This window comes from Dermacentor albipictus, chromosome 2 (assembly GCF_038994185.2).
Source record: "Dermacentor albipictus isolate Rhodes 1998 colony chromosome 2, USDA_Dalb.pri_finalv2, whole genome shotgun sequence".
Taxonomy (NCBI): Eukaryota; Metazoa; Arthropoda; class Arachnida; order Ixodida; family Ixodidae; genus Dermacentor; species Dermacentor albipictus.
Window position 1 is genome coordinate 128,858,470 of NC_091822.1, and position 144,179 is coordinate 129,002,648.

The window sequence follows — 144,179 nt, forward strand, 5'->3', positions numbered from 1 at the left end:
AGTGCCGTTAGGTTCATGGGTACTCACTTTGCGTGAATTAGCTGCAATGACACTACTCCTGTTGTCGTTGTCGGTGATATCGAAGTGGATGGGCTGGTGCCGAAAAGGAGTGGTTTACCTGTGCCATGTTGGAGACATATTCCTTGCGATGCCACAATGACCCGGCCCAACCGACCACCCAGTGGCGCACGTGCATCGATTTGACGTTATCAAAGAATGTGATTGCAGTTGTGAGTGAAATAATGACCACTGATCAAGACAATAAATCAGTTCGTACCTTTGTTCAAAAGTATGTGTCACCTCCGTCCTCCCGTGCTGAACAGCTTCGCTGGTCAACCACTTTGACAGAGTGGAATGGCTCATGGTTTTTATTGATGACTGGTAACACTTTATGAACCGTATGACAAGTAAGTCATGCTCATAATTATACAAATCATGGTAAATAAAATACCACGACGGCATCATCATGTCATATGCATGTCATGCATGTCCGAAAATTTGTTGACGGGTGAACCAGTACCTTACCGTGGAAGGATGACCAAAGCATATTTTGGATGACAGCCGCTAAACAGCAGTTACTCGTCTTCAGATACCTAGTGGCCCCTCTGTGATGACATACCAGGTCATTTGTGGTATAAATACTAGTGACCCAGTTAGAGAAACGGTCACGATCGCATTATGACCATTAGCTGATACATACCAGTTGCCTAAGCTAGCGGAAAAATTGGGTCACGCGATTGGCGCAGGAGCCTCGATAGGTAGATAGACTCACGTTAACTAAAGGTAACAAGCAATCATTCACAAATAGACCGACAAATATATATACAGGCAGACAAACCAGCAGAGGGACGAACGAACGCGCTGACGAACAGACTGACAGACAGACAGACACCAGAAGGTGCGCGAAGCACAATAAGAATGCTATAACAATAAAACTGACCAAAAGGGGTAAAAAGAACATATGTAAAACCTACGTCACTTCCATCAACAGTTCACAATATAATAAAATGCACTATATGCGTAGCACTGCTTGTGGACACGGGCCCATGTGCTGGCAGGCGCGTAATGGAAAACGACTTCCGGGAGTATCCTAACTACTATAGCCGTATACTGTAAACACGGTATACCGTGTTCGTAAATATCTTAGTATTTTGGCAAAAATGTACCCACATGTCTGCGCACATATTTATCAGCGTGACAACATATATATCCTCATGTATTATTCATATTTGCCTTATTTTTCTTTACTAAGCAGCCCGTGTTCCGATTCTGCTGCAGAATATTGGAAACGCAGAGACGTACGCGGGAAGGACGCCATAGCGAAGCGACCGGCGCAAATGCTGGCGTGATCCCTGTTGCTAGTAGCTTAGGAATCAGCCGCGTGCTTTGCAAGAGCGGGATGTATTGTGAGTTTTCTCTACAGCTCGTCGGCCGTTTACATGTTTCAAAGGGAGAGAACTTCCATGGTGGCGTAGGTTCAGTGGAGCAAGATGGTGCATCATTGGTCAGGCTACTGGCTCCCTGATGTTTCATTTCGGCTCACTAGGCAGCGTCCTTGCCTTTTCACGTCGGTGCTAGTACGATCGTTATGGGCGGCTTTCCAAGTTATGGTTGTTTTCAGCGTTTGTAAATGTGGCAAGCATAACTAGTAGCTAGGGTCTCTGTAACATATTGCGGACAGGACCGTGGAATTCTAGCATTAAAGGGCAACTCCGAGATACGAAAACCTAAAAGTGATTGTTACGGCAAAAAATATGGGCCTTCATGCACTAAAAATACGGCTATAACTTTATCAAATAGAATGACACAAGAATGATACATGTACATGTACACGCACATGTACATGTTGCATAAGTCTTGTTTCCAGACACAAATCTTTAAGGGCCACCGAAGCAAGACTTCTACACCAGTGTTGGCATCTAAAGTTGTTTTTCTGCGGAGCCTTGAAATACTGCTAAAGAAACCGTAGAAACACGAAAATTGCAGCAATAGGTTATAGCAGAATTCCGGTTGGGACCAGTGCTGCCACAGGGAATGTTTGCACAGAGCTAGAGCTTCAAGCTCAAATAATTTAGTTTCGGATTTCGAGACACACTCAAGCATATTTTTTTGGCATCATTGCTAGAAATGTTGAAAATGGAAGCTTTCTGTTAGAACTGTGAAAGTTAAGTACGAAATATGGGATCATAGAAAGCAACACCGTGCGCAGTGCGAGGCACGTTCTAGCGTATTACCGCTGTTGGGTCCGCCCTATGCCTTCACAAGTAGTGGTTAGCTCCACTTATGTAGTATATGTAGACCATGGTGCCATCTATATCGTAAATCCGACGAAGGAAACAGGGTAATAGAGGCTGTCTGAGGGATGATATGACAGTCATATGACACAAAAAACCAATTTACCCCGTTGTTTTTAAGTTAGCGAGAAATTCAATACATTTATCAAGGGCTATTTGGGTCTAACCTAGCCGCATTATTGTCCTGGCGACATTTACTGCCTCTTTGTTGGCCATTTAGCGTTTCTGGCAGCAAGGTGAGAGCAATTATTTCTCATTGAAGAGGAGAACGTCTTGCCACTAAGTCGCGAGATATCTGTTCAGCGCGAACTGCGATGACTGGGGAGACGACATGAATATCACCAGGTGTCAGTGATGTTGCACCTTGATTAGGTGATCGCGAATTCAGCTGTGCTGTTGTTTAGAATTGAACGCCTTTGTAGCAAATGTTATGCTTGTGGGGATGTCTCATTTTCCCTTCATTAATTACTTCCCTCAACCTTGCGGGATTCCGCAGAACTATTACGTCAAACTCTTGCCTTTGCTTCAAGTTGTCGATAAATTCGACTTCGCCCTGCCATCTGCTAGCCACTTGATTAGCTCAGATGGCAGAGCGGTTTCCCCGGAAAGGCGATGGTCCCGGGTTCGAGCCTCGGACCAGGACTGATTTTTTTTTTTCAACTGCAAGGCTTTGCTTTCGAGGAACGCGTACGGGTTTCCTTTGTAGCAATTGCTGCCACTTGGTGGATGTCCAATTTTCCCTTCATTAGCCACAAATATAGCCAGTGAATAACAGTAGAGAAGATTTGTTAAGCTTAAGACGCTGTCTCCATTAAACTAAACATCGACATGTAAATTCATTTGTCGCCTCATCTGAAGGCACACAAAAAAGCTATTTGATCTGCATGAATGAAAGCTACTTTGCTAAGAAAAACTTGTCTTTAATTGTTTTAGAAAATCATTATTTTCTTTTTGGGTTTCCGAGCTTGTACGCGCCACAGCAGAATGCGCTTTAAGCCCATAGCTTGAAAAATATATTGCATGGAGGAACAACCAAAACAAAAGTAAAACGGAGGAGAAGCGTAAGTCATTATCACGGAAATAACATAAGGAGCTATCATTAAAATACATTGTTTGAGGCGGAGACCTCGAGAGATTCTTATTAAAATGACATTGATCTGTCTTCTTCATTGCGCTCTTGAAGGAACCATTAAAATATTGGACCATGCACCATCCCTAAATACTTGAGGCAACCAGGCCATTCGCGTTATGTATATTACAACAGGTGAGCCTGCGCTTTCAAACGCTTTCAGTCGCGTATAGCACCAAGTGGTGAGTACGTGGTCCACTCTGGCAACATCTCCATTTCTACATTTACGATCCAAGATATTGTATCATTTCAGACCATTTAAAAACACACAACACTCGGGCACGTGACTTGCAGCGATTTCATTCACACCGCCATCCCTTTAGAGCCAGCCGATTTCTGCAATAAATTACGCGTAAAGCCACAGCCGACCGATCAGCTTACTGTCCGTTGCCTACAAAGTATTTACTAAGGTAATCGCAAATAGAATCAGGAACATCTTAGACCTCTGTCAACCAAAGGACCAGGCAGAATTCCGTAAAGGATACTAAACAATAGACCATATTCTCACTATCAATCAGGTGATAGAGAAATGTGCGGAATATAACCAACCATTATATATAGCTTTCATTGATTACGAGAGAGCGTTTGATTTAGTCTAAACCTCAGCAGTCATGGAGGCGTTATGGAATCAGGGTGTAGACGAGCCGTATGTAAAAATAGTGAAAGATATCTATAATGGCTCGAGAGCAAACGTAGTCCTCCATAAAGAAAGCAACAAAATCCCAATAAAGAAAGGCGTCAGGCAGGGAGATACGATCTCTCCAATGCTATTCACTGCGTGTTTACAGGAGGTAGTCAGAGACCTGGATTGGGAAGAACTGGGCATAAAGGTTAATGGAGAATACCTTAGTAACTTGCGATTCGCTGATGATATTGCCTTGCTTAGTAACTCAGGGGACCAATTGCAATCCATGCTCACTGACTTGGAGAGGCAAAGCAGATGGGTACGTGTAAATTTTATTCTGCAGGAAAGGAAAGTATTGTTTACCAGTCTGGGAAGAGAACAGCAGTTTACGTAGGTAGCGAGGCACTGGACGTGGTAAGGGAGTACATCTAGTTAGGGCAGGTATTGTCCGCGAATGCGGATTATGAGACTGAAATAATCAGAACGATAAGAATGGGCTGGAGTGCGTTTGGCAGGCATTCTCATATCACGAACAGCAGGTTGCCATTATCCCTCAAGGGAAACGTGTATAAGAGCTGTGTCCTACCAGTACTCACGTACGGGGCAGAAACCTGGAGGCTTACGAAAAGCGTTCTACTTAAATTTAGGACGACGCGACGAGCTACGGAAATAACAATAATGAGTGTAACGTTAAGGGATAAGAAAAGAGCAGATTGGTTGAGGGAACAAACGCGAGTTAATTACGTCCTTGTTGAAATCAAGAAAAAGAAATGGGCATGGGCAGGACATGTAATGAGGAGGGAAGATAACCGATGGTCATTAAGGGGACGGACTGGATTCCAATTAAGGGAAGGAAAGCGTAGCAGGGGGTGGCAGAAAGTTAGGTGGGGGGATGAGATTAAGAAGTTTGTAGGGACAACATGGCCACAATTAGTACATGACCGGGGTAGTTGGAGAAGTATGGGAGAGACCTTTGCCCTGCAGTGGGCGTAACCAAGCTGGCGATGATGATGATAAAAGCCACAGCGGCTGCAGATGAAACACGTACTGAAGTCACATCTATCATTATTATATGTAAAAGGGTTGGCTTTCTCATTTAAGTTTTCTGAATTATCCAACCAGTAAAATCATTTCCATGCCCACCTTATCCCCCGTTATGAGGGCCATGATGCTATACTCGCCGTACAAAAAAAAATTTAAAAGGCACCTATTACCGCGGCCAGCAAGAATACGTGTTCTAAGATGGTTTCTCAGCGATGCGCGTCATTTGTGACATGCTTAATACTGCTTAAGACTTATTGAGCAACTGTGCCGAGGCAGAACAGGGCTGTGAGCCAAAGTATTTCTTTCTGACGAACACGGGTAATCTGAAGAATAACAGATATTTGTACATCAAGATGAGTTCCTAAAATCGGGTACATTACGTAGTAAAAATGCTCATCTGGAGGTTTACGTCAAGGGAAGGAAGAACGCGTTTTAATATACATGCACTTGCATGCATATGTGTGCCTGAGAGCAGGGCACTGTCGTAACGCACAAGCACCTGGCGAGATAGGCTTCGCTTACTCAATGCCAGGATGCTCGCGCCTGGTTTCCCTGTGAAGCGCAGCGCTTCATTGTCGCGGAGGCTTAGAGAAGTACAAACAAAATGAACAAAAATGACCGGCTAGACCGAATGGAAAAGTGAAAAAAATTGGCCACAGATTATTTTCTGGCATCAGTGTCCGAAGTGGTCATCACTGTCGAGACGTAGCAGCACCAGTTCAAATTGTCAGCCGACATCTGCCCTACAGTTCAATTGAGGTAACAAACACTGTGCTCCCGTATTCGCTTAACATGACATGTGCATCCGAGATGCTGCTGCATTACACGAGCGCAGGTATTTAATTATAGCTTCCACCGAACTCATGTGCTCAAAACTGCGTCGCCTGTTACAGCTTGCCTCATTAATAAAGTAGCTGGTTTCATGTAATTGGTTACCGCAATAAGCAACTGCATTGCAGTGAACGTTACCGAGGAAAAAAAGAAAGCGTAATCGATCGATCACAACAAAACTACCGGAATCTGGGTTTTAGCAAGTATTTAATAACGTAATTTGTTACGTACAAGTCTGGTCATGATTGACAATGGTTGTGTTACAACCGCAGAGAAACGCAGCATTGCTTGTCTGCCTTCCCTCATTGCCACACGTTCAGACATTCCGGACACTTAGGTGCCTACGTAACAATGTAAGATCCCAGTGCTTGTTCCATTGGTAGGATACGTTTAATGCATAAGATACCAGAACGTTAGAATAAAATTAGGCGCAATATCTAACCAGTCGTGTAGGCATTATTTATGATATCGTATAATACATATTTTGGCAAACTACTCTGGTTGCTTAGCGGCTATGGTGTTGCGCTGCTAAGCACAATGTCGTAGGATCGAATCCCAGTCGTGGCGACCGCATTTCAATGAGGGCGAAATGTAAAAACGCCTGTGTCCTGTGCATTGGGGAAACGTTAATGATTGCCAGGTGGTCAAAATTAATCGAGTTACCTCATAATAGAAGCGGGATATTGGCGCGTGAAACCAGAGAATTCAATTCCCAATTTCGTTCTTTGGTAAATAAAACTTCGTCGTCCTGTCTTTGCTGCGCTAACTATGCGTTCGACCAACCTGGCGACATAGGAAAATTAAAGCAACATTATTCGTCCTAATGGAGAATACCATGGTTGAAAACTGTCGTGGCTTTGACACGCATGAAAGAATGCTGCTTACGGGACACTTCATTACAAACACGCACACGCACACACGTGCTTGACAAACACTGAACTCAGGAACCAGAAGACATTTATAACATTTGAGCAAACACAGAGATTCGTATATCATTGATATAGGCCACTCAGCAACCGGTGTAGAGGATGTATCAGCATTGCGCACTGCGGCACGCTTTACTCGAAAGACAGACAATGTCGAATGGGGTGTCTAAGCGCACTCGTTCGTCGTTAGGCTCCTACATAATAAGTGCATTTCCAGCCCAATAAATAAATCACAAAGCGTACTGCTTATACAGTTTTTCAAGAGGACGGGCCCGGTAAAATACGACATTTTGGGCAGGTCTTCTTTGTTTTGCTTTTGTCCGCGACAAAATTTGTAATAAGTAGCTCTCGCCATGGCAAAGAATAAAACACTGTCATAGTTTCAGGCATCGTGTACAGTGTACACTGCATGTTCCATGAGACAATTATTAGTGCGAAACATTATTTGCCTCTTTCTTTGCACTTTGCGGTAGGTACGTAGGTTCCTGTCTCACCTTGCTTTCGTAAAAGCAAAATAATGTATTGCCGGCCGTGGAATCTAACCTCAGCCGCCGAGCAGAGTCGCCTGGTACTCTAACCATTAGGTCACAATAGCACGGACATTTCTCCCGCTGAAAAGTCAGCCAGTTCTTGGAAACGTCCCGCGCGCGAGCCCTATGCCACTTCCTCGTCTTGTTTTCTTCTGAGAGCTCGCCCTCTCGCTATCTCCGAAAGCGGCCCACTTTCCTCAGCGCTTTCCTCATGTCATACAACCTAGAAATTGTCGGACGGTATACCTATCATTACTCTGGCATTTTGCGAAGCGAAGCCCATGGACCTTTTCTCAGCGTATTTGCTGAAATAAAAATAACATGGCGCATAGTTAACTTTAGGTTCAAATTGAGGGGTGTGTGTGATACTTTATTACTTGTATTTAATCAGGAACTTTCCAAATTACTACTGATAACTCGTTTCCTCTCAATTTTGAGTCGTTATCTCACGTGCATCGAATGTATCCCCAATTTTCTGACTTTACTGCATGATATTCGTAACTTATATATATTTTGTCACAAGTATGCACATATAAGCAAATGTTGTGCTGGAATAAATTGAATAAATACACAGTAACTTGCTCTTGCAAATAGTCCTGGGCGGTATGAATATTTTCTCAGCGGCATCATATATATTTGACTGCTTTCCTGTGAAAGCTGAATGTGGCACCGAGAATGTGGACCCAGGCGGACATGTGAGGGAAGTGTGAAGTGCATAAGTAATTACAGGCTTTTATAGTAAGTTACCTATTGCACAGTACGAAATATAGAAGTGTGAAACTTACGTACGTCTTTCACACTTTCTATTAGGGGGAAAGGTGACGTCATGTTTCAATTTGCAGAAAGTAAGGTCCATGATATGGGTAATAGAGACTTTTAGCAGCGCCAAGTTACCCTACGGAAAGCGCGGAAATACCGTACCGGCCGAAGACTGCGCATGCGCGCACTTTACCGTACGGAGAGACTTTCCGTACGGCATACTAGGCGCTAAGGAGTCGGCAAGGATAGGCTTGCACCGTGTTTTGCAAGCCTAGCCGCACCAAACCAACACAGTGATGACTGGCGTTGGCCACAGAGTCCACGCCGTGCATGACGACGTCTCGCGTGCTGTTTTTACCATGATAGGACACATGAAATCACCTTCTGTGGATCGACGAAGCGGAAACAAGTAAACATTGGCATAAAAAAAAACTCAGGTTGGTGGCGCCATCTAACGATGCAGAGCTTACTTAGAGTGGACGCAGAGTTTTTTTTTTTTTGCAGTAACCAACTACATTCTAGTTATCTGCAGGTGTAAAGTGTCAGAAACAGTGTAATTTACAAGAAACAAACCCTTTTTCATGTATGCATTAGATAAGAACGCGTATGTAACAAAAGGTTTCACGTGTTGCATGACGAAGTGTCACAAGATGCCGCTACCGCCCTTGTGACTGGCGTCTACGTTCGTCGTAGCCGGGCACTTCTGCAAAGAACAATGCGTGTATGGACAAGCCAAAGCTTTCAGGTATTCGTGAAAATGAATATTTCGCGCTCAGCACATGGTTATTGTATTCTGCAAAGCCCCAATCATTATCACATTACCGTACGCATCGAGCGGCACACGCAGGTAAAACGTCTTCGGTCATGGCGGTAAGTTAGTACGGAACGGTAATACCGTACCGTATTACGGCACTGCTAAAACTCTCTATTAATATCAGGGAAAGTTTTACAGTACATACTTTAATTATTTGCCAAATATTTATTATTTCAACCACTCAAAAGTGTATCGGGGGCTATTTTACTGCGATCCTGCGACGCTAATCAAGAATACTGTGGATTTGTTAAAGAAATCAAGACAAGAATGGTACACATGCCGACGTGCACACATACATGCACATACACATACTTAATAGGTAAGGCAGAACTTCCACAACATTTCCCTTTCTGAATTTACAAGTTCTTCCGGTTTATTTTCGTGCGACGGGAATTTTTATTACCAGACTTGAGTTTTCTCAGGCGGAGCAAGTCATTTGTGCCGGCCCTGTCTTGGACTGCTCGCCAGGAGGCCTGTAGTACACGCAGCGGCAGCCCCGACCGCAGTCACGCTCGACATTAGCAGGAGTGCAGGGCTGGAAAAAAAGTGTTAATGCAAGATGGAACCCGTTTTCTCAAGTCGTAAGTAACAAGACAGACTTGTAATTTATAGAACGCGGGAAAAAAATAAAGCTACCCAGCTCGGTCCCAAAGCGCAATAATTTGTGATAATGTTATGTCACATGTGTTATTCCTAGACATGCCTTAATTTTCAAATGCAGTGTGATTTTTTTCACACGACGTAAGCGAACTACACAGCGCACGATTACCTGAAGTACCTATATGCCACGTGCATTTATTTCATGTTTTGATCGGGCCCTATGAAAGTACCGCTTTGTTATCGCTTTTCTCTTTTCACGCAACGGCGCGCTAGAAAATGATTCCTATGTTGCGAACGCTCTAGCTCTTTCTAGAGCAGTTGGGCCCGTCATATCTGTTTGAAAGCGTACTCGGAGATGATTGCGGTACTTTCGAGAGTGTTCTTCGTCACCAGTGCTGCATTGACATCGTCCGCCGACGGATGTATAAATAACGAACCGGCGACTGCGGTGTCGTTCCATCGACTAACAACGATGGCGCTCGTTCTCATGACCGCCGAAGAGTTATTGTCTAGTTTTCATTCGGGCAGAAGTACGCCCAATGAATTCTTAGGATTTAATATTCAACTTCACCTTACTGAGTTCCTGCCTGCGCACAGTTTTCCTTACGGCAGAATATTCACTTTTAAATGCAACTGATGATTCCGCAGTTTTCTAAAGAACCAGAAGCCATGTCATGAAAAAATTGAAGAAGAAAGTAAAATGAGAGGCAATCGAAACCTCTCACTTTAAGGAAAGGAAAAAAATGCCTTAGTGTGCTTTGAGTGTGCCTTCCTTAGAATAAATTGCTTTTTACTTTTCTGTTTGAAATGATCGGATCATTCCCAGTGCTGCGTCCCAGTGATCACATATGCAGTTCCTTTATTGACCGATTTTGTTCTTATAGTTTGTTGGGTTTCGCTGTTTTCTTTGCTAGCATTATTGAGTGGTAGTACGCTTCCTTAAAACCAATTATCTTACTGAAATAATTTACAATTGGTAAATTAGTAGTTGCATGCATATGTTCAATTTGCCCTCTTGTCTCTGTCGATATGTAGTGATATCATCCATGGCATGACATTTATGCCATGTTGTCCATGTCTGCATGTTATTCTTATCCTCATATATATCGAGCTAAAGAAAGCATCAGGTCATTCGTACTATTTATCTTATCACATAAACTCCATGATATGCATGTGATGCCCTTGATGTCATAACATGTCATTCATATTATGTGTGCATGCATTTCATTCCCCCTTGCATATTCTTATCTATACCCACTCGAGAAAATGACCACGACGCATCACAATGTGGGTGGCTGGATAGATAGATCGATTGATAGATAGATAGATAGATAGATAGATAGATAGATAGATAGATAGATAGATAGATAGATAGATAGATAGATAGATAGATAGATAGATAGACAGACAGACAGATAGATAGATAGATAGATAGATAGATAGATAGATAGATAGATAGATAGATAGATAGATAGATAGATAGATAGATAGATAGATAGATAGATTCAAAGCGCCTGCAGTTCACAAAATGCCATTCAGATGTGCGTCAACGTGGTGCTAAACCGTAACTTCGGAGGCCGACACCAGGCGAAAGAGTGCTGGGTTGGTTTAACAGCCAACGCAGGCCAGCAAGCTGTTGCGGAGAAGTTGGCCTTTTATCGGTGATTGGCGGGCCCCAGATAACGCGTGCAGAATAGAGTGAGAATCACAGGAGTGATGAGTCTTTCTGTCAAGTTCGTCGGTGCGCTTGCAGAACGGAACGGGTCAAGCTCGTGTGTAACGAACAGTACCAAGTTGAATTTGCACAGGCATAAACTTCTGGCATCGCACAGTCAAGATCGCACTTAACTGCGTCGCGACTATGCAGATGGCCGAACACAAAACCGTGCCGCGACCTTCACCACCGAAGAATTTTAGCTACAGAAAAGCGCAATGGTGAGTAATGGCATGTCCACAAATTTTCTCTCCAGCTGGAATTGTCAGAAATGGTGTACTTCTATTTTCGCTTGAGAATATCTCTATTGCAGCTCTTTAAGATAAACGGATACTAGAATTAAAGTTCTTTTATTTTTTGCAAATAAAGAAATAACTTTTCGTAGATTCGTCAATGTATGTATGATATGTGAATATTTTATGGAAATCTCCCCACTACCCTGACTATTCGCTTTGAAGTTATCTGCGGCTAGCTCGCTGATCCTCGAAAAGCAAACGAAAAATGAATTTCACACTGAGTGACTGCCTGCGATCTTTTTCAGAATCCTGCGATAGACCTCTAACAATATCTGTCCATACTTTAAACGGGTGTGCTGTTCGATGGCAATAAAACATTATTCCATCACGAATTGTTTAATGTTGTTTTCTTCAGTTCTTGTCAACGCATGCCCAAATTGTGGTTCCTCTTAAAGAGACAGGGCGCTGCATCTGAACGTGAAAATCCTTTTCTGCACCATTGCCGACTTCACAGCACCTTCTCGGATGACTTCATGCCCCATTTGCATAGTTTCTGTGTCTGTTTCTTAGCAGAAAACGCCATCATCCAACTGGTGCAAACTGCTCGAGAGGATTTAAAGAAAACAACGCAAGTGAGCAGGCGAAACTTCACCAAAAAGAATACTTTGCCAACTGATGCATGCAATAATGTAGTACATTCTCCCTAATGGTAAGGTTTAGAGGAAACTTATTGAGCGCCTCTGAAAAAAAAAAAACTGTTAAGCGAGGGTAATCCCTCGTACAAGGTATACTCGCAGGATATGAAAACGAGAATGACAAAGAAAAAATTCAGCGGATAGATTACAGTACAACATCTAAGTGAATACTGACGCAGTGAAAAAGTTGGTGTCATTTATCGTGAGCTGATTATACCAGGTGTGCCCGCGAGACATTAAGAAATTTTTAAGGTTTGCCTGTGGTAGATAGCACAATTCTAGTCCTTGAGCTGGTTCACTCAAAGAGGTGAACATTACCAGCCAAAGAAAGCAAAATACATGATTGACTCATTAAGAAAATATTACTAATTATGTTTTGGCCTAACTATATTTATGGTATACATTGCAATTGGCGAAATGTAACCAGTGAGCATGCAAGGCATATCCATTTGGAGCGAATACTGTGGATGGCACTGGTTTCGAGATATGCACAGTCAAACTTGAGGTAAAAATGCATGGTTGTGCCATTTACTTAAAAAAATAGTTACGCATTGAAGCACGAAAGTAGTTGTGACGCCCATGTGTTTCGTCGCCGATATCGGAAATTATTACCCCAATATTAGTAACATTGTGAAAATGCATTCTAAGTGGATATGCGTTGGGAACTCGTCGGCTACAGTTCGTAATTTGTAGTATTTGCCATCAAGTTACAATTCAAAGTTCATTACCGTTTTTTTAAATAGTCGAATATGCAATTTGATTTCTCATGCAAATAATGTTCGCCTGTTTAAGAAATTCAACCTAATAACTAGAAATGTGGTATCTGCCACCGGTGATTTTTGAAAGCTGGCTAAAGTCGTCGCAGCAACAACCGGTATACTCAAAACGTTTGTGCCAGTTCTCCGACGCTTTTGTAAGATACATACTTTTACCAACCCTACATTTCTTCCTTAAGAAAATAGCCTATTCTTGGTGTAAACATGTCTCTAGCTTTGTTTATTAAATAAGGACGTGTTATTTACTTTGGCAAGCAGGAACGTACCCTCCAATTGTACTTGTGGCAACTATACATGTCGATTTATTTTAAATAAATGTACTGTATGCTCGTCATTCTGCATGCCTTGCAAGTTAGCTGAGATAAGGCATACTTTAACTCAATGAGATAGAACACACCATTGTTTAGGCATTGCGCAATCCATGAAAACTTTACATTGCCCCAAAGAGCGTGCGCAAGTCCTGCGGGCGAGAGAATGTGCCTGCTATTAGTGCTGCTGGAAGGCATACTAGATCTGGTGCTTTGGCAAAGTTGCTGAGTTTGTCGATGCAAATGTATTGCTTTATTTAGGGTGGCTTTTTCATGACGCCAGCCACACTTTGATACGAGGTGCCACAATGTTTCCTCCGAAAGTTCGTGGTGTCATATCAATAACTGAGGTACTTCGACTGCCAAGTATTCGTACAGAAGCATTATTTGCAGCTTCCCTCCACGTTGTGCTTGCCGGCTGATGCCGTGTGACTGCTAGTGTGGGGGGCAGGTGTGATTGTAAATGTGCCCGAATATATAACTCGAGCCATTGGGGATGTTAAATTGGCCAAATACCAGTGACTATGAGCTGGTTCTTCGTCACTGCAGCTGAATGAGTATTTGTAAGTTGATACATGCCCTAACAGAAGAGTAGGAAAAGAGGCAAGAATTTAAAGAGGTCGACAACGGAAGCATCTGAGTGTGGCACAATAAAGGCAGTGTACAAATTGATTTGTTCCATTCCACGCCATTAGGAGGCACATGTCTATTTATATGCAGATGATGTCACCTTCGTCGCATCAGACAGTGAAATTCACTCTCAGTACATCGTTTGGGAAACTACCTCTGCGATGGAGAAATCTGTTCAGAGATTATTCTATATAGCTAAATAATACGAGGACACCTAAGCACTTATGAGCTGTGCATGCGAAAGCATTTATGTCCAACTGAACGCCGCTGAGCGGACCTTAGAGTTTTTCGCTGAGATTAATGTGCCATAGCAGTACGTGTTGCCCGAGCCAGCCAGCAGCATCAACCTGTGGTGCCAACGCGGCATGCCACCGAGCCGACGTCCTGCGCGACAAAAGACCCAGGAAACGTGCCACGTGACTACCACGCCTAAGATAACCCATATCGCCCTGCGATGTCGTGTCGCCGTACCTGCTCTGTCGACGCGCGCAAGTGATATGGCATCGCGGCGATGCCCTCTCTCCTCGCGCAAGACCTGGCGCGCTGTCGCAGCCCAGAAGGTGCTCCGATTCGCCGTTCTGGTCCGTCGAGGCGCGCTCTTGACGTGACGTGACGGCGCGTTTCGTTGCTACAGATTCCGCCGGCTTTTTCGCTCAATGGGTAATTTGATGCATCAGTATAAGTAAAGGCAGTCGGCATACGACGCAAGCTATGCAACAGTTGCAAACGAGGACAGTTGTTCGCAAAAGTTTCTACTGAAAACATGAGAGATCCTCGTTTATGATCGACAAAATGTATGTGAATCCTGATTTACAATTCGAATGCAATAGTTTCTGCCTCTTGCCAGCTTATAAATTAGGCCCTTCTCTTCAGATATAGGAGTAGGCCTTGCTGCTGTGCTGGGCATCGCCAAAATTTGTGTCCAATAATGTACATACGTAAGTATGCCGTCAATATTGTGCAGATATCATTCATTGATGGTACAGACATCATTGAATATTTATCATGCTGATATAAAAACATTGCATACCAGTGCCATTTCCCAGCCTTTGGTATATTTTGGTGTACAGTGGCCACGGTTTTGTACAGTCAGGTGGCTGTTCTACAAACTTTGCTTATTCCAGTAAGTGTACGCATCTTGGAGGTACCTTTTATTTGCGGCACACGAGAATGCAAAACATGTCTGTTTTAATATACCAAGTGGCATATTGCCAGATACGCAATGGGCTTAGCAATAAACATGGTCCTTGCGTCGGGGCAATCACAGAGTTATGCAGTTCTTCTTATTTACTGAAGTTCGGGTGAACAACAAAATGCTGGTGGTATTGTGAACCACATGTATTATTTTCACTCGTTCAAAAAGCATCGATCTTCCTGTGAAGTTTGAGACATGTTAGCTGGGATGTGCTGTATAGAAAGACTGAGTCGAGCAGTAAGGATTATACAATGCTCATGGCGACTATGAAGCACGCCTAATAAATATACTAAGAATTTACAGTTAAAGGCGAACAATACAGAATTTTAACGAGAGCAGTTGCGTACGATGGCTTCTGCAAAAAATGAAAATATTAAATACATCGATTGTAACTGTTGCATTATGTCTTACCGCTTGTCTGTTGCACATCACCGGCAAACTCCAGTAATGTGGGTACGCATTGGTCATATCGGATCTGGAAGAGAAAAAAAATCATGTCTGTGTTGCTCAGTGACAGCGATCGCAAGTTTACCCGTGGTATTTGAACTCATCGGACGGTGTTCTAACCATACGGGGGTGACACATGTTAGCGTGACGCAGCGCGCAAGGCAACCGCTGCCGGGAACAGGTAACAGCGTCCTGGCAGCTACCAGGCGCTTGACAAAACAGGCGTCATGAGCAGCACAGCCAGGTGCGTTGGAGATGTCGAACCTTGATGATGCATGAAACGAGACCGACCGGACCACCGGCTAGTCAGCCACAAAGTGAAATACTACACAATGCACAGCTTAACGTTAATCGTGCGTTCGGTTCGGAGCAGTGCATGCACACGCCAGCTCAGGAGGACCGGTACTGAGCTTGCAGTGTATGTGCGCCAAATGCTCACGTGAACTGCAGAATGCGGAAACGCTGGCCGGGCAGCACGACCGAGCCGACCGAGCGGAGCGTTCACGGTACGTTTCCTTCACCTTGTCGCTTTTGCACACAAACGTACTCCGGCTTTCTGAAGACTATCTAAACTTCCGCAGCAATTGCGATCGCACCGTCGACAGCGGGGCAACACAAAGGCCGCTAAAGAAATGTACGTCGCGTAACCGTCTAATTGCTTTCGCAATACAATATTGGCCACCTTAGCAAGGACGAAGCATAGCCAGCGCTACAAGGCAGCGTGGCCAGCGTAGCCAGCATAGCCAGTGCTTTTAGCCATGTTACGAGTGCTTGGATGGTTTGCCTCAATTTACCGCCGTGCTTCACCTTATGGAGGGAAGTGCTGGAGGCAGCAAAACGCCACCTGTGTAGCCTCTCGGCATGTTGGAGACCGACCGTATTGAGCGTGTTGTATGTTGTCCAATCGTTCGGGTCGTTGCTGTGAATTGTAGGCCATTCCGCGCACCCACGGACCACTCTAAAATTTGTCAATGGAAAGTATGGAGCGGGCTACTCCTTATCTGTGGAAAGTAATATGAAAAGTTGGGTGAGCTGGTGATTAATCATCGCACAAAGGGGGGCAGCTGACTGACGGTCACAAGGCGGAGGAACACAAGGATACACGGCACTCGCTGGTGTGGAGCGAGTGTCGCGTAGAGTTGCGGAAAGTTTTCACTATCAGGGTATGCGATAGGTCCTGGCATGAATCTGGGTATCACGCAGTGGCCTCTTGAAGGTAGCGGTGTGGATTAATGACCATGCACGCGCTGATTGCTCCCTCCTGAATGGGGGGAGGAGATGAATGTCGATGAAGTAGCGTTCCAAGGCCCATCAGTTACTCTCCCTTCTCTATCGGGCGTCGATTCCTGATAAAGAATAGCGTGAAGACGATGGTGGTGGCGGCGACACCTGTAGGTTTGCCCACTGGTGCTCAGGAAAAACAGACCAAGTAATATTTATATGCGTAACGCATAACGGCGGCTGGTGCAAAAAAGGACAAGGACTAACATTTTGTATATATTTATAAAATTTGTGAATACATGTGGCAAAGAAGTGCTATATCATGGTCCTAACTTTGCCACAGCGAAATTTGACATTTTGGTCTCTCATAAAGAGATGAGTGCAAAATTTCTAATAATTGAACAGCAATTTGGGCTGCTAGACGAGAAATATATGCGTGGGTGTTTGCATAAACGAAATAAAAGCCTATATACACTCCCATCAAAAAAAAAAGGCGTAGAGTTATAGTGAACCAGAACTAGGTTATCGTGAACTAGAACACGTATTAGGGTGCACTTTGGGGGTAAAATAAGTATGAGGTGGTGAGCGGAATTGGGAAAATAGTAATGCTGCCAGCGCTGACATTTAACACCGTTATTTTTTCCTTAAAATGATAAACATTATCGGAATTGCAAGTTAAGTAAATGGGTTAAGCCGATTTGTTTTGGACATTTATGTAAAGCAAAAATTACGCAGCCCAAGGCCTATGGTATGGCCCAGAAGGCTTTAGAAGTCAAATAGGGAGAGAGCAGAATAATAAGGTTTGAGAAAGAACTCAAGAATGTGGACTATTACAAATGAGCGGCTACGCAGCACCAACATCTCTGAATCAAAAGCGCCGAGAAAGAATACAGGACGAAATGTAAATGTTAACAGCAAAGTACCTCGTACTGATAAGTGCACACAAAAACATGGAGTCATCACAAGAAAAGCGAGAAAGACATAGCTGGTAAATTTGATGCACATGAGAGAAACAACAAAGTTAATGGACATGTACGTAGAACGACAAGCACGAAATAAGGGAAGAAAATTTGTACGACAAGAAAAGGGCAGTGCCCTACATTCTGAAGCCTGACCTGGCTGTCTGTGGATATTAAAATACAGGAATGAGAGAGGTAAAAAGGAACATACAACAGGGCGATGCATGGGTTTACTGTCGACGAAATTCAGCGACTGCTAAACACACGTTAACTTAATGCCAAAATATCCATCAAACCTGACCCGTGAACAAAATCAACCTTCCAGAAGCGCTGGCGTTTACGTCTCAAGGAAGAAGAGGTAGAGATGTTTGAAGTAATTGTGGAAACAATCTGGAATTATATGATGGCGGGCTTGTTACAGGGGTGGGTAAGCTTTCTAGATAAGTATGGAGTTGCAGAATACTATTCTACAATAGACATGTTAACCTTGATTAGCTCACATGTGCTAGGTGACGTTTCCGGCATGCCACCTGAAAGGGGATACCATTGCATATCATCTTGATCTGGCACATTTTGTTGATCGAACCTTTTTGTTAAGGTTCCTGTTAACCCCATTTTGCCTATGGGTGTCTTCTCTATCGATGGAGCTCTATTTTATTTCCTTCACATTTTTATAATTTTAGCCCACCTTAATAAGGGCGTAAAAGTGAAGTAATTGCTTGGACACCACTGAATTGTTTGTAGCATAGATGCATGTGTGGAGCAGTCATCACAAAAGGCGGAGAGGCCTGAAGCCCGACGCTACGCCGGGCTGCACACATTCATAAAGTACATCCGTAGAGGGTGGCGAACTTGTGAGATGGCGGCTTTTAAGCTGCTGGTGGATGTCATGGACTTTTTCAGAGAAACGCACACTAATGCCGAGCAGGACGCCATAAAGGCAGAGCAGATTTGTCAAAACCGAAGTCTCAACAATATTCTCTTCAATATGTGCTGTTGACGGCTTTCTTTTCACAGCTCTATATTACCAAGGCATCAACTGAGATGAACAAAAAAAAAATATTTTTGTAAGATTCTAGGTAAATGTCAATCACAGTCAGTCATTTCAGGCAGACATGAGCAGACCCCCCAATAGCAGTGACTTTGCTGCTCTGCGCGTCTGCCACTGTTAATATCGAGTTCTTGTGGTGTACGTATCATTATTTGAGTCACTAATGATGGAAACTTTGCACCCTAATATGAATAGAGCACTAAAACTTGTACTGAAATTCAATACTCTCCCATTTAAACACCTTATTCGCGAGAAATGCAGTAATGCATACTTCTTAATACATTCTCATGGTTCTTTATGTGGAAGCAGTGACTAAACTGATATATGGGCCCTAGTAAATCAACATAGTAGATCATCGGCGAAAGCTTAGCTTTGTTTGTGTTTCATAGCTTCGTCATTGACAATTTTTTGAACGTTTCGCGTGATCGTGAAAATTATTTCGAAATGCACTCTAATGTCTCTGTAATTATTGGGGGAGAAATTTTGCTAGCAAAGAAAGTTCACCAACTCCCCGAGCAGAGAAAGAAAGAGGGTTTATTTGAAGGAAGGCAGCATAGAGGTCTGCCTGAGATAGCATTCTAGCGGGCTGCTTGACTCTTCGGGTGTACTGCCAACTGAATATACACAGGGTGCTTTTCTTTATGCCATGCAGATTTCCTTTAATAAAAAGAAGTAAGAGCAGTGACCGTGGCGTTCTTGGAACGAGTTTCTAGGCGTGGCAGACATACTTTGCCGCTGTTAACGTGAGATTGGCCGCTTTCTCTGCGCTCCCTCGACACTGGGTTTCGATAGTGCGTAAATTTATCGCTGAAATTCGATTATAATTATTTCGAATTAAGTGTGGCTTCAAATTTCATTCTTTAGATGTAGGGCGCATTAAGATGTTACTCCTAAAATTCGCCATTTACACTGCCCCCAACGCACTAATAAAAGCAGTAACATTTTTTTGTTAAGTAATCTACTGAAGCTCACATTATTATCGGCAAAGTATGTCTGCATCGACTGGGAACTTGTCTGCAAGAACATCATGTTGGCTGCGCTTATAGACTTTCTATGTAAAAAAACCTGTATTGTTTAAAATAACCTATATGCAGTCTAGAACCACTGTGTCTAGACACAAAAGTGAGTAGTACTGACTGCCATTATTTTTCTACAAGCTTACTTGCTATATAACGAGGAATATGCAGTGGCTCACACCCTGTTGCGCATTAGTATGGTAACCAGAATATAAGAAATTATTTGATGTCAAAGAACCAGTAGAACAAAAAATATTATTCTGTGGTTCTATGGGCCAAAATCACGATATGATTATGAGACACGTTGCAGTGGCAGACTCCGAGCTGTGCATCTCAGTCTAACTAGACAAGCGTTCTTGCGTTTCGGCCTACCGTAATCAGGCCACCGTAGTGGGCGATCTCGCACCTTATCCGCCGGGTCTCGGGCCACCACAGAGGCATGAGGGAGCGTGATCTAAAAAATTAAATTATGGGGTTTTACGTGCCAAAACCACTTTCTGATTATGAGGCACGCTGTAGTGGAGGACACCGGAAATTTCGACCACCTGGGGTTCTTTAACGTGCGCCTAAATCTAAGTACACGGGTGTTTTCGCATTTCTGCCCCATCGAAATGCGGCCGCCGTGGCCGGGATTCGATCCCGCGACCTCGTGCTCAGCAGCCTAACACCATAGCCACTGAGCAACCACGGCGGGTGGAGCGTGATCTATGCCGACTTGTTCACGCTATTGTACTTAGCCGTGTGCTCTACTCCACCCCCTATCTCAAGCTCTCTCATCGTGAAACTGACGCCATGGACACTCTTATTCGCCGGGCATACAAAGTCGCCCTCCACCTTCCCATAAATACACCTACCGACCGACTCTTACAATTAGGCCTCCACAACTCAATCGGGGAACTTGTAGACGCGCACCGCCAAGCACAATACCTTCGTCTCACGCAAACCGACACTGGCCGGTACATACTGCACTCCCTTGGAATCCGGATACCAGCCAACGATCCGACATTACGCCCCATACCAAAACCCTTACACCGCGAACTGCTCATTAAGCCACTCCCCCTTAACATGCACCCCGACCACCACGATAAGCGCCGCAGAGCTCGAGCTACAGTGCTGCACCGTTAGTACGGCTCGGAACCGGACGTCGTATGGGTAGACGCAGCCTGCAAGGGTGATGAAGCGGTCGCTGTCGTGGTGGATCACACTCTCTCTCCGATTGGAACGCACACACTCCCCCCAGGCACCTCTCCCGAAGCTGCAGAGGAAGCCGCCATTGCCCTACCTATCATCAGCACAGAAGCACGGTATGTTTTATCAGACTCCAAAACTGCAATCCTAAATTTCGCACGAGGTCGAGTCCACGTCCCTGCTTTTTGCATACTGGACTCGCCCGTTGCACCCCCGCCCCGTCATGTGGAGCTGATTTGGGTGCCCGCGCACTGCGGGAATCCTGGTAACGAGGCCGCCAACCTCTTAGCCCGAGGTGCTTTAAACCGGGCTCTTGCGGCCTCCGATCCGCGATTCACGAAGGAGCGCGCGCACACTTTCAACGATCTGACGAATGCCTCCAAGGCGGCACGTCAGCTGTACCCCGCACCGCACAAATCCCTTAGCAATCGACAAGCAACCCTTTGGCGCCGATTACAAACTCAAACTCTCCCATCTCCTCTGACTCTTTCTCACTATCACCCACTTTTCCTCACATCAGCCTGTAATCTCTGTCCCGAACCTCGCGCTTCTGCTCTCCACCTCCTTTCTCATTGCCCGGCGGATCCTCCCCCGCGGGGCCTCGAGCACCTGAAGACCTGGGAGGACTGGGAGACCCTGCTGCGCTCTGGAGACCCGGTCGTGCAGACCATGGCTACTGATCGGGCTGCCAGCGTTATGGAGCAAAGCAACATAAATGCTTGAGCGCAGTGGGGTCGTGCGGGGGCCCAGGAGCCTGCGTGCTTTAAACTCCTCAGTCTTACAATAAAGTTTTTATGATGATGATGATGCCACCGTAGTCGGGATTGAACCCTCAACCTCGACCTCAGGACAGCAACGCCTTGGCCACTAAGTTGCCGTAACGAGTTACCGTTGAATATTGTCCGCTATGTTATTATTCCTGGTTGACCTTAAATTTACATATACGAGAATACTATAGGGGCATCTATCATGTCACGATTATTGTTTCACTACGCAGAATGGTGGTGCGCTCATTGGTACTGCGTGTGAGGTGAACATGCTGTGCTGTATAAGTTGTTTATTTGGCGAAAATAATAAATCTTCGACGCTTAAGTACTTCAGCGAAACCGAAGCGGTGGGTAGGCAAAGAAAGCTTAAAGAGCTGAACTGAGCATGCTTATAGTTAGTATCTAGAATGAAAGCGGCACTTAGGTGGCAATGGTAGCGGCGAAGACAGTGGCTGATGGTTAAATCGAAACCGAACTATACTTGATTCCGACCGGCCGCTCTAAACTAATGACGCAGAAAGTCAGAGCTCGTAACGATAGCTGAAGCTTCCGGAAGGAGCTGCAAGTATCGCTTAGTATGCAAACTCAGGTGGAGTGACGGGCTCTAGCAATGCCGCAACACTAACTTGAAAACCTAAAGAAAGACCACACGTTAACGGAAATAAAAAGGAGTAAAAAAACAGAGAAGATGTAGCGGTAAATGCGAGAGAAATTCGTTAACATTACATCGCACCGTTTTGAGATCCTGGATCCATATTTATACAACGTTCACCACATTATAAAGTACTGGTGTGGAGCTCATACCTGTCTCTTATCTATCATTCTTATCTGTCTGACTTTTGTTATCGCGCCTGCGTCCATGAGCTAAACGTCATGGCATGCTTCAGCCTGTGTTGTGGCGTGATTTAGCCGGCATTTCAATGCATGTAGAAATAGATCAACTATGCACTAGTAGCGGCTGAGGATGCAACTCATGCAGCTTTCAAGATGCTTCAAGTAAATTTTATTTTTAGATGAAGCCATCTCTATGATCAATGCCATTCTGCGGGGCTCTTCAAGCAGACATTCGCTTGAAAGTTGGTGCCCTGAGAAGGCAAAATTTCTTATCGCTTCTGTAGCAGCCAGATGACTCCCACGCACAAAGCATTTCGTTTTGCTTTCTAATTATATCGGTTTGCTCCCCGCAAGCACCACGCCAAGGCAAATATGCCGCGGCGGCTACGCTCAGAGGGCACGCCATTATCGCCTTCATCTCCCCTAGCAGAAATACGATGAGCGATTTTACCGGCCGACTTCAAAAGTAGGCTGATCAGTCTAAAAAGCGGCAAGAGTGGCAGTGAATAATGTCCTACAGTGCAAAGCTGCTTTAACCAGTGACGACGACAAAGAATAGCGCTTCCTCTGAGCATTAAATATTTTACTGGCTGAACATTTCTCGGAAACTTCGTTTCTTGGCATGACCGCCCCATGGTGCGCACATTTGGTGCACGGAACTAGAGAAAGAAGAAAGGGACCAGAGTGTCCTGTAAAGCAATGAAGAATAAAGGAAGTTAGTTGAGAGAGAGACCACCGTGGAAAACTTGGTGCGTTCTAGTATCGCGACATTAGCTGCAAGATAGGAGTCGGTGCTTCTATCTTACTGCAAGACAGCGCCATTACGTCCCGAAAACTCCCTTCGCGAAGGCTCTTGCTGGCCTGTGCCATCGGTAGTAGTCTCATTGTAGAAATATCATAGTTAGTTACGCTTCATAAATATTGCTTTACTAGAATGCAGGCAAGCAGAGGGCTGGCCGTGATCAAGCTTGCTGCATTAATGGTAAAATGTACTCAGGTTGCCTTTGAATGCGTTCAAAGCCCCGTACTTCCCTTACAACGCGCACACACACACACACACACACACACACACACACACACACACACACACACACACACACACACACACACACACACACACACACACACACACACACAAACACACAAACACACACACACACACACACACACACACACACACACACACACACACACAAACACACAAACGCACACACACACGCACACACACACACACACTTGTGCGTGCGCGCGCGCGCACGCGTACAAGAATACACTAGTTAATTGCTGGTTGTATAACTACAGGCATTAGTTTTATCAATACTTACTTATACGTCAGCATGAACATGATTCTAAGAAAGCAGGTCAGCATTTTCAACGAAGACATGGCAAGGTAGGATCGGCTAAGCTGCTATTCAGGACAAGAAAAGGAGTCTCTGAAAGTCCAACGTTTTTACATTTTTATAGGTGAATGCTCGGAGGCGCGTTTCAAGCTACGTCAGAACAATAGAATTTTCAAGCTATTGTTCTGCCTCGAAGCAAGGTCAGCAATACCTTTTTACGGAAACTTCTCAGACAGAAAGTACGCCATGTGAACAATTGTAGTGCGCTTAAAATACCGCGTTGTGGATGTAGAAACCAATAGAGGACTATATATGCTCAGCACTCATATATCTAAAAGACACCTGCTACGCTTTCCATATACAGCTGGAAGAGCCGCATCAGATCTTTTATATTCCAGGTGTTTAATACTATTCGCTTATCGATTACATCGTTAATTGGGCTCTGGTAACTTTTCTTTAAATGGAATGTCATATGTAGCTGCAGTCAAATGTAAAATGGACGCTAACCATGAACATAAAAAATTACAACAGGCTTTGGCACCCGTATGGGAGCCTAAATTTGTTCAATTGGTTGTGAGCAAGCATACCGCATGGGTGCCGAAACCTCTTGTTAATATGTTCTTGGCTGCTGTCCATTTCACATTTTACTTTGAACAGCTCTTACCAGGCTAGTTTTCGTCAAACACTTGTCTCCATATGTTTTGTTGACATCGTTATGAACGTCGTGCTTAAGTTGTACTATAATTTCAGTGTATTGGGAACGAATAGTTGCAGGACGTGTTAACTTTGCTTTTCGTATGTCACTGCGTTCAAACGTCTCGTCGGTCGCCTAACATTGGCTTTAATATACCACGTTTCCATTTAACACACATTTTCTAATTTCAATAGACCATTGACTGTCGGGCCTTTGCAATACATGACGTACTCAACTCTACTTCCTTTTATTCTCAACTGAAATATGAGCTACACTTGTTTTCTCTTCATCTGAATTCTTTGTCCCTTATTAGCCTTGACGTTGCACCTAATATCTTGGTTCCATCGGTTATTTCCTTGCTCCTCAGCTTGTCGCCAGCCACCTGAGCATTCCCTAAGCCCTACGCAGATTCAACAATGCCCGTTCCTGCGGCGAGTTTCGGCGTTGTCCTAAGGCGTAACCGATCGAACGAGCACAGCGGAAGGTGAGAGCAAGCGCGGAGGGTAGCGAGGGAGGAGGAAATCGGTGAGAGCGAAGAGGCGCGAGGAGGACAGTGTAGAGGACGATGCTGCGGTACCAGGAGGCCGAAAGCGGAGCAGGGTATGGCGTAAGCGTGAGAAGAAACGCGTAATGCCGCGCAAGACATGCTGCGAACGGTACGAGATGGCACTAGAGCAACGGGCTGTCGCATGGAGGAAGGAAACTCAGGAGTGACCCTGACGTCAGTCTTTGTGCAGCTAAAGTGAAGCCGGAAGCTGGCGTTGCTCATGGCGTTGCTCCTCCTTTCGGGCCAGCTCTCCTCTCTTCTTTACGTTACTCGCGAAACCACGCCACGCTGCGCGTAACCGGGCTGCTCGGACGCGCGCGCTCCGCAGCAGTACTAAACAATCGCTATGTCTCATTGCATTACCGTTGCCGAAGTCACGTTAAAAAAAGTTCATAATGAGCTTCGCAAATTGGGCCGTGAGGTCGAATCGGCTGCTTTTATCGTCTTTTATTAAAATAAACATGCCTTATAAGGCCAGCCCACTGAACTGTTCTCATCAACTGCAGGTATCGGCCGCTGCCCAGTTTTCGCGTTTTTTAAAAGGAAGGTCATCTTTATCGCTGCCTTCTCTTTGCTTTTCTCCGTTTGGGCTATAGGTCTTGCGAGCTGGATGTCTGGTGATAGGAAAAAAAAATGTGCGCATTCTCACTCCACTGCAAGAACGCAATGGAGACACGTGCGACACACCAATCCATTCGGAGTTTATGAGCACAAACACATTCTAGCTTGAGGAATCGTCGTGTTTTATTGAACAAACACGCGCATCACCGGCGACAGCGCGCCGGCGAGGAGGCAGATTGCAATTTCTGACTTTGCGTTTAGATTCATTGACTGCAGCCTGATGTGCCTTCTTACCACGGTAAGTGAAGCATCACGGAACTAAAGTTCACCGCATGCTATGGGAGAAAAGGCGACAGCCCATGGAGGAAGGAAACTGAGGAGAGGCCCTACCCCTCCGCGTGCTAAGAGAAAAGTGTGGAGAAAATGACGTAGTAGGTTCTGCTTTTTCTCGATGTTTTTTTTTATTTCTTTGCTGTAGAGGCCACACCTTTCTGGCCACAATGGCGGCTTTGTTGTGGTTGTGTGCGCTCACAGGTGTTGCTCCGTAGGTTTCATACCGTGGCAAAGACGCCGTGCGGGCAGGTTTGCGTTGGTCTCCGTGTTTTGTTACGCTGCGTTATCTGGAGCGTGCTCTCCCGGATCTTGCTGTGGCCAGGTGGGACAGGAGGAACTCAATTTCGTGACATGAACGCGCATGCAACACCGTACACAATCGACCGCGCCCCGGCAATGGTAACGGACGAAGTAATATCCGCGGGAAATTTTGCCCTCTTGGCGGAATCATGCTAACGTGCCATCGCAGGGCTAAACCGATGCGTTTCAGAATGTGTACAATGAACGCCTTGCAGGTCAGTGATTCCTCCATTTGACAGCGCATATGGTGCGTATGGTGCGGCACGTAGAACGTACTTTATGAATGCATAGTTCGTGTTCAGTAACAACTTGCTTTTGTGCTTATTAAAGCACATTGATGAGATAGATAGAATATGGATGAGATAGTTCAAGTGGCTATGGAGTTCTATAGAGATTTATACAGTACCAGTGGCACCCACGATGATAGTGGAAGAGAGAATAGCCTAGAGGAATTCGAAATCCCACAGGTAATGCCAGAAGAAGAAAGCCTTAGGAGCTATGCAAAGGGGGAAGGCAGCTGGGGAGGATCAGGTAACAGCAGATTTGTTGGAGGATGGTGGTCAGATTGTTCTAGAGAAACTGGCCACCCTGTATACGCAATGCCTCATAACCTCGAGCGTACCGGAATCTTGGAAGAACGCTAACATAATCCTAATCCATAAGAAAGGGGACGCCAAAGACTTGATAAATTATAGACCGATCAGCTTATTGTCCGTTGCCTACAAAGTATTTACTAAGGTAATCGCAAATAGAATCAGGAACACCTTAGACTTCTGTCAACCAAAGGACCAGGCAGGATTCTGTAAAGGCTACTCAACAATAGACCATATGCACACTATCAATCAAGTGATAGAGAAATGTGCAGAATATAACCAACGCTTATATATAGCTTTCGTCGACTACGAGAAAGCGTTTGATTCTGTCGAAACCTAAGCAGTCATGGAGGCATTACGGAATCAGGGTGTAGATGAGCCTTATGTAAAAATACTGGAAGATATCTATAGCGGCTCCACAGCCATCGTAGTCCTCCACAAAGAAAGCAACAAAATCCCAATAAAGAAAGGCGTCAGACAGGGAGATACGATCTCTCCAGTGCTATTCACAGTATGTTTACAGGAGGTATTCAGAGACCTGGAGTGGGAAGAATTGGGGACAAAAGTGGGACAATTGGGGACCGATTTAACGAAGTTGTCAAATACGTTCATTGAAGAGTGCCACCCATCCACTCGAATATACCCAGGGAACAAACTTCGTCACTGGGTGTGCGCCACGCCGACTTGAAGCACTGTGCACCTGTAAATCCGTCTGTGCTGCTCTTCAAGGAACATCTTTGTACGAACTTGGGTCACGGAGTGTGTGACAGGTGTTTGTGTCGCGCTCTTCAGTTAACATTTTTGACACCTAATTTAATTACTAACTAATGCGATCATTATGGAAAATACCTATTCACAATATGTTGCTATTTTGTGAAGGGTGTACATTACGCCATATTTGTTCTATGAGATGTCTAATAGCTTTAGTTGACAGAGTTATGACGTCATCGCTTATTGCTGAATTACAGAGCTCTTCACTTGTCATGTTGCCGATGCGAGAAAAAAGTTTAAAGATTGCCATTTAATGACGAGTTTTTCAAAATGTATGTTTATGGTAGTTTAAATAAGGTATGCAGCCAGAATATGCAAAATTTCCTATTCTTCGAGGAAAACAACATGTCGCATCAAGTTCATATTGATGCGAATTGGGGAAGGTGGAGCATTAGAGATGATTTCTAGTCAATGTCTAATGTTTTGTGCCCGATTACGGTAGGGAAGTACTTCTTCGACCACTCAAAAGCAATATAGAGCACTATACAACCATTTCTGGTGTCCTAAGAGAACGAAATTGACACTGAGTTGAAACATACGTGATAACTTTGCATGAAACGAACGCGATTTTATGGTTCATATACCATATGACTGGTGGCAGCGACGGCGCAGCAAACACTGCCTCATGTATTTTTCTCTGAATGTGCAGTTATCTTGTCCAGCTTCCTATCAACCTTCACACCGCACGTGGAAATCAAGCACTCGAATCCATGGATGACAGCTTCCTGCAAGCCCGATAGGTGTCGTCGGCTTCGTTGAGCACCACTCATAAGAACCAGGACCATCCCCGAAGCTTCACTGGTGGCAGCGACGGCGCAGCAAACACTGCCTCAAGTATTTTTCTCTGAATGTGCAGGTTAGTTGCGTTAAATCTTGCCTGATTTTTGTGTGTGACCTGTTCGCTGTCGCTGCTGCCACAGTAACTTTTTTTCCTTTTGTGCTCTTGTGTGTGAAGCTGTTTGGTTAGTGCTTTGTTGCGAAAACAAAATGCCGACAAAGTCAGAGCTTGCCAAGAGGATTGAAGCAATTTAGACTAAACTGGAAACTGAATGCACCTAATTTGCTGCCGACATTCTCGGTAAATTTCTGTTAAAGTTGCAGTCCACTGGGCTTGATGCTGTTGAACTAAAAAAAGCAGGTTGAAAGCCTGGAAGCATGTATCGGTGTCTTAAATAACATCGTTGAAAAAATGCGGGATGAAAAACTCAAGCTTACAGCAGACAACAAAAAGCTCATCTCAGATAACAAAGCACTGTCTGAAAGGGTGGCTGAGATGGAACAATACTCTAGAATGAACAATGTTGAGGCCTGGGGCGTCCCCTGCACCAAAGGGGAGGACTGCATCGCAGTCATGCAAACCATTGACACTAAAATTGGGTGCCCGGTAATGGCTGCTGGCATCGATGTCTCTCATCAGATCCCTACAAAAGTGCAAGACAAGAAAAACATCGTGGCTAGATTCTGTTCCCGCACAAAGAAGGACGAATTTGTCAGCAAGGCACATAATGCTAAGCTTCACCTAAGTGACATCGGGGTGACAACGGTACAATCATAAGGGGGGTGCTAAGAATGAGTTATTTCTTCGTAGCTTCCGATGTGAGGGCACCTATTCTTGTAATTTCAGCTACCAGGATCCGCTTTCAACGAGACCCTCTTATGGATGCCCTCTGTATTTTGTCGAAAAATAGAAACAACAGGAAAAGTTCGAAATAGTGAAGCCCGGGCATGCAGCTCACTTCTGAGGACTTAGCCAACCCAGCTTACCCAGTAATGGCAAATTTCTTGATTCGGAACCCAGTGCACTTACCATGTCACTCAACGGCACATACACAGTTGGCCTGTGCCACCTTGACTTAGACCTCACTACTACCGTGACCGGCTGATTAAACCGGCAAGATAGCCGCCACTGCCACTGGGATCGGCGCATGAAAATGTGGCCAGATAGGCTCGTTCACAAATAGGTGACTTTACTGGGAGAATTGTTAGCATTAAAATTAAATTTCTGCTATCAATACGACCCGATACCATCGGCCCATCAGCTTCTATAAAGCACATTGACCTTCTAATCGAATTGCTCATTACGCTCAGAGACTTCTATTCTTTACTTTGCCTTTTATGAATTAACACTTCGCTGTGTATCACTAGGTGTGTGCTCATTCTGTGCTAATACTACAGAATTGGCATGTACCACTCCGGAATGGGCAAATCCAACAGTGACAGAAGACGTAGAGAACTCCTAAATATATCCAAATGTATATGCCGATGGGACAAAAGGTAAATGTTAGCCGTTACCTTCACTGTGTATAAGCAGAACCATTGCACGCGATGGAAGTAAAACGAATTGTACGCATCACCCTGAGTGGTAAAGCATTTATTTCTCCCTTTTCCTCAAAGTTCGCTTTCCGCGGACTCCAACACGTACACTGGATCAGCACCCTTGCTTTTTATAACTAATTGTAGTTTAAAGATGATGCCCGAATCTCGTTTTCATCACGTGCTACGAAGCATACATGGCAGTCTATATCAACCTGGTAACCTTACGTGGACCACACAACCATTTTTCGACATTTCTTCCGACGGGTGTGTAACGACTGCATTGGCAACCTGGTGGGCAGGTGCGATTGCCAGAACTGCAATCCTAGAAAGATACATGAAAATAAAAATGTCAGGTATGGCAGTGGAATAGAACAACGCATCAAAAGTCTGTTCGACTTAATCATCACTCATGTTTTATTTCTGATTTCCAAATCAGACGAAATCAATCATTTATTTGTTTTTTCAAAGCATGATTACAACAGGAAGGATATGCAGAAGATGGTCCCAAGGTCACAAGACCGTATCGGGACTCTCTCTATATGATTATTGGATACAAATTTCGAAATTAGCAGGGAAACATAGAATTAGCCAAGGCAACAGAAAAAAACCGGGTACATATATATATATATATATATATATATATATATATATATATATATATATATATATATATATATATATATATATATATACATATATATATATATATGTATATATATATATACAAGTTTGTTTTGTTATCGCCCAAATATGTGATGGCAAAATGTAAATTCAGACTAACACTGAAAATATGCACGTAAAATTTTGCACGTAAAATATGCACGTCACAACTTTTTTAAGGTGCTTCGCCATCTTGAAGCTTACTACTGAATAATCAGCGCCGGTGTCGACTACGGCATTCAGCTCGCATCCGTCTATTATCAACCGCAAATCTGACGTAATCGTTTCGTTCCTGCACCTGTAGACTGGAATTATCTCGTCACCGCACTGGAATCGCGTTGGAGGATGTTCGAAACTGGTTATCAGCGGCCTCACCTCCACAGGTCGCTTGCTTCAGTTTTCCTGGTGTGGACTTGGTGAACGACGCCTAGGCAATCTTGGAGACGCGCGTGGGCTAGGCGATCGGTAGCGCATGGGCGACGGTGCCCGTGGTTGATGTTGGCGAGGAGTAACGGGGCTTTGGCGCGTCGACAAGTATTCTTCGATCTCCGCTGGCCGTTCACCGTTTCGGGGGCATGGTGCGCTTAAGGGAAAACCCCTTAACCCAACTTGACGGTACGGGCAGAACCTATACAGGTGACCCGCTTCTCCGCAATGGAAACACAGAGGCCTGCGCTCGTGGTCACGCCAGACGTCACTTTTGCGGGGCTTTTGTTCCGCAAAACGAGGTGCACTACGTGCTAAAGGCTGATAGGCAGCCGGTGGTTCCAGTAGACGAGTGCACTGCGTACTGTCGACGGGTAGGGAACGGTCGTCGCAACTGCTCCACTACTGTGTACCGCGGGTTGCCTGAGTACGTCGGCGTACGTTGGGGCGCGCCGCGTCGGCTGTGGCTCACGCTCTGGATCCCGTATGACGTTCCTGAGTTCGTCCCGGACAACGTCGACGATAGATCGCGCAGCTGGAGCCTGAGGTATCTGCAACTTGTTGAGCTCTTCCCTGATCACTGACCGGACAAGCTCCCGCAGGGCTTCCAGGTCGTTTGGCAGGCCTCCAGGGAAGACATGGACAGGTGCGCAGCTTGCCTCACGGTTGTATTGCCGAGCCCGCTGTTCCAGCGTCTTTTCGATGGTCGTTGCTTCACATCTGAACTCGGCGACCGTGCGCGGTGGGTTACGGACTAGAACTGCGAAGAGTTCCTGCTTTACTCCACGCATGAGATGGCGCAGCTTCTTATCTTCACTCATGGTGGGATCAGCACGCTTGAACAGGCGGGACATGTCCTCGATGTACATCGCCACGTTCTCGTTTGTGAGCTGGTTCCTGGCTTGAAGTGCGATTTCCGCCTTTTCTTTACGATCCGTGCTGGCGTACGTTGCTAGCAGTTGTCGTCGAAATTCCTCCCAAGAGGTCAAAGAGGGTTCGTGGTTTTCATGCCACGTTTTTGCGAAGTCTTCCAACGCGAAATATACGTTACGGAGCTTCTGTCTTTCATTCCATTCATTAAAGCTCGCCACTCTCTCGAACAGTTCCAACCAATCTTCCACGTCTTCGAACGAGTCACCATGGAATGTTGGCGGCTTGCGAGGTTGGCTTACGACTAGCTGTGCCGGTGTTACCTGGGTAGTCATTGTGGCGGCGCCCGTTGTGGGAGTTTCTCTTGGCAAGAAGAGAAGAGGGCCGAATTCGGGTGAGTCACCTCGAAGACGGCGGCTGGTGCGCTGGTGTACAGGTGTCAGTTCCACGGGATGGACTCGCGGGTTGTCGGGGCTACGCTGACTTTCGTTCGTGGGGCTTCGACTCATACCCCGCACCTCCACCAGAAATGTAACGATGTTAGTAAAACAAGGATATTTATTAAAGGCGAACTTGTGCCCACTAGTAAAAGTCACTGAGGTCGTGCAGAAATCCGCGGCAGTCGCGTTCTCAAGCTGGGCTCGAACCGTCTTCCTCTTCTCCTCGCGTGATACCTCGTGCGCGTGGCGCATGCGAGCCGGGTCCAACTGGCTGCCGGTGCCACGAATATCGCTGCCTGTTGTTGCTGAACAACGCCACTGTACGGCGTGCACAGTGCCCAGTGCAAAGGGCGCGCAACTTGAATGTCACCAAGTTTGTCGTGGCAATATATACAGGGAGGTTTTACACCACGCAAAGAAAAACACCTTGCGGACAGAATGCCTTTACAACGAGGATGCATGCACATTTTGCATCGACTTCCTCTAGGGCAGGGTAGCAAACGGGAGGCCTTAACTCTGGTTAACCTCCCTGCCTTTTCCTCATTTGCGTCTCTCTCTCTCTCTCTCTCTCACACACACACGTCGAAATATGCTATCATCCTTATGCTATATACAAAATAACGGTATTAAAAAAAGTCGTTTGCAAATTAGCGCTTTCATATTCTATATGTCGATGACCTAGCTGGTACATGACTTCGAAAAACGAACTCCGCTAAAAATGGGGCCATACAAAAACCAGACCGCGCACTATCGTGTTTCTTCTCGTTTGCAGGCCAGACTAGTCGCAGCGCAGGTAACAGTGGAGTTCGCCGTTGTATTCCAGCCAGACCTTCTAGTGAGTGGCACCGGCCACAGCTACGTACGGGAGAGGGCGGGCACTATCTTGCAAATTTCCTAGCACTCAGTCACGCTTTCGGCGTTGTGGGCATGGTGTATCATCCTAGATTTTACAATAAAGGAACGAAGCCTTGCGCTATAACTTCGATGGTATCATATATGATGCATGTTTCACTCACTTTTGGTGACCTGCCATCCGTCTTAATTGAAAAGCTGTTTGGAATTAACTTGTGATCATGGTATTGTAGTCACAACGCGACGCATATTGTCATCATTTCATCACACTCGGGAACTTATGAGGCAGACAGTCCGAAGCAGGGCTGCTTCCTGTTTAGAATCCTTTGTCAAAATTATGGCATCCGTTGCTCGCAGTAAAATAAGGGCCAGTAGCTCAGAGAGATTTCAAAGCGTCGTGTCTGCTGACACCCGTCTATTCTCGAAATTGCCGAGACGTTTAGTGAGGATGGGCTCCCCGCAGCATGCAGCACGTGTTACCACGTGGTAGGTGAGCCTCATCTAGGCGACTGGCCAAGGCTGTCTGGTGTTGAGCGATGGGACAGTGACAAGACGCTCACCCTATGTTCAAAATTATCCACCAACTTTGTTCTTGACACGTTTTATTCGCGTCCGCCCCTCCATAGGCCCATCACGGCACTCCCATTCTTAACATTCTTCTGCGTTAATGACTGTTACACTCCTCAACATTCATCGGTTTGTTTAACTGTGTGCGTGGACATTGAGGTCATTCTCCTACCTGCAAACGCGCGTGTTAGTTGTGGCGGTTCTTTAGCTTCCCTGGCCCAGCACCAGTGTCCTTGATATATTTGCCGTGCGAAAATCAGCGTTCTTTTAAGCAAATCTTTTTTTTTTGAAAGTTTGCCCATGTCAGGGATGGTTCAGAGTGTGTATATGCATGGAAGGAGCGTGGCAGAGAGGAAAGAACACGCGAGAAATTCGTTTGGACCTTCGCACCGCGTCGATCGCCACATTAGCCTCTTGACAGTTGTAATTATCCATGACCCACCGCAAAACCACTGCAGAAACTGCAACGCTTACCTTTCTCTATACCCAAGAGGGGAGCTAGATAGAGTGGTAGAGAGGGGGGGTGAGGAGGCAGAGAATGGCTAGAACCAATGCAAGGGGAGGGAATAGAGGAAAGGTGACAGGAGAGGGCAAGGAAACGCTACTACTATAAACACGACAGCGGTTGCGGGGAAACAGGAAAAATTTCTGCGTAGGGAGACATGACAACCCCTTCCTCCCCTTCGGACCGCCACTAGCACTCGCTTTGCTTTCACATTCAAGCTTTAACTTTCATCCATGTCGCTCTTTTTATTTTGTGGTAAGGGGAGGGGGGGGTGTGTTTCGTCAAAAATTTCAGGAGGGGGCTGAACGCCCCCCCCCCCGCTTTGCCCCCCCCCCCGGCTACGCCAATGGTGCCTGTGATTGAGCAGCGCAATGAAGATTTCATCCAGAACTGTAAAGCACAGAGAACCGTCGATGCGCGATGGACGATGGCCTGGACCGCAAGTACACGCTTGCTCGTAAACGAGGAGCGGGGCAACACAGGTACGCAGGAATGAGACAGAGTGGAACCACACCATGCCGTTTGCAGCTGCTATCAAGTATGCTTTGATCAGTATTTTGTGCGGGGCGAGTTTAGTTCGTTGCTAAATGTACGTTATAGAATCTGGTTTCGGTCGACCGAGTCTTTGCTGTTGGAGGATCACACGCTTATGTTGAGCGAGACGATTCCTGCTGAAAGCATGTCCAGTTTTGTTGTGCGCTGTACTTGCAGATTGTCTCCATAGAAGGCCGTGCGTCGCGAACACCAACTAAAGCTTCAGTTATACTGATTGCACTAGTGCTGTTATCCCCAAACATTGCATGATGATTACAGTTTGTTGTTACCGACAATACACGTCATGTCACAATCGGCAAGTAGTGCGGTATTAACGGCTCTTCGGTGTAAAAGCCATTCTTTGAAAAATATAAATATAAGCTTAGTAAGTAACTTCAGGTGGTAAGAGCTAATGTTTACTATTATTAAAGGGTTGCATCAGTTAGTAACCAAAAACCAGTAACTGCTTGTCACAATGTTGACTAAGAATCTCTTTGGGGTAGTTAGTAATGGCGCTGGTAGTTGCATTTACTACTCACAATAGGTGGTGTATGCGACTAACAAAGCTAGTCAGTTTACGAGCCACAGATAGTAATGGTACCGTTATGGTACTATTTACACACAATTGATTTAGTAGGACTTCTTTTGTTAAGAATCGGCGCTTCCATCGCCAAGAAATAGTGAGGTAAAGTGTGTTCTATAAGCGTACTTTAAAAGAAGTCATGTGGCTAGGCAACCTTATTGCACTTTTTTTACACAAGGGCCCATGTAAAAACAGCTGAGTAAACGCGCCGAAGTGCAAAACCCGAGGGTCTAATAATGGTGGCTGTGGATTCGTATTGAGAACGCACTGCTTACTGTCATCTCGCCATCTTGTTTGCGTAGGATTTCACTTAGCACACGTGGTGATGGCAAGGTATGCGCATATCATGGACAGCTCTATGCCAATTGTAAACATTGTACTCTGAAGGATGTTTGAAGCTCTGTGGGACGTTTGAGGAAGTTTCTCCTCAAGGATCTGCCGTTACACTTGATCAACTAGATACATTGCACGTACCTTTAGACCCTTTACTTGCAGCTTTCAGGTATATTGGGTCTTTAAGTGCGTGCCCTTTAATTTTCTTGACAATGGATTGCCTCCGTGAGTTTCGTAGCTGTTCTCTCCGTGGTTCCCGTCTAAAAACTTGTTGCGCAGTGAAATGTAGGCCTGTGTATTTTCAAGTGTTCATGTGTGCACGTCTGCGACTTCGTTCGCAAGTTTGTATTATGTTCGAGGTTTCGTTGTCCCTACTAATGGTTCACACTCCTAAAGAATGGTGCACGTGTGTCCATGCATTCCTGCATTCTCTTCTGAAATCTGCAACATATAGTTGAGCGTTCGTCCTATTTATTTTCGGCCCTGTATTTCGCTGCGGTGCGTCGCTGAAGCTTAACACCCAAATGCGCCTTTGAAAATAAACTTTAGAAACGGTTATTCATTTCCTCGCCTGTATAATGCGGTGCATGTTGTGAAATCCAATGGTCACAGTCCTCGCAAGTCGAAAGCGCTGCTGCATAATATTGCGTGGTGTGTGCAGCGAACAATTGTGATATGTTAAATTCCTTACTGTGAGCGCAAGTACTGTGGGAAGAGTACTTGGATATGCTGCTTCGCCTGCTCAGCCAAAAATAAAATTTAAACGAATGTCGGGGGTCAATTTCTTTCGCAGACGACTGCTTCTTTATGGAATAATAGCTTAGTTGAAATGTCACTTTTCTCACACTAGTGACCTCGAAACGACACCAATGTGCGTGCCAGATTGCTTTTAGTTACACCACGAACAGTATTCTATGTAAATGACTTTCTTGGTGGCTGTAAGCTATTGTCGTGCAACGTTAAAAATGTAGTGTAGTAGCCGTGCGGCAAGAATAACTCCGGCAAACTTCTGTGCGTGACTCAAGAATTCACTGCATTTTGTTATACAAACTTGAGGTGCTGACTCTGATCGGCTTCTTGTGGGTGGCGCAGCACAGTCTAACTTGCTGTGGTGTCATTAAATCTGATTGATTCAACTGTCTGATGAGGTCCACTAGGTTATTCCGCCGAGAAAGACTTGTAATAAGTGCAGGACCTTTTACTCAACGACATCGACAATGTTCGAACTTGTTGCCCAATGCATCGCAGCCTATTATGTTGCTCAACAAGCATCCCAATCGCTGGGCTATATGCTTCGGTTCAACTGTGGCGCTACAATCTGTTTTGTCGGCGCCCCCCCACCATTCCGCCCTCTATGAGCGACCAGTGTCGGTGATTGGTGTTCACTACGGATTGATGGTTGACAGGAACTACAACATATTTTATTTCAGTGACTATTGAGGCACTGTGGTACCTAGAGCAATAAATGCGCTGACGAAGTTGTTCACGCAGCACACGAAGAAGAGTATGTTTCAATTCGATTGCGGAGAGTGGAGCGTTATTACTTATACCATTGCGCTAAGAAAGTAGAATCCATAAGGTTTCGCTAACTGGTGACTGCATGCTTAGGAACCAAACATGAAAATAAGACATTAACCTAATCTTATTCGACGTGAAGAAACTTACTGGGTCCAGTGAGAATAAACATTGCTTTTACGAATGCCCTTTCATTCCTAACAGATACATGTGTTACAAATGGCGCAGCAGAGCTTTTTGAATGGGCCTTGCAACACTTTTTGAACATAATAAAAAAGCATTGCCGATCTGTAGGCAAGGCTTCCGTGAACATGTGAGCCAAATATTATTGCACTACATAAAGCAGAGAAAGTAAGAGCTCGTGTAAAAAAACTAAAAAAGAACATTAAAACTTGATTGCTTTCTCCTTCGATGTCGTCAGCAGCTACGTTAAGATTGGGAGCAAGCGGGCCGAACAGGTATTAGCCATATTCCGTGCCCCTTTGCTTCGACGTGTCGATTAATTTGGTCTCGCGCTACGATATGCTGGCCTCCTGGTTAGCTCCTAGGGTAGAGTGACCAGCCCGGAAAAGCGCTGGTGCCCCGTTCTATCCCCGGATCAGGACGAATTCTTCTTCAACTGCGAAGTTTTCTCTCTGAGAAACACGTACAGGTTTCCCTTCTAACTTCGTGCTATAGTTGGGCGAATGCCAAATTTTCCCTTTCGTGATTATTCCTCCACCTTGCGGCCTCCCGCAGAACTAATTTGCCATACTCTCTCTGGTGTTTCTTAAAAATACTATGAAAGGAACATGTATGCCTGTGCTTCGTAAAACGTATCAACAACAACAAAAAACGCCATGAAAGTTTCGTGATTTTTATAGCGCTACCACGGGGACAGTTGCAGTTATTACGAGGTAGACGCTGTTAATGGGACAAAAAGAAGGTGAAGTAACCTTTCTGGCCCCGTAGAACATCTTCTTCGCATATTAATGTCATAACCCACAGACATGAGCGCTACTGACTTTCGCTGCCAAAAGAGCACTCCAAATTGTCTTTGAAGTTTGCAATATGGCAGTCAGGGGAAATGGTGGAAACGTGGATGGGTTATTGCGCAGAGAAAAACAATTTGCAAAGATGTTGCGTCGATTATATTATTTCGCAGGTTTTGCGAATTTCAAGCATTTCGCTTATAGGCCATGGTGTGCAAGGCTACCATCAAAAATAACATTAGCGCTTATTTCTTTACAAGACAGAGGCGGCCATAAACGTATTCGGCAAGCACTGCGAGCTGCGAGTTTTTCTTAATCACTGCGACAGACATCAAACAGTTGCTATGCCGGAGCCTGCAGTGATGAGGCGTTTGCATTTACATCGACATTCATACTTGCATAATTCAAATTTATTTATTTATTTTATTTATTTCAATACCCCAAAGGCCCTAATGGGCATTATATATGGGAGATTTCAGGTGAGTACATAATTATCATTTATAAGCAATACAAATTGAAGACAAGAATACTAACAACAAAACAAGAAAAAAGAAACAGCAAGTTGATTTGAACCAAGGTGGCCAGAATAGCATAGTCAAAAAGAAAAATAAACCAAATACATTGAAGATAATTATAGAACACTTTCTTAAATAGCCAATAAAACAATTATCATACATACATTTTAAAGAACACTGCATACATGTAGCGCACAAAGACTATATAAAAAGAAGACAGTCAAGGCAGATACGGGTTAGCAATGTTTTTCCTTTTGTGAATGGCCCAGAAGCGCTGAGTGAAATATTGAAGGATCTGATATCTCGGCGATGTTGGATGGCTGAGAGCTTCATTCGCTTATATACAATGCAAAAGGCGACTTTTGGTACTTCTTTGCCCGGGCAAAAATGGGCGTTGTTTTGTGCGCATGATCGAGACGAGTTGAAGTATGAGGGGCTGGAAATATGTGCGATTGGGTTAACGTTGTGTTGCTATGGTAAAGTGAGTAAAAAAACGATAGATGTGTATGTTGCCTGCCCATAACAAGCGTAGCTAGATTAAGTTCGGCTTTTAGTGATGAAAGCTTATAAAACGTGAATATGATGACGTGAGAAATCTCACGGCCTTGTTCTGTACCATTTCGAGCGTATTAGTAAGACCTGTCAGGTGAGGATGCCACACGATACAAGCAACAGAACTGCTTGTTGGCCTAGCTGGGGCTTGCTATTTTTGCCGCCAGTTGGAACACACACAAAAGCCACCCGCGTTGTCTTTGTGTGTCTTCCTTTTGTGTGTGTTCTAACTTGCGCCAAAAAAGCATGATACAAGCATATTCTATATACGGCCGAATCATAGCGAATCAAATGAAAACCTAATTCATGTTTACATGGAAGGTGTGATATAGGGAAGTTTTACGAGCACTTTTGTTATTCCATCGATGTGTCGTAATCATGTTCAAGGCTTCAGACGTCTCTACATCTCCGGGATCCAAACTCGCCACTTACTACGCCGCTGTGGTATACAGGGTGTCCAAGCTAACATTAGCCAGAGTTAAAAAAATTTGCCGATGCACTCGAAGACGACGCGACCACATGCATGTTACTGAATATTGCATGTAGTAAGTTTTTTTATTCTGCGTATTATTGTGCATAATTAGTCAAGATTAATCAATCAACTTCTGAAGCAACAAAGTTAGGCAAAAAATTCTAGTTAGAAAGGTGTAGAGCGTTTAGCAAAGCGTTCGATTAAACAGTTTCTAACCGTCTATCTATTAGGTATTACTGGTTTCCCGCTTATTGCAGATGCCGGCGAAATAAAAAAAAATGCCACGTAACATGCCTGCATGAGCGTCGTGATTGCAGCGCGTTCAAACTTTTCTTGAACAAACGAACACAGCACCAACAGGGTGTGCAGACCCTGCTGGTGTCAGAAGTCGGCACATCACAAGTCTGCACTATGATACAATTTCGAATTCGGCATGTTCGCAATTGCTACATATCTGAACAATAAATGCAACGTTGACGCATTTCCCCCATTCACACAAACGGATCGGCAACGGAGCGTAATTGTATCCTTTGCTGAAGCCCGCAATGTCACGGCATCATGCGGAGATTCACCAAATGGAATGTATTTTTTTTTTGATGAAAACCTCCAATCAATGCCATGGAAGCCGATGTGGCGCTTGTTGCCGAAGTACGAGCTCGAAAATCTGCACTCACTCAAGCGATCTCCACTGAGAACACAAAAACAAGGAACGTTGACGCCAGAAAAGCGCGTGCCAAGACTCGAATAGAGAAAGGAGCGCAAGTTGACCGTTCTTGGCATCGCGTTAGGATCTCTTATTCCCATGATAGAGTACCATGGTCGGGTTCGGTACCTGATCACTACACGTTTTGTTTATATATTTTTTTATTTCTCCTCTCGAAGGCAGTCTCCCTGGCGTCTGACATCTTACAAGCGCAACATGACAGAAAGCAGTGCGTTCTGTGGACGTGCTCGACATGCAGACCCATCGGGTCATGCGTTTAGGTAAGTTTACTGCACTGTTTTAACACGTGATAGAAAGCCCCTGTAAAAACAGCGGTGTAAACAGGCCCAAATTCAAAACCCGACGGTCTAATAATTGTGGCTGTCGATTCGTATTGAGTACGAACCACTTGCTGTCATCTCGCTATATTGTCTACGTAGGATATTACCTAGCACATTTGAAGGCAGCAATGTATGCGTGTATGATGGACAGCTCTGTACTCGTTTTAAACGATGTACTTTGAAGCTTAGAATGACGGAAAGCTGAGCTAGTTGGTAAGGATTCATTATGCAGAAAAGGTGAGGCGTGCAGACAGGACACAAGACCGCCACATGTACCGGCACATGTACCCGACTGACACGTGGTGATACCATTCCAGAGCTTGCGCAGGTGAGTTTTGTATCTTATTTCTTTTTTTTCGCCTCAGTCCTCCCTTCAGTTGAGAGTCGGCGTTCGTGTTGTACACTTCTCTCTTGTCCTGTTTGCATGCCTCACCTTTATTGCATAATGTACTCTGACGGTAGTTTGAAGCTCCGTGGGATGTTTACGGAAGAGTTTCTCCTTAAGGATCTGTCGTTACACTTGATCGATCAGTTGGGTACTTTGGACGTACCTTTAGACAGTAGCAGCTTCCCATCTTTCTGTTTGTGGGGTGCATGTCCTTTAACTTCCTTGAGAATATCTTGCTTCTGTTAGTTTCGTAGACGCTCTCCCTGGATATCGTCTTAAGGCTTACTGCACAGGGAAATGTAGGCTTGTGTATTTTCAACTGTTCATGTATGTACGTTTGCGACTTCGTTAACAAGTTTTTTTTTGTGTTCAAGGTTTTGATGTTTCTCTAATGCTTTTCACTCCCGAAGAACTATCCACGTGCGTCCATGCGTTCATGTATTCTCTACCGAAATCATCAAATTATAGCTGAACGTTCGTCCTAGTGGTCTTGTCTTTCAGTGCGGTGCACCGCTCTGCTTAGCACTCAGGCCTACCCTAGCAAATAGGCTTAGAATCTATTATTCCTGCCCTTATCTGCATAAGGTAGTTTATGTCGTGAAATCCCGTGATCACAGGCATCGCAAGTCGAAAGCGCTGTTGTATAACTTTTTCCGGTATGTGCAGACAGCAGTTGTGATATGATAAATTCCTTATTGTAAGCGCAATAAATGCGGGAAAATTATCTAAATAGGCTACATGGCTTGCTCAGGACGAAATAAAACCTAAACGAATGTCAGGGGTCGATCACTTTTGCATACGACCTAAAATAGTTTTGTTGACAGGTCACTTGTGTCACACTGGTGGCCTCAAACTTATGCCGTTCTGCTCCCGAGAGTGTATTTAGTTACATCACGAACAGTATTCTATTTAAATTATTTACTTGGTGGTTGTACCTTATTGCCTGTGCAATGTTAAAGATATAAAATGGAGTGCCGCGCGGCGCAATAACTCCGGCAAACATTAGCCCGACGCTGTTATCGGCTTGTAGAAATGTGAAGATGCGTACATAATGAAAACACAAAGTGAAAAACTTCTGATGCCTTTAGCTTTAGTACGTCGCTCAAGATAACACTACATTTTGTTAGAGCAATTTGAGCTTCTAACCCTAATAAGCTACTTTTAGGTGGCGCAGGATAGCCTAAGTTGCTTTTCTGTCATTAAACTTGTTTGATTCAACTGCCTGACGAGCTCCGCTAGGTTATTCTGTCGAAAAGGGCTTGCAATAACTACAGGACACCTCTTGCACAACGCCATCTACAAGGTTCAAACTTGTCGCCCAACGCAGCACAGTTTATTATGTTACTCAACCAGCCCACCCAATCACTGGGCTATATTCTTCGGTTCTACTGTAGCGCTGTAATTTCTTTTGTCGGCCGAGAATCACGGCCTGCATGAGCAACCTGGGTCGGAGATTCGAGTACATTACGGTTTTGTGGTTGACAAGGGTTATAACAAATTTTTATGTAAGTGACAATTGGGGCACTGTGGTAGCTTAGGCAATAAAGGCACTAAGGAAGTTGCCCGCGCAGGGAAGAAGCCGAGTAGGACAGTCTTGTGAACATCGGCTCCCGCTTTCTAAAATGTCTTCGGCCAGATGTTTGAGGTTTTCCAAGTGGCTTTTGTTACCAACGGAAGCCTAAAGACGAGAGGACAACGTTGATACCAGGTTTTGGTCGGTAAGTGGACTTTTCGCCTTATTACCAGTGTTTTTCACCCGAATGGGCGTTCACTTCTTGCTCTCCTCATCGAGAAGCCTGTCGGCGCCGGCGTGGTCGGGACTCCACCCCGACACGACTGCATTACCCTGGTGATCCGAAAATTCTGCAGCATGGAAATCGTCGTGGATGGGGAAACCATCACTGAAGAAGCACTGAACGACGGCAGTTGGACAACTCTCGACACGCAGCGGCGATATGCCCGGCGCAAGACTGACGCCGAGACGCAGCCAGCCGCCAAAGAGAATAAAGGGACGCCAAGTGAAACGCCAAGCAGCGCGCCGAGATATAGCGCTCGCCCGCCGTCGTTACCGAAGAGAAGACCCCTACCGAAGTTCCCGGCCGAAGATTACAAAATCATCATTCGCCCACAGTGCGCGATCAACCTGCAATCTTACGGCCCAGCCAAATTCTGCGTACATTGTGTGCCGCCGCTAAAGCTAACCTCGATGTATCGGTGCAAGATCAAGTCGGAGTACACCCTACCAGCAACACTGCGCTAATCAGCATCCCTTCCAGGGTAAGAGCTGAAGCTTATTATAACATCAAATGCCTTAAAATTGAGCAACAGGAATGTGCCGGTTTTACATACGCACCGGCTTCAGAAAGTTGAGTGAAAGGCGTTATCTATTACGCTTACTCGGACGTGACTGACGCCGACATATTCAAGGAAATATGCACATGAAATCCAGGATTTGAAATTGCTGGAGAAAGAAGGATGGCATCTTCTCGCCATATTGTGATGACCTTTGCCGGAAAACATTACCCAAGCACGTCCGCTTTTTGGTCTCAGTATTTAATGTGCATCCAATCCGCGAACGGATTGAAGCCTGCTTTAACTGTCGCCAGATTGGCCATCACTCCGATGTCTGTCCGTACCCAAGACGACAACGATGCCACCATTGCGGCGACGAAGAACATTAGACGCCGCCACGAGGATCTGGGGTAGCGTGCAAAACACCTTGCTTCTAGTGTTCCTGTATATGCAGCATATACTGGAACACTAACAAATTCGACTTCACCCTGCCCTCTGGTAGCCGCCTTGTTAGCTCAGATGGTAGAGCGTCTGCCCAGAAAAGGCGGTGGCCCCGGATTTGAGTCTCGGACAAGGACAAATTTTTCTTCAACTGCGAGGATTTTCTTTCGAGGAACCCGTATGGGTTTCCTTTGTAAGAATTGCTAGGAACGGGCGGATGTCGGATTTTCCCTTTATGGGTGTATATATATACAGTTAAACCTCGATATAACGAACTACAATATAACGTAATTCTCAATATAACGAAGCATCTCACTTTTCAAAACCTCCTGCCCATAGAACACAGTCTATTTAGATCCTTAAATTAACGAAGTGTGTTTGTACGCGATTTCAATATAACGAAATTTTGCTTCCGCTACAAGGGAATGCCGACACAATAAATGCGAACTTCCGTGGATACAGATGGTCAAATGAGTGAATTATAAGCGGCTGTTTGCATACGCAGTCCCAAATCGCGCGCGGCGTGACAAGAGCGACCGCCGATGTGGAGCCGCATCATGTTCTGTAAAAGCCCAAGTGCGACAACATCGTATCGCGCCCTGCGCCCTTTGTGCTTTAGTTGCGAGCGAAAGCGTGCGAGGGGGAAAAAGAAAGGTGGTAGCTTCAAGCACGAGTGTGGCCTTCCCGCGCGAGCAGAGGAAGGATGGGGGAGGGCAATGAGCTCGCGCTAACGAGATCAAACGCGCGCGAGGGGCGGGAGGTGGGAGGTAGGTTGGCACGCGTCGCCATTTCTGGCGCGTATGTCGGCCGTGGCTGCGTATGGTTGTAAGCGCGGCTGAGCGCATAGCCATCCACGCACCCTACTTTAAATCTGCCGCGTGTGCAAAGAGTGGGCGTGCCGAGACGGTGTGGCATAATGTAAGCTATCTTACCGCGCGTTTACAATTGGAGGTTGCGTAATCTCGTCTCGGCGACCCATTGGAGTGAGAGGCACACGAAGCCATCGCTTGCTGCTTCCGGCGCTTTTCATCATAGTGTTGTCTCAGTGCGGGCGACGCTATCAGCGGCGGGGGCGCAGTGCACGCGAAAGCGTGGCTGGCTTCGCTTAATTCGTGCCGCCGATGTGGATATCGTCGACGTGGCATGAAACCACATCATTCGTCGCCGGCTCCCAAATTCATCAAAATGAATTGTTTTCGCATTAAAATTTGATTTTGTGATTGCCTGATATTTCGACAAATTCTACGGCCCCTTTCTGTGCAAGAAAAATCGTCCGGCGACTATACTTATTTGCATAAAACGTTGAATTTCAATACAGCGAAAGTTCAACACAACGAAGGAAATTGCCGATTTTGCCTACTTTATCCTAACAAGGTTTCACTGTATTATTATTATTATTATTATTATTATTATTAGTGAAGGACATAGACAACGAATCCATATTTTGACTGTGGAGTGATTCATTCTTATTCTCTTATGAACTATTGAAGTGTGGAAGTACAGCCGCAAGACATACGGGAATTCCAAAATATTTACAACTTCACTGTGAACTACTTAATTATGATATGTAAATTCTATTCGGCTTAATGATAGAGTAGTAGATAGAGTAGGCCAATTTCAGTATAATTTGTTTCGAGATAGGTTTGAGAAAACAAGACGTACAGCCGTTTTCTGTAACCATACTCCCTCCGTAGACGCCCATGTATTGACAATAGACGGGAATTCTGTAAAGTTTACGACTACACTGTGAACTAACCAATCAAGACAAGTAAATGAAACTTGCCGTAATGATAGAGTCGTCTTTGCGGTAGTATATTTTTTCCATCATATCTACTTTAGATTGAGAGCTGCAGAGGATTCGCGAGAAACTGGAGACGAAAATTTTTTGGTGGCGACGCGACGCGTAGGCGGACGGACATCGACCACCGCCGGAGGGTAGCTTCGCAGTAAAATTGCTTGCTTTCTCCTTCGCCACGTCGTAAGCAGCTACTTAATGAGCGCGAGCAAGCGGGCCTCACAGGTATCGGCCACATTCAGTGTGTCTTTGCTTCGAGCTGTTGATGAATCGGTCTCGCGCTGCAATCTGCTGGCCTCCCGGTTAGCTCCGATTGTGAAGCGACCGCTGGGGAAAGATGTTCGTGCCGGTCTCGATACCCGGACTATTTCTTCAACTTTCTTCAACTTTCTTCAACTGCGAAGTTTTCTTTCCGAGAAGCCAGTACAGGTTTCCTTTGTAGCTTCAGGCTATAGTTGGGCGAATGAATGACAAAGTTGCCCTTTGATGTTTATTCCTCCACCTTGCGGGCTTCCATAGAAATATTCTGACATACTGCGACTGCCATCTCCCAAGAAAACAATAAAAGGAACACATTAACCTATGCGTCGTAAACGTAACAACATGTCATGAATGTTCACCGATTTTCGTACCACTGCCACAAATACATTTGTCGTACCTACGTGGCAGACGCTGTAAAAGAGAATAAAAAAGTCTGGAGTAATCTTTTTGTACCTGTGGAACACCAACCTTCCTCAAGTATTCCAGCGCTGCTCATTTTCGCTGCCAAAAACGAGCTTCAAATTGTTTTTGAAGTTGGAAATATGGCAGTCGTAGAAACTATCGGAAAGTGGAGGTGTAATTGAGCAGAGAAAAATAAATTAAAAGATGCTACGAGTATATTACTTCAGATGTTTTACGAATTTGAAGCATTTCACTTCCAGCGCTTCCTACAAAATTATCAACAAAGAATCACGTCAGTGCTTATTTCTTTACAAAATGGAGGCATCCATATAAAGGCATTTCGAAAGATCCGCGAATCTTTCATCTCCATGATAGATATCAAACAGCCGCGATGCCGGAGTCTGCAGTGATGATACATCGCATTTACATCGACAAAAATACTTGCATACTTCAATTCGCTAACCGAATCCGTGGTTATATGGGCAATTTGGGCTTGAGAAGTTTAACGGGCGCCTTTGTTATTCCACTACGACGTGTCATAATCAAGTGCAAGGCTTCAGGTGTCACTACGTCTACGGTATTCCAACTCGCCGCTTACTGTGCTGCTGCGGAATATATTACAGAATAGCCAACTTTAAAATGTGCCGTATTTTGTATTATAGTTTTTGTACACCTCGGCACGTTGTGACCGCACTGACTGCACGCATTATTGCACTCATGAACGCGCTCATGAACATGCGCTCTGGGCACACTTTTAGTGAGCCAGCGCCGCGCAGCCGCCGTGGCATCGGGGAACCGTGCTGATCTCGCACTCGCATCCCGGAGGTCAAGGGTCGATTGGCGCTTACACCGAAATGAACCAAATTTTATTTTCAAAGACAATGCTTTATAGCTATCGAGTAGTGGTAGAAATGGTAATTCTGGCTGTACGCCGTAGCTGGCAGTATCCTTTTCTTTTCTCTTTGCCGCTCTTCGTATTCGCGCCGCTCCTTGAGAGGCCTAACAATCCGCTGCCTACCCATACTGGTGCTGCAACAGCAAAATCAGTTGCTAGCTGCTCTTTTATATATAAAAGGCTAGTGACGACGTCACTCCCCACGTCGCAAGCAACCCTCGCAGCGGCAGCTTGTGCAACAGTTATCTGCGCTACGAGTTTTCCATTGTTATCAGGAGCACTTTATTACCAATGACGTGGTTTCGATGCTTGTTTTGTGCTTGTTCTTTATGGAAACAAATTCTGTGCTGTATTCTGCATGCATGATACCAAAGAATGTACCCAATTTTCGCTTCAATCGCTGAAGGTTCCTATTTTGATCGCTAAAGGTTTTATTTTTCCGTGAGGTCCTGCAGCGAAGAATCCCGACCATCGAGGCTATAAGCTTCGCTATAAAACAAGCTCGAAGTTCCTTGGGAGTTAGAAAGATGCGAAAATTAAGCACTTTTATAGGAAATACTCTTCCCACAATGTCGTAAATATAGAAATGGCTTGAAGTAGTAATTAGACAAATAAATGCGCTAAGTGCACGCAACGTCTTAATCGAACGAGCCAGATTATTTATTACGTAGCTAAGAAAAGGGACGCTTTAGTGGGTCATCCTCTCCAGCGCTATTGCTCAGAGAACGCCACGCGTGCTTGGAGTCCGTGCCCTGCCCTAGTGGTGTAGGGGTTGAGGGACGGACTTCGGGATGGAAACCAAACTTGGGAGGGTTTATTTTACATTATTTACAAGGAGGTGAGACGTCGATGAACAGTCGTACAGTCATTACGGGCCGGCAGCAACTCGGACGCTGCGGCCTGCGGCAAGAAGTTCGAGAGAGGTGGATCAGGGAATCAGGGAATGCCTTGGTCTCTCTGGAATGCTTCTTTTAAACCCTTCGAGGACTGGAAGTCGCGTCATGTTTGGCCAATGGGAGAGTCCGCTCAGATGACGCCATTTTCAGCCAATGGTTGGCGCCCGTATCGCGTTGTCACACCCGGCAGCTCTCAGCGGTCTTGCCTCGCAGACTGGCAATGCGCTTCTTCAAAGGAGGAGCTCATGCTCCATTGTCCGAAGGCCCACCTGCTCCCGGTGCTACGGCCCCGCAGCGGTAGGAAATGTCTTCTTCAAAGGTGAAGAGGGGTGACGATTGGGCTCCATTGTCCAAGGGCCCCTTCTAATCCCGGCGGCGTACGAACTGGTTTGCAAGTGTCCTGCCTCGGGAATGTGGCACCCCTGCTTCTGCATTGCTCAATTAGCTGTGCTGCTATTCGAAGTGGTTTGGGGAACTCGAAGTAGCCTCAGGAAACGGCGCCATATCTAACAGTGGTCAGTCCCAAACGCGGGTCACTACTAAACGCCTTTACAAGTGGTGGAGGGTGCTTCTGCATGTCTACAACGTCCATTTTGACACTTCGATCCCGTATCCTACGCTCAACCATGCCAGAAAATGCATCCCAGAAAACCCCTCCTACTCCATCCCAAAAAGTGCCTCCTCCGTCCATCATGTGCTCTGGTGTGCTTCGCCACAGGAACCCTGCCATTTTCATCGGCGCGGACGACACCGATGTGGAGGACTGAATGACAACATATGACAGGGTAGGCGCCCACAACAAATGGGACGACCGCGCAAAATTGAGCCACATGATCTTTTATATCGCTGGTGGCCAGTATCTCGTACAACCATGAATCTGGTTTTCCAAAGCAGTCCTCGTTCAAGACCTTTTTAGTGGCTGTGTTTGGTCGACCGGCTGCACGCAAGCTTCATGCGGAATCGCGTTTGCGAGAACGAGCATAGCAACCGAGTGAATCATTTACCAGATAGACTGAGGATGCCCTGGACTTCTGTAAGAGAGTCAACGTGACGATGTCGGAGTCCGACAATATCCTACATGTCATGAAAGAAAGAGACGACGACGTTTTGAACACGCTTGTGGCGAAGAGTCCTCAGTCCGTGACCTACATCGTCACTCTATGCCAGAGCTACGAGGTGCTACGCCGGCGGCGCTCGTTGACACGTCGCCCTTCATCGCGCGACGAACACATTGCTAGTTTGGCTACCACATCTGACCAGTCAACGTTGCTCGCAGAAATGAAAGCGTTTGTCCGGGAGGAAGTTGCACGCTAGCTCTCCTGATGGCCTTCACTCAGCCGCCGCGTATACAACAGCGTGCCTTGAAGTTTATGCTTACTCTTTAGCGTGTGATCTCGCCCGAAATCGCCGAGGTCTTACCAGACCAGTGCCGTCATTTTCCTGCACTAAGCTACCCTGAAGTCTTTCCGCCGCCTCAAAAGGTGCCGCTAGCTGCACCAATCAGCTACGCTGAATTCGTCGCGCGGAACCAACCACTCTCTCCAAGTATGGCTCTCCTTTATGCCGACGTCGTGGCTGGGCCCGAACTGCAGCTAGCCATGCAGTCACGTCAGAAGCGACCACGTACTACGGGTTGTGTGACGTGGATGGAACCTGCCCCAGCGAACCGGTGGTGTACTCCTTACAACCGGCGCTTTTGTTTTGCGTGTGACAACGCCGGTCACGTCTCACGTTTTTTAATCATGTGCAGCTGTCTATAGCGCCGCACCAACCGTGACCAGCCAGTCCAACCATTCACATAACGACCACTCGGCGGTCATGCCAGTGACCTTGCGCCCGGCGCCAACTACCCACCGTTGGCCGTATCCTTGCCGTCGCTCTCTGTCGCCGATGTGACCTCGCCCCGTCACTCTGCAAGAGGAAACTAATCGCGGCAGTCCAAGAGGTGTTGTGCCATTACCACCGGCCCGGATTCCGAATCTGCAAGATGCAGAATTTATCCTGCGAGCGCCCAAATTCTCCCTTGAAAAGTCAAGGTGCTGAGCCGTCAGGCAACGCTGTCCTGCGGGAGAAGCATCGGCAGGCAACGTGTTCAAACGTGTCAGCAAGTGCCAGACAGCCCGGCGCCGCACCTCCTATTTATTGCCTGGGGGTCACCGCGCGCGCGAACTTTGAACCGGGTGGCCAGCGCGGTCGCTGGTTGGACCTCTCGGACGACCGCCGACTGCTAACTTTGTATTGGGCCGTTTGAGTGACAATGGTTCCTCGGGGATTATAAAAGACGCGACTTGCCGCCTGAAAAACCGGATCCGCCGACCCACCGGGAGCCAGTGCTTCTCTCGACTGGGGTGAGATGTCTCACGCGTTTTCGCCGGACGTCGCCGTGCGGGAACAGTCGCGTTTGCTGTGAGATCTCGCCCTCAGTGCCGACCCGTTCATGTCCTGTATAATGACCTGTATATAGTGTATAAAGTCCCTTTTGTTATTCTCATCGACGCCTGGCTCGGAGTCTTCGCTACCAACGCTCTGTCACGAAACGGGTGACGAGCGCTACGGGACCACAAAGTCGTAATCGTGGTGCAGCGGTGCAAAGTCGTAACAGAGGCAAGAGTTGCGACATCATCGAAATATGAAAGTCCTCAATGCAGTCCCTCGAACGTAATTGAAGTGTTTGGTTACGGTATTCGCGTATCTGCCCTCTTGGACACAGGAGCCGCCGTATGTGTTATGAACGCTAAGGCTTGCCGTATGCTTCGGGAAGTCACGATGCCGCTTTCTGGGCTGTCCCTTCGCACAGCCAGTGCTCAGAATATTCACCCCTTAGCGGCTTGCACTGCTCGGGTTGTCATTGTTACAATTATATGCACCATAGATTTAATAATCCTTTTCTCGTGCTCTCATGATGTTATGCTTGGGTTGAATTTTCTCTCGCGCCAAATATCGTTATTCATTGGGCACGGGTGGAAATAGATTTCTCGCCATGGTTAGATTTGCCGTTGACCTATATTTCTTCGCTTTCAAGGAAACTACCTATCAAAGCCGTATTCCCCGCTCCTCCGAACGCGTCAACTGTCGCTCCCATGTAGTGTGACGCAATCCCAGACGCTGTTGCACTACTGTCTCCATTTGACCGTTTTCTAACTCAGAAAAGTCTGCTGCTACCTTTTGCGACAGTGAACATCACACAGTGCTTCAGCACTTTGCGACCTGTTCTCAAACCCTGTGTTGCTGCTCCGAGGGGAATGTCTTGATGCACGCAGATGCCAGCGGTGTTGGCCTCGCCACTGTGCTTGCCCAGTGCAAGCAAGGGTTTCTTGAGTATGTCGTGGGTTATGCAAGCCGTACGCTTACGAAAGCTGAGACCAATGACGCTGTGACAGAGAAAAAATGCCTGGCCATTCTCTGTGCTCTGACTCATTACCGGTCTTATTTGTATGGCCGTCCATCTTATGTAGTGAGGGGCCACCATGCACTATGTTGGCTGTCGTCCTTTAAAGATCACTCAAGCCGTCTTGCCCGATGGGCACTTCACGTGCAGGATTTCTATATCCGCGTGCTGTACCGTAGCGGACGCCAGGATTCCTGACACAGACACCCTCTCGCGCTCTGCCTTACCTGACGGCAATGCCTGCTGCTCACTATCGCATTTTACCGTTTCTTCGCTCGACCTCACCACCATCGCTTCTGAGCAGCGCAAGGACCACTGGATCGCCTCCATCACAGACTTGCTGTCTGGTTCATCAGCACAACCAACCACTTGCACGTCGCGTCGTCAAGCTCACCATTTCGCCATTCGCGACAACCTGCTTCATCGACGCAATGATAACCCCGACGGGCGATAGCGGTTGTTAGTTGCACCTCGCAGTCTGCGTTCCGATATGCGCAGCTTTCCACGCCGGTCCATAATGTGCACAATCGAGAATTTTCAAAACGTACTAGCGCCTTCTACAGCGGTACTACTGGCGAGGGATGTGCAGCTAAGTTCAGAAGTTCGTTCGCTCTTGCCCCGATTGTGAGCGCCGGAAATCTTTGCCCCACCTTTCGCCAGTCATTTCGCAACCTCAACCTTGCCCTACCCGGCCATTTGGGCGCTTTGGCATCTACTTCTGTGCACACATTCCCCTGTCATCGGCCGGAAACCACTGGGCCTGCGACCGTCGATCACCTCACGCGATACGTCGAAAGTGCTGCTCTCCCACCAGCTACAGCGCGTGATGTTGCCTCCTTCCTGCTTCGTCGATTCATTCTGCATTATGGGCCACCTCAGGAACTGCTCAGCGATCACAGACCTGTCTTCCTGTCCGATTTAATTGAAGCCATTCTTAAAGAGTGCCACGTTGTTCATCGTAGAACTACGGCTTAGCACCCACAAGGCAATGACCTTACGGAACGCTTCAACCGCCTGCTCGGCGACATGATTGCCATGTACGTCGCCTCCGACTCCACATATTGAGACGTCATTCTGCCCTTCGTGACCTAAGCGTACAACACCGCTACTCAGAGCACCACCCGGGTTTCACCCCTTTTCTTACTGTACGGTCGGCAACCGTCCCACATGATCTACACAATTCTACTACACCGGCCGGATAAATTTGAATGTGCTCCCATTTCTTCCACGGTAAGACATGCTGAAGAGTGCGGTGACCTCGCTGGGGCCTTTACCTCCAATGACCAATAGCGCCAGAAGAGCAGTCGCGGCGACTCCGTGTCTGTGCCCACCTTTGTTGCTGGAGTGCTTGTGTGGCTCTCGGTTCCTTCCGCTGCACCTGGTCTCTCTTCAAATGTACTACCCAAGTATGACGGACCCTACCGTGTCGTCGAAATTGCACCCCCCGTCAACTACACGATCGGATCCGTTGAACCACCTGCGGACATTTGCCGTCGTGTACGAGACATTGTCAACGTCGAGCGCCTCCAGCCATATCATTCACTTATAGACCGTTCCATCGGGCGAGGAGGATAGGGCGCGCGGAGAGACTTTCCTCCTCTCTGGCTTGGGCGATCCGGCGCGGCGCTGCTTGAAAGTATTGCTGTCTTGGCTGCGGAACGATTTCTTGATGTTTTAGATAGTACTCTGTGAAATTTACGCCGTGTCCGTTCATATAAGGTCGTCAGGGAAGCCTTTCGGTGCATAGGTAAGTACAATAGGCGGAAATATCTTTTTGAGGCGCAAAAATGTGACGCGTTTTATCAGCCGCGGTGTACGCACATTATCAGTCGCGGTGTGTGTATGTGTTGTGAACTATTTTGCTTATATCGGTTTTAATTTAGCAAAGAAAACCGGTGTCTCTGTATTAGCAGCATGAAATGGTAAATCTGCTCAATATCTGATCGCTTGGCGTAGGGAGTAAAACATAAGCATAAGAGCGCATGCTCGTGCACGGCCAACTTATAAGGCAACCACGAAACAACTAAGCGGCAGGCGCAATCAGATATTTGTGATGCACCTGCATCGTTCTCGCGCATATCAAGTCTAGTAGGTTTGAAATTACCATATGTCTACGCCAGCCTTCCTGCATGAGGCCGATGGCGCTGCTCAACACAGCGATCACTGCGGTTGGTGATCCAGCACGGTACATATGTAAGCTGTGCGCTTCGGCATTGCTTTTTGGCCTGCATTGCTGCATTGCATTGCTTTTTGGCCGCTTTTTTGGCCTGCATACAGCCATAATATATGAGGGATCGCGTAAAAATAATGCGATGCCTATTTTTGAGGACAAAATTTCCGTAATGCGTGTGAGTGCGTCGTAGAGAACGGAACGAACACAACCGAAAAAGAAATTCGGTTATCATCCTCTTTCTAGAAAAAGCAAGAGAAAACGAGCTAACGCCGCAACAGGGCCTCGCATAGTCACGCTGCACAACGTTTATAAATATATAACCGCTGATGCCGTATGCTTGGACCATGCGGTATATAGAACAAAGATATATGTAATCCAGCACCTACCACTGCTTAGGACGCTCGCGCAGTTCGTAAACAGTCCCTTTGCTGGAGAAGCGTAATTCAGACTGTAAGGTATGCTGCTATCACTTGCCAAAACTATTTTATTCAGGGGTGGAAACCTCATCCATTAAACCAAGTAGTCACGCAATGTAACCTGCAGCGAACAGTTTGATCGCTTGTCAAAGTATAACATCACAGCTCCTATCGTAGCAGAACGGTACCCACGCTCACGCTGTTACGATCGTCGCGTATGTTTCATGGCTCCTAAACCGCAGCTTAGAAATAGAGGATAATACTGCAATAAGGTCACATTAGTGACTGCAACGTTCAGAAATACATAATTCATCTCCGAGGCTGATTGTAGACTCGAATATGCGCGCACACATCGCGCTGCGTGTTCCGTCCACCTAAACGCCAGCAGAAATTCCGGCCATGACGCCTTAAACCACTTCAGCACGTCTCACAGAACCGTTTTCCACGTTGAAGACGCACGTCATACTAAACAGGCCGCACGACGGCGAAAACAAACGCCAGAACCTGCCGCCGAGCGTAAACCTGCCATGCAAAATACCGCTTTCACCCAAGCCAGTATGGCGCTGCTCATAGGCGGCGCCACTGCGCTCACAATATGGCGGCGCCTACGAAAAAACCGTCTATAGTGAGGAGCTGTTAGGCCGCCGGACGGCTCCCTTTTTGTTCCCGAGGGTAATTGTAGTGAAGAAGAGGGACGCTATAGCGGGCCATCCTCTCCGGCGCGTTTGCTTGGGGAACGCCGCTCGTGCTGTAGAGTGCGTGACTTGCTCTATCGGTCGGTGCCAAACGCCCGTGACTAAAAACGCCTTTGCAAAGGCAGTACTTTGAGCCCGTGGCCCTAGGTGTTCATAACTGTTTTCAGACATGCAAAAGAGTCGATGTGGCTAATTTCTACAGCCTAACGAATGTGCAACCAATTTAACACATAAAGCCGAAACTGCCCTGCCCAAGTATGCAAGTGACGCGCCCTTAGAAATCCGCCGACGGGTAAATCTGCTCGACGTTCGGGCGAGCAGAGAGTTAGCGTACTTATCATGTTGGCTATTTCGATAGCTTCCTGCTTGCGTGACTGTGAAGTGTAAAGAGTCACTCAAGGTATACTGATGGCATGACAGCTGGGATCATCAGCAATTTAGTTTAGATCTTGTTGTCTGAAATCGGCCGAAATTCATTCAGCCGTAGAACTTAGTAACATCAAAATATTCTATTTGCAAACAGTTTTGAATTCCTAGGGCACCGGGTTTTAATTCTTTCGTTAGCAGGGATGAACTTAAAGCTTTCCTTTATAAAGCTAATTAGTTTAATTTGAATAATAACTTGTGTACTTTCTCCTCGAATCATTTTAAAACTTATGAGATAAAGCAATCCGACGGTTGTTGTTTATATATTGTAGAAATATATGTTGCATTTACCGAAACACCGTATAGATACGATATGCGAGTATCATGCTGGTTCATGAAAAGCTGGTCACTTGCATATTTATTGCATAGAGAAGAGCGCTTTTATTTCTTCAGCTCTGGACGATCGATGAAACAGCAAGTATTTCCGACAACCTCATAGCCTCCAGCAATATCCAGGTCCGGTAGATTTCCCGGAGGACGGGACGGCGCATCGGCATCCATCAGGACAAGCAGACCGGCTGTTATTCTCGTAAATTGTGCACTGCATAGACAAGTAAAACATATGAAAAAGGAACTGCTTACAACAAAGAAAAAGTAATTCCTCAAAATTAAAGGAAGTAAACACCATGGATAACAGACAATTTATTTTTGGTTTAGTTATGCTATGCCATGGAAAAAAAATGCACGCAGCAAAAAAAGAAAGAAGAAAGCAGAAAAGAAAAAAAGGAAAAAAAACTACACGTTCCTGTTGACACTTATTTTACCTCTGCTTAATACCTGTAAAGAGCCCCTCAGCATAGGCAAGGGACCTTTCAACTGTGAGGACTTGCACCCCAACATGACTAAAATACGCGAATACCACTGGTCAACATTAAGCGACGTAGCCTAGTTGTTTTTTGGCGCCTCTAGTCTAGTCCAGAGAAAAGTATCTAAACAGAGAGGGTAAGTCTCACGCGAACCAAGTTCTTAAAGGTAATCACGCTTGTATGCAAAGCACACTGCTTGTGAAATGATGTATAGGAACTAAGATGACAAAGACATAAAAAAGAGACACAGGTGAGCGGACAGTTTTTATACATATGACAATCATGAAGAGTATGTGCACAACGTGTACTATGGGGATTGTAGACGCCATAGCTTCGTACTGGAGAGCTGTACGTTACACTATACGAAACCGCAAATGAAGAATAAGCGACGGAATGAACGACTGTTGCATTCTTTTTATTAAGAGTAAATCTTTTGGCCATTATAAAGAAAGCACACTTATCACACATATCAGAGCGGGAAGTCGCATGAGACAAAGCCACAATGATATGTAAAACTTCGGAGCAAATTACTTTGTGGAATGGGAGCATTACTAAAGGTGGGCGAGAACTTCCAGCCTGTGTTTGCCGGTCTATCTCGTGTATCAACGATGTGGATGCAATGAAAATAATTCAGACTTAGGTGCTGAGTTCAGACAAGGACACAGGTCGTCAAAAGCGCACGTGGTTGAAATAAATTTTAGGAAATCAACCAAGAAGAGCTACGATAAAAAATGGCAGTGTGCAGTATACAAGCGATAAATTCAAGGCTTCAAATGTGATTCTGCTTCTTAAAAAACAAAACAAGTGAGAGTTGGCGCTATTGATGGCAACTATATGTCACCATCTGGTTAGTCATTCCTAGTGATTCCGAGATAGTTCGCCATCGATAGCAAAAAATGCGGCAGGAACCCATCTCACGATAAATGCCGACGTTATTACGATTAGCGCGGAAGCAATGTAGCTTAATAACGTACGCTCAATGCACGTTCTGGTCGCACTGCGTTCACTTCACTGTCTTCTCCCTGCTCGAGTGCATTTGATGCCGACTTTTTCGTTTCTACGCAGCTGACTTCTTCCATTTTCAGTTGTCGACATCATCACTTCTTGCCTTTTCTTCTGCTTGCCTTTTGTTCATTCAGTGGCACATGCCAATTCTGGAGGGTAGACCAAGAATGTATTTATGCTTTGTGTCACATGCATAGTTTTACATGCCTAGCAGACGAAGCTGTCGATTCGGGTACATGCTCAGTTGCAGATAACCAATTGCCGAAGTTGTGTATTCGAAATTTGTCAATTCAGCCCCATACCCAGTGGGCCAAGATGACGTTAAAGAGGCTACATATGGATAATTCCTCGAAAGCATGTGTGGACTCCGAAAAATGCTAATCACAATAAGAAATGTTGAGTATAGAGGTCCCAAAAGTGCATGCTAAAGATGCATTGTACAAAACAATGTAAAGCCAGTTTCACACAGTGAAAGCTGTCAAAACAGCGATGCTGGTGGTCGTTTTTTTCAAGTTTGAACTCGTGTTTAGTGCGATTTTCTTGTAAGTATTTTGTCTCGTTGTCCTCGTTTTGCTAGGTTCAAGCTTCGGTTTCGGATTGCACACACTTTTCAGTTGCGTGAGGTTGTGATCAAATCGCAGTCTATGACACACCTTGCAGCCGTGGCCACCCTCACACTCGAGAAATTCTTGGCAGCCTCCGATGTATGAATCTCTCTGCGTCGACATTTCTGCTCGGCCTGGTACTCTCGAAGTCGGGGCTTAGCTTGCCTGTGCTGGCGCTTGGCTTGGGTTGCCTCCTCTTGAAACTGGGGGTTGGCTTGGCTCCACCGGCGCTTGGCTTGCGCTTCCCGTTCTCGATCCTCGACGGTAGCGGCTTCCCTAAGCACGACCTAGACAGCACAAGGCCTGTTCACTACGTCATGATACTGGCCCAGAATTTTCATTGCCAATGCTGGCAGGACGAAAGCGGTGACGCCAAATTACTCTTGCCTACTTGGGAGCATACCCAAATAGACTCTATGGCAGTTGAGCTGCTAGCACGATGTCAAGGATCGCAGTGAAAAGGACTTGTACTATCTAGGTGGTGTTGCTTCCCTCCGCTGACGCTTTGCTTGCGTTTCTCGCTCACGACGCTCGGCATTTGCGTGACGTCGGCTGTGCCGCTCCCATGCGAGCGCCCACGGCATGGGGCGGAAGGGCGCGCCCCCCAAGCACCCTCTCCTCCCCCGTACCCCGGCGCGCGTGCGCTCCCATCCCGGAGAGGCCCCGGGCCTTAAAGGACTGCTCACCAGGTCTGGCCATTTTGAGCTGACAAACGCAGATCATACATTGCGCGATAACGATTGTGTCTGCAAAGTGCTACATCGCTATGCGCCGCAAAAAGTTCTGATATTTCATACCGAACGCCGTTTTCCCTTCTCCTCGCAGCCACTAAGCTCGAAGCCGGAGGATGACAAAAAGGGACCAGAGGCAGAGGTACGACCCGGACACAGTGCTAACTTCCAACAATTGTTTTATTCTACGAAGCGGTACACACATATATACATATATATAGGTAACAGACAACAGCGTACGCATGCGCATATGTACTGGTTTCTAGTCAAACGAGACAGCAACGAGGCATGTGTAATGGAAAGTTAAGATGATATTGAAGATGAAAAAGCGACCATGCATAGCCAAATTTTTTTTTTTGCAATTGCAAGATTAAAATGTCATCTCCATCAAGCCACCCTCTGTGTCACGTTTAAAAAATCGAATTCTTTTTTTGAAAGATCGAATGAAGGCGCGCTAGCACAAGCGTTCCCCAAGCTAGTGATCGTCGCCGCTTCAATAATCTCACGTGTTGTTTGCGTTGGGTTTCTTCCTATCATAGTGCACTTATTGTAAATGGGACTGCACCCATGCTTTCCGCAGTGAAAAGCTAGATGCCCCACTCCTCCCGTTCGCACATTATTTGCGTGCTCATGCAACCTATCATTTGCGCACCTTCCCGTTTGGCCGATGTATTTTTTTGCCGCACGACAGGGGCAGTTCATACATGTTATTGTTCTCACAAAGAAACAGCCTTCCTTGTGATTTGTCTGGGAACTGGGCTTCTCAGAACCACAGTAGCTGGCCTTGCACTAGTTGGACAGCTTGAGTGGCGCTTAAAGGATGACGCTTACATTTGCGTTATTGTCATTCTTCTTCAGTCTGTGCGAGATATCGTGGATGTACGGTATTATTGCGCGGTTATGTTTAACTCGCGCAATTTCCGGTGAAGTAAACTGCTGATCCTGTCGTCCGCGTTTTGCGGTCTTAAGGAGACCTTCGGGCACAGCTGTGATGACATGCTGCGGAAAACCGGCCCGTTTCAGGCGATCCACTTGCGCCAGAAAACTGGACAAACACTTGTGAGGACATGAGCGGCGAAGCGCATTCATGAGGGTTGACTTTGCGATGCCACTCTTAACCAACTCGCGCCAATCAAACTGTCCAACCTGTGCAAGGCCAGCTACTGTGGTTCTGAGAATCCCAGTTTCTGGACGAATCACAAGGAAGGCTATGTTCTTCGTGAGAACAATATCGTGTATGAACTGCCCCTGTGCTGCGGCAAAAAATACATCGGCCAAACAGAAAATGCGTAAATGATAGTTTGCGTGAGCACGCAAATAATGTGCGAACTGGAGGAGTAGGGCATCTGGCTTTTCACTGTAGAAAGCATAGGTGCCGTCCAGTTTATAATCAGTGCACTGTGATAGGAAGAAGCCCAACGCAAACAACACGTGAAATTATTGAAGCGGTGGAGATCGCTAGTTTGGGGAGCGCGTGTGTTAGCGCGCCTTCTGTCGATATTTAAAAAAAAAAGAATTCAATTTTTTAAACGTGACACAGAGAATTGCTTCATGGAGGTCGCATTTTAATCTTGCAATTGCAAAAATTTTTTTTGGCTATGCATGACCGCGTTTTCATTTTCTATATCATCTTAACATTCCATTACACATGTCTCGTTGCTGTCTCATTTGATTAGAAACCAGTACATATGCGCATGCGTACGCTGTTGTCTGTTACCTATATATATATGTCTTCCGCTTCGTAGAATAAAACAATTGTTGGAAGTTAGCGATGTGTCCGCATCGTACCTCTGTCTCTCGTCTCTTTTTGTGCGCTAAAAACCTAAAAGTAATCAAATTAGGTTCGATTTGTGGTAACGCGCGAAGTTAGCAAGCTAGAAGAAGTGACTATGGTTATCGCTTTCTCTCAACTAGCGTGTGTTATGAAGATTGGTTCATTAAACGCCACTGATTCCGAATTCGATTATGAATTTCATGGCTCGTCGGCCTGAACGGCCTAGTTTGGCTGGTGGAGGCACCTAAAGTTAGTTACTCAAAACAAGCGCACCAAATAGCTTGCTACTGATAGCATAGCATCTATAGTGTAATTTAACGCGGAAACTCGAATGTCAAAATTACTCTTCTTATCATAACATGGTATATTTAATTTAATATTTGTAGTAGGTTTTCCTTGACGCCCTAGTGGCGCTTCAAGCGCGAGACGCCAGCCGCAAACGCAATGCCCTATTCTAAAGCTCTTCACTCCTACGTGCCCCAACGCTAACACCCGCGAAGCCATTTGGGGCCCCAAACGTCTGGGGCCCATATTCCAAAACGCTCTAATCACAACAGCTCGCGCGCGACGCCATCAGTGGAAGTGTGCCGAGCCGCAAGAAAGCGAGGAGAAAAAAAAATGAAGGCGCGGACCATAGAGTTATAATTACTGTTTGGCGGGGCCCGTGACGTACGCGTCATGCGATCCTCGAGGTCTGGTATTGGACAACGCAGGAAAGGCATTTCGCTTGCGGAGGCTAGGCGGGGCAAGCGGAGGGAGTGTAACCAGTGGGGCATTATATATTCAGCGTGCCTTCGTACAATGAATTATTCGCTAGTGCATCGTCCGTCCATGTGTTTGTCTTATCAATGTGAAAGTAGCTATGTAGCTCAATGTGAAACTGAATAGGACGGTTGTGAAATTTCAGTGCGATCAAGCGTGCGTGAACATGAGAACACCTCCTGCACATTTGCCTGTAACCGTGAGAAAACTAAATAATATTCGTCACCACACATGCATTCATAGCAGCCCAATTCAAAGCAAATTCTTGAACAGAAAAATAATGCAGACACTCCACTGGAGTTGTCTAAGTATTAGTAAGCATACCCACAAATTGCAGTTGGCGCACCCCAAATTTCAAGTTTGCCTACACTCAAGTTTAAGTTGCACCACATCAAACTTTCAAGTTGGCCCACCCCCGGATTACAACTTGGCTTATCTCCAAATTCAAGTTGGCCCACCCGAAAATTTAGGTTGATCGGCCCCCAAACTGCAAGTTGCAACTTCGCTTATCCTCAAGTTTAAGTCGGCCAACTCACAAATATAGTTCGCCCACCCTCAAATTTCTCTTGGCTGACCTCCAAATTTCTAGTTCACCCAACCCCAAATTTCAAGTTAGGCCATCCCTGCTATAAGTTTCCCCATCCATTTTCTAAGGAGCCCCATGTATCTGTGTGGGTATTTTCTTTTTATTTATTTATTTGGAGGTTCAAGAGAGAGAGAGAGAGAGAAAACAAGGAAAAAAGGAGGAAACAAGGTTCAAATTGTTACTTATGGCTTATAAGGCTACCCATCAGCTACATTTACACTATTATAATGTTCAAATAACTTAAATTCGTAAATTACGCGTTTTCGTGCCGATACAACGCATTACACTTTTCGCTTGACGGGGCTGGAGTACTCGTCAAGGAATTCTTACATATTAAAAACGCAATTGATTGTTAAATTATGGAGTCTGACGTGCTAAAACCACCATATCATTATGACGCACGCCGTAGTGGAAGATTTCGGACGTTTTAACCACCCGGGGTTCTTTAACGTGCACCTAAATGTAAGTACATGGGTGTTTTCACGTTTCGCCCCCCATCGAAACACGGCCGCCGTGGCCGGGATTCGATCCCGTGACTTCGTGCTTAGCAGCACAGCACCATAGCCACTGATCCACTAGCTAGTGCTCATCATCCGCAATGCCACCGGTATACTTGCCCCTAATTTTTTGCAGAGCCTGAATTCGTTGTACCCAATTGACTGACGCACACATCGAAGTAAGCAGGCAAGCTTCTCTACAAGCCGCTATTTCGATTTTCAGTAAAATAGGCAACCGATCATAACAATCAAGAAAAATGCGATCGAGAGGCTGTATCTCCGCACACAATTGCTCATAGCGGAAAGCAGAACCTGTAGTGTTGCATTTGTGTAGGATACCGAGCAGTATGCGTATGGTTATCTGTGGCCCAAGCGTCTCACGTTTTCTTCGATGTTCCTTCGGTAGCCACACTAGGTGCCTAAAGTAGACATTTGATTGTAGCCAACATGCTTTCCTTGGCGTTATTTCATTTCGGTGCTTCCCCCCCCCCCCCTTAAGAAAGAAAGACATTGTTGCGGCGCAGCGAATTGTCGAATGGTGAAAGTTCGATTTTGTTACTTCTATTGCGGAAAGTAATGGGCCACGGGACGCTTCAGTTGCCGGATACTCCTATTATTGCGATAGCAGCTACATGGCGGCTCGAGGCGCATTCCTTCCGTCGGCTTCATGTTCCCTATAAGTAAAGTCCAAGGGCGATAGCATCGTGACCGTGTGCCGCATGCTGTATGTGCGAGTGAAAGCGTAAGGGGTGCGGGCGGCATGGGTGAGCCGATGATGGTGGCTCAGTCTTGTGTGCACAAAGGAGAAAAGCTTTGAGGAAGTGCGCTGCCTTCCGTCGCGCGCGATACATCGGGGGGTGGAGGGAGGAGTGGCGGCTGTGATCTGTGAATCCGTGGTTGCGCAACATGTTCATTTGCCTTGTTTGACGCACCATATATAGTGACTTTTTCTTAAATACGTAGATTTACTGGATACTTATACGTATATTTAAATCATTTGTTGCGAGGTATTGTGTATATGCACAGTAAACTGTGCTTCCAGGGACCCTTTTTTGCCCTTTATCAAGCTGTATCTTCCCATTTGTATATTCCATTCCACAGAGCCCGCGCCATGCAATAATTATGTGGTTCATTATTTGCGAGGCATGCGCATAGCACATAGGCATCTCATTTACAAAGGTGAAATGCAGGGGTGAGGACAAATGTTTTTCAATGCTCTCATACACTTGGTTGACACGGTAGCGTGACATAATGGACACTCCAAAAGTTTAACAATCTGGTGTGGTGAGGTTTCTGACAGATGAAGATGTTTCCCAAAAATAATTTAGTTGCCGTATGGCTGCCGTGTGCTTTGAACATTGCATTTCATCGGCCACTGTGAAGCGTTGGAGCGAACGCTTCGAAGAAGAACGTGAAACTTGCAAAGACGATCAATGGCCGCGCCAAAGCCACCATGCAATCACCCCCAGCACAATTGCAAAGGCTCATTAGACAAGAACGGAGGATAAGCATCGACGAATTGGCAGGGCGTGTGAAGGTCAGTCACGGTTGCGGTAACATCATAATTATTGAACATCTCAGTTATCGGCTCTTGTGTGCACAATGGATGCCCAAGGTTTTGAACCATCATTTGATCCGGTATTATGATGAGGGTGAGGACTTTGTGTCTGCGATTGTGACCGAGCACGAATCATGATGGTGCTAGTACTAGCCTGAAACACTACGGCAAAGCTTATAGTGGAAACATTGGAATTCACTACCCCCAAGGAAAGCAAAGGCCGTAATTTCTGCCGGAAAGGTGTTGTCGAATTTTTTTTTCGATCATCAGGGACCTTTATTGATCCAATTTGCTAAACTTGTAGGGACTAATAATCATTTCCGATAGTGCGAAACGTCGGATCGGCGGCGTTTCGCAATCAAGAACAAACGACGTGGAAAATTGATCAATGGGATCATCTTGCTTCACGACATTGTCCGTCCCCATGTCGCTGATGTGGTTAATACAAAAATTGGCAAAGTTCAAGTGGACAACGCTGCAACATCCGTCATAAAGTCCAGACCTGTCGCCTTGCGACCTAAACATTTGGGAGCACTTGAAAAAACTGCTCAATGGAACCAGATTCGTGTCGGACGATGACATAGAGTTAGTTACAGATTTTTGAAGCAGCAAGCTAAGGAATTTTGTGAGACAGGAATTATGCGACTCGTTAGTCAGTGGGACAAATGTCTAAATGCTCATGGAGACTACTTTTAAATAAGGTAGTCCGTCTGTCATATATTCGCATTGGCTCACTTTCATTTGACTCGCCCTCGAATACATTGCAGAACTCCTGGTTTTTATATGTGCTCTCTGTTGCGACTATAATTTCGGAGCAATTACTCGCAATACAGGACTGGCGACAGCTGCTCCTGCACATTATATTATAACAAAGGACATCGTCATTGAGATTTTTCCCTGCTCGTTGTATAGGTAAAAAAATGTAAACAAGGTTCTTGAATGACAGAGAGAGAAAGAGAGAGAAATGCAAATTAGAGAAAGGCCGGGCGGCTAACAAATTTTCATTAAAAGTATGTCCTCAACTTTTACATTTCATGGCTTTTACATTTTTCATATCAGTGGCATGCACTGCTTTGCCGTTTTCAAACTGATATAGTTCTAATGTTTGTGTGACATTTGCTTCACTTATTAACAACACAGAAGACATGGAAGCATTGATATCAGTTATTTCGGGCACAATTTTGAGATATACGGGTATATTCTTTTATGAAAAAATTGGCAGAGGCTTAGCTTGGCTAAGCCTAGTGGATTGCGAAAGCAATCTTCTGTTTAGGTTGAAGAGTTCCATACTGCTCATCGAACGTGTAGATGCAGTCTCGTCGCCATTTAAAGCATCCATAAGGCTTGCTGTCGAACGATCAGGTGTCGCCAAAGTCGCGTCAGCATTGAGAGCATGCATGATACTTGTAGATGCACCCAGATCAAGAGATGTTGAACGCATTCGCGTGGCTGCATATTATGCACGCCGTTTAGCTAAACGTTGTTCCCGCTCTTCATCCGTTTCTTCCGCACGCCGCCGCTTCTTAGCTGCAGCACACTGTTGCAGCTTCACCTTATACACATCATCCGACATACCGTGGAGGATTCACTGGGACGATCGCGACGAGCCGAGTTGGGGGAGCCGCTTTTCCACAGCTGGCATGACGTCACGTACAGCGAGCGCCCCTCGAGGCAGCGGCGCGCAGCTGCAGCATGGAGGATTCGCTGGGACGATCGTGACGATCCGAGTTGGGGCCCCGCTTTTCCACAGCTGGTATGACGTCACACATAGGTCACGCTAAAGGTCACTGGTGGATTCTCCTGGACGACGGCCAAGAGCGGAAACCTCGAGCACTATTGCTTTCGCAATAAAATACGTACTTGTCTTGAATTCGTTTGCAGCATCTTTAGTAACGACAATGCAATGATTATTAATGTCTAATGTATTTGATCCCTCGACTATTACTATAAGGAGGAAACCGAGCTGCAAAGTGAGCCCCCCCGCCCCGAACGAAATTTCTGGCTACGCCACTGCTTCCACCGTATAACCAAAATTTGCTATGGGGTCTGGTGAGCGGTGCTTTAACGCTAACGCCTGCTTCACCTCCGCCGCGGGTCGGCCCGGCATTGCAATATCTTCTAAACCGTCCGACGTATGGGAAGTGCTTCACGTCTGGTTCACTTTTGCTGAGGGTCGGCCCGGTATTGCACTATCTTCAGGATCGGCCCACGTATGGGGGAGTCTTGTGTTTACACACTGACCCGATCCTGGGGATACTAACCCTTAACAGCTTCGCTGTAAAAAGGCGTGGTCTGTCGCGTGAATCGAAAGCACTGTCCTCCGCATTGGGCGCCACCAGCCGGGACTGTTTTTCTGTGATCGGCGTATAAATTGAGTCACGAACGCGCTTGGAAAGCCGTCGCCCGATGCATCCTATCCCCCGCAACTAGCGCCGTTCGGCCCAGCCAAGCGGCCGAGAATGCAACTACGGCAGTCACATTGGTTCCCATTGCAGCCCGCCTGACGCGGCAGGCTGCAAAATTTTTATTATTCAGTGGCCGTGACTGTATATGCGCCAGCGTCCTGCTCGTCAGCCAAGCTAGTGCACGACGCATCCTATTCCAGCGGCTCCGGCGTGCGATAAGACATGTTATATTCCCGCGCCAGCCACACTAGACTGTAGAGCGTCCAACAGACGACTTGCAACATGCTGCGCGTCCTCTTCCGTGCAGAGGCCGTACTACAAAATTTGGTTGGAAAACGAGGCATAAGCTTGACAGCTTCTCGGCGAATTAATTTTGAATGCTTGCACGGATCAAGCGCTTTTGCTTTGTTTATGTGAATACTAGGCTTCTTACAAAATAAAAGCTACGTTTTCCCAATGAAAGTGCCATCTTCGGGTCAGTATTAATGACGTGATCTACAATAAAATTCGCTAAGACATTGAGACTTCATCCTAACACATGTAACACAAAGACACACGTCGACCATGTATATGTGAAGCAAAATCAGCTGTCTCAAACAACTTTGGTTGGAAAATACCCTTCTAGCTCATGCGCCGTATATTTTTGCAAATGGCTCATTTTCGCCGATGTAGCGTAACAGCGCCACGCGTGGATCGCGTCCGCGTTAAGCCGGACTACATCCGCGCCTTTAGCTTGGCCACTCCGATGCGCTCTTGAAGCGGAGGTAGAACGCATCGAGGCTCTGCTGTTGACCGTAGTCAACCAAATAAGGAAAACCGGTGGGCTGGGAGAATACTTTACATTAAATAAACATCGCGGCCGCGTAACGGCGTTGGCACGAAGCAGGTAGCGAAGCATACTAACTTTGTGGCTTGCAGACATGCGGGACCTACACGGAAACACGGAAAGTGTATACAATCAAGGGAAGCAGACTGGTTCTCTACAGTGTGTATAGTCTACGCCACTTCCGGCGACTGGTAATGGCGGTGCATTTTTCGATTTCGGTAAGAAAGTATTAGATTTTCGTTAGTGTTTTGTGAAGCGGCCACTCGCATTTCAAGCGTAAAATTTTCCACAGATGCTACTGTGGGCAAAAATCTGAAATTGAGTGGTTTGGGAAAAATTATTTTTGTAAATCCTCGTAAAACAAAATTTTTATGTTTCAGAAATCCGCATAAACATGTAAGCCTCGACCGACGATCTATACTTGCACAAATATACCTGCGGCACTTGGAATGTGTGCCCCTGCAGACTGATTCAGTGGAAAAATATTTAGGACTTTTGTGGACGAACACATAACTTGGAATAATCGTGTGGAACACTTGCGCAAAAGGTTATGAACTATGGCAGCTTTCATTCATAATTTGCATGGAAAATTCCTTTTTAATTTAAGAATTACAATATACAAAGCATTAGTGAAGTCTGTCTTGCGCTATGGAATAACTTTATATAGCACATGCTCGAAATACAAGAGGCAAACGATTAATAAGCTTATCAAACGAATAGTAAATAGTATATCTTATAGAACAGTCTTACACACCTGCAAAACAAAAATAATCTAAACTAGGCATACTCAAGGTAAGCGAAATTTTTCTGTTTTCAGTTGTTCTGCGGCACTGTTTTCCAAGAGATTTCAGGGTAGCCGTCCACAAAGAAGTGACGCTAAGGAAAACAGACAGATACGTTAAGTCAAGATTTTTCACAAACCATGGTAAAAAAACGAGGAAGTATCATGTCCCAGCGGTAGTTAGTGATCTCAGTGACGATTTATGCAATATTGTAAAAAGGAAAACACTGGTAAAAAAGATAAGAAAATGGTGATGAGAAACAATGCAAAAAATGACAATTCTGTGTGACTTTAGGGTCATGATCCGTTCCATGTTGCTCTTACGTCATGTGTCTAGTCTATTTATCGCAGCTTGTCGAGCTATATTTGCTTTTCTGTTCATCGATTCCATTGTTTATTTCTGTTTGTTGTTTATATCGCGCAGGCCGGAATCCTGCTATCTGATCTTTGTGTTGTATATCATTGAGCCTTGTAACTGCTGATGTACCCAGCAGTTGCCAGGTCAGTCGACAAGTGCTATTTGCTTAGGCTGATCAGCAGATTCATGTGTATGAAAAAAAATGGGCGTATAAAACTGTATTGTATTGTATTGTATTGGTATCGTGCTGCTCTCAAGCGCGCGTTCGGTGAGCAAGGTCAGCTCCTGTCGGATGATGTGAAAATGCACGCTGCTGGCCGAGCTGTGCCGGTGAGATAAAGAACGCCCTGTCGCTTCCTCGTCGCCAGTCACGATGCCACTGACTTTGTTCACCAAACACACGCTTGAGAGAAGCACAGTACCACTAGGTAAATGGTCAGTCATGTGGCTTTTTTCATATTTCGTGGACTTTCTTTGCAACCCGGAATAAAGGACTACGTGGGGCGTATCGTAAAAGAAACAACTCGATCGGTGGTTTATGAAGGTGCTCTAGAAATTTACATATCATACTTGGGTTCCTCCGCGAATAATTGAAACGTTGGGTAATTAAACCTAATGAAGTATTGAATTATGGGTGGAAATGTCGTATGAGTTAATAAAGGCCACTGCGAATAGTACGATTTGGTTTGATTCGCATCCTACGCGCCTTTCATTTTGAAATTCTTGGCTCAAGTTTTGTACGACACCGTGTGTATATATATATATATATATATATATATATATATATATATATATATATATATATATATATATATATATATATATATATATATATATATATATGCACACATGGCGTTCGGAAAGCTGGTGGTCGGGCCCTAGCCTCCCCCCTCCGTCTCTCACCAGGACTATGAAGACTTTCCGCCTATGCATCCGACACCTGGATCCGGTGTTCCACGATAATTTCATGTTTACGCTTGAGAATGGCGTCGTTCCCACTCAACGTCTACTGTAAGAAAAATGCCTTGCTTCCATCTAACTGCTATCTCACCGGTGTTAAACTTCGCTCGTACGGCATCTTTGCTTAACATGACGGCCTTCTTTGACGGTTGCATTGCCGATGAAATAGTCGGCGACACCTAACCGGGAACAAGCAGGCACGTTCTGAACTCTTTCAGGTATTTCGATGGTAATTTGTTATAGAGCGAGCACTGGTTCACAGCGGCTTCAGCGAATAGGTATTTTGCATTTTCGTTATAGTAAATTTTATTTAGGTCAGCAGAAATTGAAGAAGCTTTTACGCAAGGCCGTTTTGAATAATTTTGTAAACGTCGCGCTCTAACCCAGCATCATGTCAAGCTCTCTTTCTGAAATCATCTTCGCCCTTCTTTCATACTGCAAAATTACGATAGCCATATGGCTGGCGTGCCAAGTCTTTCTGCGGCGCACAAGAAGTTGAAAGTTATAAGCACATGAATAGATGAACGCTTGATGGCCATAACTAGTTACGTAGTAAGATTTAACTAGCTTCCTAGGCAGAATGTATCAGTGTTGTAGTGATGCCAGACTTGCATTACCGCTGACTGCACGAGCTCAGCGGCTATAGCGTTTTGCTGTTCATCACGGGGCGAATTCTCGGCCAGGATGGCAGCATTCTAGTATAGGGGCGCAATAAAACAATGCTCGCGTACTTGAATATAGTTGCACGCTATGGAATCCCACTGGTCTAGATTATTCGGGAGATACCAAGTACGCTATTACACATAGGCATGCTCACAGTTTGTGACCCATACTGCCCGCATGGTCCATGGCGTTTTCCACCTATTTGTCTTATGTACTCCTTTTCAATAGATGGCGCTTCGAAGTGACAAAAGAGAGAGAGAGAAAGCAAGGACAGGAAAGGTAGGGAGGTCAACCAGAAGAGTATCCGGTTTGCTACCCTACACTGGGGGTGCGGGAAAGGGGAATAGAAAGAAGAAGAAAGGGAGAGAGTAAGCACAGAGTACGTGTGGGAGGGACACTATGCACAGGGACACTATAAACGGTCTCTTAAACCGGTGTACCTCAAGTATTGCAGTAATGCACGATTCGCTTTTCGTGCCAGTGATGGGTGTGGCCACGGTCCGAGTATCTTTGACTCGGTGAAAGGTCGTAAGTCTAGTCGGTGTAAAGTTTCCTGCAGAGAGAGGCGTTGTACATCATAGTGGGGGCAAGTACACAATAAGTGCTCGATGGTCTCCTCGCACCCACAGTAATCGCACATCGGGCTCTCGGCCATTCCCAAACGAAAGGAATATGAGTTTGTGAATGCTACTCCCAGCCACAAGCGGCACAGCAGGGTTGCTTCACCGCGGGAAAGGCTAGATGGCACTTGTAGCTGTAGCATGGGGTCCAGTTTATATTATCGGCAGTTGAAGGCACCTGAACTCCAGAGTTCTTGCGACTTTTTGCGTGCATGTAGGCGAAGTTCCCTGGCAGCGTCAGATCTCGCCAAAGGTATGGAACGCGTCTGGGTATCTTCGTGGGCAGACCGGGCAGCCTTGTCTGCTAGGTTGTTGCCGACAATGCCACAGTGAGCAGGAATCCATTGAAATGTAATGGTGTGCCCTCTTTCCAGAGCATGGTGGTGTACTTCCCTGATGTCAGATATCATCTGCTCGTATACTCTGTGACGTAATGCAGACTTGATGCTGTGAAGGGCTGCCTTAGAGTCACAAAATACGACCCATTTCTCTGTGGGCTCTTCGGTGACGTACATCATAGCGGCATGGAGAGCTGCAAGCTCTGCTGATGTCGATGTAGTCGTGTGCGACAATTTGAATTGAACTGTAACCTTCTTGGCTGGAACGACGAGTGCAGCAGTTGAGCTGGCACGTGAGGTCGAACCATCGGTATATATATGTATGCGGTCATGATACGTCTGATGTAGTAATGGGAGCGTAAGTTGCTTCAGAGCCGGCGATGGATGATTGGACTTTTTTGTAATCCCAGGAATATCAAAATTCACTTGAGGCTGTCGTAGGCACCACAGGGGAGATGAAGGCTTTGTCGCCGGTGTAAAAGATGACGGTATGCACTCTTGATGAGCGCTAATCACTCGTGAAAAGGTCGCTTGAGTTCTTTCGGCTGGTAGGGAGGTCAAATGATGGTCGGGGATTCTTGACAGATGGTGAATGTGCGCTCTGAGAGAGTCGACAACTACGTGTGTCTGGATCATATGGTCCCCAGCGATGGCAATTGTTGCTGCTGTTGACGTGCACCGAGGCAGCCCTAAGCACGTGCGTAGGGCTTGACCTTGTATGCTCTCCAAGGCGCGAAAGTTCGTCTTGCATGCATATGACAACACTGGTAGACTGTAACGTAGGAGTCCGAGAAACAGTACCCTGTAGAGCTGCATCATAGAACGGACTGGTGTACCCCAGTTCTTGCCGCAGAGAAACTTAAAAACCTGAGCAATGGCAACCAATTTCTTCTTTAGATAGACGCAGTGAGGGCTCCACGAGAGGTTGCGGTCAATGACTACACCCAGAAAGCGATGTGTCTTAGAATAGGATACCGCTTGACCATTAATTGAAACAGGATATGATGACATTTGTTTGCGCGTAAAGCCAACCAATGCGTACTTTTCAGTAGACAGGCTGAGGCCTTGTTCTCGTAGATAAGATGCCGTCATGGTTGCCGCCCGCTGGAGCCTGGCTCGTACCTGAGGTCGTGTCACCGCAGAAGCCCAGATGCAAATGTCGTCGGCGTATATTGAGACGTGAACTGACCGCGGCAGGTACTCCGCTAGTCCTACCAAGACGAGGTTGAACAGAATGGGGCTCAACACTCCACCCTGCGGCACACCATGCCTGATGTAATGTTCCGAAGTTGGGCCGTCTTCAGTCTGTAAGAAAAAGCACCTCTCAGTTAAATAGTCCCGAATCCATTTATACATCCGGCCACCAACTCCAACAGCCTCAAGCGAGTTCAGTATGGCCTCATGGGCGACGTTGTCGTATGCTCCTTTAATATCTAGAAAAAGTGCCACTGATAGGCGCTTGAGGCTTTTTTGATTTTGGACCCAGGTTACGAGGTCAATGACGTTGTCGATGGACGAGCGACCTCGACGAAAGCCCGTCATGGCGTCCGGATAGATGTTGAATCGCTCTAGGTACCATTCCAAGCGAGCAAGAATCATTCTTTCCATCAGTTTACCGACGCAGCTCGAAAGCGCAATCGGACGGTATGATGAGAGCTCAAGGGGAGACTTTCCAGGTTTCAGTATGGGGATCAAGCGGCTCGATTTCCATTGTCTAGGAACGGCGCCATTCTGCCAAGACTCATTGTAGTAGCTGAGCAGCTCCTCACGTGCGTCATGTCCAAGGTGGCATAGGGCAGCATACGTGATGCCATCAGGTCCTGGTGACGACGAACGTCTGCAGGTCGCCAACGCAGCATCGAGCTCTTCGAGTGAAAAGAGCACGTTCATTTCTGGTACACGTGCCTCAGGGATGTCATTCAATGCTGCGTCAGTAATGGTGGCCGCGGACCCAGCAACCCGTGCACAGAACTCTTCAGCCACTTGAAGTTCCGAGCGGAGTTGGTATAGGGCAAGAGCAGCAAAGGGCTTCCTTTGATGCGGAGATGAGTGAAGTCCCCTAACAGTTCTCCATATGTGCGAGAGCGATTTTCTGGGATCAAGTGACTGACAGAAAGTTTTCCATCGCTTGTCATCCAGTTTATCTATACGACGCTGTACTTTCTTCTGTATGCGTCGTGAAGCCCTCAGATCCAAGACGGACTTCGTGCGCCGATACCTCCTCTCCGCCCGTCGGCGTTCCGCACGAAGGCTCTCCAGTTCCATATCTGAGTCTGTTCGCCTTGCTGACCTTGTGAGCTAGCATATGGATGTTTTCAATGTCTCTGCGATTGCTTCTTCGATGGTGTGTGAAAGACCTTCTCGACATGCGTCATCCATATCCTTCTTAAACTTTGTCCAATCAACTGTACGCAAGACAGTAGAGGAGCGTTGCTCAACTCCTCTAATCTTTATGTAGGTTGGAATATGGTCACTTCCATGTGTTTCAATGTCCGTGAACCAGTCGACGCTCGAGGCAAAGCGCCGTGACACCAAAGTTAAGTCCAAGCAGCTACTATAGGTGGTGCCTCGCAAAAACGTAGGGCTGCCGTCATTCACACAGCACAAATCATGGTCGGCAGCAAAGGAGGCGAGACTCCTGCCTCTGGAATCAATTTTAGTGCTTCCCCATAGCTGGTGATGCGCGTTGAAGTCACCTGTGATAACCCAGGGGCCATTGTTCATCAGTAATATTTTCTTGAGTCGTTCGCCGTCAAAGTGACCCGCTGGGGATATATAGGCTCCAATTAGTGTGAATGACACATCTTTCTTTTGGATATTCAGGCAGACATATTGGTTGTCGTCGTGAGGCTCTACCGCGTTAGCGACATATGTAAAGTCGGTGCGGATGTAGATGATTACTTTCGTGCTCGCGCCGCATGTGGACGAGACGAAAGATTCGTAACCGGACAGTCTGAGCGGTGTTGACGTATTTGGCTCGCAAATGACCAGTATGGGAAAGCGATGTGTAAAAATGAATTGGCGAAAGTCTGCTATGCGGGTCCTTAGACCCCTAGCATTCCACTGAAAGATCGACGCACTTTTAACTTCAGTGCGGAAGGGGACTATTGTTCGAGCCATGATGCTTAAACGATGCTAGCAAGCACTGGATTTAGTGCATCCAGTATTTGCAGAGCACTTCGAGCAGCTGGGGTTTGCAGCTTGTTCAGTATGATGCGCATTGTATTAATTAGCGATTGCAGCATATCAGCCACCTGCTTGTCTTGGTCGCACAAATCACGGACAGTAGACTTCGGGGGTTGTCCAGCAAAATTTTGCTGTGATTCTGTCGGTGGATGCTGTCGTTTCGGTAGAGCCGGCCAAGATTCTGCAGGTGTGGTCTTCTCAGTTGCCTTGTTCTTCGCGGTCCTTTCGACAGTGTCTGGCCCGGGTGGCAGAGGAGGAGGAGGTGTTGTAGGCAGTGGCATGCGCGTCGCAGAGACAACAGCCTTCCTTGAGGGGCGCCGGCGACGGGAACGTCGTTTCCTGACTTTTTCGGCGGCTTCGCGATGAGATGAATGATCTCTCGCCATCTCTTTCAAGATAGCCATTTCCTTCCTAATAAGCGGGCATTTCCTCGAGGAAGCTTCGTGTGACCCTCCGCAGTTTGAACACTTCATCACAGTCGCGCCACATTTATCTGCAGCGTGGGGCTCGGCGCAACGGGGGCATGCTGCCTGATTTTCGCAGACGCTGCTCACGTGTCCCAGTCTCATGCATTTGCGGCACTGAAGAGGTTTCGCAATGAAAGGCTGCACTGCATGTCTGAAGTGTCCCACCTTAACATGCGAGGGTATATATTTACCCTTGAATGCAATCTTCACGCAGCGTGAACTGCCTAGCCGCTTAACATCAACAATGACCTCATCATTGGCTGGCTTGATAAGAATAGGCAAGTCGTTATTAAGGATGGCGACGTCTACGTCGTAGATAACGCCACTGACTACGTCAGATCCAAGAGGGATGTAAGAGCGCACCTGAATGCCATCGATGTCCGTTACGCTGCGTAGAGTGCTCAGAGCAGCCGCATGTTGGACATCAACCGCCAGTAGATTTTTCCGAGTGTTGACTCGGATGTCCGATATTTCATTTGGCACCAGGGCTTCCAGTGACATCGACACAGATTGCCTGTTGAGTAGCTTCATGTTGACGGTGGGAAGCAAGGGCACAAATATGATGGTATTGGTGTCCGGCCTCTGCGTGTGTCTTACTGTGTGCGTGCTTGACGATGAGGACGTCCTGGTGTTTCTTCTCTTCGCTCTGCGGCTCTGCACCAGCTGGAAGTCGTCATCGGAAGTGTCCTCACTGCTGAGAGAGTAGACATGGGTGTCCTCACTGTCGCTGTCGCTCTGCTGACCGTTCCGCTTCCTGGAGGCGGCCGCCGCTGACGCCGCCGTCGCCGGCAGACGTGCGGGGTCGTCCACTTCCATCACGACCGAGCAGGGAGCGAGGACCACCGGATGAACTTAGAATTTCACACAAATAAACTGGAGCAAGGAAGAACAGCTCTGTGTCAAAAACACTTCGTCGTCTTTCTCCCGAAGTGACAAAAGATTTTAAAGAATGCTTACCTCCTGGCCGCAGTTTTGCAGCCACTGGCTGTGGCTGTGCCTGTTGGAAAGAGAACACGAAACAGAATGCCTTTAAGAGGAGTCTGGTTAAGCCAAATTTCCGGAAATGAGGAAGAATGTGCGAAGATTTGGTCGGCATCGCCATAGAGCAGATACCAAAAAGTTACCAAGAGATACCAAAAAGAGCAGATACCAAAAACCTAATCTCTGCTGTCTCGTCGGATGGTTGCTACTCGGCTCAGTAAGATGCTCGGATTGGTAAAACTCGAAAATCGGTAAACACAGACGGGTAAATACGAAAAGCAAATGGCGCATGCATCTATGAACGCGTGCACCATGAACCTGTTTCTGTGAGCATGCGCCGTATCTGAACAGCTGCGCCAGCGTCAAGGATGACGTGGAAACATGCAGGCCTCGCAAAGTGGAAACAATAATCAAAGGGACACTAAAATTAAACACCGAATAAGTTTAGACTGACAACGTATTCTTGCATGACTCTGCTTTCGTTGATTTTTATGTCGGCCTATTATTACAAGAAAGAATGACGGTAAAGTTTCATTTCTTTATAGTCGCGCTGAAACCGCAGAATCAGTACTCTTACGTGGCCGATTGCAAACTATTCTTTCGCATTTCGGTCATTGTGGTCAAGCTTTAGTTCTTGAATCTATCCATGTTCATTCTTTGGCTTCTTTATAAAACAATGTACAGTTCATCTTTACCAATAACAGCTAATTAGGCCAGGACAGACGGCATCGATATCTGTGGCATCACGGCGGGCTGGTGCGTGAACTTCAAGGCAGCATCGGCACTCGTATTTCATGTTTGCGTCTTTTATTGCGATAGCAATTATACGGACCCTCTATGCGCATTTCTGCAGTCGCCGTCGGCGTCGCTGTGATGTTCTGTACAAAGTTCAAGGGCGATAACATCATCATCGGGCGCCGCATGTTGTATGTGTGAATAAAAGCGTGTCAGGGTGAGCCGACGATAGCGGCTCAGTCTGGCGCACGCAAGATAGGAAAGCGGGGAGGAAGCGCGTTGTCTTTCGTTGCGCGTACGGAACCGAGTGAAAGCGGAGGGAGGCATAGGAGAGACGTTCTACACCGGCGGCTGCAGCGCATGGCGCGGCCGCGCACTGTCGCGCGGGCCCTATGTTGAAAGCGATCTGCGATGAGTACAGAGTCTGTGTTCGCCGGATTGTCGCTGCTTAGTTTGCGTTGAAACGAGAAGTAGCATGAATCTCAATTCGCTCACTGCTGCGGCCTCTCTGCTTCACACCAGAATTTTGACAGCGAGTATCCGCGCTCGTCGAGTGAGATGTGTTTGTGTTCCGGCGCTTGCATGACACCATGCTTGTTAATTTAGTTAATAATCGAATGTTTAGGAGTTTATATGGCCAATAAAGCTACTACTATTACTTCGTATAGCTGTCTACTAAGTTTCTATCGTAATCGATGCTTCGGTTTTCAGCGAAACTGCGACTTTCGGGTGACACCGCGCCAGCACGGATCAATAACCCAACTGCTTAAAAGGACATGAAGAAATGAACAGCTTCAATGGCATAAGTAAATTACCGTTCTACACTGCCATAAAGGTCACTCATACCGGGAGGGGAGGGGGGTTGGTAAACCACAAAAGACTCAGAAACGAAATACGGGTGGCGACACCTCCTTGCTACACCTCCTTGAGTCTAGCACCTCCTTGATGAAGGAGGTGCTATAATGCACCTCCATGCTGCATTATAGCTTTCCATGAAGTTCTCTATCTGAACGTAAAAGACACTACGATGTAACGGAGCCAATAAGAGAACTTGCGAAGTCACAAAAACTTTTGGCAAGTCGCTATGAACCAAAAATAAAAAAAATTACTTCGAATCTAAGACGTCACCTTGACTTAGCGGTGCGAGATATTCAGGGCGACATTAAAAAGGTATGTACCTGACCATAATTTTCTGTTCCAATAATACACCCATTACAACGATAATAATGAAAATACAGTTGTGAAGAAATACCTCGTCAGTACAGAGTTATTCAATGTTACTACTTAGTGTCGCTTTAAAAGTGCATAAAGCAATGGCGTAATGGAAAGTAAAAAAGAAAGTATAGTATTATGACTGCTATTTGGTTTTTGTAAAGTTTAATTCTTATTTTCGGTCGTGGAGATATGTGTGCACCACGAATTGCAGATTCGCAATACGTGCGGATCACTTCTGCTAAGATGAAATTCTGATCACACAAACAAGAAAGGGGCTGGCAGATGGAATGGCACACTGTGGTATAAACACAAACGCAGTTTAACAATCTCTTCGAGTGAGTCTTGACGGGAGTCCACTGTCTACTGTGTGCGTTCACAAACAGTTAAACTTTATATTTCGTATAGACTTTGTTTATAGCCCATATAATTGCCGTACGCTGGTATTGAGCTCAAAACTATGACGGTTGGTTTAGAACCAGTAGTGTCGGATGGCCACTTCCGTTGAGTATGGAGGTGAGGCACTGTGCGAGTCAAAGGAGAAATAGTAAAAGCGTTTAGCGGCAAAAAATAAGGCTTAGCAAGGCGCTTTCTTTTCAAGCTGATTCCAGAGGAAAAAGTTAAAGTAATGGTGCAAAATTATCGTCGGAAAAAGCCAAGGATAACAGCATAATCACACTCACTAACCTGATTGTTGCTTAAACATGCAAGTCTCGAGTTCAGCGCCAAGCTAGTGCACTGTGTCTTTGTCTTAGTTTTATTAGCACAATAATCATTTTATTTTCTTCGGGAAAATAATCGCTACCAACAATCCAGCGAGACCCATTTCACGTGGACGTTAATGCGATTAGCATTGAATTAAAGTACCGACACACCGTATTTCGAACGCCTAAACAAGTACGCAGGCGGGCTCACTCATGCTTCTTACTGCACACGCTACGCCACCTAGCGGCGCCACCGCAAACTCCACGCTGGGCGCAGGCTCTATTGCACTGAGCATCACCATCATTGTTGCCATTGCAACGCCGCACATACCCTGTGGCACATATCCAGTTACACAATTTAATGTTAACTATGTTCATTGAAAAGTGGTACACACCTACTGGCTCATCCTGAGTGACCTACGCTTGTATCAAAGTATGTCGTTCATTGAAGAGCGACACAGAACGAGTGACGCATACGCAGTGATCCAAGTCGCCAACAATGAGGTTCACTGAAGAACTGTAGCTCTTAGTGCCACATTCCCAATGCAGCTTCCTCAGTGGCCCATATCGGCGTCAAAGAGATTCGTTGAAGAGAAGCACATAGGTACACGCTTCCACATACCAAGTGATCTAAGTTGGTCCGACGGTTGGTTTTGAACCCGGTTCCCTCAGCACAGTAGTCCGGTGCTCCACCCATTTAACTATATGGACTAACCAGTGACGCAGGTTGGTGGGAAAGTAATTACAGACATAGATAGTAGGGATACAGATGGAGAGACAGACAGACTGCCTCCGGAAGCATTGATAGGGTATAGCAATGCATTAGACAATTACACGAAGGTTCGCAGATTTATCGGCTATATAAATTGAAGTAAACTTTCTATTGCTAATTTAATTAACGAGCATGATTTCAGGCACGCACATAAAAGCCTGAACAGATCTGATTCGATTACCGCGAAGAGTCGCCGCATTTCGATAGGGGAAAAATGTGAAAACACCCGTGTACTTACATTTAGGTGCACTTTAAAGAGCTCCAGGTGGTCCGAATTTCCAGAGTACTTCACTACGGCGTTCCTCATAATCAGATCGATGTTTTGGCACGTAAAACCCCATAATTATTTAACCGCGAACTGTCGCAGTCACAACACTGGCATGGTGGAGGTGCGCAAATAGGAGCAAACGCTTCTTGCTGCGACTTGCTTCAATGCGTCTTCGATACGTGACATTATGCTACCTTCAGTACTAGGTGTGCGAGGAGACAGCGCATATAAAGCCAATTTGCATCTCGGGCCGCTCTAACTGTGCTCCCGTCGTGTATCCCTTACAAAATAGGGCGCAGAGACCGCATATTCGCTCAGCCGAGAGAGCAGTGCCATGCACAGCCACGGCTGGTCGAGAGGAGGAGGGTGCATGCGCTCCCCTTCCCCAGGACGGCATGGAGAGATAGAGAGAGTGGGATATAAGGAAGGCAGGGATGTTAACGAGTCAAGAGTACGGTTGGCTACGCTACGCTGGGAGAAGCGAGAAGGGGAAGAGAGAGAGAAGGGGGAGAGAGGGTATAGAGACGCACACGGACAGTACTCGATTCGAAGCCTCTAGTGCAAACCAGACCTTCTCAAAAAGCACAAAAGTGTCTTCACTGCCTTCTGAGCCGGTGATCGGTAGGGACGGTGCTCTAATACTGTCTGTTCACTTAGAGAACGTGAGAAAGCTACCGCTGGTTTTGAGAAAAATCTACGACGGTTTCTCTCCCGATTTCTCCTCAGCATAACGCGGCACGCCACCGAGGTCAATATTTTTGTGGAACTGCTGACCCGCTTGGCAATATTAGGGCACATACTTGAGCAGTCAATATCGTTGAAAGTATGTATATTAGCACATTCTCAAAAATGAAGGAATCATGTGCCATCAAGCTACATGTAAGCCGTAAGAATTGTGAGCAAAGTAGGTAGCAGTTCCTGCTCTTAAACCATTAGGTGAATCATTGTTATTTCTGCGAAACAACCACACTGTTTTGAGTTCGCTAAATTACAATGATAAATTTGTGACGCAAATTAGTGACAAAATCAAACCACGAAGGCGGTCACATCCAGTGGGCAACGGGGTTTTTAAAATGAAGCTATATTTCAATAAACAGGGATACACAATTTACGTGCAAAAGCGATGCGTAAGCGAAGAAAACAACAATCGTTTAAGTTAGGTGCGGAAGAAAACAAAGCTAACCTAGTAAAGTATAAGAAAACATTTTGTCGAGAATATCTTATAGCAAAAATTATCAATAAGGAGAAATCCGTTGAAAATAACCCGTTAAACATCAATATGTTGTAACAGCTGAGAAGCGCGGAAGCGCGCCCAGCAAAGCACTGGTATTAGGTCCAGGTGCACAAAAAAGTCGGAGTCGCTGCATGAACAATTGCGATGTGAATGAGGGTCTTGCTGTAAATTGATATAGATTGATAACAGTATAGTATGTGCAACGAGGAGAGTAACGGAAGTGCACAACAACGGATATGTTTTTTGCATTTCTTCAGGAAGCACTAAGAAAGCAACTTAATCAAGACGATAATTAATGTGCTTCAAATACTGATGTTATCTACACGAAAAACAAGCCAGGTAAAGGTGGCTCAACTCCTTACATAAACCGTAAGAAACGCACGTTGCTTAAGGCCTCATTCAGCTCTGTGATCGAGATGTGCACGATGAAGGAATGAAAGAACTTTAGAATGAAAAGGCGATCCTGCAGATGGTTACCACTGAGAAAATGCATCCCAATTTCTTATTTTGAAGTCTAACTAGGCAAAATTAGTTGTGTATTGACTTGCATAATCGCCAGAGTTACTATAAGGAAGACGAAGGGTAAAGTCTTGAACGCCGACATTGTACGGTCAATAGAGGTGAATCTTCTGTCGTGCTGAGGTAGAGTTCCAGGTGCAAATTCAACGGTGAATAAGGCAACGATGGCGTTGGAGTCCGGTGCGTCTGCGTTGGGGATTTTATAGAGCACCGCACTAACAATGTAGTGTCATAGCAACCACTTATTGTCCTGGCTGTTTTTTGACAATTGGTGCCAACCTGAAACTCGAAGAATAGGCAGTGGTCCGACATATCTTAAAATCTCTGCATTGTTCACGCAACCGACTTTTATGGCTTGTAGTAGGAAAACAGCTGTAAGATATAATGCTATAACTACTCTATTAGCCCCGAGAACGAACTACAGAGGCGCTGCGAGCGCTGCTCTCGTGACGTCAGGGCAAGGACTCGCGCCTGTCGTCTGCTACATTTCGGGCGTTGTCCGGGCCCTTTCTGTGGTGTTTTCGTTTGTTCGCCCTGGTTCTCTCTGCTGGTATACTTATCGTGGTCATCTCAAATATATTTTCACGACGTCTTCCTTTGCGGACATTTATTCAAAGAGCTAATTTCTTAGGCAACAATGCAGCTCTCAAAGGCAACGCTACAGTGTGAGCCAAAGGAGCGCAGACCAGCCCATTGCGGGTTTTTCATGCGCGGATAGACAATCGCAAAAAAACATAGCATATAGGAATCCAGTTGTGATACCATACCTGCCGGGGTGCAACAAGTATGCCACAAACGCTGGCTATATATGACGTCTACAACAGTTACGTTGATTTTAATCCGCTAAAACAGGTTTGCTCACGACGAGTAGTTCATGGTATAATATCGAATTTTTGCATTTCTTCACAGAAACGCTCGGCAGTAACACGGAGACTTAACTAATACTGGAGTTTAGATTCTACAAGCACCACTTGCTTCTTTAACTGCTTGTCAACATTAGGCGGTTCTTCACGTGTTTATATTAAGCGGCGGAAATTTGAAGTAATGTTAACGAAGGCTCACAGCTATTTACAGTATACAAATAGGAATGTACCAATATATACTCCCTTTTCCGTGCTACACGTTCAACTCACTTGAGAAATTTACTGGTGCTTGTTGCTTGAGGAATATACATGACGAATCTGTTTGGCGAGCTGAAACAGGCTGCTCGGCCCAATTTTTTTAGTGAAGTATGTCTGTTGGACCGCATGGCCAGAAAGAAGTCGAAGCGTCAATCACTAGTAGTATGGGACATATTGAAGATATCGAAACTCCCCCCCACCGCCGGTGGAGGGTCAGAAATCAAGTGAAAGTATATACAAGGTTTGTAGTGCTTTCTTTCTGAATATTTCCGATTGGATTGGAGCAAACTTTATTTAGCCTGCAGTTGGGCAAGGTTCTCTTTTATGTACCGACGCAGCGAATAGTTATCCGTTTGCATAAATACAGAACGCTGGATCGAGACATGGTGAGACAGAAGGTGCTTGAATTTTCCTTTTCTAGGCAATCTGCGCTGTAGTTGCTCGGGAATACTTTAGCCATTCCAGTTGGCGCTGTAAAAATATGTTTTATGATTTCAATTCGAAGTTGTAGTGAACTGACGGGTTTCGCGAACATAGCGTGCCTCGCCCTACGGACAGTCGATTGCTACCGTTACGTGAACAGGGGTGTGCCACATTGTCGATAAAGGCTGCAGAGGGCCACTATGAAACATTTCATCACTTTCAATTGATTGGCTCTTGATCTTAACAACGAAACTTTTCTCTCAGGCGATTTCTACTATGGTGTTTGTGAATTAACTATTTAAATACTCTACATGACGCGCCGTCGTGTTAGCAGCCATGAGCAATTAGTTTTTTGGAGGCCTGTTTCAAAGGGGGATGAAAGTAGCAGCAAACTTTTTCATAAGAAATGCGCGCCTATTTTTTTACGCTATAATGAATGGCCATATTTGGATAGAACAACACACCAGAGTAATAAGAATCATGATGGCAGCTTCGCTGGGCAGTGTCTCTCTAACATCGGATAACATGCTGACGCCAATTACCAAAATTTTTCTTCCATGTAAAATGCAATGTCTCTCATAGCTAAATACTAAGGGAATGATAAGTGTTTACCGAAGCATCATACACAACTTCGCGTGTTGAATTTGCAGACATTCTTTTTACGCAAAATTTACCGATATACACGGCGCATATATGCATTGCAAAACCAATAGACCCCTTTAACGCTGCATGGCTTGCGATATCCAAACCGCTAAGTTTCTGGACTCACGCGCTCTTGAAGAAGTAACTGTGGTTAAGGCATGGCAGCTGAAAGAAGCCGACGCATCCTTCAATACTTACGGCGCGAGCCACCTATACCCCAAGGATACACGAAGGGAACGAGCGCGCGCGGCAGCCGAGCGAGCCGGAGCGAGCGGCGTCCTCGCCGTGACGTCACTCGCGAGAAGGTGCCACTCCTAATTCTCGCCGCTAATGAAGAGAATCGAGGACATCAATGAACCCATTTCTGCATACGTATAGCTACGGTGCAGATGTGAACGCAGCCGCAGTTTATTTGTGCTGCAAATGGTAAAATACAATTGGACTTTGGAGCAAGGCTCGAGTAAGCTTTGGCTGTTGAGTGTGATGGAAGAGAGCCTTCGCATGGAGGAATATGGTACATTTATGAGCGAATGAAAACAAGGTTTTCCTAGGGAGATATTTGCGTTGATCGCATAAGACACTGTGATTCAGTCAACTCAAAGTTCCTTGAACAACAGAACAGACCCTTCAAAACAATATTCTTGGTCGTTTGTTGCCCATCACAAAAACATCGCTTAAGAACATAAAAAAATTAGGCTGCTAACAACACAGTGGATAAAAAATCGACGCATGTACGTTGGTAGGACCACAAAGTTTTCTGCATTATTTGCAGATGGTTTATGGTACATAGATGTTTAGGAAAATTAATTATTCACGATAATAATTACTTGGCTTGTTGAATATGTTCAATGTGATCTACATTAGCTGAGATCTCAACATCAATTCAATCGGACCTTTTCTTTTCTGGCACGTGTTTTCCCCCATATGACGTCATTACTACAAGTTTCCTTATTAACTGTATGTAAGGAGATGGCACTGTCTGTTAGATGGCTCCGACTACGTATCTTCTCTTAATTCAGCGATGAGCTGGAAAAAAAGCGCCATTCAAAGAACCCAACAAAGACTACTGTGGCAATAGTTCTGAAGTTCACATATGCAGAGGGAAAACAATTGTTTCTGAGCATTTCGCAAGCGTTTGGGGGCTCATGTTGGCCCTACAGTGCACACAAACACACGCAAAAGAACCAAACAAACATGATAATACGAATGAATACGTGCAAAACATATAAGTGAAGTTGAAAAAATGAATCACTTTGGCAAATACATCGTCACCAAAGTTACATAAATGAAATTTAATAATTTTCAGATATTGCCGATTCCTCAAGCACTTGTACGAATGCACGTGCTGCACTTTGTTTCAGGTGTTTTGATGGCCATGCACCCGGCATTTTAACTAGTGATATTGACTTCCTAAGCAGAGCAGGTATCTTCGCAAAAAGCTTCTTACCGCGAGTAACATGATCTTTGCAAATGTAATAGCAGATGTTCAGTGTCTTCTTCAGCTTTCTCACAAGAGCGCGGCAGTAGTGTCAGTTTTTCTTGTCTTGTGCAAGAAACATTTAGCGTAGGCTATGCCTTTCCGAAGTCTATGAATTGTTTCTCTGTAGCGGCTGGTTTTTGGCAGTGTGGTGAATTTCATGTTATGGTTTAAGGCATATAATATGGTGCTTTCTGCACCATTTATGAACTAAGTTTCTGTTTAAGCAAACCACAGAGTGCTTAAAAGGCAATGTGTATTACTAGCCGCTTTGGGTAGTTGGATAGTAATGGACTATGGCGGGCTTCGCGCGTTATGGCCTCTGCAGTGACGCTTCCTGTAATTAGAATTGACTTGTTATTTACTAGAATACGATATAATAGAGGAGACCCTTTGCTGTAGCGCAAGCATTTTGTTCGTATAATATTGCGCTGTTCAGCTTTTTCAAGCCGATTTTCACTATGTACGTGGCGAAGGTTGCAAATCGCTCAGAATTGCCCATCGAAAAGGTCCTGTGAACCTGTAAAGAGAAATGCAGAAAGTATAGCACAGAGCTCTGACGTCGTCGATGTAGAGTAACAAAGTCTAAAGCAACTTCGCTTTTCATATACCGGTAGAAAAGACATCAGTGCAGACCTTCAATTCTTCCACAAAAGATATGTGCTGACTTGAGTATACTCAAGTCAGCACATATCGATCCCTGTGTATATTATGTAGGTGTGACGAGGTTAACTGTTTCATTTTTATAACTGCCATGTCAAACTTTCGAGTTAAAAAGGGAATATAAGTTGGGATTTTTGGAATTTCGAATAGCTATAGAGGATACGAAACATTTGTTGGCCAATATTCATGAACAGGTAGTAGGTTTCTGCACCGTATTATTATCTCATGCCAACGGACCCTGTTTCGATCATGTATGGCTTGACAAAGAGGACTGGCTTGTGGAGTTGCCCAAAGAAAACAGTGACGATATGTTTTGGAAAATCTTAGCCCCTGAAAAGGCATCTGGCGATAGTTGACAATAACGGACGCTCCGGCAGACGCCCAGGGTCTCCCCCGTCCCATGCTCTAGCATGTCATATTCCAACCGAAAGCTTTCCAAGTATTTACTGGCGAAAGCAAGAACAGTTGCTCATGCGTCTGATTCTTAAGAACTTATTATAAAAGTTAAGCCCACTAGCAGTCCCTGCTGAATCGCAGCGAGTACTGGGGCCAGATTCCCAACGCACAAGTCGTCGGCTCGAAGAGAATAGTGCAAAGTAGACAAGGTATGGAACAACTCAGCCATGACACTCTGAGAAAGAAATAGAGTGGAAGATTTCGTCGCATACCACCCTTGCTCACTTATTCTTTGGTTTTACAATCAGCTTTTCTATAAAAATTTTATTGCCCCTTAAGAACTCTGCGACTTATCTAAGTGTTCTCCCTGTTATGGTAATTTGAATCAATCCGTATTGTGTCAGATGCTCATTTAACCCTCAGAAACACAGCAATCGTGATAACTGGGCATCTTCATTTCCGGTTCTTTCTACAATCAATATATTGTATAGCATACATTGCACACGGGCAGATAGGAAACCTGCCATGCCTTCAGGCAGTACTCCGGCTCATTCTGACCTCCACTGTATTCTCGCATATTTCATCTACTCCATTAGTTTCCACCGTGAGATTACACAGGTCGAAATGAATTCAGAGATAGCGCACACTTTTCAGGTTTAAGCACAGGAACCGCATGTACAGTTTTCTAAGACCTGAGAAGCGATTCTGTTGTACAGTGGTGATAAGGTATGTTGAATAAGATATTTGCGCTCACTGGACTAAGGTTTCCCAAAAGAGCATAACCAACCTTGTTAGGTCCTGCTGCTGTTTCCTGAAGACACGATCCAAGTCCGTTCTTCAGTTTGCCCAGTGAAAATGGTTGATTTAATTTGCGATGAAAGACTGATGAAAAAGTTCACAGATTTATGAAAAATTTATTAAATATTTATGAAAGCCTTATGATGAAAGAGTTCACAGAATTTATGAATTAGGGTGTTCTCAATGTTGTACGAGGGCATGAATTTAATTGACAAAACTATTCCGCGATGTCTGTTTCAGACGGCTGTACAGCGTAGTGAACGAATGCAGGAAAAAGGACAGAGAAAAGGGCGCTAACTTCCAATTGATGGTTATTTACAGACGAGCCTGACTTATGTGCGCAGCAAACAGAGAAATAAGACACAGGAAAAAGTTGGTGCCCAGAGCCAGTGCACCATTGCTATTTTAGCGCTTTTTACTCTTCTTCGTCCTTTTTTCTGCGTTAGCTTTGCTTCCGTGTCTGCTGACTCATTGCCTAAGATGCGACGTCAGCATCCATCACGCTTATCAGGAATTTGTTATCGGTAGGCGCAAACTTTGCTTGCGCATCTGCCGATTCATTCTCTAATAATGCGACGTCGGCACCCGTCGTCATTGTCATGCCGTCGCTTTGCTTCGAGTGAAATACTGGGCCCGTTTGCACGAAAATCTCTTACGCTAGAAGTATTTGCAAGAGAGAACTCCACCCAATCCTCATGGCGGACATAACAAAGGCAAAATGCATTTATGAACGAGAAGCTTGGTGAATTCGGCCCCTGAATTCGGCCCCTGAATTCAGCGTCAATCATGAGAAGGCTATCATCGTGATAGTTGGAAATAACAATAAAAGGTTCCTCTTACTACGAGGACTCATGTTGAGAGGAGCATGATGCTGAATAAGGATATGAGAACAAGGCGAAGAGCGAATGAAGACTTCTATCGTGTCTTTATTGCTTTTTCAGCCGTGGAATTATTCTCACTCATATTTAGGCTTCAAGTTCATGCCCTGAAGATTACTTGACGTCTGATCTGTAAAAGAGAAAAAAAGAAGTGGTATGAATTTTTCTAGTAGATAGATATATATTGTTCTATAACGTCACTGTGGATGTCTAAGGACAACGACATGGTTTGTTAAGAGTCCACAGTACGACCGACGGTATTAGCACGCTTCCTTAACTGCATACGATATTCACACTCTCTGATGTAATACGTATACTTATGTAAAACTTCAAAAACTTGTTTTACAGTATAAGTACTATTTGAAAAGTTGTAACGCGCTCAGGGACGCCCAATGAGGTTGTTTCTATACCATCTTTACAGTTTTTGTAGTTTCTTTGTAAGAATAAAAACTGCGAAGATTATAAAAAAAAGAAGGTGCGTGCTTTGTTCTTGCGTGTTCTAACTGCAGCGCTTTGAATACGATGAGCAAAATGAGAACAAAGTAAGAACGGGAGTCAACGTTTGGACAAGAGGACTTGTCACCTTCAAGGCCTTGAAAAGGACAAGTCCAGGTATCGAAATGTTAGCGTCCGCTTTTACTTTGCTCTCGTTTTGCTATTTCTGTTAAATTTCCATATCTCGCCTTCCTCGTGCTTTCCATAGCGCTGTCGATAGTCTTTTGAAAGGACGAAGTCCTAATGCATTTTGTAAACGAAGAAAACAGTCGATTGCGTCATCCTGCGTAGAACAGAAACTTCAATTTGGAAGGTGCTGATGAAAATCCGCCAAGGTCCTTAATAATAAGAGATATAGGCGCTGAACGGGGACGCAAGCACATTCGTCGGCTTTTTAAACAAATGAGTAAATACGTCATAGACACGGACGGGAAAAGTTATACCTGACAGTATTAAAATATTTTAAGCGATAATTAGAACAAGAAGAACAGCATAGAAGGAGCTCTGGTTCTGGATTGGTGTTAGATGGATAAATTAGAGAGTATGTGGCGGCAGAATAAGTACTACAGTAGCGGAAACCTATCACTAAACATTACCTTTGCTGCAGACGCAGGCGGTGAAGCGGATGATGAAATCATTTGTTTGCCAGCCACACAGGCACTCGGTCGCACTGTAAGAACATGTATTTGGTGTCCAGGCTAGGGAAATATTCTGCAGAAAAGCTTAGTGCATTCAGAATTTCAAAGACTGAAGAACAACAGTCAAGCCCGCGCCACGCCGTTTTTAATTCTTTTGAGTCTTCGCACACGACACGAACATTGATCGTCATTTGCCCTCACTGACTTTCTCTTTTTCCTCCTACTTACAGCGGGCCTTTACATAGCCCTTAGGGCCATTTCTTTTTTTTAAAAAGAATGAAATCAGCCTCGATTGCACCCTATGAAACAGGATGTACAGTGAAGCTGTTGCCGATGTTAGACAAGCACAGGCGACATTTGATAACGTTAGAGAAGGGCACTGGCTGCCATAAAACCACGAGACAGCGCACGCTGTCTGTCTAAACACTTCCCTCATAGACGAGGATTATCTTGCTTTCATGCCATACACTTCGTTTTGCTGATTTGCTCCTAGGCATTATTCCGCAGTACCTTGATTGTTGGATTGAGCTGTTTGATTAGCTGTGTTGCGGCTGCATCGGGTCCTGCACAGTGTTATTGAGGACCTTTACTCCTGCTTCTATCGAGTAAAAATTTTCTATGGTAATTTTTTCTCTCTCAAGCTTCTCTCTTGTTGAATCTGATTGAGCCTGGACTACACTTTCTATCGGTCCGATCCCATGTTATTAATATTTAAGTGTCTCACGTACCATAGTGCGTCGTTTCCGTCGGAAATATTGCAGTTTTCAGCTCTTATAACCATTCGAGAATTTTATTTAGAGCTACGAGTTCTCTATACGTGGTTCCAGGATCTTCATGGCGAATGCCATACACCTAAGTTTTATTTGTACATTTAATGTTAAAGTGGTGCTTCGTTTACATCTTGCGTCGATGCTGCTGCTGCTGCCGCCGCCGCCGCCGCCGCCGCCGCCGCCGTCTGCTGCCGCTGCTGCCGTCGTCGTCGTTGTTGTCTGGTACTCCACGTAGGGGTATGGTATAGAGCGTTCATGTAGAGAGAATGAGCATTACAGAGAGGAAAGGCGATGCAAGAAACTCCCTTGTACTTTTCAACCACGTCGTCACAATGCACTCTGGAGCTCCCTATTAACGCTGTAACGCGACCCCACGCAAAAGCTATGCAGAAAATGCAACGCTTGGTTTTGTACTAACATGCAACTGTCCAGAAGAGAGGTAGCTAGAGTGGTAGAAAGGAGGTCGGCAGAGGAAGCAGAGAATGGGAACAACCAACGGCAGTCACCAAACGAATGAATGACAGCCTTTTCGCTTGTAGCTCCAAAACATGGCGGGAAGAGAAAGGCGGCGTAGAAAGACAAGGAAGTGCTGCTCTAAACACGTCTTTGGTTGCGGACCAACTGTATAAACTTAAGTTCAAGGTACGGCAGAATGCGTTTCTGCTATTCCTAAATATTAAAGACCGTGCAAACTTAAGCGCACAATTGCCGCAGGGCGTGCAGCAACAAAGCCGCATTAAAGCACCGAAGCGTCAAGGTGACACTACCAAAGCGGTCGCACATCGAATCAACACTTCTGTGCCCACTGCGGTAGTTTTGCGGCTAAATCATTGTTCGAGGTAACGGATTTGATCCTGGCTGCGGCAGTCACATCTTGACAGGGGCGAAACGCAAAACACTGGTGTAACAAGGGAGGTAACGTTAATCCTGGGCCTGTCACTTCAGCGTGCCTCATATTCCGATTGTGGTTTTGGCACGTACATGATTATAATTCAATTACAGTTCAACACTTCTGCCACGATGTGATGAACCGTCTGAGGTAACGACAAGGTTAACCTTCTCGACGGTTATGAGCAATGGGGCACAGCAACACCTCAAGCAAACAAGCCCCGCTGCGTGTTCTGTGCTCTCATTCTCGATGACTATCGCCAGCATAAGAGAATTCACCAATTATTCTGATTTAGCCATGCATTTATTCATGCCAAGAGAGAAACGTTCAGTAGCATGCTGCACTACTTTAACACGTGACGGTGGACACCTGCTGCAAAAACCTTGGTAATGCATTAAGTTCGGAACGGTCAGACTCCTTGCAAGACATAATGAGCCGCAGTGTGAAGTACACGTGTGGCGCTTTTAAGTCGACCTCCTTAACGGCACATGCGAGCACTTAATGCACCACCTACACGTGCAGCATGCTTGCCGCCAGTAAGTGTGGCACATGTGTAACAAAAGCCGTACACTAATACGTTGCGTCCTCAACAGGGCAAAGCAACACTTATATTACTTCTTCAAGACGTGTTTGTTGAGGCGGCGCTGTTGTTTCGCCTGCCACTTTTCTTGTGTTTCTGTGTAGGATTTTTCTATCTACATGCTCCTAAATACACTGCTTGCAGGGCTGATCGCTTCGTTGCATGCACTAATAATCTTCAGCTCTCTCCCAGCTTATTCTTTGGGACCTTTTCGTGCTCCTATGCATATGCGTGGCCATCTAGTACAAGCCTTGAATAAACTTCGAATTGTACTCCCAATGACGCTAATAATTGCCTAATTATTGCATGCTGGAGCATGTATTTGTTTCCTTATTCAGGCATTAAACAACGGTAATTTAGCTATAGTGTTCCGACTGCCTTTTTGCGGCAGTAGTCTAGCACCACGCGTTTACTTCTGTAACGTTTCAAGCGAAATAAGAAGTAACAGCTGTTGTCAAAACGTTACGCTGTTGGGCAGCAACAGCGCATGAACGCTGTTAATGCCCAACAGGGAAGACTTCCGCTTCACGATAAGTAATTTTTGGTATTGTCGACACAGTTGGGCAACTCACTGGCTGTGGTTAAGTAAAATGCCTCAAACGCTTCTTTAAAAGGCGAGGCCGTTATTACACACATGGGGCCTTATAACGTAAAACTATTCCAATATGTTTTTATTCCGATCTCCGGACGTCAACTTTGGGTAACCGCCGACGCAAGCATCGGGCGGTGACCCGTAGGGTTGTCTAAAGAGACCAATCGAACGCTATCCTCATTTAAAGCAGGTTATTTCTGTTTGCTTTAAAAGCGAATAACATTGCCTACCCTGAGCAGCTTGTCTTATTTAATTGGCTGACAAGAGGCGAGGAGCACGCTCAAGTAGAGAGGAATTAGATGGGATCGAGCCAGTGCACAGAATATCGATAACCAGATGAAGAGGGTGCTGCCAGCGTCTGCGATTGGCCCACTTTCCCTTCCTTAGCTTGGCCGGAAATCGCAGAGGCGTACAACGGCAGGTTAAGGATGCTGCTAAAACAGATCGTCAACAAAAACTAATTGGCACAGTGAGGTCGTAAACTTGCGGAAGTGGCTCGAAAACACTACACGGGTACGCAAAAAGCTTTTCTGTACGCAAATAAACCCATGCCCCCCGCAGCTGCGAGTAGCCAGTGCCAGAGCAAAAGGCGGCGACCATCTTTTATTTGTTTCGGAACGGGGCCGCCTGCGGCTATTCAGAAAAAAAAAATCAGTTTTGTTCGGCATACAATGCATGTTTAACGCGTACACGCCACTTTGACGCGGTGACTTCTCGCGGTTTTGTGAAGTCGCGTGACAGCTTGGTGAAGTGGTTGCAGCCCTAAATCATTTGACCAATAGGCGAGGTCTAATGACGAAAAGGCGTGGAATCAGAAATAACTATTTTTCTTTTGCTCAGTCCAGTAATACACAATTAGTGTGTGCACGTCACATCATACGGTGTGCTATCGCGGTTTTCATGACGTCACCTGACAGACAGGCGAAGTGGGGGTGCTCCAAAAAAGATTTTGACCAATCGCGGTGGGGTTATTGCAGAATTGGAAGAGAAAAGTTTGGTATAGCTTTACGTTATAGCGCCCATGGTCATCAGCTCAAAGAACACGTGCACAAAACTATTGAGTTCAATTGCTATGCTTCTGAGGTAACAATAATGTGATGTCTACCGTCTCCCTAGGCAGTGAAATTTTATATCATTTTATTACCTCTACATAATTATTATTGCTTCCCACTCTGCAAAATACACTTTATAGGGAGGAAATATTATATTATGTGGTTCTATACACAGCGTGATATTTCGTTATCTCGCTCTAGACAAGAACCATCGGGTGAGGTAACGGTTATTGCCACCGCCATACATACGGAAAGTGGCACTCGTACATTGTCATCAAACAAGATTTCCATGTTTTATTTTGTTGCACTAAGAACAACTCGCTTTGTGTTGCTCTTTCACAAAAACCAGCGAGACCTGCCTTATCATGTCCAGCAAAATCCTGAGCGCACGTTCCCCTTGGTTTCATTGACGATGCAGCGACAGTTAGGTGGGCAGGAACTGTGGCCGTTGTAGTCGAACGTACACTGCAAGAATGATTCGCATGCAGAGGAGAGTAAATGACGGCAAGCAAAAAGTTGCTTAGCATGGGTATGGCTTTATCAGCGATTGAGTGAAGGTTCCTCATTCACCTTCGTTTCTAGACCGTGGCTAAAATTGCGCGTACGAATATTACGCTTTCCTCTCTTTCTGCTTGTCGCACATAGCACTGTTCCTTGAAGACGAAGGCACGTAGCCGGAAAGCAGGAGTAAGTTCAAGGCCCTCTTTTTTTCCGGGTCATTTCTTTGCGACCCGTCCCGAGCTTTTTTAACCTTAGCTGCTGGGTGCTGCTGCTGTATTGCCAAATAGCCCAGACATAAAAAAAAACACACACAATAAATACGCATATGATCGGGTAATTATAAACACAAATAAAAGAGGTCAAACTGGTCAAGCAGGATACACGGGCAAGACATAGAAACGTTTTACTGGCTGCCTGCGCCCCAGTCGCGCGCATAATTCCATCGTGCCGCCGCCAACCCGCTCTGTAAGATGATCGTCACGTGTGTCGCATTGCGTCGCACTGGTGGGCGAGTGCAAGCGCATGTGGGCACGCCTGTATCTTTTAGGTCAAAGACGCAGGAAGGAAATGGGGCAAATTTATAGCATTTGAGAACCCGCTTCGCGAAAGCTTCGCTTCACACGGATTCCAAGATGTGCGTTGGATCAGCATAATTTTTACCTTCCGTGTAAGGTGAAGCTGTTGAAAAAGGAGAGTGTCGGTTGCGAAGAGGCCAGGAGGGAAATTATGCCGTAGTCAACGCAGCTACAGAGCACGAACAACACGGCGGCATCGTGTAATTGGAAATGCCAACTACCGTCTAGGGAATGGGCTTCGGAACGTACGTGTTCGTAAGTTCACAAGAATGCTGGACTCTTCCTGACAGGAGACAACAACAACAAAAAGTAATCTGCGTTGGTGCGTGTGGTGGAAATGGAGCTTATACGGGCTCAAAACGCGTACCCTAAAATCTACTACACCCATGCTTTGTATGATTTGTCCTGCGGAGAAAATGGGCTGAACGTGTCCGTGCCCGGCTGAGCAGGGACGCTGTTCGCGACGGATCCAGTGGGCGACTACAGGTGGCACGGTCTCACGTAGAGGTTACCTGCGTAGGTATCAGTCTGTCTTTTGAAGACCGTATACTAAAATCCATACTTTCGTGCAAAATAATGAATGTACATCAGACTAAACATTTAGTTCCACGTGTAGTTATACTGCAATCAAACAGGTTATGTACCGTAGAATCCTTGAACGCCATGCCAGGTAACAATGCTGTTCGTTCTGCGTGTGCGTGTCGAAATTGAGAACCCACAGCATCACGAAGCCTTTCGTAGGCATTATATATATATAAGGGAAGAAGGCAAACAGAGGGGCTCGATTTCTGTTAATCACGCCCATATATATAAAGCCATAATGCAATGAAGCCATGAAAAACCATGGGGATAACTAGTTGTCACTGAAATTCAAACGTTCAAACTAATATAGGAAAGGGACAATGAAAGTAGACAATATAACTCTCTTCCCTTACGTTGCCAGGACAAACCTCTTTAAATTTTCATTCTTTCCTCGAACTATACAAGAATGGAACCTCATCCTTTTCCATCAACTGAACTCCCCTGAATCAATTCAAACTCATATTATTAGTGTTTCCTAACTAACATTGCTGTTTCGTGCTATATTGTTTCATTTCTTCATTTTCATAATTTTGCAATTCTGCCTTTTGTACGCGCATTTTTTTTGTTACTTTGCCCCTCCTGCTTGAGAAACACGGCCTACAGTATGATGTAAATAAATAAATAAATAAATAAATAAATAAATAAATAAATAAATAAATAAATAAATAAATAAATAAATGCTTTGGGAAAATGGGTTGCAGGCCGTGTTACGTCACAAGAAATATGTTATGTTACACAGCGCATAACAGCAGAAAATGTTGACTGGACAGTTATAGTGACAAATCTGGTGAGTTTGCAGCAAAAGTTAGGAATAATTTCGGTATTTCCTGGTCTAGCTTTAGCGACACCCTAAAAAAACAATTCGTCAAGACTGAGTCGAAACTGAAGACTGACACCTTCTGAGACAGAGATTGGGCTCCCTGCTTCTATTCTGTTCGATTCTGCTAGAGGCCTGCATCAGCGCTGCGGTATATTTTCTTAACGTTTTATCTAAAACGCCTCCTGTGGAATGTTCTCAAATAAAGTTTCGCTTCGTTATGGATCTGAAAAGCAAAATGCAGTATGCAGAACGAATTACAAAAGTCGTTTTAGGCTTGTCTAGACGACTGTTTGTCCAATGCTCCTTGCTGCTTTTTATACAGAAGCTGTAATTTAAACGATCTTGACTTGAAAGATATTTCGCATACCCTCAGTATGAGAATGAATGGGTTAATATAAAAAAAATGGATACCTTCAGTGCAAAGAGTCTTTCTATAGCTCAGAAAAGCTGCTCTGCGGAACCAGTGTACCAGTTGCCTAGAAAATTCCTGTGTAGGTATTCTTGCAGCGAAGATATTACTGCGACTAGACGCGCTCAGAAACATTATATGCGTGTTTCACGCTATATTGAAGGAACTACTTCATTCACCTTTTCTATATTTACATGATACTGGGGGCATGCCATATGGGTACATTTTCATGTGCGGGGGTTAAAGTGAGGCAAAATAAAAGTTGTTAATCGAATGTTTCCTGCTGTTTTTAGGTGTTATATGAAACACATACAAACTTTCCCTACTGCCGCGGGAGGACGCAAGATCACAGCAGTTCAATATTCGTAGGGTGAAATGGATGAACGGTACAGTAAGTATGAACTGTGCATGATAATTAGAACCGTAGAAGGGAATTACCTATACCAGTTCTCCAGTTTTACACGCGTATTTCACAAACTTAGTTTGCCTAATATCCGGAAGGGAGTCTACATACTACTAAAGTGTTCGTATTGTACTGCGATTTTAAGGGAAAGAATATGTATTTTATTGTATGATGCATGGCCAAATTTTAAGAGTGTGAATTAGAGCGTACTTATACGTTTTGGAACAAATTCCTTAAGCAACTGTACTAGTAAGATATACGATCGTTATGGGAAATGTTTATCAAAGTCCCAGGGTCACTGAGTTCATATTTAGTTGAACTAAGGACCATGTTAGAAGTGATGTGCAGAGAAAGTTTAACGTTTCTGCATGAAGTACGAATTCGGTGAATAATTACTTAATTGTTGTCTGCCTCATTGCATGCGTTATACGACGTTTGTTGCCGGTCTCCGCGGCTTCCTCGGTGGACTAAACCAAATACCTTGTTCATATTTAGTGAACATAAATGGATGATTACGGGGGATGTGGATGCGAAATTTCATTTGTGTGGCCTAATTACTTCATTTGCAACACGTTGCGTATATAAGCACTTTGGATCATTACGAGGGTGTTTTGCGAATGGCGTAGAAGTTAGACAACAACTCTCTGCCAACTATAACACCCACTTCGATTATATGCAGTGAAAATGTGGGCTACAATGTGGAGTATGCGCTTGCGATGGTGTGTGTGAGGACTAAGAGTAGCATCAGGAAATTCCTATTGTGAAGCCCTCGAAAGGCTTAGAAAGTCGGTATTCGCTATGTTTTTAAATGTCCTGATAGAATTGCGTTTGCATCAAATTCATATTCGGTGGGAATAGAAGCCAGTTAGGCGGGCGTGTGTGGGGAAACATTAAGGTTGTCGAATTGATTATGAATTTTGTTTATAATTACCTAACCGCCGGTTTCATGCGCTTCCGGTGTCCTCGGTGAACTACAGAAGTAACTTGGAATATATTTCGCGCAACTAGGAGCCAGTATTGGCGGTGTGCATCGAAAAATTCAGCGACGGTGGGTTGATACACTTTGATCTTAGCCAAAAGGCCGAGAAGCGATTGATACAGTAGTTGCAGTAAATTACGTATGTAATCGCTCCGGAGCGTTATAAGCGAGTTTTATGGAGCACGCAATTACGAAGCACACAAATTACGGACCTAATTTGGGCATGCAAAGTAAAATGTGTCTTGATAAATTAGAACCTTGGAATTGGGAATAGTAAATATACGGAGTCTCGAGGCGCCTTCACGCAGACACTGTCCACTGTCGTGTGTTCCCGCCATCGACGACATCTAAGGGGCGCATTTTTACAATTGCTAGTAGGTACAGCGGGGCGTGGCGTTTCTCGCGATGCTCGACGTTTTTGCGCAGACGCGAGTAAGCGCGGGTGTGAGAGAGAAAATCTGGGGGCCTTTGTTCCTTCAATATTTGACTCTGCCTAGGCACTACGGAGGAGGTTTCTTGGCGCGTGTTGTATGCGTTTGTCTCCTAGACATGCCGGCTTTGCAGAGTGCAGTCGAGTTCGTTTACGCTATGCCGCTGGCTGCCCGTGCGGGGAGGCAGTGGGCACGGACGACCGATTTGGTGATCGCTGTGTTTGAAGGGGCAAGGTTCTGACTGGCGTTGTATAAGTCGCGGGCCCCTATTTTCATCGCGAAGATAGACTGGTTGTTTTACAAGCAGGAGGGCACATGTAACCGGCAGAGAGGCCTCAGGAGAGCTACTGAGGTCATAATAAAGCAGGTGGGGCAGGATCTCCAGGGCACCCAACTGGTAATGGGGGGATCAAAGCTGGAAGCAGGGTGGCCCGTGGGTTGGCGCCGTGGAGGCCGAAGCGTGCCCCAGCTACAAACAGCGAAAACTACAAATAAATACATATCATCAATTAAGTCTCTACCACGCTATGCACCCTGCGATGTATTGCTACAAATTCCCGCACTGCGATCAATGCGCAGCGCTTTACCACATGATATGGGCTTGCGCAAGCGCACCACAGCCCACACGCACACACCCAACCACACGGCAATGGGAGGCAGCGCTGTCCAGCTCAGACTTGACGCAACAGCTCAACCTGGTCAACCGAGCGAGAAGGGCAGCCAAGGCTGCTGGGCTCCTAGACTGAGGGGATCACCCACTACAGAGCTACCTATGCTCATATGCTTTTCCTATAAAGTTTACTCTCTCTCTAGCAAAAAGGGACGCGCATCAACTCCCACGTATTGATGACGGAATAGGCTGCCTTCTTTTCTCCTCTTACTTTTCCTCAGTAGACTTACAATCCGGATACTGGCAGATCCCGATGCAACCTGAGGACAAGGAAAACACTGCCGTTGTAACCTGTAACGGGGTCTTCGAATTTAGCGTGATGCCATTGGACTGTGCAATGCTCCGGAAACTTTCGAGGAATTTATGAACACTCTTCTGCGCGGCGTGAAATGGACAATCTCTATGTGCTACCTCGACGATGTCATCACCTTTGGCCACACCTTCAGGGAACACAACTCGCGTATGGACATTGTCCTGATCTAGATCACAAACTCTGGCTTAGTGTTAAACTCAAAAAATGCCACTTCGGAGACCACCGAATCCTTGTGCTTGGGCACCTCGTCGATAAGGACGGCATCCGCCCTGATCCCCAGAATATAGGAGCCGTTGAAGTGTTTTGTGCACCCCGCTCTGTCAAGGAGCTCCGTATTTCGGGGGACTTTGTTCCAATTTCCGCCACTTTATTCCTAAATTTGCCGACGTCACGTATCCACTCACATGCCTGCTATGAAAAGACATCCCCTTTGAGTGGACTTTGCACTGCGACCCTTCGTCAGTTGAGGTTTCTGCTGAAAGTCGCGACCTGCTCTTCAGCACTTCATTCCTTCGGTTCCAATGGAAGTCCATGTGGATGCGAGTGGTAGAGGTATTGATGCCGTCCTAGTTCAATGATACCGTGACCACGTACACTTGATCACATGTGCCAGTCGCTCATTAAGTAAGTCCGAGCAGAACTACACTGTCATAGAACAAGAATGACTCGCGGTAATATATGTAGTTCAGTGGTTTGGTTCTTACCTGTACAATGACCCTTGACAGTTGTCGCCGACCACCACTCATTGTGTTGGCTTATAAACCTTCACGACCCTTGTGGCCACTATGGGCGCTAGCGCTCCGCCTCCCTTGACAGTTGTAAGCGACTACCACTCATTGTGTTGGCTTATAAACCTTCGCGACCCTTGTGGCCGCTGGACGCTCCGCCTACCTTGACAGTTTTCTCTGACTACCACTCATTGTGTGGGCCATTAAACCTTCACGACCCTTGTGGTCGCTTTGGACGCTGCGCGCTCCGCCTATCTTGACAGGTGTCACCGACTACCACTCATTGTGTTGGCTTATAAACCTTCGCGAACCTTGTGGCCGCTGGGCCCTCCGCCTACCTTGACAGTTGTTACCGACCACCACTAATTGTGTCGGCCTTTAAACCTTCACGACCCTTGTGGCTACATTGGGCGCTGGGCGCTCCGCCTACCTTGACAGTTGTCACCGATGTCACCGACCACCACTCACTGTGTTGGCTTATAAACCTTCACGACCCTTGTGGCCGTTTTGGGCGCTATGCGCTCCGCCTACCCTGACAGTTGTCTCCGACCACCACTCATTGTATTAGCTTATAAACCTTCGCGACCCTTGTGGCCGCTTTGAGTGCTGGGCGCTCCACCTACCTTGACATTTGTCACCGACGACCACTCACTGTGCTGGCTTATAAACCTTCACGACCCCTGTGGCCGCTTTGGGTGCTGGGCGCTCGGCATACAGGAATACAGCTTACCCGTCTCTTATAACAGCGGTCGACAACACGCTTACGCGAACTGCTCGTCGCGTATGCCACTTAGCCCTACGGAATGTGACGCCGACGACTTTGATCACCTTGCGGCTTCTCTGTGGCCGAATTTTGTAGATTTGAGCAGGTTCAAAGCCCAACAAACAAAGGACATCAAATTAATAACCGTGTTCAACACTACCACCGCCTCTACGACAGGACACCATTTTTGAGCACATGATGGGATCTTTTATAAGAAATATTCTAGCAATAGCTCACGTTTTTTCCTAGTGGTGACGGAGAACCTTCGCATAGCAGTGATTCCGAGTTTATGCACGTCTACACTACGCCTGGCCATGTAGGTGTGGCGGGGAAAGGTCTTCCGGATTAAGGAACGCTTTTATTGGCCTGGAATGCAACAGTCTGTTGACACGTATATGGCCAGATTCTTGCAGAGTCAGTGCCACAAACGTCCATCTACTGCTCCAGCTGGTCTCCTGCAGCCGCTACCACTTTCAAGCACGCCTTTATAACAAGTGGGCATTAACTTCTTGGACCCTTTTTCAAAATCAGCCAACGGCAATCGTTGGATAATTGTTCCAGTCGACTACCTAACACGCTACTGCGCGACGCCGGCCGTGCCCTACGCCATTGCCATTGATGTTCCAATGTTCCTGCTGCAAAATGTCATCCTCCAACATGGTCCACCTCACGTGATCATCAATGAGAGTGAAAGATAACCCACAGCGGATCTCGTAGTGGAGCTGCTTCGTTTGTGTGAATAGCACTTGCGTCGCATGACACCATGCCATCTACAAACGAATGAGCTTACGGAGTGCACCAACTGATCAATTATAAACGTGATATCTATGTACGTTTCATTCGACCAGAAGGCGCGGGATGGCCTATTGCATTTTATCACGTACGCGTTCAGCACCGCCAAGCACGGACATGCTTTACGCGCGTGTACGTCGGTATACGATCGACGCTGTTCTCCCTTTCTTTAGTCGAGAAAATTCCACTGTCGCCGAGACCCTCTGTCTTCTCACAGATGCATATCTTATTGCTCGCTATGCACTTTAGCATCGCAGAACAGATCAAACGCACACTACAACATTCGCCGTCGACCGGTAACCTATCGCCCTGTGGGTTTGGTGTGGTTGTGGATTCCTGTAAGGAAAGGCGGGTTATGCCAAGATTTTAACCACCTACACTGGTTAAAACGCACGCACACACGCACAAACACATATGATCTAGGCGTAAGGAAACCTAGAGGCGCGACCTTTATTAAACACAGGATAAGCCGTCGGCTTCCTATATATATATATATAAATATATATATATATATATATATATATATATATATATATATATATATATATATATATATATATATATATATATATAATGTATGGTGGTGACTGTGAAGAAAGCAGCCCAACTGAGAAAGACGAAACTAGCGTTTTATTGGGTGAACTTGTGCCCTCAAAAACAGGCTACACTCAAAGAACGGCGACAGCGGCGAACACAGTCGGCGATCGTCGAAAATCTGATAAACGGGTTAAGCGCGTCGGCTTTTATACATCAATCGTCGAATGTTCAAGACTAATTGCTGGGACCCGCGCGTTTTCCACAAAGTTCTACATTATTCGCGTTGCACACAAATGCGATCAGATTACACAAGGTTCGGTCACAGACAGTGGATAGAACAATCGATAACATTCCAGAAATTTCCCACACATGCAAGCGCGTCCTGCGCTGTGCGATAACATTTGTTAGGCGGTGAAACGTGTCGCCCGATGAAGACAAGTACACGTGTCAATGTATATATAAGCAAATAGAGAATAACGTTTCAGAAGGAGCAAGTGATGGAAGTAGAAGTAGTGTTCCTCGACCCATGGAATGCGTTTTGGAGTGTTCCAGAATAATACCTGTCCTCTAATGGTTTTGACAAAGTAATGAAGCACAAGACGGCAAGAACAAAGAAGTTTTGTTATGACATGCACAACTAGGCATAGTACAATACGGCACAAAAAGCGGCCGAAGATGCAATCTCTAATGATGGTAATGCGGTGAGGTTACAGAAAAGGGAAGAGGACTTTGTGCTAAATTATTCTTGCAAAGAGCCGCACTGTATGTAAAAGGGAGAGAATCGCTCAACTACGCTATAAAAGCTGTGCCGGAAATAGCGATCACAAATGGGAAGCACAGAGACCGGGTGCAAACATTTCATGACAGGTACTTCAGGCTAGCTGAGGTCCCAGAATTGCGGATTTTTCATTTAAGGTGCCGATCTATTGTACTATCTTTGGATACATCAAGCGGCTATTAGGTCAAGCTTTTTGCCTTTGCTACGCCACGCATCATATTGCATGGAAGCTTACCCATTGTCCGTCACATGTAGGCCACCCGTCACTGCCGCCTTTGGCAGTGTAACTCTTCTTACTGCAAAGAGAATGGATGAGCTCAGCAGCTGCTTACGCGAGTTGTGGTAGGTCACCTTCATTTATTGGAACTTTTGTTAGTGAAACATTGTCATTATCAACATTATCACGCCACATGAAGAGAACAAGAGTTCTAAATTTGCTTTACCAGTGTTAACCTGATTTACGTTACCACTTTAGTGCTCTTTTTGAAAACAGAGTGGGTCAGTGAATGTTTTAACAATGTGCAGCGCACACCTGACATCTGGCAGCCCGCAGACTGGCGGCGTAAGTCACTTAGAATTGTCGTTTGAACAAATATGTAGAGAGACAGAGATAGTCAACTTTTATTGATGCCAGTGGTTACGAGGGCGGACGCAGCCTCCCTCCGCCTAGCAGACGGCCGAGGTCCCCTGGGCCTCAGCGGCTTCTTCGGTTAGCTAGTTGGCTTTGCTGAAGTTTTTAAGGACATGCGAATTGTGCGATCGCCTGTGAGTGTTGTATCGCGTAGTATCGCGGTACTGCGTGAATTTCCTTAATTTTTTTTCTCCTCTTCTTCTTCTTTCTCCTTTTATTCCCTTCACCCCTTTCCCCAGCACAGGGTAGCCAGCCGGTACTTACACTGGCTAGCCTCCCTGTCTTTCCTCCTCTTTGTCTCCCTCTCTCTCTCGGCTAGCTAGTCGGCCCAGACCTAAGGTGGCTTGCACGAACACTTAATAACGAAAATAATAACGAATTTGAGAACGCGTTCTTAAATGCTCCATAGACAACGCCTAGTCCGCACTACAACGCATTCTTAAATTTGTTATTACTTTCGGTAATTAATGTTCGTGCAAGCCGCCTTTGGTCTCGATGGTCTGAGCTGGGCAGCAGGGTCTCCCACTGGTACCGGTTTTGAATTTTGCGGCCCTCGAAAGGAGCCGCCTTCGAACACGCTCATAGAATATCTGGCAGATCCACGCTACGTACCCTTACATAATTTAGATTCATCATTATATTACCCTGGATAGACTCTTCTGCAGTCCACCGGGTTAGGATACAAGATTGTTGGCAAGAGGCATTACTGCCTGTTTCTTGGTTAGCTCTGGATGAGCTGGTGGGTACCGGGCCCTTCCCAACCGATGGTAATCGGTAATTTCTTTGTAGCTAACCATGCGGTCTCCTCTCGTTCCCGGCTAGGCTGGTTCACTTGCTCGGCGAGTAAATCGTCAAGCTACGTTTTAGCCGCCTCGTTGCCGGGGAGAAAGGAGTGCGCGGGCACCCAAATAATTTTGATCGTCCCGCGATGATGGCCGCTGTTATTATTTAGAATTTTGAGTGCCTCTGGCGAGATGCGTCCTATTGCGAAATTATGAACTAGTATTTTTGAATAGCTTATGACAATTCTTGCTTCGGTTGAGGCCACCGCTACTGCTATTGCTGATTTCACCGCAACTTCGGGTGGTCTGTTTTCATGGTTGCGCTCGCTAGCGATTCTCCGTACACGTCTACCGCTCTGACGACCATCCCTCTCCGTTCCCTATAATCCGCGGCTTGTACATAGGCCACACCCTTCATATCACGGTGCGCTTCCGCCCCGTCTTCCTCTCACGCACGCGTGCAAGATTGAGCCGCGATTGTACTCTGATCCTCGCAATCTTTCACTCCCTTGTACGGCGCGCAGTGACGATGTTCTCGTGTTTGGACTTTATAGGGAACGTAACGCCGACGAAAGAAATGAGCTTGGAGATTACACATATTTGCTATTGTAGTAAAAAAGAAGAGTGCGAGAGGCAAAAAGTGGAGCAGAAGGCTACAGCAAAAGCATGAGGCTTAAAACGGAGTAGGAGCGGAGGGCAAGCGGCCTGCGCATGCGCGGAGTTGCTGGCGGTCCCGGCATCCGCTGCCGCCAGGGCGATCTCAGCTGCACTTCCGAGGGGGGGGGCACGGTGGCATGAAGTGAGGAAGGCTACCTTCATCCGAGGCGTTAGCTCCAGAGATCATTCGACGGTACGAGCGTGTTGTAACGGGGATCACTGCTGCTGCAAGGGGCGAAGGCATGCGGCTACGAGCAAGGCTTTATGTGACACTTCCTTGGGTGTTGTCGCCGTTCACATTGGTGGCCTGATTTTCCCTCGAAGAAGGGCCGCTCTCGTCCTTGGTGGAACGAAAGCGTGAGAAGACAAGCGCAGTGCTACGCAAGACGGGCTGTGCGGAGGCGATGGCTACGATATGGCGCCAAATAGCGCGCGTCGTATGTGTGGAAACAAAGCGGTGCGTGAGCGGAGGTCTGTCTATGGCGGCGGCTACATGAATCGCGTCCACGCGTCACACACGTGCGGCCTCTCGCGACCTCCGGATTAGCCAGGCAGTCGCGACACACTTCGCTCTGTTTGCAATGTGACGCACGGACAGATTGTCCGTACCAGCTACGCGCCTCACCGCGTTCCCTTGACAATATAAACCGTGTACCTGTATAATTATAATACGAAATATTGACACGTGAAATAGCAACACCTACAGAGCTGTCCTCAAATTTCGCATGAGAGAGTACCGTAATCGCCAGTGAATTTTTTAAAGATTGCATGTCCACCCCATAACCCTCAGGCACGTGCTGTGGAGATCGCAGCCACCCTGGACTGTCAGGACTGTTTTAGACAGTACTTAAAATTTAGGAACATCAAATTGCGAGTTTGTGTGCTCACGAATCTCGACACGAAACTCACCTGTTCAAAGGAGTCTGCACGCCGCTGAACACGTGTCGAGGCTGTCAATTTTACCACTAACATTTCCAGCCACCTAACATAATGTTGCAGTTGTAGTTGCAGTACCCAGGAATCCGTATAGCGCAAAGGGGCTGCTGGTTGTCTCATGCAAGGAATAGTTGTGCCTTACTGTTACGGACCAGACGACAAGAGGTGCAGTTGAGTCTGCAGCGTAGAATTACGGGGAATCCTATCACGCATTAACCCAAACTTGAGCAAGATTAAAGCAGAATTAAACTACAATAATAAAAGAAGTGCAAAAAAGGCTCTTTCTTTGCTGCAGTAATGTCGGTTCCCTCAGGCGCTTTTAGAATAAAACAGTTGGTGATTTTTGTGCCCTTTGCTTAAATTCAACTTCATATAAGCAACACACACTGTACTGTCCCTTCGAGCTCTGGTCATACGGATTCTGCTGTAGTACCAAGTGTGTGTTTTGGAGTCTGAAGTAAGCCACTGTTACCAGTGAATGTGAAGCTCTCGTGCAGTCGGCGAGGAGGCAACAGCTTTCCGATCTGATTCAGGAGACCGTAAGCGGGCTGACTCACGCAGCGGCAACAATTATGCGACGTCATTTGGTGAACTCTAAAGAAAGTGGCGGTTTGGGTGAGTTAGTATTGTATTTTGTTTGTATATCAGCATAGCAAGCAAAATAAATAAAACAGAGTGCTTGTGTTCATCCCTTTGTTTGGTGCACTGATATGCAATCGATATTCCGAATCTCGACATTTCGATAGTATAGTTCGTTTAATGGGGCTAAATATAGGGAACCTTAAATGCAATTAGACATGATGGCAAAGCTAGTGACCTTTCCGGCTAGAAAAGTGAGGTCTATATTCTTCCCTTCTTTATCAGGAGTTAGCGTGTGAAGATGAAATGCAGCTTTATATACATTAAATGCGAAAATACAAGGTCTGGCTTAATCCCCTAAATGTTTTAATTTTTTTTCTTAGGGGGTTCCAATTAAGATCGTAAGCCTTTCTTTCTGATATAGGAACCACATAAGCCAAAAACGTTCACGATTTTAAAGGAAACGCCACTATTCGGTTATTCATAATCTATCTTCCGCTGCCATCCGTCGTTTAAAAGGAATCAAGTTAGACCTCTAATTTTGAGCTAAAGGATAAAAAATTTTTTCGATGAAGACGTTGTACCGATATAAGGCGATTTTAAAGCCAAATGGGGGAGGGGTTCGGACGGAGGACACAGGTGCCTTAATCATGCAAGAAAATTTGCTGGGCCACTTACATTAGCATGACAGCAAATACAAGAACGACGAAGATCACAGCTTTGGTTGCACCCATCGCAAAGAACGAAAATTGAAGCTAAGTTCGAGATAGCGTGTCTTGCGAGTTGAAGCTAGCGTTAGCGCGGAACCTTACACCACTTGTGTTGCTTCTGGTCGCTCGGGTTGTAGACTGCCTACTAGAGAACCACGCGAAGTGACCCGCATTGCGATGTCATGTACATGTCCGGTCGTGAGAACAATAGTCGCCGGTGAAACTGTATCATCATTTGCTTGGCTATAGCATTGCTCAGCCTAGCTTGTGCATGCAACGGAATGGCTATTCTATGTTCACAACAATACGCCGGTAAGATATCGTTTTGATGGCTTGTCAGCAAATGTCATTGTTATGTTTCAGCGGCAATACATCGGGCGAATATTTCTACCATGTAGTCGGAAAACAACTTTCAGGACTTTCATATGAAAACAGGTGTTCGCGTGCATGGCAGAACACGAAATGTGAGATATGCAACTGGGTTGGGCATATCACCCAAGTATAACATCTGGCGTATGTTTTCAATAAACATCTTTATTTTTAAATTTCGCGACTTGTTTGTGCAAAATTCCACATTTCTTGGCAAGTTTCACAAACGCGAGCACACAGCTTCAAGAAAAAAAAAAGAATGTGTGGTTGCTAGGTCACAAGAAATTGTCGCAAAACTACTAAGCTTCTTAATATTGGGTGATGTTTATTTGGAGCAGTTTGCACTAATTATAGCTTTATTACACGGTGAAAACATGCTCGTTTACTACAATACTCCATGATGTATACCTAAGAAGAACTATTAAAATACGAACATGCCCATTTCTTTAAGTGCGACGTAAACACAGAATGCTGAATACCAGCAGCAGTGCAGCAGCTTTACGGAATGAAGTTGTTCAAGGGTTTATAAAGAATTTGCCATTAACATTAATGTGGTACGGCCAATCGTGAACATTTTAGTTTTGGTTTCGACCTTCAAATGCCCAGTGGCTGGTAGGAAAAAAATGAATAGAGCTTAAATTGAAGCACAGAATCTATGCTAACATCTTCGTGTCTGTCCACATTGCGCTTATGATTTTCCGTTCCATGGCCCGTTTGGTGGTGGTTTCCTTGGCAAGAAAGTTGTGTTAAAGAGCTTGAAGGGCCCAAGGAGTGACTGAGAGGTGAAATAATACAAATAATAAGAAAATATGATAGCGAAAAGTATTTTATTATAAACAATGATTCAGGTATAAGAGTGAAATCTGTGTAGAAAGCAGAATTTCTGTATAATTTGGCAATCAAGTTGCAGATTTCTACATATTGAATACGCGAAATGCGGAAACATTTACCACGTGAAAACATTTTGTTTCATAATACTTACCTTCTGAAAGCTTTTCGCGTTCCACAAGTTTCAGTCCCTCAGGTTAGTGCTCGCAAAATACACTGATTATATGCTTTTATGTTTACCAAAATAGTAATAAGTGGTAAGTTATTCTTGACAACATCTGTCATATCTCCTACATCTTCTAAGCTGCTTCCAAGAATATTACATATAATTGGACAAATGAATATCCAATAGTTGAAGCTGTAACTACAAATGAAACACAATTTTCTTGAAAAACTTTTATATGACGTGGCTCCTTAGCGCAGGTTGATAAATAATGTCTAAGCTTCAAAACTGCTGGCAATAACAAAAGACTGGCAGTGGGCTCGATAATATATCGAAAGGCTTATTGCTTAAACTTATAACCTATCATGTATATGTGAAACCAATTCATGTGTGCTGTAAAACACACATGAAACACACAAATACTTCATCAAAAATAAACGGCACAGACAAAATTGTTACGGGGATGTTGCGAGTGTAGAAATCTATGTATGTTTACAATATATATTGTAAACATACGCAGGTATATATTTTGAGGAAGAGTCACAGGGGTTAAGATGACTGACCGCCAACAACATGCAGCGGCCAGCGTCTCCGATCTTCTTCCTCTTTCCTCTTTCATCCTTCCGTAACAGGACCCCTGGGTGGCGAAGCGCCGTGTCGGCGCATGGCAGGCGAACAATTACGAGGGAAGTATGGCTTCAGCCGCGAAACGTCCACGGCGTGAACAAGCGTCTGACTTGAGGATGCATCAAAGTGTAGCGGTGAAATCTCCTAATTTACGTCGTTAAGTTGGCGTAGGACTTCATAAGGCCCTGTGTAACGAGAGAGAAGCTTCTGGGAGAGGCAACCCGACATTATTGTGACCAGAGGAGCGCCCACGCACCTGGTGCGAACTTAATATCGCGATGGCAGCGGTCGTAACGCTCTTTCTGTATATGCTGCGATGCTAATAACCGAGATCGGGCGACTTGACATGCCATCTGAGCACGATAGATGGCTTCACGAGCGTACTCAGTGCCAACACGTGACACATAAGGAAGGATGATATCAAATGGCAGCGTGGGGTCGCGACCATACAAGAGATCCATGATTACTTTGTTTAGCGCAAAACGACAAACACAAGAAAGTCGACAGGACAAGGCGCTACTCTCAACTGACATCATTTTATTGCGTCACTCCTTTATAGACCGCTCAAAGCAGAGGAACATGCGCAGTGAGCACCATGCGGTGGAGCCACCAACATCCGATCCCAAGAGCGCACTCACGTGACAGAATCCAAAAAACCAAATTTTGCGCTAAACAAAGTATTCATGGATTCGCACCAACTAGCCCGCCAACACATTGTGTATACAAGAGATAAAAGGGTGAAAATCCTGCGGTGTCAAGTTGGGACGAGTTTTACGCAAACGTCCTGTAAGCCAGCGTGGCGTCCCAGTCGCGGTAATTGTTGGAGACGTACATCGACACCATCTCTGTGATTGTTCGGTTCAAACGTTCCGTAACACCGTTCGTTTATGGGTGGTAGGCGATGGACAGCTTGTGCTCAGTGGCAATAGAACAGAGGACGTCGAGCGGCCGCGGTCTCTAAGTAACTGTCGAGGTGCACCGTGGCGGAGAATGACGTCGTAGAGGAGAAAATCGGCCACATCAATTGCGCAACTAGTCGGCAATGCCTTTGTTATCGCGTAGCATGTCGCGCAATCAGTAGCGACGGCGATCCACTTGTTCCCTATAGTCGTTGTCAGAAAACGGCCAAGCAGGTGCAGGCCTACGCGAAAAAAAAAAAGTTCAGAGGGAACTTTAATGGGATGGATTCGTCCAACAGGTGCCAGGGGAGGTTTCTTCCGGCGCTGACACAATTCGCAAGTTGTGACATAACGACGCACAGAGCGGTAGAGGCCTGTTCAGAAGAACAAGCGTCGTACGCGGTTGTATGTACGCAAAACGCCAAGGTGTCCCGCCATCGGTGCATCATGACGTTGTTCGAGCACGATGGGTCGCAGATGACGAGGAAGGACAAGGAGAAACTCAGGGCCGTCAGGGTTAATAATGCGGCGGAAGAGGATGGCGCCGTGCAGCACGAACATGCGGCACGTGCCGTCAGTGCTGCCAGATTGCACTCCGGCGATAATCAACTGTAACGCTGCGTCGCGTTGTTCAGTGCGCATGCCGGTCATGTCAGTCCAAGGCATCACGCAGGTCGCCGGATCATGCGCAACAGGATCGGGAGGATCCACGGGGTGACGCGAGAGGCAGTTAGCGTGCTTATGCAGCCGTCCAGTCTTGTAATGGACACTAAATAAAAATTCGTGGAGCCACAAAGCCCCGCGACCAAGCCGTCCAGTCGGGTCCCGTAAGGAAGACAGCCAGCAGAGTGCGTGATGGTCTCTGATGACCGAAAATGTGTGGCCGTACAAATATGACCGGAACTTGGCGACAGCCCAAACTAAAGCCAAGCACTCCCGCACGGGGATCGAGTAATTTCTCATGGCAGGTGACAGCAGGCGGCTGGCGTAAGCTATCACGCACTCGGTACCATCTTGTGTTGGGCAAGAACAGCGCCGATGCCATAGCCGCTTGCGTCAGTGTGTACTTCGTTCGGTGCAGATGGATCAAAGTGGGTAAGTATGGAAGGGGTGGTCAGAAACCCGATGAGAGCGGCGAACGCGTCAGCCTGCTCCGGGCTCCATGAGAATGACGTGTTCTTCTTCAGAAGATCTGTCAAAGACCGAGCAACGTCGGCGATGTTTTTGACGAAAAGCGCGAAAGTAAGAACACAGGCTGACGAAGCAGCGCACGTCAGAGGCAAAACGTGGCACAGGGAAACTGCGTACGGCGCGAACTTTTTCCGGATCTGGTTGGACACCGGACGCGTCAACGAGGTTTCGCGGCGCCCGAATTGACACTTCGTGGAGTTCCGTTCAAAATCGGCTTTTCGGAAGACCGCAAGAATTGCAGTCAGTCCGGTAAAGTGGCTGCCGAACGTGGGATAAAAAATAACAGTCACTTTATCAAGGTAACAAATGCAGGTGGTCCATTTGTAGCCCTGCGCAAGAGAGTCCCTCATACGTTCAAATGTCGCAGGAGCATTGCATCGTCCGAAGGGCATTAATTTGGACTTGTATGAGCCATCAGGCGTGATGAAGGCCGTCTTCTCATGGTCCATTTCATCAACTAAAATCGGCCAGTAGCCGGATCGAAGATCTATGGACGAGAAGTATTTAGCTCTGGGCGTACACAACACGCTCGAGGAGATCGCCGAGGCGCAGAGTGTCGCGCAGCTGGAGAGGCTGTCGAGCACCACAAGGGGAAGGCGAATCCAAGACCTGCTCGAGATTCGATATCACGAGGGGCGAGGGCTGATGCAAACACTGTTACCGGAAGTCATGGACGCCATAAAGACGGAAAAGATGGAGAAGAATATGCACCCTATGTATGACGTGCAAAGACTAATCCGCAGGGCGGTAGCAATCCCCGAGAAGCACGGAAGGCGAGAAGGCGTCCCCTGCGTCGATGCAGCCAGGTACACGTGGCCAGCCGATAACTCTGACGGTGAAGAGGGACGTCGACCACCACCGCCGCTACAACGGAATGTGCGAGACGAACCGGAGTTACCAACACCACCATCACTACTGCTACTACGACAAAAACGGCAGCACCGACAGCGGCAACATCGACATGGTCGGCCGTCGGCAGCGGCGCCCGGTTTCTTCATGGCAGTCGTAGATACGAAGGGAAGGATTCGAGTCACGGCATCAGCGAGCTAGGCTGCTGCCGGCCGAAGCAGTGGAGGAGATGGCCATAGCCCTCGCGGTACTCCACAGAGGTGCGGAGGATAGCCTGATCGTCAGCGACTCCAAATTAGTGATTCGCAAGTACACCAAAGGTTGGGTGTCCGCGAATGTGGCGCGCATGCTCAACGCCGGCGCCGAGGACTTCGGATCCGGCACGATTACAAACAAATCCCTCCAATGGTTCTATGCGCACGTCGGGGAGCTTGGCAACAACAGCAACAGCCGCGACAACAACGTCAAAAACAATGCTAATGGCCGAAGACGCACCGACACCCTACCCAAGCACAACGAGCGCGCCCACCTCGTTGCGAGGGAGCTTACCCACCGCGACGCGGTCACCCAGAGGGCAGCCACTGCCATTGTTGTGCGGGACCCCAGCGGAGGAGTGACAGCGACGGTGGCGGCCACGTTGTCCGGAGCCGCCGCTGTCGTTACCAACACAACCCAAATCGTGACGGACGGAGCTGGGGACCACGGGGACGCCGACTGCGATGTCGAGAAGTTTCCGGCAACGTACCGAGAGGTGCTTCGCCACTACAGGGAAGAACGAAGGAAATACCCACAACCCCACGGGCGGCTGGACAGGTCCCAGGCGGTCGATCTGAGATGGTTGCAGACGGGCACTTTCACCAACCCCTACCACCTGCACCGCCTGTGGCGCGCACTGCACCCGTCGCCCGGCTGCCCATGGTGCCAGCACGAAAGGGCCGATATGGCCCATGTGCTTTGGGAATGCCAACGCCATGAGGAAGAAGGACCAAGGGGAAGGGGAAGACAACAGCAGGACCCTTTGAAGCAGGGGCGCCTCGCTGAGGGATGGCAAACCACCCTCGTCTGCGAGGCACCCGATGATCAGAAGTGGGCCGTCCAGCGGGCCAGGGCCATTGCCGAGGATCTTGGAAGATTTTCCTCGGGCGATGGACCCGTGGCAGCCTAGCCCCGAGCGCCAACAGCAATAACAGTTGGACAAATATAGTTTATTCCTATCCTATCCTATCCGTGCAAGCAGTCCAAGGCGTCATCGATGCGTGGCAATGGGCAAACGTCCTTTCGCGTGACCTTGTTTGAGTGGCGATAATGAACGCAAAAACGCCAGGTACGATCTTTCTTTTTCACAATCACAATTTTGTCCACTTCTGATTGTACGACTCGACGTTCAGCATGCAATACCCGATAGGGACGCCGACGCATAGGATCCGTGTCTCCAGTTTTTATACGGTGGGGAACAAGAGATGTTTGGCCTAAAGGCCTGTCGCCGAAATCAAAGATGTCACTGTACGATTCAAGCCGGAGTGTATGTCCGTGGCCTGTGCCGATGTGAGGTCAGGTGCAATCATTTTCGCGAAGTCATCCGCTAAGGAATCAGAGCTGTTAGCTGCAATCGGCGCTAATTTCCATAAACTTATCATTTCTTTACTTCGATAAGTAAGTACAAGTAATTTCCCCTATATGGTTCTTGGTGTCTTTGTTGGCTTCTTATATTGACACGTATACTTATCTTTATCGGGCAACCACATTTCGCAGCCTAACAAAAGTAATCGCACAGCGTGGGGCGCGCCTGTATGTACCGAAGTTTCTGGAACGTTATCGATGCTTCTATCTGCTGTCTGTTGTCGATGAACGTTATGTTATCTGATTGCATCACTTGACGCGAATGGTGTAGAACTTTGTGGAAGGCATGCGGGTCCGAACGATTAGTCTGGAACATTCGATGACTGCTCTATAAAAGCCGACGCGCTTGACCCGCTGATCAGTTTTCCGACGATCGCCGACCGTGTTCGCCGCTACCGTTGTGTGTGCTATAAGTGTAGCCTGTTTTTGTGGGCACAGGTTCGCCCAATAAAAGCTAGTTTTGTTTTCCACCGTATTGCTTCTTTCTTCACCGTCACTACCACGTGACATCTGGTGGAGGTGCTAGTGCGTTCATGTACCGAACGCCCCCGCAAAGTCGCGATCCAAGCCCAAAGCCCGAGGACAAAACTAACATCGCCGAAGACGAGCGTGCTAGCCGCAGACTGCAAAGACTGCCCCCAGAGCACGGACTTCTGCCTGAAACGACAAAGAAGATAGTGATCAAGACAACCCAAATGGCTGCCCCAGTGTCCCCCGTTATCCTACAGCAACCTCGGGACCCACCAACTTTCCATGTAGCAGCAACTGAGGACCCGGAATACTGGCTGGAGACGTACGAGCGAATCGCGACTTTCAACAACTGGGACTCCGACGACAAGTTGCGGCACGTATACTTCGCCCTAGAAGACGCCGCCAGAACGTGGTTCGAGAACAGGGAGTCGACATTGACAACATGGGACCTGTTCCGTACCGGCTTCATGCGCACCGTTACAAGCGTCGTGCGCAAGGAAAGGGCCGAAGCCATGCTGGACGCCCGAGTGCAACTTCCGAACGAGAACGTTGCCATCTTCACGGAGGAAATGAAGCGTCTTTTCCGCCACGCCGACCCGGATATGCCCGAGGAGAAGAAAGTCCGCCTTCTCATGCGTGGTGTGAAGGAAGAACTTTTCGGCGCAATGGTACGAATCCCACCGAAGACCGTAGAAGAGTTCCTTCGCGAGGCAACCAGCATCGAGAAGACACTCGAGATGCGAAACCGGCAATTCGACCGCCGCACGAACGCGACAAACTACGCCGGACTTCAGTCACTGGCCACCGACGACCTGCGCGAGACTATCCGAGCTGTCGTGCGGGAGGAGCTACAAAAGCTGTTCCCATCATCACAGCCTCAGGTGGCTTCGATTGCCGATGTCGTGCGTGAGGAACTCCAACAACAACTTGGAGTAGCCCCTGAATCGCCGCAGCCCGAGCCGCAAGCAATGACCTACGCCGCCGTCGCACGCCGTCAAGGCCCCTCTCCGCGACCGCGCCAGGGCCCTGTCACGCCGCAGTTTCGTCGTCCGCCACCGCCGCCGCCGCCAGCACGACCACCCGTTGCCCAGCGCACCTACCCGAGGAAGACAGACGTTTGGCGCGCTCCTGACCACCGCCCGCTCTGCTACCACTGCGGGGAAGGCGGCCATGTGTACCGCCGATGCCCATACCGGGAGATGGGACTGCGAGGTTTCGCCGTTAACGCGCCGCGGCCACAGATTGGCGAACGACCTCGCGATATCGCCGACTACCTCGCCGCCACTCAGTGGAGCCATCGACGAGCTTCCCGTTCGCCGTCACCAGGCCGCTACCTGTCGCCGCAGCGCCGACCATACACTGGCCCAACCCGCGGCCGGTCCGTCAGCCCATATCCGGAAAACTAAAAGCAGCAACCGATGGAGGTGCGGTTGCTGTTCGTCGAACTGACGAAGATCCTCCGACACCGACGAAGACGACGAAGCAACCATCTCGACGACCTAATGACGACACACCGCCGTCCCGACGAAGTCAGGAAGCCAAAACTACACCGACGAAAGACGACTTGACGACGCGACGTTCAAGCTTCAGTGTAACACGACGCAGCCGTGATCCGACGCCAAGACCCAACTGCAACGCCAGACAAAGAACCACCGACCTCGACGTGCTTCTCGACGGACACGCGGTTACCGCCTTAGTGGACACAGGGGCTGATTACTCCGTCATGAGTGGACACATCGCCGCCCAGCTGAAGAAGGTTAAGACTGCATGGGAAGGCCCTCAAATTCGCACCGCAGGAGGACATCTCATCACGCTGACTGGAATCTGCACGGCAAGAATAACCATTCATGACCGAACTTACCCTGCCACTTTCGTTATCCTCCAACAGTGTTCACGAGAGGTCATTCTCGGTATGGACTTCCTGAACCAACACGGCGCAATCATCGACCTGAAGTCACAGTCAATAACGCTGTCGGAAGATACAGCGATACCGCCGGAGAGCCCTCGTAGTCACCATGCCTTGAGTGTGCTCGAAGATCAAGTGAGCATCCCGCCTCACTCCAGCATTGTTATTTTGGTCGGCACCGAAACACCCGCTAACGTAGAAGGCGTCATCGAAGGCGACCAACGTCTTCTGCTCGACCGTGAAATTTGCGTCGCAAGAGGGATCGCTCGACTGCACGGAGGAAACACGAAAGTGTTGCTGACAAACTTCAGCAAGGAGTTCAAGCACATCAACAAGGGCGCGACCATCGCATACATCGAGGAAATTATGGAAACCAGCGATGCCTTTGTCCTCTCGGATTCTGTCGCATCTACCCCGACGACTGTAGTTCCCGAGCCAGACTTCGACATAAGTCCAAGTCTCCCCGTGATTAAGCAGCAACAGCTCAGAAGTCTGCTTCGACGATACAAAAGCTGCTTTTCGACGTCATCGAGGATTCGACAAACACCAGTCGCAAAGCATCGCATAATAACCGAAGAATGCGCTCGACCACTACGCCAGAGCCCTTACCGAGTTTCGACGCGGGAACGTGAAGCTATAAGAGAACAAGTCGACGAAATGCTGCGCGACGACATCATCCAGCCGTCGAAAAGCCCGTGGGCATCCCCTGTTGTTCTGGTAAAGAAAAAGGACGGAAGCCTACGTTTCTGTGTCGATTATCGTCGACTGAACAAGATCACGAAGAAGGATGTATACCCCCTCCCACGGATAGACGACGCATTGGATCGGCTCTGCAACGCTAAATACTTCTCGTCGATGGACCTCAAGTCTGACTATTGGCAAATAGAAGTCGACGAAAGAGATCGCGAAAAGACCGCCTTCATCACCCCAGACGGCCTCTACGAGTTCAAGGTTATGCCATTTGGACTGTGCTCGGCACCTGCAACGTTCCAGCGCGTCATGGACACGGTTTTAGCAGGATTGAAGTGGCAGACCTGTCTCGTTTACTTGGATGACGTCGTTGTCTTCGCCGAAAATTTCAACGACCACTTTAGGCGGCTTGCAACAGTACTCGAGGCCATCAAGTCATCAGGGCTCACTCTGAAGCCAGAAAAGTGCCGCTTCGCCTACGATGAGCTTCTGTTCCTAGGCCACGTCATCAGCAAGTCTGGAGTCCGCCCCGACCCGCAGAAGACAGCTGCCATCGCGAAGTTCCCGCAGCCCACCGACAAGAAGGCAGTGCGTAGATTTCTTGGCATGTGTGCTTACTACAGGCGATTTGTCAAGGACTTTTCACGCATCGCTGAGCCGCTGACACAGCTAACTAAATGTGACATTGAGTTCAAGTGGGAAACGCCGCAGGCCGACGCATTTGAAGAACTCAAACGACGCATGCAGACTGCGCCCGTACTTGCGCACTTCGACGAGCACGCCGATACCGAAATTCACACTGACGCCAGTAGCCTAGGCCTCGGTGCCGTCCTAGTCCAGAGAAAAGATGGACATGAACACGTGATAGCTTACGCTAGCCGGTCGTTGTCAAAAGCGGAAGGCAATTATTCCACAACGGAAAAGGAATGCCTCGCCATCGTTTGGGCTACAGCGAAATTTCGCCCCTACCTATATGGCAGGCCATTCAGAGTGGTCAGCGACCATCACGCGTTGTGTTGGCTAGCTAACTTAAAGGACCCTTCAGGACGGCTGGCACGGTGGAGCCTCAGACTACAAGAATACGACATTACTGTAACATACAAGTCCGGACGAAAACACTCAGATGCCGATTGCCTATCACGCGCCCCCATTGACCCGCCGCCGAGAGATAACGAGGATGACGACGCCTTCCTTGGAATAATAAGCGCGGAAGACTTCGCTGATCAACAACGAGGGGACCCGGAGCTAAAAGCCCTTGTCGAGTATTTGGAAGGGCACACCGACGTTGTCCCTAGGGCATTTAAGCGTGGACTATCTTCGTTCACGCTTCAAAACAACCTACTCGTGAAGAAAAACTTTTCACCAGTCCGTGCCAACTACCTTCTTGTTGTTCCGTCGGCGCTGCGTCCAGAAGTACTGCACGCCTTACACGACGATCCAACCGCTGGGCACCTCGGATTCTCCCGGACGCTGTCGAGAATACAGGAAAGGTATTACTGGCCGCGTCTGACCGCCGACGTCGCCCGTTACGTTAAGACATGCCGAGACTGTCAACGACGCAAGACACCACCGACAAGGCCAGCAGGGTTACTACAACCAATCGAACCTCCTCGTCGACCATTCGAGCAGATTGGGATGGATTTGTTGGGGCCGTTTCCGACGTCAACATCCGGGAATAAGTGGATCGTCGTGGCGACGGACTATCTCACCCGCTTCGCTGAAACAAAAGCTCTACCGAAAGGCAGCGCAGCCGAGGTGGCGAAATTTTTCGTCGAGAACATCCTGCTGCGACATGGCGCCCCAAAAGTCCTCATTACCGACAGAGGAACGGCTTTTACAGCAGAGCTCACCCAAGCCATTCTGCAATATAGCCAGACAAGCCACAGGAGGACAACTGCCTACCATCCGCAAACGAATGGTCTCACGGAGCGCCTGAATAAGACCCTCGCCGACATGCTAGCGATGTACGTCGACGTTGAGCACAAGACGTGGGACGCGGTCCTGCCGTATGTAACCTTCGCTTACAACACGGCGGTGCTAGGAACAACACAGATCACGCCGTTTAAGCTGGTTTACGGCAGGAACCCGACGACGACGCTCGACGCCATGCTGCCCCACGTCATTGACGAAGAGAATGTTGACGTCGCTAGCTATCTCCAGCGCGCCGAAGAAGCCCGACAGCTCGCCCGCCTGCGGATCAAGGACCAACAGAGGACCGACCGCCGATACTACAACCTCCGACGACGCTTCGTCGAGTACCAGCCCGGCGACCGTGTTTGGGTATGGACCCCGATACGCCGACGAGGTCTCAGTGAGAAACTACTCCGACGCTATTTCGGACCCTACAAGGTCATCCGACGCATTGGCGCTCTGGACTATGAGGTCGTGCCAGACGGCATTTCGCATTCACAGCGGCGCCGCGCACGATCTGAAGTGGTCCACGTGGTGCGCCTTAAACCCTTTTACGGACGCTGACAAACTTCGCCATTTTTGTTCTTTTCTTTGCTACGAGTGCTTTTGTTCATTACCTTCGTTTCTTTGCAGCATCGGGTCGATGCTTTTTAAGAGGGGGGTATTGACACGTATACTTATCTTTATCGGGCAACCACGTTTCGCAGCCTAACAAAAGTAATCGCACAGCGTGGGGCGCGCCTGTATGTACCGAAGTTTCTGGAACGTTATCGATGCTTCTATCTGCTGTCTGTTGTCGCTGAACGTTATGTTATCTGATTGCATCACTTGACGCGAATGGTGTAGAACTTTGTGGAAGGCATGCGGGTCCGAACGATTAGTCTGGAACATTCGATGACTGCTCTATAAAAGCCGACGCGCTTGACCCGCTGATCAGTTTTCCGACGATCGCCGACCGTGTTCGCCGCTATCGTTGTGTGTGCTATAAGTGTAGCCTGTTTTTGTGGGCACAGGTTCGCCCAATAAAAGCTAGTTTTGTTTTCCACCGTATTGCTTCTTTCTTCACCGTCACTACCACGTGATAATATGATTAATAAAAACGGGGCCCATCGCTTCCCTTTCTTCTCCTTTATTGGTCTCTAACAGTGCTTCTCCTATGGGCGCAGCATGTTCCACGTAAAACTCATGCATATCGGGCCATTTTATTACAGAACTGCTTTGACCTAACTAAACAGAGATCTGTGATTCACATTAGGCAGACAAAGACACCGAACATATCTAAATCACCACAGACCCTTAACAGCAGTTTAGCATTGCGATAATATTCTGCAGGCCGGTACTGCAAAGAATCTGACCATGCCACTTGCAACACTATACAAAAATTGTGATGCGAGATTTTAAGTATCTACGGATTTGTGAGCACATGCACAACTTTACCGCCATCATCATCGTAGAGGCTATAACAAACACGAACACGAACACGGGAGCCTTTGACACGGACATGGTCACTTCAAATGAGGCACAAAATTTCGGTGCTTCAGCGACCGGTTGCGGGGAAATTTTAGCCTTTTTCTACATAATCGCCTACGTCAATCGTGGCTCGCACTGCATGAGAGGGTGTCTTTAGGAGTGGACGAAACAATAAACCGCCTATCAGTTCTGATTGCGGAGGCACAGTCGCTGCCGGCGCTACAGTCCAAGATTGCGTGAGATTACGCAATAAGCGAGAAAAATAAATGGAACGAAAGGGCTCGATTTTTAACGCAAACCTCTCCTTCCTCCCCACGCCTGTCCTTGCCGTGCGTCGCTGATAGGGCGTCAGCTTCTGACGTACTAGGCGACGCCAGACATGCGCCAGCAATGTGACCTAAATATGTAGAACTGCCTACTTTCAATTTGGTGCCTGTGCGCGGTCCTCTGTTCCTTAATATAGAAGGATAAGTAATAACACAGATCCTGTATATAAATCGTAGGCTCTCAGCTATCTCTAGAGTACACGGAGCTTTTACGGGAATAGCGCATGATAACCAAGGGCCTCCGTTATTTTCTTAAATTTGTTATATATTCGCGAACTCAGTCTTGAGCCTTTACGTATGTACCAGTGGGTATGGCCGTATTCCAGGCTATCACTTCAGTATGGGCAGTTAAATTTTGATACAAAGGGCATAGAATGCTTCATTGTATTTTGACGTCATCGACCGCAGGCGCCAAAAATCCCTTTCGTCGTTGTTACGGCGTCGCTAGACGACTCACATGGGGCATATCTGCTTTAGTGTTTGAATTTGAGCATAATTTGCTAGCGATGTAGAGTATTGCATAGGAATACACGTTGCATGATATAATTGGTGTAGCCTGTGCGGTGCATAACCGTTAGGATCGCAAGAGCTACACGTGGCGTAGGATTAAAATGAACACAATGGTATGAATCTATCTTAGTTGTGTAGCATTGTTTTACCATCTTTGCATAGCTCCGCATAAATTTTCACAAGGGCACTGAGTTTGCATATCTTTTTTTGGTATTACGACCACATGAAGCCCACAGACAATGGTGCATTCATATAAAGATATAATGGATGTGCGGCTTATGCTGGAAATCATTATTGTTCGAGATTTTATGTTTTGGCTTTTGAATACGATAACTTAGGGGCATATGGATGGAGTCTTTGAGTAGGAACTTCCTAACATTATGCTCAGTTAAAATAGTGACGTATTTCTGAAGTTCTCCATGCGCAAGCGGTGTCCATATTCGAAGTCCAACAGAGAGTAATCAAGTTTGAGCTACCCTGAGATTGCTTAAGGAATGTTCTTGTGAAGCATATCATATGTTCATGAGAGTAATTAACCCTAGTCTGTTATAGTGTACAGGTCATATAACGTGTGCTAGCAAGGCCTCATGACGGCGGTACTTGGCTATCATCTGAATAACTGTGTTAATCAGTTCGAATTGTGAGCATCCTCAAAAAGATACGCACCAGTGGTTGACGTCGTGAAAATAGAAGTGATATAAAAGTGGCCTGCCTTTCTTTTACGCTGTTTCCAGGGGTGAATGTAAATTCTGCGGCAATAGTTTCGCTTCGTGGCGAAAGCTCACAATTGTTCAACGAATGGAATCTTCAGCAATACGCACAGCTGCCCTTCGCCGCTTTTTTGGCAACAGCTCGATGAACATGCAAGATAATGCGCATTTATATAAAAAAAAAACACGTGTCTGTGAGACATAACATCTGGCCTGCAGCGTACTGCATTCTCAGCATTGAGCACTGAAAGGGGAGCATGTAGATACAACGAAATAAACTTTGGAATTTTTTAGCTCTTTTCTAATAAAAATGGCTGTGGCTTAGGTAAGGTTAAGCCCAGGATGCGAAGCATACTAGCCTTTATTTTAGTTGTTGAACCACAGTTTTGCCCGGTGAACTGCTGTTGCTTGGCTATATTTGGTTCGGCTAGACGAAGAAACAACTCATGCATTACTGCTTCGCCTTCAAGAGTGGAACGCGACAGCGTTCCCGTCGACCCGCCAAGGAGTGTAAGACAATGGGCTACAGGGCAGCGACTACGCGCCCCGCATTCGACGCGGTGAGCGTCGAGCAAAGCAGCATTCGGCGCGGCAGCGAAATGTGCGCCTGAGCAAGAGACGCACGCCTTAGAAACAGCTCGTTTCTAAGGCAACATTGCATTCACTAGAGGCGCTTTTGTACCGCTTTGAAGCATCGTACTCGTGGCTCAGTGGTAGCGTCTCCGTCCCACACTCCGGAGACCCTGGTTCGATTCCCACCCAGCCCGTCTTGCAAGAGTTGAGCCAAAGCCACTTCTCCTCTGTCGTGACGTCACGGTGTCACGTGGTTTCATGGCGACACCGCCGCGCCTGAGGAGCTGGGTTGAGCTCTGGTAATATGCTTCGCATAAAAACAAGAGCTTGTTCAGTAGAGCAGGAGCGAAAAAGTCTAATAAGTGGTGCACTGCGAGCGACGAGAGGAGGACATGAAACAGACTCGAATAAGTGCTTACTAAAAGTTAAATTTATTGCTGGAAAACAGGCATTTATATAATAAAATAAAGGTAGAAGAGTTCAGAGATCTGCAAGAAGAACGCATAAAATTTAGTAACAAGAAGACAGTGCTAACGGAAAGAGTCAGCATCTTATCACAATCGCGTGCAGTGCGGGGTGGCATTCTGAAGAAACGCCGATTCCTTTTGCGATTGGGCGAATGATATCCTAAATAGGCAAGAGCTTATGTCAAACGCTCTGCTGGTTGCTTCGGGAATGATGCGAGTGCGATGATCTCTATGTCGGAGCATGACCATTGTGTGCTCGAACACGCGTGCGCTGCCACGTAAGTGGCAATGGCGGGCTAAAAAGCTGCCGTTTCTTCGGGGTGTTGTTCGCCTGCTCATGCAGTCATCATTTAGGCACCTGCCCGTTAGGCACCTGCCCGTCAAGACATTTCTATACACGACCCCTTGAGCGAATTCTACGTACCGATTAGGGTGCTTCGCGTCACATGGTCATGTCACGTGCTTCACGTCACGTCTTTGTTTCTTGGTTGGGATGCTTCTCTTTGAAAGCATGGAAAGTTTCTGCAGGGGGCAGGAAGCACAAACCGAACACTTACTCGCTAGCCTAGCTTCTTTAGCCCATGGCTACTAGATGTTTTAACAGAATTGCAGCGGCCTTTTTGGGAATATGTGTTGGTTGTTCTACAGCTACGGTGACTTCCTCGGTGCCATTCTTTCGCCTACAGATTGCCTCAGCTTCTGATACAAGGAAAACATCGAGAAAGCAAGAGGACCTCTGGTATAATGCCTGTGCAATGAAGCTGGAGCACACTGCGTAATGCAATAACGGTATAATTCGTTGAAGAAGCAAAGTATAAGAATTCCCGCTTTTAGAAATTGAATACCTGCTGTCGAGAATGACCGCAGTCGTTTGTGCATGCGTAGTTCATAAAACCTGCGTACAGGGCCAGTGGAAAAAAAGAAGTCTAAGGTCAAGGTCAGGGATGGTGCTCTGTTTTGTCATTTCATGCTTTACGCCACAAGAGGCGAGATGCACTCATGAAAAGTGTGTGCCATTTGTGATGAGTCATTAATAAAAGAGGTGGGGTCACACTGCAATACCACTATAAATTAATCCACATAACTGACGTTATTTTCTTAAAACATGGCTGCCTTCCAACCGCTGTTTCAAAGCCCTACTTACATTTGTTAGAAGTCGCTTAACAAAGGTGCGCTGCGTGGCATGATCGGCACAAATTTGCTCTTGTTCCACTCCACGTACGTTGACGTTAGGTGTAACTGCGCTAGATTCAGGAAACTTCGAGCCCTTAAACAAGCTCAGTCCTGTCGTTTTCGCTCACCAAGTATAACAATGCTTTTGTTAACGCAGTTAATAATCAGTTATGTGGAAGCGAGTAATAAAGATATTGTATGTCCGCTACGAACGTGAGCAACTTTCATTCTTGATTGAGCTTGAAGAATTCTAGAACTTCTTGGGAATAATGAATCAGAAAATGGTCAGCCGTCACTAGCTTCGCTTTTATTGAGAAATATTTCCAATTTTCTTGCAAACTTTCTTTTTCCTAAAGAATGGCACGGAATGGAACTTCACGTTTATGAGTCAGCCGAAAACAGCCATTCGCAACCCACCTTCTCGCTTATATCAAAGCGTTTTTCCAAGACATGTAAATTTATATTGCAGCATAGATAATTCGCTCTGGAACTCCCTCTGGTTAGGGTCACGCCGGTACAGGTGCGAAGAACCAAGCTTATGTCACTGTGAGCCTTTGCACTGTGCAAGCTAAACAGGAGAGTGGCAAACCCGCCATGGTTGTCGGAAATAACAACGCAGAGCTCATTGTTTCATAGGATCGGCAAAACTTTGCTGAAAGGGGATACTTTCTGCGATACATGCCAAGCAGAAACACGTCAGCGCCTTCGGAGAATAATTGTATTATTGTTCTTCTTACCCAACCCTGGAGCAGCTGCGAAATCGGTGCTTTGGCAATGCCATACCAATAAAAATCGCCAACAAAATTATCGCAGTCGGTATAGGACACACGTTTTGCATTAAAGGAAACAAGAAAAAGGTCTTACATCGGTACTTTCCCTCCCATGCGTTCCCTTGTGCGCTATCTGGGGTTTTTCTTTTGCGCGCAGACTGAATAGCGTGTTTCGAGTGGAATAAAACTATCTTCGCGTTTCATTTCTAGAGATTTGTGATTACTTGCTTGAATCTGAAATGGCTCAGTACGATAAGACTTTCAAAATACGCGATTGACCTTTTATATCATGTACACGGGCAAGTGGTCTCCTATGTTTACTTCAATTACACCAGACTGCATATATCCGTCCGAACTATTTGTTATAAAGAAATCAAGCAAGCTTTCGGAGTAGGTACAAATTCGTGTGGATGCCGCAGTTACGTTTCTGCAGCAGCAAGAATCAGGAATAACCCCTAATCTTTGCGACTAAAATGCTTAATTGCTTAAGCAGCAGAGCTCTTCTAACGGCATCCAGGAGTTCGAGCTTTGGTAGCGTTAAGTACTCCATGGGTTCTGCACGTGGTTCGCCACAGTGAATGCTGCCACAACATAACTACAGCTATCGACTGCCCTCGTGTAAGCACAAGCTCCATATTAAGCTCTTGAGCTGGCGTCAACGAAAATGTACACTTGCGCCGATGTGAGATATCCTTCAAGCTGCTTCCCCATGAAACGCCGTGCCTTATTTCTGCAGAGGTGAACTAAATCACCATGCTACTTGTTTTATCTTTTTTCAACGTCATCTGGCAAGTAAATATAACACGTTACTCACAATGACCCCAACCTCTGAAATAACAGCTTGGATGTTACGCTAAAAGGCGAGAAAATGCCGAGGGTGTTTAACATTCTAGACGAAGTTCTTAGCAATCTGCGCTTTTGCTTCTCTTAACGGTGATCAGAAAGAGAATAGGATTATTTGAAGAACATTGAAAGTAGTCAATCTCTGTGCCCCGGTGCATGCCTACAACTGCAGCTTTGCTGGATGATCCTTTTACGCATTCTTTATCGTAGTGAAAACTATTTGCAGTGTGTGGTTGTTTATTGTCCATTTGCGAAGGGCTACTCCTACGTGCTCCATAATCGCCATCAGTCCTTTTTATATCTCGAGGCCTTCGTCAATGCCCTGTCTGCTCCTATAAGTAAATCATCTACGTGCAATCCAATTTTAAAATGACTTGCAAGCCTGTTCGTTTTCTTCATGATGGTGTCCAAGGGATGATGTAGTCTCGGCATCGGAAGAAAAGAACTGGGCGTTCATCCAAATGGCACTCGAGTCATTTGGCACTCAATAACGTTGTCCGGTTAGTATCCTCTCATACTTGAGAAACCGGAATGCATACCAATCCGGTTCTTATATATGTATCTGTCGGAATACTTTCTCTATATTAGTGTTTAAGGTGATCGGGAGCCATTAAAACCGAAGTAGATGTGCAGTGGTTCTGGATTGAGATTCAATCCTCTTTTAAAGCAGTCGCTGAGAGGCAAAAATATCTGGTATAGCATGACGCATCGAAAACCACTATTAACTTTCATGTCAGTAAGACTTCCTCCATTGCCTCTAGGTGTGGCATATAATAGACAACTCACTAATCAGAAGTCACTTTAGGTACAGCCTCAGCATGTCCCAGAAGCAAGTACTGTCGTAAAGCGCTATCGTAATGCTGAATCAAAACTTAGTTTGTACAGCCTCTTCATGAGCCTCTGAAAAAGATTGACAGTTGTTTCGCTGCTGTTATTCAAAATATGTTTCTGGTCATCCTTCTACAGTAAGGTTACTGTGTACCGGTGATCAACTTTGCGGACATGCATGAGATGCGTATGACATACATGACATGTGCGTGGTCATGATGCATTCGTGGTTGTTTCTTGAGGTGGATATATATGATGATGTGCATGTCATGACGGGACAAGAATCACATACATGTCATGTATGCATGACATGATATTACAGAGAAGACGTATATGAGTAGGAATCCCCGCCTTTTGTTTTCCGTGAACAAAACTATCATAATCAATGGCTCATACCCCCGTAAGCATTCATGCTCCTATGAGCAAGCAAAAAATGCAATGCCTCATGGCCCCGTAAGGCAGAGGGGACAAGCACTCAACAAAGTGAAAAGAACAATGCTTAAATTCTTTCTAATCACGCTTGCAACATGCAGAACAGCATGTGGAAAACTGTCATCATCAATGGCTCATAACCCAGTGAGCAATGAATGGGTCGTAAGCAAGCAAAAAATGCAAATACTCAGAGTGCCGTGATGTTCATGGCTACTCACTTTGCGTGAATTAGCTGCAATGACACTACTCCTGTTGTCGTTGTCGGTGATTTCAAAGAGGATGCGCTGGTGCCGAAAAGGAGCGGTTTACGGTTCCGTGTTGGAGACATATCCCTTGCGATGCCACAATGATCCGTCCCAACCGACCACCCAGCGGCGCACGTGCATCGATTTGACGTTATCAAAGAATGTGATTGCAGTTGCGAGTGAAATAATGACCACCCATCAAGACAATAAATGAGTTTGTAACTTTGTTCAATAGTATGTGTCACCTCCATCCTCCCGTGCTGAACAGCTTCGCTGGTCAACCACTTTGACAGAGTGGAATGGCTCATGGTTCTTTATTGATGACTGGTAACACTTTATGAACCGTATGACATGTAAGTCATGCTCATAATTATATAAATCTTGTTGAATAAAAGACCACGACGGCATCATCATGTCATATGCATGTCATGCATGTCCGAAAAGTTGCTGACGGGTGCACCAGTACCTTACCGTGGAAGGATGACCAAAGCATATTTTGGATGTCAGCCGCGAAACAGCAGTTAATCGTCTTGAGAAACCTAGTGGCCCCACAGTGATGTCATACGAGGTCATTTGTGGTATAAATACTAGTGACCCAGTTAGAGAAACGGTCATGATGGCATTATGACTATTAGCTGATACCATACCATACCAGTTGCCTAAGCTAGCGGAAAGATTGGGTCACGCGATTGGCGCAGGAGCCTCGATAGGTAGATAGACTCACGTTTACTAATGGTAACAAGCAATAATTCACAAATAGATCGACAAATATATATACAGGCAGACAAACCGGCAGACGGAAGAATGGACACGCTGACGAACAGACAGACCGACAGACAGACAGACACCGGAAGGTGCGTGAAGTACAATAAGAATGCCATAACAATAAAACTGACCAAAAGGGGCAAAAAGAACACATGTAAAACCTACGCCGCTTCCATCGAATGTTCATAATATAATAAAATGCACTATATACGCTCTACTGCTTGTGGACACGGGCCCATGTGCTGGCAGGTGGGTAATGGAAAAAGACTTCCGGGAGTACCCTAACGACTATAGCCGTATACTGTAAACACGGTATACCGTGTTTGTAAATATCTTAGTATTTTGGCAAAGATGTACCCATATGTCTGTGAACATATTTATCAGCATGATAACATATATATTCTCCTATATTATTCATCTTTGCCTTATCTTTATTTACAAAGCAGCGCGTGTTCCGATTCTGCTGTAGTATATTGGAAACGCAGAGACGTACGCGGGAAGGACGCCATAGCGAAGCGGTCGGTGCACATGTCGCCGTGATCCCTGAGGCTAGTAGTTTAGGGATCAGCAGCGTGCTTTGCAAGAGCGGGATATATTATGAGTTTTCTCTACAGCTCGTCGGTCGTTTACACATCTTAAAGGGAGAGAACTTCAGTGGAGCAAGATGGTGCATCACTGCTCAGGCTAATGGCTCCCGGATGTTTCATTTCGACTCTCTAGGCAGCGTCCTTGGCTTTTCGCGTCGGTGCTAGTACGATCATTCTGGGCGGCTCTCCAAGTTATTGTTGTTTTTGAGCGTTTGTAAATGTGGCAAGCATAACCAGTAGCTAGGGTCTCTGTAACATATTGCAGACAACACCATTGAATTATAGCATTAAAGAGCAACTCCGACATAGTAAAACCTAAGGGTGATTGTTGCGGCAGTAAATATGGGCCTTCATGCACTAAAAAATACGGCTATAGTTTTATCTAATATAATGACACAAGAATCCTACATGTACATGTACACACACATGTACATGTTGCATAAGTCTTATTTCAAGGCAAAAATCCTTAAAGGCCACCGAAGTAAGACTTCTACACTAGTGTTAGCATCTAAAATTCTTTTTCTGCCGAGCCTCGAAATACTGATAAAGAAACCGGAGAAACACGAAAATCGCAGTAATAGATTATAGAAGAATTCCGAATGGGACAAATGCTGCCGCAGGGAAAGTCTGCACAAAGCTAGAGCTTCAAGCACAAATTATTTTTTTGGGGGGCGGGATTTCGAGACACACTCAAGAATATTTTTTTAACGAAAGTTTTGTGTTAGAACTCTGAAAGTTAACTAAGATATTTGGGATCATAGATAGCAACGCGGTGCGCAGTGCGATGCACGTTCTGGCGTATTCCCCTTGTTGGGTCCGCCCTATGCCTTCACAAGTAGTAGTTAGTTTCACTTATGTAGTATATGTCGACACGGTGCCATCTATATCGTAACTCCGACGAAGGAAACAGGGTAATAGAGTCCGTCTGAGAGATGACATGAAAGTCATATGGCACAAAAAACCCAATTACCCCGTTGTTTGTACGTCAACGAGAAATTCAGTATATTTAGCAAGGGCGGTTTGGATTTTACCTAGCCACATTATAGTCCTGGTGACATTTACTGTCTCTTTGATGGCAATTAACGTTTCTCGTAGCATGGTCAGAGCAACTACTTCTCACTGTAGAAGGGAACGTCTTGCCACTAAGTCGCCAGATATCCGTTTAGTGCGAACTGCCATGGTTGGGATGACATGAATATCACAAGGTGTCAATAATATTGCACCTTGTTTAGTTGATCGTAAATTGAACTGTGTTGTTGTTTAGAATAGAACGCTTTGTAGCAATTGCTATGCTTGTGTGGATGTCTCATTTTCCCTTCATTAATTACTTCCCTCTACCTTGCGGGATTCTGCAGAGCCATTACGTCTAACTCTTGCCTTTGCTTCGAGTTGTCGATAAATTCGACTTCGCCCTGCCATCTGCTAGCCACCTGGTTAGCACAGATGGCAGAGTGGTTGCCCCGGAAAGACGGTGGTCCCGGGTTCGAGTGCCGAACCAGATCGGATTTTTCTTCAACTGCGAGGCTTTTGTTTCGAGGAATACGTATGGGTTTCCTTTGTAGCAATTGCTACGATTGGGTGGACGTATCATTGTCCCTTCATTAGCCACATATATAGCCAGTGAATAATAGCACAGAAGATTTGGTAAGTTTAAGACATTGTCCCCAAAACCAAAAATCCATATGTATATTAATTTGTCGCCTCATATGAAGGCACACAAATATCTATTTGTAAGCTACCTGCATGAATGAAAGATACCTTGCTTAAAAAGCTTGTGTTTAATTATATGAATGTTTTATAAAATCGCTATTTTCCCTTTTGCTTTCCGACCTTGTACTCGCCACAGTAGGATGCAATTTAAGCCCATAGCGTGAAAAATATATTGCATGTAGGAACAACAAAATCACTTAAAATATAAAACGGAAGAAAAGCGTGTCATTATAATAGAAGTAACGTAAGGAACTATTCCTAAAAATAAATTGTTTGAGGCCGAGATCTCGAGACATTCTGAAAAAAAAATGACATATTGTCTTCTTCATTGCGCTCTTGAAGGAACCATTAAAGCATTGGACCCTACACCACCCCTAAATACTTGAGGCAACCAGGCCATTTGCGTTGTGTATATTGCAACAGGAGAGCCTGCGCTTTCAAACGCTTTGAGTCGCGTATAGCACGAAGTGTTGAATACGCGGTCAACTCTGGCAACGTCTCCATTTCTACAATTACGCTCCAAGACATCGCATCATTTCAGACCATTTAAAGCACACATCACTCGTTGGGCACGTGACTTGCAGCGATTTCATTCACACCGCCATCCCTTTAGGGCCTGCCGATTCCTGTACTAAATTACGCGTAAAGCCACAGCGGCTTCTGACGAAGCACGGACTGAAGTCACATCTATCATTATCTTGTGTAAAGGGGTTAGTTTTCTTATTTACGTTTTCTCACTTATCCAACCAGTAAAATCGTTTCCATTCCAAGCTTAGCTCCTGTTATGAAGCCCGTGGTGCTTTACTCGCCATCGAAAAAAAAATTTTCAGTGGCACCTATTGCCGCGGCCAGCAAGAATACCTAATCTAAGATTGATTCTCAGCGAAGTACGTAATTTGTTACGTGCTCAAGACTGCCCAATACTCTCTTTGTTGAGCATGTGTGCCGAGGCAGAACATGGCTGTTAGCCAAAGTATTTCTTTCTGACGAACATGGGTGACCCGAAGAATAATAGGTATTTGTATATCAAAGTAAGTTCCTGATATCAGGTGCTTTACGCAGTAAAAATCTACATCTGGAGGCTTACGTAAAGAGAACGAAGAAACGCGTTTGAATATACATGCACATGCATATATACGTGCACCGGAGAGCCGGGTAAAGTCGTAACGCACGAACACCTGGCGAAATAGATTTCGCTTACTCAATGCCACGATGCTCGCGCCTGGTTTCCCTATGAAGCGCAGCGCTTCATTGTTGGGGAGCTTTAGAGAAGGAAAAACAAAATGAACAAAAATGACCGGCTAGACCAAATGAAAAAGTGATGTAACTGGTTTCATGTAATTGGTTACCGCGAATAGCAATTGCATTACAGTGAGTGTTACCTAGGGGGAAAAAAGCGTAATCGATCGATCAGAAAACTACCGAATTGTCAGTTTTCACAAGTATTTATTAGCATGAAATTTGTTGCGTATAAGTCTGATCATCATTGGCAATGGTTATGCTACAACCACAGAGAAACGCAGCATTGCTTCGTCTGTTATCCCAATCGTGACACGTTTAGTCATTCCGGACACTTAGGTGCCTACGTAGCAATGTAGGTTCCGAGTGCTTGTTCCGTCGGTAGGATTCGTTTAATGCATAAGATGCCGGAACGATAGAATAAAATTAGGCGCAATATCTATCCGTGCTGTAGGCATTATTTGTGATGTCGTGTAATACATATTTTGGTAAACCACTGTGGTTGCTTAGTGGCTATGGTGTTGCACTGCTAAGCACAAGGTCGCCGGATCGAATCCCAGTTGCTGCGACCGCATTTCGATGAGGGCGAAATGTAAAAACGCCTGTGTCCTGTGCATTGAGGGCACGTTAAAGACTCGCAGGTGGTCAAAATAATCAGGTTGCCTCATAATAGAATCATCATTTTGGCGGGTAAAACTCAAGAATTCCATTTCGTTCTTTGGTACATGAAACTTCGTAGTCTTGTCTTTGCTGCGCTAAGTAGGCGTTCGGCTAAACTGGCGACATAAAGAAATTAACGCAACATTATTCACCTTAACGGAGAATACTATGGTTGAAAAATATCGTGGCTTTGACACGGATGAAAGACTGCTACTTACGGACGCGCACGCGCGCTTGACAAACACTGACCTCAAGAATCAGAATACATTTATAACATTTGAGCACACACAGAGTCGTACAGCATCGAGATAGGACATTCAGAAACTAGTATAGAGGATGCGTTAGCATAGCGCACTGCAGCACGCTTTACTCGAAAGACAGACAATGTCGACCGGGGTGCCAAAGCGCACTCGTTCGTCATTAGGTTCCTGCACAATAAGTGCATTTCCAGCCCAATAAAGAAATTACTACGCATACTGTTTATACAGCTTTTCAACAGGAGAGGCCCACTACCATACGACATTTTGGGCAGCTCTATTTTTTTTGTTGTCCGCTACAAATTGTAAAATAAAGGTATCTCGCCATGACAAAGAATAAAACAATGTTATAGTTTCAGACATCGTGTACAGCGTACTCTGCACCGTTCCACGAAACAATTACTATTGCGAAGCATAATTTGCCTGATTCTTGGCATTTGGAGTATAGGTACGTACGTTCCTGTCTCATCTTGTTTTCGTAAAAAAAAGTAGTGTATGACCGGCCGTGGAATCTAACCTTAGCCGCCGAGCACAGCCGTCCGGTACTCTAACCATTAGCTCACAATAACACGGACATTTCTCCCGCTAAAAAGTTAGCCAGTTCTTGGAAACAGCCAGTTCTTGGAAACGTCTCGCGCGTGTGCCCTACACTCTTAAAACGGTTGCACCCTTTGGGGTGTATATTTGTCCCACAACAATAATCGTCATCTGCCTTGCTTGCGTTTCCTTTCCTGAAAACTCGGCGCTCGCTACTTTCCTGTCGAGAATGTTGCGTCACACTGATAAGGCGCATGCCGGTCGTGACTGGAAAATACCGAGCTCGCAGCATCAAAGAAAGGAAATGCGGGCAGCACGGATGACGATTACTGTTGTGGGACAAGATACGCCCCAAAGGGTGTAAATTTTTCTAAGAGTGTATGGTACTTCCTCGTCTTTTTTTCTTATATGACAGCTTGCCTTCTCGCTATCTCAGAAACCGGCCCACTTTCCTCACTGCTTTCCTCATGTCGGGAAACGTAGAAATTGTTGGACGCTATACTCGTCATTACTCTGCCATTTTACGAAGCGCATGGATCATTTCTCGGTGTCCTTGCTGAAATAAACATGACGCATACACTTTCAGAAAAATTTACACCCTTTAGGGCTTATCTAGTCCCACAACAATAATCGTCTGCCTTGCCCGCGTTTCCTTTCTTTAAAGCTGCGAGCCCGGTACTTCCCAGTCACGAACGGCATGCGCGTTATCAGTGTGACGCAGCATTCTCGACAGGAAAGTAGCGAGCGCCGAGTTTTCAGAAAATGAAACGCAAGCAAAGCAGATGACGATTATTGTTGTGGGACAAATATACACCCCAAAGGGTGCAACCGTTTTAAGAATGTAGTTAACTAAAGGTGTAAATAGAGGGAAGGTTATTTGTGATATTTATTACTTGTGTTTAATCAGAAACTTCGGAAATTACTACTGATAACTCTTTTTCTCTCGATTTTGAGTCGTTTTGTCACGCGCATCGAATGTTTCCCCGATTTTCTTACTTTACTGCATGCTGTTCGTAACTTATATATACATATTGTCACAAGTATGCACATATAAGCAAATGTATTGCTTATGGATTAAATACAGAATAAGCTACTCGTGCAAATAGTCACGGGCTGCATGATTGCATGTAAGCGGCATCATATGTTTGGCTGCTCTCCTGTGAAAGTTGAGTGTAGCACCGAGATGGTGGATTCAGACGGACATCTGGGAGAAGAGTAAAGTGCATAATACAGGCTATTGTAGTATGTTGCACAGTAATGCACAGTACTAATGCACAGTACGAAATACACAAGCGTGATACTTAGATCTTCCACATTTTTTATTAGGGGGAAATGTGACATCATGTTTCGATTTGCAGGAAGTAAGGTCCCTGGTATCGGTAACACCAGGGAAAGTTTTAAAGTATCTAGTGTAATTATTGCCAAATATTTATTAATTCGACCCCACAAAAGTGCGTCGGGGGCTATTTGGCTGCGATCCTGCGACGCTAATCAAGAATACGGTGTTTTGGGGGAAATAAATCAAAACAAGAATGGGGCAGACGCAGACGTGCGCACGTACATGCGCACTCGCATACTTAATAGGTAAGGTGAAGTTTTCACAACATTTTCCTCTCTGAATTTACAAGTTCTTCTGGTTTATTTTCGTGCGATGGGAATTATTATTGCCATACTTCAGTTTTCTCAGGCGGAGCAAGTCATTTGTGCCGGCCCTGTCTTGGACTGCGGGCCTGGAGGCCTGTAATACACACAGCGGCAGCCTGGACCGCAGTTCTGGTCGACAGTACTAGGAGTGCAGGGCTGGAAAAAAAAAGTGTGAATGCAAGAGTGAACCAACTTTCTCAATTCGTAAGTAACAAGACAGTCTTATAACTTATAGAACGCAGGATGAAGTAAAGCTACCTAGCTCGGCCCCAAGGAACAATCGATGGAATGATGGTGAATAATGGCATGCGATAATTTGTATTATTGTGATGTCACAGTTGTAGTTCCTAGACATGTATGGCATCATTTTCAAATCCAGTGTGATTGTTTTCACATGTTGTACGCGAACTTCGCAGCGCACGTTTACCTGAAGTACCTAAATGCCACGTTCATTTAATTCATGTTTAGATCGTGCCCTGTGACAATACCGCTTTGTTATTGCTTTTCTATTTCGATGCAACAGCGCATTAGAAGATGATTCCTACATTCCGAACACTCTAGCTCTTTATTGAACAGCTGTGCTGGTCATATCTCTTTGAAAGCATGCTCGGAGACGATTGTAGCACTTTCTGTAGAGTGTTCTTGGTCGCCAGTGCTGCGTCGACAAAGTTCGCCGACGGATCTATAAATAGGGAACCGGCAAGTGCGGTGTCATCCCATCGACTGACGACGACGCCGCTTGCTCTCATGACCGCCGAAGAGTTATTGTCTAGTTTTCATTCGGGCAGAAGTTCGCCCAATGAATTGTTACAATTTAACATTCAACTTCGCCTTACTGAGTTCCTGCCTGCTCACAGTTACCCTTACGGGATAGTATTGACTTTTAAATGCCACTGACTATTCTACAGTTCTCTATAGAACTAGAAGCCATTTCATTGAATGATTGAAGAAAAAAAGTAAAGCGAGACGCCACCGAAACATTTCACTTTAACCGAAAGGAAAAATGGCTCAGCATGCTTTGAGTGTGCCTTCCTAAGAATAAATTGCTTTTTATTTTCTTTATGTAATCATCGGATCATTCCCAATTCTGCGTGCCAGTAATCGCATATGCAGTCCTTTATTAACCGATTTTGTTGTCATACTTTGTTGGGTTTTACTCTCTCGTGTGGTAACATTATTGAGTGATTGTAGGCTTCCCTAAAAGCAATTATATTACTGAATTAAATTACAATTACTAAATGAGTACTTGGCATGCATATGTTCAATTTCTCCTATTGTCTCTTTCATTATGTAGTGATATCATTCATGCCATGACATTTATGTCATGTTATCCATGTATGCATGTTATTCTTTTCTTAACATATATTGAGATAAAGAAACCATCAGGTCATTCCTACTGCTTATTTGATGACATGAACTCCACGGCTGCCTTGATGTCATAACATGTCATTCATATTAAGTATGCATACATTTCATGCGCCCCCTCCCCGCTGCATATTCTCATTCATACCCACTCGAAGGAATGACCACGACGTCATCACGATGTGGGAGGCTAGATAGATAGATAGATAGATAGATAGATAGATAGATAGATAGATAGATAGATAGATAGATAGATAGATAGATAGATAGATAGATAGATAGATAGATAGATAGATAGATAGATAGATAGATAGATAGATAGATAGATTCAAAGCGCCAACAGGTCACAATATACCCTTCGCATTAACAAAAAATATTCATGCGTAGTTGCACGCAATGGGATCTTTTTTCTGAAAACAATCAACGTACGCTGTACACGAATAGTCTACCGCGTACCTACCGCCAACGCTCTGTTACCCACCTCTACGGTGGCGCATGTGGCAGAGAACTTCAGCCTAGGGATGGTTTAACGGCATCATGACCTGCGCTGCCATGAAGCCACACCTCGAATAGAAATTAGGATATAATTCCCACCCTCATCTTGCTGATATATTTTAAAATATTTTTTGCGTGTTATACAAGCAAAAGCAGGGTAAATTAAAAAAGAGTGCATGATGAACCGTTCTATTTTCAGTGAGCAAATCGTATCGCCTAGCTCGTTGCTAAGACAAGGCAAATACGAATTCGTTTACAGCCGCGCACTAGTTTCTGTAACTGCTGAGTATTGAAAAACATTATTTGCAGCCGACGTGTGGTTTCCTGAGAGCCGTAAGGCCGCTGTGGATAGATCTGCGTCAAAGTGGCACTAAACCGTAACTTTGGAGGCCGACACCAGGCGAAAGAGAGCTGCGTCGGTTTAACAGCCAACGCAGGCCAGCAAGCTGTTGCTGGAAGTTGGCCTTTTATCGGTGATTGGCGGGCCTCGGATAACGCGCGCATAATAGACTGAGAATCGCAGGAGTGGTGAGTGTTTCTGTCAAGTTCATTGGTGCGCTTGCAGAACGGAATGGGTCAAGCTCGTGTGTAACGAAAAGTACCAAATTGAATTTGCACAGAACTAAACTTCCAGCATCCCGCAGTCAAGATCGCACCTCACTGCATCGCGACTATGCAAGATGGCCAAACACAAAACAGTGCCGCGGCCTTCACCAACGAAAAATTGTAGCTAGAGAAAAGCGCAACGGTGATTAATGGCCTGTGCAAAAATTTTCCCTCCAGCTAGAATTGTCAGAAATGTTGTACTTCCATTTTTGCATGAGAATATATCAATTCCAGCTCTTTAAGATAAACGGATACTAGAATTAAACTTATTTTCCTTTTTTTTTCAAATAATGAAACAACTTTTCGTAGATTTGTCAACGTCTGAATCTTATGTCAATGATTTATGCAAATCTCCCCACTACCCTGACTATTCGCATTGAGGTTCTCTGCGGCTAGCTCGCTGATCCTCGAAAAGCAAGCGAAAAATGAATTTCGCACTGAGTGGCTTCCTGCGATCTTTTGTCAGAATCCTGGGATATACCTCTAAGAAATATCTGTCCATACTTTAAACGGGTGTGCTGTTCGACGGCGATAAAAAAATATTGCATCACGAATTGTTTAATGTTGTATTCTTCAGTTCTTGTCAGTGCATGCCCAAATTGTGGTTCATCATAACGAGACAGGGCGCTGCATCTGAACGTGAAAATCCTTTTCTGCACCATTACCGGCTTCATAGCACCTTCTCGGATGACTTCACAACCCATTTGCACAGTTTCTGTGTCTGTTTATTAAGACAAAACATATTCAAGAGTGTAGTCCTTTGACACCCGCCATCGCGCAACCGATACAAACTGCTTCAGAGGATCTAAACAAAACAACGCAAGTGAGCAGGCGAAACTTCACCGAAAAGAATACTTTGCTAACTGATGCATGCCATGATGTAGTACATTCTCCCTAATGGTAAGCTTTAGAGCAAACTTCTTGAGCGCCTCTGCAAAAAAAAAAAGGTTAAGCTTGTGTAATCCCTCGCACAAGGTATAATCGCAGGATATGAAAACAAAAATTACGAAGTAAAAATTCAGCGGATAGATTACAGTACAACATCTTACTGAATACTGACACAGTGAAAAGGTTCGTGCCATTTATCCTGAGCTGATTATACTAGGTGTGCCCACGACGACATTAAGAAATATTTAAGGTTTGCCTGTGGTAGATAGCACAATTCTAGTCCTTGAGCTGGTCCACTCCAAGAGGCGAGCATTACTAGCCAAAGAAAGCAAACTACATAATCGACTCATTGAGAAAATATCACTAATTATGCTTTGGCCTAATTATATTTACGGTATACATTGCAATTTGCGAAATGTAACCAGTGAGCTTGCAAGGCATATACATTTGTAGCGAATACTAACGATGGCACTGGTTTTGAGATATGCGCAGTCAAACGTGAGGTAAAAATGCATGATTGCTCCATATACAAAAAAAAATATTTTACGCTTTCAAGCACGAAAGTAACTGAGGCGCCCATGTATTACGTCGCAAATATCGTGAAATAATACTCAGTATTAGTACCACCATGAAAATGCGTTTTAAGTGGACATGCCTTGGGAACTGATCGGCTACAGTTCGTAATTTGCAGTATTTGCCATCAGGTTACAATTCAACGCTCATTAGTGTTTCTTTAAATAGTCGAATATGCAATTTGATTTCTCGTGCGAGTAATGTTCGCTTGTTTAAGAAATTCAACTTAATAACTAGAAATGTGGTATCTGCCACGCGTGATATTTGAAAGCTGGCTATAGTCGTCGCAGCAACAACCGGTATACTCAAAACGTTTGTGCCAGTTACGCGCGGCTTTTGTAACATACTTACTTTTATCAACCCTACATTTCTTCCTTAAGAAAATAGCCTATTATTGGTGTAAACATGTCTCTAGCTTTGTTTATTAAATTAGGACGAGTTATTTACTTTGGCAAGCAAGAACGTACCCTCCAATTGTACTTGTGACAACTATACATGTCGATTTATTTTAAATAAATGTACTGTTTGCTCGTCATTCTGTATGTCTTACAAATTAGCTGAGATAAGGCGTACTTTAACTAAACGAGATAGGACACACCATTGTTTAGGCGTTGCCCAATCCATGAAAACATTACATCGCCTCAAAGAGCCTGCGCAAGTCCTACGGGCGAGAGAATGCACCTGCTATTAGTGCTGCTGGAAGGCATACTAGATCTGGTTCTTTGGCAAAGTTGATGAGTTTGTCGATGCAAATGTATAGCTTTATTTAGGGTGGCTTTTTTGTCACGCCAACCACACTTTGATATGAGGTGCCATAATGTTTCCTCCGAAAGTTTGTGGTGTCATATCATTATAACTGAGGTACTTTGACTGCCAAGTGTTCGTACAGAAGCATTATTTGCAGCTTCCCTCCACGTTGTGCCGGCTGGCTGCTGCTGCGTGGCTGCTAGAGTGGAGGGCATGTGTGTTTGGAAATGTGCCCGAATATATAACTCGAGCCATTGGGCATGTTAAATTGGCCAAATACCACTGGCCACGAGCCAGTTCTTCGCCAATGCAGCTGAATGAGTATTTGTAAGTTGATATATGCCCTAACAGAAGAGTAGGAAAAGAGGCAAAAACTTAAAGAGGTCAACAACGGAAGCATGTACAAAGGTAGTGTACAAATTGCTTTGTTCCATTCCACGCCATTAGGAGGTGCATGCGTATTTATATGCAGATGATATCCCCTCCGTCACATCAGACAGTGAAATTCACTCCCGGTACATCGTTTGGAAAACTGCCTCTACGATGGAGAAATCTGTTCAGACAATATTCGCGTGTGTTCAGTATTAGCAAGTGTTCAATATTATTTTTGTTCTGCTAAATAATCATTTTATCACATACGTCTGCTACCATCTCGAGACAACACATCAAATAATGTTAGTTAAGTATTTGGGTGCAGTCTGCGATGCTTTCCTGAACTGGCTCGGACACATTAGCCATATAGCTAAAAAACACGGGGATACCTAAGCACTTCTTATGAGTTGTGAATGCGAAAACATTTATGTCCAACTGAACGCCGCTGAGCGGACCTTTGAGTTTTTCGCTGCGAGTAATGTACCATAGCAGTACGTGATGACCGAGCCAGCCAGCAGCATCAACCTGTGGTGCCAACGCGGCATGCCACCGACCCGACGTCCTGCTCGACAAAAGACCCAGGAAACGTGCCACGTGACTACCACGCCTAAGATAACCCATCTCGCCCTGCGATGTCACGTCGCCGTACCTGCTCCGTCGACGCGCGCTGGTGATATGGCATCGTGGCGATGCCCGCTCCCCTCACGCAAGACCTGGCGCGCTGTCGCGGCCCAGATGGTACTCTGATTCGCCCGTTCTGGTCCATCGAGGTGCGCTCGTGACGTGACGCGACGGCGCGTTTCGCTGCTACAGATGCCGCGGGCTTTTTCGCTCAAGGAGTAATTTGATGCATGAGTATAAATATAAGGGCAGTCGGCACACGACGCAAGCTATGCAACAGTTGCAAACGAGAACAGTTGTTCGCGAAAGTTTCTATTGAAAACAGGAGAGACCCTCGTTTATTATCGACAAAATGTATGTGAATCCTTATTTATAATTCTAATGCAATAGTTTCTGCCTCATGCCAATTTATAAATTAGGCCCTTTTCTTCAGATATAGGAGTAGGCCTTGCTGCTGTGCTGGGCATCACTAAAATTTGTCTCCAATAATGTACATAAGTATGCTGTCAATATTGTGCAGATATCATTCATTGACGGTACCAACATCATTGAATATTTATCATGCTGCTATAAAAACACTGCATACCAGTGCCATTTCCCAGCCTTTGTTATATTTTGGTGTACAGTGGCCACGGTTTTGTACAGTCAGGTGGCTGTTCTACTAAGTTTGCTTATTCCAGAAGTGTACGCATCTTGGAAGTACCTTTTATTCGCGGTACGCGAGAATGCAAAACATGTCTCTTCTAATATACCAAGTGACACATTGCAAGATACACAATGGGTTTACCAATAAACACGGTCCTTGCGTCGGGTGCTTCAAAGAGTTATGCAATTCTTCTTATTTACTGAATTTCGGGTGAACGAAAAAACTGCTGGCGGTACTGTGAACCATATGTATTATTTTCACTCGTTCAAAAAGCATCGATCTTCCTGTGAAGTTTGAGGCATGTTAGATGGGACATCCTGGATAGAAAGACTGAGTCAAGCCGTAAGGTTTATACAATGCTCATGGCGAATATGAAGCATGCTAAACAAATATACTAAAAATTTACAGCTATAGGAGAACAATGCGGAATTTTAGCGAAAGCAGTTGCGTACGATGGCTTCTGGAAAGATTGGAAATATTAAATATATCGATTGCAACTGTTGCATTATGTCTTACCGTTTGTCTGTTGCATACCACCTGCAAACTCCATTGATGAGGGTATGCATTGGTCACATCGGATCTGGAAGAGAAAAAAAAAAATCTTGTCTGTGTTGCTCATTGACAGCGATCGCAAGTTTACCCGCTGTACTTGAACTCATCGGATGGTGTTCTAACCATACGGGGGTGACACATGTTAGCGTGACGCAGCGCGCAAGGCAACCGCTGCCGGGAAAAGGTAACAGCGCCCTGGCAGCTACCAGGCGCTTGATAAAGCGGGAGTCATGAGGAGCACTGCCAGTTGCGTTGGACACGTCGAACCTCGAGGATGCATGAAACGAGACCGACCGGACCACCGGCTAGTCAGCCACAAAGTGAAATACTACATAATGCACAGCTTAACGTTAACCGTGCGTTCGGTTCGGAGCAGTGCATGCACACGCCAGCTCAGGAGGACCGATACTGACCTTGCTGTGCATGTGCGCCAAATGCTCACGCGAACTGCAGAATGCTGAACGCTGGCCGGGCAGCATGACCGAACCGACAGAGCGAAGCGTTCACGGTACGTTTCCTTCACCTTGTCGCTTTTGCACACAAACGTACTCCGGGTTTCTGAAGACTATTTAACCTTCCCCAGCAATTGCGAACGCACCGTCGACAGTGGGGCCACACAAAGGCCGCTAAAGAAATGTACGTCGCGTAACCGTCTAATTGCTTTCGCAATACAAAATTGGCCACCTTACCAAGGACGAAGCATAGCCAGCGCTACAAGCCAGCGTAGCCAGCGTAGCCGGCATAGCCAGATGGTTTTAGCCATGTTACGAGTGCTTGGATGGTTTTACCTCCGTGCTGTACCTTATGGAGGGATGTACTGGAGGCAGCCTAACGCTACCTGTGTAGCCTCTCGGCATGTTGGAGAGCGACGGTATCGAGCGTGTTGTATGTTGTCCAATCGTTCGGGTCGTTGCTGTGAATTGTAGGCCACTCCGTGCACCCACGGACCACTCTAAAATTTATCACTGAAAGGTATGGAGCAGGCTACTCCTTATCTGTAGAAAGTAATATGAAAAGTTGGGCGAGTTGGTGATTAATCATCGCACCAAGGGGGGCAGCTGACTGACGAGCACAAGGCGGAGGGACACAAGGATACACGGCACTCGCTGGTGTGGCGCGAGTGTCGCGTATAGTTGCGGAAAGTTTTCACTATCAGGGTATGCGGCAGGTCCTGGCATGAATCTGAGTATCACGCAGTGGCCTCTTGAAGGTAGCAGTGTAGATTAATGACCATGCGCGCGCCGATTCATCCCTCCTGAATGGGGGGACGGGATGAATGTCGATGAGGTAGTGTTCCAAGGCACATCGGTTGCTTTTCCTTCTCTATCGGGCGTCGATTCCTGATAAAAAATAGCGTGAGGACGATGGTGGTGGCGGCGACACCTGTAGGTTTGCCCACTGGTGTCGCCCACTGTGGGTTTGCCCACAGGAAGAACAGACCAAGTATTATTTACATGCGTAATGTATAACGGCGGCTGGTGCAAGAAAGTACCAGGACTAACATTTTATATATATTTACAAAGTTTGTGAATACATGTGGCAATGAAATGCTATATCTTGGTCCTAACTTTGCCACAGCAAAATTTGACATTTTGGTCTCTCTTAAAGAGATGAGTACAAAATGTCTAATAATTGAACAGCAGTTTGGGCTGCTAGACGAGCAATATATGTGTGGGTGTATGCATAAACGAAATAAAAGTCTATTTACACTCCCATCAAAAAAAATGCGTAGAGTTATAGTGAACCATAACTAGGTTATCGTGAACTAGAACACGTATTAGGGTGCACTTTGGGCTTAAAATAAAAATGAGGTGGTGAGCGGAATTGGGAAAATAGTAATGCTGCCAGCGCTGACGTTTAACACCTTTATTTTTTTCCCTTAAAATGATAAACATTATCGGAATTGCAAGTTAAGTAAATGAGTTGAGCCGATTGGTGTTGGACATTTATGTAAAGTAAAAAATTACGCAGCCCAAGGCCTACGGTATGGTCCAGAAGGCTTAAGAAGTCAAATAGGTAGAGAGCAGAATAATGAGGTTTGAGGAAGAACTCAAGAGTGTGGACTATTACAAATGAGCGACTACGCAGCACCACCATCTCTGAATCAAAATCGTCGAGAAAGAATGGAGGACGAAATGAAAATGCTAGCATCAAAGTACCTCGTAATGATAAGTGCACGCAAAAACATGGAGTCATCACAAGAGAAGAGATAAAGACGTAGCTGGTAAATTTGATGCACGTGATAGACAGAATAAAGTCAATGGACGTGCACGTAGAACGACAAGCACGAAATCAGGGAAGAAAATTTGTACGCCAAACAAAGGGCAGTGCCCTACATTCTGAAGCCTGACCTGGCTGTCTGTCGACTTCAATATACAGGAATGAGAGAGCTAAAAAGGAACATGCAACAGGGTGATGCATGTGTTTGCTGTCGACGAAATTCAGTGACTGCTCAACACACTTTAACGTAATGCCAAGATATCCATCAAACCTGAACCATAAAGAAGATCTACCTTCCAATCCACCGTCGATGCTCAGTGGCTGTGGTGTTGGGCTGCTTAGCACGAGGTCGCGGAATCGAATCCCGGCCATGGGGGCCACATTTCGGTGGCAGCGAAATGCGAAAACACCCGTGTGCTTAGGTTTTGGTGCACGTTAAAGAACGGTCGAAATTTCCGAGTCCTCCACTGCTGTGTGCCTCATAATCAGAAAGTGGTTTTGGCACGTAAAACCCCTTAATTAAAATTTTTTAAACTCTACCTTCCAGAAGCGCCAAGGTTTAAGTCTCACCGCAGAAGAGGTAGAGATGTTTAGAGTAATTGTGGAAGCAATCTGGAACTATATGATGGCGGGTTCGTTACAGGAGTGGGTAAGCTTACAAGTTAAGCAGAGAGGGGCAAAATACTATTCTGCAATAGACATGTGAAACTTGATTAGCTCTCGCGTGCTAGGTGACGTTTCTTGCATGCCACCTAAAAGGGGATCACATTGCAGGTCATCATTTTGATCTAGCACATTTTGTTGATCGAACCTTTTTGTTAAGGTTCCTGTTAACCCCCTTTTGCCTATGGGTGTCTTCGCTATCGATGGAGCTCTATTTTGTTTCCTTCATGCTTTTCTGATTTTAGCCAGTCTTAATAAGGGCTAACAGTGAAGTAATTGCTTGGACGCCGCTGAATTGTTGGTAGCATAGAGGTATGTGTGGAGCAGTCATTACAAATGGTGGATAGCCCTAATACCCGGTGCCACGCCGGGCTGCACACATTCATAAAATACATCCGTAGAGGGTGGCGAGCTTGTGAGATGGCGGCTTTTAAGCTGCTGGTGGACGTCATGGACTTTTTTGGAGATACGCACACTAGTGCCGAACGGGAGGCGATGAAGCTAGAGCTGATTTGTCAAAACCGGTCTCAACAATATGCTCTTCAATATTTGCTCTTGACGGCTTTCTTTAACAGCTGTATATTACAAAGGCATTAACTGAGATAAACAAAAATAAATTATTCTTGTAAGATTCTAGGTAAATGTCAATCACAGTCAGTCATTCCAGGCGGATATGAGCAGACCCCCCCCCCCCCCCCGCGCCCTCTATAGCGCCTACTTTGCTGCTCTGCGCATCTGCCACTGTTCATCTCGAGTTCTTGTGGTGTACGTATCATTATTTGAGTCGCTAATGATGGACACTTTGCGCCCTGATATCAATATTCTTCGATTAACAGACATTATTCTCGAGAAATGCAGTAAAGCATACTTATTAATAGATGCTCACGGTTCTTTGTGCGAAAGCAGTGACTAAACTGATATATGAGCGCTCGTAAATCAACCTAGTAGATCGTCGGCGAAAGCTCAGCTTTGTGTTTAAGAGCTTCGTCAGTGACAAATTTCTGTACGACTCGCATGATCGTGAAAATTATTTCGAAATGCACTGTAAAGTCTCTGTGATTATTGGGGGTGAGCTTTAGCTAGCAAAAACAGTGCACCAACTCCCCGAGCAGAGAAAGAGAGCGGATTTATTTGAAGGAAGGCAGAGAGATCAGCCTGAGCTAGCGTTCTAGCGGGCTGCTTGACTCTTCGGTTGTACTGCAAACCGAATATATACAGGATGCTTTTCTTTATGCCATGCATATTTCTTTTAATAAAAAGAAATAAGAGCAGCGAACGTGGCGATCTTGGAACGAGTTCCTAGGCGTGGCGGACATACTTTGCTGCTAATAATGTGAGATTTGCCGCTTTTTTCGCGCTTCTACGACACTGGGTTTCAATATTGCCTAAATTTACCGTTGAAATTCGATTATAATTATCTCGAATTAAGTGTAGCTTCAAATTTCCTTTTTGAGATGTAGGGTGCATTAA

General features: G+C 46.0%; 1 protein-coding gene and 4 long non-coding RNA genes across 5 annotated transcripts in view; 1 reads left to right on the top strand and 4 right to left on the bottom strand.

Moving 5' to 3' along the window:
* Positions 1–9,315: 9,315 nt before the first annotated feature.
* Positions 9,316–24,050, bottom strand: LOC135897405 (uncharacterized). Its single transcript, XR_010563036.1, has 3 exons — positions 23,915–24,050; positions 15,518–15,581; positions 9,316–9,487 (listed from the first exon to the last, which is right to left on the bottom strand). It is a non-coding gene; the product is annotated as an uncharacterized lncRNA (long non-coding RNA).
* A 4,380-nt stretch (positions 24,051–28,430) lies between these two features.
* LOC135897375 (uncharacterized) lies at positions 28,431–100,553 on the top strand. The gene is made up of 3 exons (XR_010563030.1): positions 28,431–28,584; positions 40,722–40,823; positions 95,299–100,553. It is a non-coding gene; the product is annotated as an uncharacterized lncRNA (long non-coding RNA).
* Positions 30,084–32,611, bottom strand: LOC135897401 (uncharacterized). The gene is made up of 2 exons (XM_065426016.1): positions 31,080–32,611; positions 30,084–30,366 (listed from the first exon to the last, which is right to left on the bottom strand). The coding sequence occupies exon 1, from the start codon at positions 32,507–32,509 to the stop codon at positions 31,445–31,447; it is 1,065 nt and encodes a 354-aa protein (XP_065282088.1). The 5' UTR covers positions 32,510–32,611; the 3' UTR covers positions 30,084–30,366; positions 31,080–31,444.
* On the bottom strand, positions 87,218–105,929 carry LOC135897374 (uncharacterized). The gene is made up of 5 exons (XR_010563029.2): positions 105,663–105,929; positions 101,635–101,695; positions 88,964–92,583; positions 88,194–88,267; positions 87,218–87,232 (listed from the first exon to the last, which is right to left on the bottom strand). It is a non-coding gene; the product is annotated as an uncharacterized lncRNA (long non-coding RNA).
* Positions 105,930–132,621: 26,692 nt separating this feature from the next.
* LOC135897392 (uncharacterized) overlaps positions 132,622–144,179 on the bottom strand; it is a 14,315-nt gene continuing 2,757 nt past the window's right edge. The window contains exons 2-3 of the long non-coding RNA XR_010563033.1: positions 139,791–139,854; positions 132,622–133,120 (exon numbers count right to left, since the gene is read on the bottom strand). This is a non-coding gene — a long non-coding RNA (uncharacterized lncRNA). The remainder of the gene's footprint in view (positions 133,121–139,790; positions 139,855–144,179) is intronic.

Excerpts from the sequence above, each read along its gene's own strand:
- LOC135897401 (XM_065426016.1), bottom strand. The coding sequence starts at position 32,509 with ATGAGTCGAAGCCCCACGAACGAAAGTCAGCGTAGCCCCGACAACCCG.